Consider the following 109,241-nt stretch of genomic DNA (forward strand, 5'->3'; position numbering starts at 1 on the left):
TCTGCCACAGAGGGAAAGTTTTTCAGTTTCATATCTATGAGAACAGAAATCCAGAGGTTGGCATTGTTGTAATACGGGTTGCACAGAGCACCCACCCAGCCAACCCCACCCAACACCAGTGTCCTAGCAGAACTTGGGCAGGGTCAATGAGAAGTCAGTCCAACAATGTCTGTGTAGGCTTCGTTTATGAATACATAACCCTTTTGTGGCTTTTCGTTGGCATCCCTCACCAGTACATGCAGTCAGATCATGACACGCAAAGCAGCCCCTCCCAGCTACACCTGTGTCACTTCCACTTGGTGGCAGAACCAAAATGGTTCAGACCAAGAGGCACTGCGTCTATCCCCAGGTCACAGGGACCGCTCAGACCTGGACACAACTCTATATGGAAGCTCAGAGGCAACGGCTCACCTCACACATGAGGTGAGCTCAAAGACAGCTCAAGCTCTCCCAAAGAGAGGTCAAGCTTCAAAGCTCATTGAGCAAGACTGTGAAAGTCTTGCAATCAGAGGGCAGAAAAAGCACTCCACACGCCCAGCATCTCTGGAGCCATTGTGGACCTGCACAGCTGGAGACCAGCTGAACACACAGAGCTCAGACCTGCTGCCAAGACACATGACTTATCTGCAGCGTTACCTCACGCCATTCAAAAGCAAAAGTGCCGGATCGCTATTGTGTTGTCCAAGTCATTCATCGGTCTTCCCATTCAAACAACGCCTAGAATTTGAGTAGGAAAAATACAGATAAGAGACCATATATCTTATTTATGCAAATTAGAACTCTTACTCAATCATTAAAAATAACAAAAGAGTTTCTCTAAACTATCAGTCGCAATGAGCCTGGTGAGGCTCAAATTATCTGCCACAAGAATCCTACTTTAACAAGATTAAGTTGCTTCTTGTTAAAACTGCTTCGAGCATCTCAGTCCTAACAAATAAAGATTTCTGCAGCACTTCCCCGAAGTTCTTCAGCTTCAATTCACACAGCCCATACAAACAGCCTCGAACTGGCAGCTGGGACAAGACAGCACCTTCTAAATTACCTAGAAAACTCCATTTCCCTAACAACAAATTGCTCTGTAGTCTTGTCCTAGACACAGAAGATCGAGCTTTAACTGCTTTCCCAGCCTTCTTCCTAAATTCAAGTGCAAATGCCCCCTCATTTTCTCTTAAAAAAACGTGTGCCTTTAATATATCTTTGTTAAACTAAGAGGGAATCAAATAGGATAATGTCCGTGAAGATACCTGAGGAAAAAACAAGCAACTGAGAAGGGAAACAGATCCTCAGTTTGCAAAAATGATATACAGCTTCCTTGAATCTTCATTGATTTATCCCAGTTAAAGATGTGGCTCTGTTTAAGTGGTAATGCAGCTATTCAGCCTTTCTGAGTAAGTGTGGAATGCTCAGCCAAGCAGGAAAAAGCTAAGTAAGGTCCTCCTCCATGCACTTGTTAAGATTAGTGTTTGTGTAACACTTCAGACACCGTAAATAACACTGATTTTGTAATATACAAACCACACATCTAGTATGTAATTCAGTTTTCCTATTTTTATGCTGCTGGATGTACCTGAAACTGGGTCTTAATGAAATATAACCTATTTTCCACGCATTAGTGATTTTATTTTCTTTTGTGAATTGAAATAAATGCCACAAATGCTAACATCATTTTCAGCATCCAGGGCCCTGCATTTCTTTTCAGTCTCTTAGTTTTAGAGAAGGACTCAGATATTCCACATTTCAGATGGGGAGAGCTTAGATTTATACCTGAAGTGGCCTAGAGCACTTCAGCATCACCAGAGTGGTACAAGATGAGTGCCCGCTGAGGGCTGTGTGAATTCCTAAGGCTTGGCATGGGTGATAACACACACCAGAAAGCTTTTCTGGAACAGGACTAGCAAAACCTTGGCTGATTTAATCACCCTATTACAAGGGCCCTCCTTCTGAGGTTCTCCTGCACCAACACGATGGGACAGGTGGAAGGAGTAATACCAGTCCTGACCATTTTTGTGTCCCCTGTGCTGAAGGGGTTGAATCTCATCCCTGGGTTCACCCCGATGCCGCATGGCCAGCACAGCCACGGTAGCCAGCGGGAGCACGCAGGGAGAGGAGGACTGCCAGTATCAGCACACCTCTTCACACCACTGAGAAGTGTCGTCTTCTCTTTCACGTGCTGATAGCCACGACTTCATGAATCCTCCCAAATCCCTCTTCTCAGAGAGGACACAGAGAACTTCTGCTCTGTCTACAGAGTGATCGTCCCAGATGGGGATTTTGAAAGTTGGTGTGTTGCAGCAAACTACTTTCTACCCTTGGGCCTTCACAACCTACATGGGGTTTTAGAAATCCTGTAAACTGCAAACCACACATCCGCACGCTAAACCTGCAACTTTTTCTGATGCAAGATGCCATCGGCATCCATCGCAAAGGGGTCTGTCACAAGTTTAAACCCGCGCTGGCTCATGCAAGTGCCTCGTTCCTGGTTTTGCAAAGGACTCCAGGGCCAGGCAGGAAAAGCACTGCAAGATATTTGCATGAATGGAAATAAAGACATTTCAAGTTGGTTTTGTTCCCAGAACTACAGCTTTCAATGCACACTGACCTTCAAAACCAGCAGCACACTCAGAGCCGGCACGGAGAGCAAGCCAAGTTCACTGCTCTTTGGGAAGTATCTGTTCCTGTTTAAAGAGATCCAGTTTCTGCCAGAAGTTACTTACACTAAACTAAACCACTTCCAGTTGACTCCCTCCGCACCTCCCCTTCGCTGGCTTTCAGACTTATTTGGAACAAATTGCATCAGACGCACACTTTTCCAAACCATTTCTGAGGTCGGTTTTTCCCTGTTCACCTTCCATTTACAAATACGCATATACCTTCCCAAAGTATACCTTGAACAAAGTTTTGTTGTTTTTTTTTCCTTCCAAATACTCCTTGCTTAAATTTTCTCCCCAAATTAGTTTTCTTCATAGTACATTTAACACAAATTAATGGCAGAGTGCAAGGGTAGGAGAAGCTCTAAGTCTGACCTGGCTGTCAAAACACGCAATTGATAAGAAATTGTCCCTTTGTCACATTTGCAGTTGCAAGGTGACACGGAGACACAAACATCCCATTGAGTCACCTCACCCTCTACCAGCCATGGGTAGATGTGCTTGTCCTCCCGCCGGACACACGCTTCCCTGCCAGCACACACACTCAGAAAAGCAAACAGGTGAACGAACAACAAACGTGGGAGTTTCAGAGCTCTTCCCCTAAAAGTGGTTGTCTATGGCCTGAGACCCCACCTGAACGTAGAGCTGACAACCTGGAGGATAAGCAAGGATATATTAGGAAAAAAATTTTTACAATGAGGGTGTTGGAACACTGGCAGAGGTTGCCCAGAGAGTGGTGGATGCCCCATCCCTGGAAACATTCCAGGCCAGGTTGGACGGGGCTCTGAGCAACCTGATCTGGTTGGAGATGTCCCTGCTCCTGGCAGGGGGGTTGGAATGGATGACCTTCCAACCCTAACCATTCTATGATTCTATGATAAGGGGTCACTTACCTGCAGAGGGAAGGCATTTCACCTGACTTGGATGAAAGATAAAGTGTGAAAGCTGGCCACTATGAGGGCTCCTTCCTTTTTCAAAGGAGATAGCATGATGCTGCTGTGTTTGCAACCCTCTAACAACATGATCTTCTGAAAGAAGTGCTCCGTACCCAACTCCAGAACGGCAGACAAGTTGTGGGCGACATAAGCTGTGCGTTGCCATCTCCAGAAGACACCAAATCTCCCTCCATTGTGTTACTGGGATGATCAGAGTCTTGCACGCTGACTCAATTTTCCGTACCTTTCACAAGACAAGGCTGCTAAGCAGCTCATTGAATCCAAAAAGACAACAAGCTATTATTTGCTTACAGGAACCGAGCAGAGAGGGCCACTTACGAGTTCCCCTTCATCTGCATTTTAAAAACAAGCTAGAAAACAGCACATCCTCGTCCCTGCAAGTCCTGCCTTCAAAAAGGAGTCCTGGTCTGTGGTACGAAGCTGGCTGGGTCACAGCTTGCTCCCAGCATTTCCCAGTCAGCTCAGGTGATGCCATGCTGAATATAGCGACTGCAGGGAGCTCCCTTCTCAGGACACCAGTCTATGCCCACACCCCCACAAGCTCTTTCCCACTTTCATATCCCCTGTAAATGCACCAAGGCACTTCCATCTCCATGCCACACTGTTTCTGGAGTGTTTGCTAGGATCTAAGATATATATGGCCATGCACACAAATTATCTGCTCTAAAATGAAGCCTGATGCTTCTGCACTGTGCCTTGTATCATCACCCAGAGCAAGTGAACATGTTTCCCTGCCAGGGGTACAATTCACAAGTGAAAACAAACATCCACGGTGCTGGGTAAGAGCGTCAGACTTCATGGCACACAACAAAGAATAAGCCATCTTGCTCATACCCGCACCTTTAGTTGGGTGCGCACACAGAAAACAAAAGGAATATTTGGCCAAGGTGTCTTGTATTTCCCTCCAGGGACTGCCAGCATATAATTTTTAACCATCACTGTTGATATACTGGTGTCTTGTCAGATCTAGTTCCCATTCAACCACTCTATTCTTCTCGGGGAAGTGAGGAAGGGTGTGTTGACTCAGGTGCATATAGTTTGAATTTCTGGGACTTTTTTCCCTTTTTTTTTTCTCTAGTAAAAGCAAAACAAAAAAAACCCCACAGGCTGTTTTGTCAGCCCAGACAATGAAAGCTCTCCTTCAAAGACAATGAAGTCCAGTGTTCCTTTGCCAGTAACATACTGTCATTGTTCTTACATTGTACAAATACTTCCTCATCCAACCATGAGCCCCTGGCAGCTGCACTTACCTCCTCTGGGCTCCAGGCTTACCAGACGACCCCTCCGCACCCGCGTCCCTGACTCTCCAGTACACCTACAGGCAAAGAGGAAGAAACGGTTTCCAGCTAGAGAGCCAGATGAAGAACAACCTTTGCTCCATGTTGCACATTAATACACCTAAGACTAGACCCTTCCGTAAGATGGGTGTATTTACCATGTGCAGAAAAACCTTTCACTTCCTCCTATCTTAACATCATGGATCGGTTTCTATTGCCTTGCCCAAATAAATCATAACATTTGATCATCACAAGTCTTATCAAAGGCTGATATTTGCTCCAGATTGTGGAGAGCTGGTCCAGTCACCGCAGCAGGGGATAAGGGGAAAAACAGCATTGTGAGAACTAACTTCTCTCTCTGCCTAGGAGAAAAGGCAGAAGCTATTCAAATCCCAACTAAACACATACTAAGGAGGCAAATCACTGTGGAAGACGTAGGGCCAGAGGTAGGATGGTTACAGGCTAAGAGTGGAGATGGAGAGAGGTTTGCTATGGCTCTCCCAAACAGCTCATGCTAGCTTCTCCTCCAGAAGCCCTGCCCTTCCCTAACAGAGAAAACAAATGCTTAACAAGACACAACTGCTCATGGGCTTCATAGTATTCCTGTCCTGCTCCTGAGCAGTAATGTAAGGACCTGACTTTTTTTACCTACATACATGACATGACCTACAGTTTGTAAACACTGACAGATGCAATCCATCCCAACAGAGGGGTGTGCAGGAAGCCAGCCTCAGAGCCGGAGGAACATCTCGGCAGCGGCCCTCTCCCCAAGATGGGGCAAAAGCCACGGGCTTACTGCAATGAGTGGGTGAGCAGCTCCCCCCCAGCTCTGCCCGCGCTGCTGCAAGGCTGGTACAAGGCCCCAGGACCACGGAACAACGACATTTACACTGATTTCACCAAGGCAAGAATGGGCAAATGACTTCACAGGATTTATTCAAAACAGGAGAAGAAAAAGACATCATGAAACACATCCGTACAGAAGAAGACAGGGAAGGTGTTCTCACTGACATACAGAGATTGCAGAGCTACTATTTCTACCGCACCGCTCTCCTCAATTCTGCCTGTGTTCCAGCATGAGAAGCAGAGCTCACTCTCCCTCCCCACCGCCCACGAAGCATGGGGGCAACGCATCCACTCCCCACTTACTCAGAAAGCACACAGCAACTGAGAGACCACCTCGGTTAGCTTGCAGAGAACTGGAACTCATCTGGCCAGCAGCTACATGGCACTGCTGTCACCAGAGACGAGCCAGCATGTCATTTGCCAATAACTGCAAAGGTAGGCCAGCTGAGAGCTGGGAAGAGGTACCGACTTGCAGTGAGTTCTCCCATTTGTGCCTTGGAGCATCTTTCCCAAAATGGTTTTGAAATAAGGCTTCTTCTGTACCAAGCACAGCACTGTACCGCAGAAGTAAACGTTCACTAAAATTTATTTTAAGCAATTAAAAAAAGAAGTTAAAAGATTAAAAAGTCTTGCAAGAATCACTGAATTGTGACTCGCCTCCCTCTTCCTGTGCCAAAAATGCCACCTGAACAGTTTCAGAAGTCTTACCATTTGAAAGGAATGGTTATTTTACAAACTGTTTATAAAATCAGATATTTTGGACTAAGAGTTTAGCTTATCAGTACACAGCTTCAACAGTGTTTCCATGAATCAGCCCTGCTCCAAAGAGCTCCTAGGACTATGGGAGCAAGTTTTATATCATTTTTCTTGTTTCTCAGTGGATCAGGTTTTCAGCTGTCACAACCCCTTTGCAGCAAACCAAGCTGTACTCAGCATTTGAGCCTGACTTGAGCCTGACTCTGCTTAGAAGGCATTTCCTGCATCTCCCATACAGTCATCAGTTGAGATGAAGGCAGAGATATCCACCTGCTGCACGAGCCTGGCTCCACCACGAGTAAATTTATTGCAGTGGCTCATGCAGATACCACGTGGACGTACCGCAATTTATTATCTCCTTTCAGCTGGGAGAAGTTAGGCAACAAAGTCCTAAGAGCAAGTGTTGCAACATGGAAGAGCTGTCAAAACACACCAGTGCTTAGACCTAACAAATCTGACAACCCTGATTTAAAAAGTGCTTTGACAATCAAGAAAAATTCCTAAATACACTAAAAACTGATCCTCTAGCAATGCATGTTTCGGAAGCCGGGCAAAGTAACTTTCCCATGAGTATAGATGTCCTCATCTGTGCCCTGGTTTATATGCTTCACCAAGTTTTTCTCAAACAGGAGGGGGTGGTAAGCTCCCATGGTACAGGCACGGTCGTGAAACTTCTGGTAATAATGGCAAATGTCCGTCTGCCGTTTGGAAGGGAGAAATTCGTACACGTGCACTTCGTCGCAGAGCGTCATCATGATCACGATGCCTAGGGAGGGAAAGAAAGCAAAGATCCCCATGTCACACCAGAGAACCCATTAAACACTCCGGCAAGACAGGTGGTCAGCAAGGAGCATCCAGCTCCACGGGTAAGAGTTTCCTTTCTGAACATTCAGAGAAGAAGTCTGGCCAGATAGGGCTGTTTTCTGAAGCCCTCTCTTGCAAAGCCTATGATTGAGTCGATCACAGCAGGTTGCTCACAGCGACAGCCATGCCAAAAGGCCAATTTTTAAGAGAATGCTACCATTCTCGGCGACCTTCGTGGAAACCTGGGTGTCTGCCAACTGTGCACAACAATCAGCTGATCCAAACAGCCCACCTCAAACCTGCTGGGTAAGCAGCGATGAGACCTTCACCTTTTCCCCACCTGCCCCTGGTGAACGCAGGGGATATGAAAGCCACCGGTGCCTGGAGGTGGCTGACGGAGAACCAGCAGCCTCTGCTCTCCAGGCTGCCCCAGCTGCCCCGCAGCAGAGCAGTGCTGCCCTCCTGTGCCTTCTGACAGGCACACGAGCCACTCGAGGACATTCACATCAGTGCTGGGCAACGTTCTGGCCAGATCAGAAGTAAGTCATAGTTACTGGCTACTTTTCTTTCAAGCACAAGAAATAGCAAGACTATACAAGGGAAAGAGAACCAAATTCATGCAGTATCTGAGAAATCAGGGACCACGGACGATGAGAGGACCACAGTTCACAAGATGTTAGAAAAACCCATCTGTGAAACCGCTTGCTTAACTAAGGTGCATTTTAAACATGCTTTCAGTCACCTTTTCAAACCACAATTTTCAGTCACGCTGAGGCCTTCCATGAAACCCAGACCTGCAAACTGGAATGCATCTGTGCCCCTGAGCCTGGTGAGGTGACTTGCTTTACAAAGCAGGTAAGGTGGCCTAAAGTTAAGCCACAGAGGAATCTGCTGTCTGCCGTAGCCCAGTGCCTGCCTCCCCTAACTCCAGTTAACAACAATTTTGCTGCTGAGGTCACTGACTATGCTGTTACACAGTCGTTCTGGACATATCCCAGCAATGGTGGAAGAAGCACTGGGTAAGAGCAAGGCTGTGGAAGAAAACTAGACATTTGACTGGCAAAAAGAAGAAGTGACTCTGTTTACACAGAAGTAGAAGGGTGGCAGTGCCCCAGCAGCAATGGGAGCAGAGAGGGGAGCAGAGGAGGGGCTGAAGCACAGCAGTTGGACATCCACATGGCAAAGCAGACCATATGTCTACACTGCAATTTCAAATACATGTGAACTTCCTGAGAAGTTCACTCCTTTTTATTCAGCTGATCATGAGATCTCCTCTCCAATAAGAAGGAAAAGCTTTGCAGCAGCAGAATGTAAATGAGTCCATTTGCCAAGAAGCTGGATTTAGCATGCTGACAAACAAAACGTTAGCATGCTGAATAAGGGGGAACACTACTGAACTTTTCAGGCCAACTATTCAGTCTGTCCATCCCTAGCCCCCCGGTAAGTCTTCTCATATATATCTTTTTTTTTTCCCCATATTTATATATGGAAAGCATAAACAGGCAAGCACTGCCTGTTTCATCTGCAGGAACCAGATTTATTTGCCTGACAAGATCTGAGCCCACAGGAGATGTATCCTTTCTCTCACACCCCGTGGGAACTGCTCTGGCACTAGAAGCTAGAAATCCTACAGAACGTCTCGATGTTGCGATCTGCTCTTCTGTTTCCACGTGGAACCAGGCCATGTTTGTAACTGCTGTTTCAGAGGGGTGCTGCAAACTGCTTGCTTTAACACAACTGAGCTGCTGCTTTAAAGACAGAAAGCTTAAATTTTGGCATAAGACAAACACTGTAAAAGCAACTCTGACAAGCACCATAAATCTGAAGTTGTCTTGGAAAAAAGGCATCCTGGAGAGTCCCTGCAAACTAAACAAGAAGTTTAGAGGGCATTAATCTTACCAAGCATTCCTGACGACGGTGGATTAGGCTGAATATGCTCCGGGGAATTCTCCTGCAGAATATCCCAGAGTTGCCACTGCATTTTTGGATTCAGGATATAGAAGGGCTGCTCTGGATGCGTACTACGATACAACTTATAGCTTTCAAAAAAGTTGTAGTCTGGTTTTCTGTACCACTGGAAAACAGAAACAAGAAGTCAGACTCTATTTCTAGCCCACTCTTTCCCATAACCAATACAAAATGAGGATGAGTGAATCTGCTGTTGCCAGGGGGAAAAGGTCCTGCTGTACCTACAGACACTCATCCTCTGTCCCCCACCACCTCATCTGCCTTTGGGTCACTGTGGCAACTTAAGTCAGTGATCAGAGCAGGAAAAAACCCACATCTTCTCTCTTTGGCAGTGAAGGACCATTGAGTGAGATCAGCCATATTGCAGAATTTCATTCTGTAGCCCTCAATAGCAGATGATGTTGAGGAGTCTGCCTTAAATGTTACAAATCCTGACCCCTCTCGTGGGCTGCATGCTGGAGTACAAAGCATCCTGTTCCACAGGCAAGTGTCCTGAGCACAGCCCTCTAAATCAGGCTGAGCTGATTTGCATCCTAAAACTTCCCCTTTCAGTAAAAACACTTAGGAAGGGTTTATGTTGTCTTAAAGTCACTTTGAGAATTTTTTCCTATGCTATAAATATCTCATCCTGCTTTTATCCACTCTTAAACATGCTGTATATACACTCTCGTGTCTCCTGGACTAGACACAAGAATAAATATCAGTGATAAAATAGGAAAAGCAGTCCAGAGAAAGGAACGCAAAGGCCTCTCGGTTACAGACAGAGCTTAAAATAGAAGTAAAGAATGAGCTATTCACTCCTACCTGCTTTACCCTGAGCCGCCAAAGCTCATCGCTTATCAAATAATGCCCTTTTGTATTCAAAATGAAAAGTGAATGCTAGAGGACTGCAATACCCACAAGTGAAAGTCTAGCTGACACGAAGAGGAGACATTTGCTGAGATCTTCAGAGGGTTTCCCAATCCATTCATAATGCATCAGGTATGTCTCATGTCTGACTGGTACTTGAAATATGCAAGCATCAACCATCAGCAAACCCTGCAGCAACTGTCAGAAAGAGGAGACCGTCCTCTGACGAGATGACACCTGCTACAGCCAGTAGTGACCTCCTCCCTGTGGCATCGGCCCATGGGAAAGCAAAGGTGGTGACCCAAGACACTTGGCCTGAGCCCCTTCATAGGGATCGGAAACAGGCAAGCATTTCCCCAGGAGCACACACGCATGCGTACTCAGAAGTACATATGGATAGATCCATGATATTGAAGAGGTAACCAAGAATGGTTTTAAAACGAGTGATTGTCCACATTAGGAGGAGATAGGTCAATGGATGCATTTCAAAGCATATAAATCTGATTTTATTTACATAAAACTCAGTCTTACCTCATGAATTTCTGCATGATATGGTGCTGGATCCCAGACAATTAAGATTCCAGTGTTATACAGCGCTTCCCTCAGGAACTGCCGCTCCTCAACAGTTACAAGCTTGAATAACAACAACAAATACAATAACATACAACATGCTGTCAGAATTAGCAGGCAGCAAAACACACCTGAGTACAGCCATAGCCACCCCACTGCATGCAGGCAAGGACACAACTCCCAGTGATGCCCTTCCAACACTCACTCCAGTCCTATCTAGCAGCACAGGATTTAGTGGAGAGTCACAGGAAAAATCGTCATTACACCTGACAAGGTTTTTCCTATTGGAAGGACCTGTAGAGTGACCCAGCTTGCATGATGGATACCATTGCTACAAGTACCAGAAAGGGGTGGGAACATCAGTTGGTGCTACCAGTCCCCAGGAAGAGCCTAATGCAAACACACTGTTGGCTTTATCAGGAACCTTCACTTGGACCAAAAAATAGCCTGACCCTGGCACCAAGCCGCACCTTGCCTCTCCAGATCAGGGTGATGCAACTCAGGGGAGTTTTGAATCTTGCGAGAATAGCAATGAGAAGGAAAGCACCACGGCAGCAAAGCAGATGGGACAGAGGCAGTACCAGTGGAGAGACTGCTCCACACGTTCCCAAATGAACAAACTCAGGTGGCTCAAAGAGAGCTATGTCCCTCTACAGTCCAGACACAACCGCCACAGCTCGAGGGCAACCCAGGTCTGCAGCAAAAAGCAAACAGTCAGAATCAAAGGAGACAGGGACTGATCTCCTGTCCTCCCCACGCAAAGGCATAACCCGTACAGACGCAGTTTGTAAACATCTGCTGAAAAGCATCATCATTAAAAACAGCTCCCATTTGTCCTGATTTTCTCCATGGATCTAATTAAGAGCCAGCCAATTTATCCTTGAGTATCCAGGCTGCCCCCAGCAGCAGGCTGCCTTCCTAGCTGTCCCCATAGCCAGAGCACAAGGATGCTCTGGCCAGCCCAGATGTGAATTATTCCAAAAGCGAAAACTGCTTCCTCACATCTGTTCTTAACTCTGCAGGATCAGGCTTTGACCCTGACCACGCGTACCACCCGGTTTCATTTCCTTACAGCAGCTAAAATATCTAGCTGGAGCGTGCAACGCTGCAAGTGTGAACTTCTGCCTCAGCTCCATGGACACCAGAGGCAAGGCGAGGGCACGGCAGCTGGCACCAGCCATCCCCTTTGCCAGGTACCACAGGATGGAGCACCGCAACGGGATGGGAACAGGGCAAGGAACATGGGCCCTTTCTTTTCATTTCCATTGTTTCTATTTAAAGCCTAGAAATCTTCCAGGAACTTTTCTGATGTGAAACATGTGAAAGGAGGATTCAAGAAAGACTGACCATCAGCAAAAGCAAAGCTCAGGGAAGGTGATTGACTCTATGATTTGATTCCATGATTCAAAGCCGTATGAGCTGGCAGAGGCACACAGAGGCCTAGAGAGTTGCGACAGGCACAAAAGCAAAGGGATAAGAAATGAGAGGGGAGCACCTCCACACCTACGTGGTGTTTGCCGGTTCCTTCCCCACACCACCGAGCTGGTTCTCGGCACTACTAGTTATCCATCGGTCACTTAACCCATTTGCTGGAAGAATCTGGCTCCCCAGACACCTTTAGTGCCTATTTGTTCTGTTTAATAGCAACTAATTAAATTAATTTAAATTGCTACATGACTAATTTGTCTTGCCCAGCTTTTTGATCCTAACTAGTTGACTGATTTATTGATTTCCTAGTTAATTTGTTCTTTATCCAACATCTTCCTCCTGGTATGTTTATCAACCGTATCAAAACGAGTTCCTTCCCTCCAGCTACCGCAATCAATGCCTTGCAATCTAAACATGCTCCCCTTTCCCATGACAACCTTGCACCATTCCACTGGTGAGCTATCTCCTTTCCCTTCCTCCCTGCAGACTCGTTAGTGCCAACAACAGCAAACACAGCCAAAGCAGAGTGCTCTCCATGACAGCGAGAAGCCAGCCAAGGAGAACTGTAAACAAAGGCTGGGAGGAAGGAGGTACTCTGGTCCTCGGTCTGCTCTGCAGAAGGAGTTGTGTCCTGCAGAATGACATTGGCACTCCCCTCACACACTCTCCAGCCCCTGTTTTTGCAAGGTGTGAGTGCTTTCCCAAGGCAAATTGACCTCTTGCATAAGACTGCAGAAAACACGCCATTAAAGGAAGCAGTACTGATGAACCAACGACGGTCTAAGAAAATAAGCAAGGCAATGTTAAAGAGTGTCTGTCTTCAGAACAGCTACCAAGCTTGTGGACCTACAAACCTATCCTCAGATCTGAAGATCCCAAATTTCTCCCCCTCTGCCCATATCAATCTATTGATCTTTCCCTATGCACACAGATGTACAAGATACCCAACACTAATGTACATATGCTAGAGACTGGACAGCAAACTAACAACTGGGTACCGTTCCCAAATTGATTTGGTTTTGGTTATTACAGAAAAATACCTTAAAGTAGTTATTGAGCAGCTTAGGGTCACTGGCTCCCTGTGCCCACAGCCTCCTCTCCCTCTTCCTGGGCGAGGTGGTGCTCGTACTCTGTGCTGCAACGCCACACCAGATCTTCCATCCAAAAACTCTTGGCCTATTCGGTATTTTACTGTCCCCCTCCATTCTCTCACCAGCACACGCCACTGTTGATTTCCTCTTCTCTCCTGGACCCTTTGACCCACCCACCAGAGTCCATACCCTCTCCTGCAGGCTACAGCTTTAAAGGTGGGTCCTTTGCCAATTGTCTTCAGCAATTTAAGAGCTCTTGTTAATGTGCTACCTACAAAGTCTGTGGCATCCCTGGGCAGAAAAGAAGTATTGTTCTTTTAGTAAAGACCAAAGAAACTCCCTTCCTTCCTCATGCCCATCCCTGGGGCAGGCACAACCCGGCTCTTTGCACACCTCAGTTTGCTGAGCAGCATCAGCTGAGCCGCAGTGCCATTCCTGCCTCAAGCTCCCAAAGCACAGCAGCAAGCGTGCAGCTGGCCTTCCTGCACTTACGAACAGGCTTCGAGCCAAGCCAAAAATCAAATTACCTTGTGCTTGCCGTAAACTGCAGGCAGGCTACTGCAGGTTCGCTAGCACATACTAATTTAACTGCAGTAACCTCAGATTTGCCAACTGTCCCCCATCACAAGAAAAGATGTCCCCATCCTACAGCTACCTGCTAGGGACAGGAGAAATAAGATGGAAAGCCCTGTCCTCCCCAAATTAACTTTAAAGACCTCCCAGTAGCAGATGAAGCCAGATGCCCCGTGGATATTGTTATTGCAGGCTGCCGCTCAGTTCCCCGGCAGCACAGGGGAGGCACGCAGCCCTGCTACGCTTGCCCCATTTGGCACACCTTCCTCAGACCTACCTGGGAGTTCACAAGACGAATTGTTGTCTTTTGCCCCACATCATCTTGAAAGCCCTTGACTGGAGCCCCATTGAATCGCAAGACGGCATCGTGGCTGTCTGAAAGCAAAACAGAGTGAAAACCAGTGAGCTAGCAATTGTGTTTTGGGTTATAGAAGAGATGTGTAATAGGTTATTCACCTGCACTTCTAATATACTCTGGCTAGTTCCTCAAGACTATCTATGTAACATCTAGTAGTATCAAGCCAGATTCTGTGGAAGGAGTTGTTAGTCTAGCCTCATGATCAGTATGATTTAAAAATCCACTTTTTAAAAACTACAATCCACCAGCCAGTTGAGAGCGCAGCCCTAGCATTTGCTCTGCACAGAAGAGCGCTGCGTCTTCCTCCCTCTCCCTCTTCTTCCTTCCAAATGCTTTACCAGGAGATAGACCGATATACAATTAATTTACCATGTGGCTGGCTGCAAACCAAGGAACTAGGAAATAATGGCGAGCCAGCGTCCTCTCTTGCAGCCTGGAGGTTGACCACCCTGAGAAACATGTACAATAACCACAGTGGAAAGCAAAGCTGTCTTCAGTCTGCCAGCGTACCTCCCATGTTACAGAAATAAAAACACTGCTGTGCATTTAACAGGCACGGCTTGTTACCCGCCCTGGGATTCCTTTTTCCTCTGCTGGCATCATCTCTTAAGATAGCACAGCGTTCCTCCAGCATCCTCCTCTGCCTCGGCACAGCCGGCCACGCTGCCGTAAATACCACAGAGCCAGGCTGCTGCAGAGGGCATTTGTGCCCACCACCATGGCTTCTCCATCCCTACTGGCTGGATTTGGACAGGAAACCTTGCACGTGATCAGAGGTGTTGAGTTAGAGGAGCAGGACCAACTTCCCTGCCTTCGTGCCGAGGCCACACGACCACAGCTGACAGCAGCTGCAGTCGTGGGGAACTGCTGAGTCCCCAGCCAGGGCAGAAGGGCCCACCTTGTCCAGAACTGCGTCTTTTCAAGATAATTTTATTGAAAACAGAGATGTTCTCACAAGCAATGCTGGAGGATCAGTAACCACTGGCAGCAAAGACTAGTTTCTCAGCTACTTTATTCCCATAGACAAGTGGATCTCCTTTAGAGCCCTTCCAAAGCAACACACAAAACCCTGAAAGGTGATGTTTCCAAACAAAAAGTGTCCACACTGAGAAGCAGCTCTGTAGCTACCTTAAACCACATCCTACCTTGCACCAATGGAGCACCGGGCTATAATTTCCCCATATAACTTCAGCCAGACACCAAGCATTATTACGCCTTAAGTCTGCATTTAAACAGTGTTTTAATAACTGCCGAGGCAGAGTGGCTGGCTCTTTGAAGCACTCTGTCTCCAGGTGGTCATGCTACACTCATTATTTCCCATATCAGATTTTTCATAACCTCCAATAACACCGACAGCCCAGTACGACATCAGCTGCTTGTTTACAGCTTCTCCCCATTCGGCTCTGCCAGCCTCCCTTACATTGACCACTTGCTCATTCGATATCTTACGTGATTGCACAGAACAAATATTTCCTGGCCATGTAAGGAATAGTAATTCAGCAATCCCTTGTGCTCATCTACGCAAACACTTCATTTTAAGTCTGCCAGATGCATCAGCTTTTTGGCCAGGGACACCAGCAGGGGTTAACGGCATTCGCCTCGGGCACATTACACAGTGACCTTTCCAGCATCCCTCCCTTGTGATCTGGAACAAACCGGTGCTTCAGTTTCGGGAACAGGCTCAGAGATCGGGTAGGAGCAATAAATGGCTTTCCACATCTGATGTCCTTTCAGCCGTGCTGCAGTTGGAGCACTTCTTGGCTGCTCCGATACCAGATCCAGCGCTGTCACGGGCTGCATGACAACACACCGTCAGCACCACCCTCAGCTGTCGAGAGGGTCTCCTTGGGGAGGAGCAAGCAGTTTTATCAGTGTGCTGGAGTCTAACAAAGAGACCCTTGGGCACAAGCCAGCTGAGTCAGAGGAGCGTTCAACAGAAGGTCATTTCTGAACTTCAAGAGGCACTTAAACAAGCCAAGACAGGTCCTCAAAGGAAAAGTCAGAATCGGTTTCCCAAGTCTTGACCCACCCGGCCTCAAACACTGCTAAGAGGTGGAAACAATTACACCAACTAGCTCTTACCTGTATTTTGTACCAGGAAGCAACGCTATCCTGGTTCATACTGCCACTATATTTTTCATCACATGTTTCATAGCATTTTAACACACTTTAGACTGTTCAACCTCTTTCTAACACCCGCTCACCTGCCCTGTGGCGTACACACAAGTTCAGGGACAAACTTTTGAGCAACTACCAGAAGAAAATCCTGACCTTTCCATGAGCATCTGGGGACTACGATTCTGAAGGTTTTGCCCAGGTTGTTCATGAATAAAGTATTAAAGGGTTATCTACTTGTTTCAGAGGATGAAGGCTACTTCCAGCTTAGTACAGGACAAAGAGACCTGATCTACCAGACAATTTACAAACACATTGAGGTCTACAAACAGTCTTCATCAGGGAGCACACACATAGGCTTTAAAACTTCTCCTGCAGTGAAAGTGCAGTTCAGCAAAGTGTGAATCTTAACTGAGCCTCAAACAACAATTAACAAAGAAAATTGAGGGAACTGCAGGCACAGGAAGATTCTATGCCAAGCACAAAATCCTGAGTTGAAGGCTGGAGAGCTGATTTCCCCTGGATGCTGCTTTCTTAAAAACACAAAACGCTTTGATATCAAAACATGCTATCTTATAATCTGCTGTACAAGACCAATGCTTCAGTATTTCTTATCTAAAGCACTAACCTCAGATAAGACTTTGCAAAGTATCACCAAATCTTGTCTAAAGAAGAGGAGAAAATAAAGCCCTCTGAAGTTTTTCCAGGGTCTCCTGGGTCACTCAAACTCAGCCACTGCCTCATGGTTCAGAATGAAGCAGTGCCATTTTTGGAAAGCCATGAGCAAGAACTACAGCATCATTGAGGTTGGAAGGGACCTCTGAAGATGGTCTGCATCCAGCCCCTTTGCTCAATGCTGGTCAGCTACAGCAGATCGCTCAGGGCTGCATCCATTGGGTTGGTTTTTTTTTGCCTTTAGTGTTTTACTACTTCTCTGAAGAAGCCTTTCTGAAAATGTTTCTGACCATTGACTCAGCAATGAGCACATCAGCAGATCAACCGATCCCAAGTCCTCTCAAGAAACAAACACTTAAGGAATCAAGACATGTCCCTGGTATTAGTTCTACCCTCTCGTGATGCCAATGCAGTCAGGAAAATTGGAAGGACTAGCCGGAATAGAACTACCTGCACGTTCGTCATGTTCTCTCTGGTCAACCCAGTCCATCCACTCCCTTGGTGCTTCCTGGTTTTGGTCTGCCCAAGGTCTAAGGCTCACGGGCACTGTGACCTAGGGCATCACCAGGCAGCCTGCACTATGTGGTGTGTACACTCAGAGGGGAAGGGAGTGTCTGGTCATCGCTCCCACCTCCTCCTAGGCTGTAATGTTTGCTAACTTTAGAAGAAGTTCAAGGATAATATTTCAACTTATTTTAAACATCTTTGTGACCACAGCAGAGACTTACTGGTAAGTGCGTGACAGTAGGTTACTTCTATTCAGCCTAAGTTACAAAACAATGTTGTTTGAATTTATGTGAATAGAAAGATACCAACCTATCTCTTGTCCCAAATGAGATGATTTCAGAGACCCTGCTGAGGACACAACAGCACAGCGACCCAGGCGGCCCACTGTTTCGTTGAGGCTTTTCCCTGGTAGGTATTGCTGCCATTCAGAGGTATCAAAAGGACCGTCCGATCCCCGGATCATGGTCACGTTCACCCTGTCCCGCAGCTGGCAGAGCAGCTTCTCTGGGCTGAGTTTAGCAGCGTTTCTCTTTCCATTGTAAGTCACATTGTACTTGTTCATGGACAGGTAGTTTTTTCTGACCTTCTGCAGTCTGGGTATGAGATTTCTGGATGAACTGTCCTTATCCCATACCTTCACAGAGTCTGCTGCTTTCTTGGACTTTTCAGCTGTTCCAGAGGTGCTGCCTTTTACTTTGTTGTGGTCACTAAACCAAGTTTTGGGTATCTGACCCAATTCACTGGCTGCTTCACGGAAAAGGCCCTGTGATTTAAGTAGGTTCCATTTTTCCGAAGTCCTGTGACCTTGCAAATCATCGCTCTCACTCTTGAAAGGAACATAGTAGCTTCTTCTTGCTTCTCTCCACAGGCAAACCGTCAGAGCTACCAGTACCACCACAACAACACATATCAATTTTTTCAACACATTGATGTGAACCATAGTGTACGGTGCATCCAGATGGGACACTGAACGCCGGGCAGGCAGCTGGTCCTGGGAGAGAGGAACACATCTCAGTCAGGGCTGCACGCACAGGCATGTATACATATAAATATCAGTGTCTGGGCAACGGGAGGGGAGAGGGAGAACAGAGGGGCAAATTTAAAATTTCAGGTCATTTAAAGATCTCTTTTCAAAGCCCACCACCTAAACATCAAACGACTACACTTCAGCTGGCTATGAGCCATCGCATGCTACCTAACAGCAATCTGAGGCCACTGCCACTCAAACCATTCTTCTATTCTCTTCCACAAGTGACAGTCAAGTTTAACACTGCCAGCATCACACCAGCAGCAGCAGGGTAAGCCTCCGCTGTGCTTTCCTTCACCTCCCATCTCAGGCAGTCAATATTCAAATCCCACCACTAGCATTTCCAGAACTGAGCTTCTACTTGACCACAGGCACGAACACTAATGAAGCACATAATGAGGCATACAACTGTGGGGGAAAAAAAAAAAGCTGTCAGTTCATGAACACCAGGAGCTTCACCAGCCTGGTACTGACACCCTTGGTGACTTCAGAGGAAACTTGTGGGCACTCCCAACATGAAACCTCACTAAACAGCTGCTGGGAGCCAATTAATCCACAGTAGAGTTTGAGGCATGTTTGGTTTCATAAATGCACTTTGATGAACAACACTCAAGGTATGTCACCCCCGGAGAAAGCACAGCCAGCCCCTGTTGTACAGCACTGCCTGTCCTCGTTTGGACTACTTCGTATTTGCAAACACCTCCAGCTCCCATCATGTTGTAAAAGGGGGTGATTCAATAGGAGGAGTGCCCAAAGGACAGCTCAACCTGGGCAGCAGAACGGGCTGGCGTAGGAAACATAAGATGAGGCACAAACACCTCGGGAGTGGGATGTGGAACCACAGAAGACAGATGGCAGCTGCTCATTTCCCTACACAGCTGCTCCGAGACGCGTCCAAAACCATGGGAGCAGCAGAGAAACAGCAGGTGCCCCAGTGCTCCTCAGAAGACAAACACGCGCAGATACCACCCAGCCCAGAGAGGCACTGGGAACAACTCCCTCCTTGAGCAGCTGGCTGACAGCAAGCAGTGCTAGGCTGTGGCATGGAGAAGTTCCTGAGCTACCAACACACTACCTGTGGATAAGGCGGCAGCTCTGCAACTCAAGTCATTTTCAGCTGTTGGCAGATTTTCTTCCGAGGGTTTAAGCAGGATATCCCAAAACACGACAGTTCTGTAATGCAGCGAAGAGTTCAAGAAACAACTGCAAAAAAAAAAAAAAAAAAAAAAGAAGAAAAAAAAAAAACCCTATTACGGAAGAACCGTGGTTCTGAGGATGGGCAAGTATTTCCTCTGATAAGCCCACAAAAGCTGTTACCCAGGCAAGGGAAGGGCCGGCAGCAAACGCATTAACAACACACCAGCCTTTTAAACGCCCAAATGTCCACTCAAACAGGCATCTTCTTAGTCTGAAATCTGCTCTCATCTAAAGCAGGAATGGGCTCACAGGCTGCCTGCTCCCTGCTCCCACCAGACCGACAGCCTTCTCCATGGGCTCTGCGCAGCGGATACACCCGTAATACAGTGAAGGAAAAATCCCAACGCTGATGCTTAACACAGCGAACAGGGGAAAGAAAAAGCTAACTTTTCCTAGGGAAATATCTTACTGCCTGTTCTTGGGTGATTCATGCACTCTTCCTCAAATGCTGTGGCAGAGAAGACTCCCTGCTTTTTTGGAGCAAGTGAGTCATACGAAAAGTTGCTTTATAACACACATCTTAATCCACAGATCTTCCTCTTCACAAAACAGACAAATGTATTTTAGACTTTACAGCTTCACTCTACCAAGGAAATGCAACAAGGGAGATTTCATGGTATTATACAATTCAAGAAGTAGCTTGCTTTCACAGGAACTCAGTCAGTACAACGCCACATAAGCTAAATCACAAATGCTACCCTTCACAGGAGTAAATACTAAATTATTAAAGCATCCTAATGCTGACTACTTGTATTTTTTTTAACTCTATTATGGAACTCAACTCTATATCTTACAGAGCACCCCACAGTTAAAAAGCAGACATTATTCTTCCTCCAGTTCTTAAACAACAATAAAAAGATTCAAGAAGCATAAGTAATCCTAGCTTTTATTGAAATAATTTCCTCTGCCTTGACAGACCATCTCACTTTTCATTTGCTTCAGAAGGAAGCGCTAGAAAGGCACGCCGAATTCCTTTTGGCCAGCACGGCTTCAGGGCAGAGGTACAGCAGTCGGGGCAAGGGGGGTGTCTGCCTGCTCCCCTCGGGAACAAGGAGAGCCACGTGGAGGCAAGAGCCTGCAAAAGCCATTTGCTAAAGGGGAAAGCACCACTGAGTCAGCCCCCACGCTGTCAGAGGCTCTGTGGGCAAACCACACTTGGTCAGCAACATTTTCCATATCGAGAGAGAGAGAAACACTGAAATAGAGTTGTCCAGTGTCAGCCTGGTACAAACTCTGAGACATTCCCCTCCGACCACGCTTCATGCAGCCCCCAACCTGACTTTATTCAGCTGTACTTCTTTATCCAAGATGAGGGCCTGGCTTCCAGGAAACTCAACCAAGATCTGCTGTGTGGGTAGGACAGAGTCTCTACACCACGGCAGGTGCTCTGGCTGCCCCACAGAGCAGCAGTCTTTGCTCCGGGCCCCGGATGGCTCTGCCACGGCTTTTGACTTCAGAAGCCGCTTCTGAGGACATCCCAGGTGTAGGTGATAGCAGTCGCATCTCTGTACCATCAGCTTTTGTTTCCCACAGCCAGGATAATCCAGAGGAGCAGCAGGTTCATTGTGGTGGAATAACCTTACAAATCACTCCAAGTTCCTGCTGGGACACGCCTCTGGATGCCACAAAGCAGAGGATGCCCAGCAAGTCACGAGACCTCCTCTCCTCCCCAGGCCACACAAAGGAACCTGGAAAACTCACCTTCGCCACTCAGCACAACACAATCCCTGCCTTTGATGACTCTGCACGCTGCTGCAACGTGAACACTTACTTTGCTTTGATTTGTAAGCTGGCAAAATAGGTTCTGCAAGCAAATATATTTTTAGCAGAGCCACAACATTTCAAAGTACCTTCTGCTCACCATGGATTCACTGCAGTCCAGTTTAATTATTACTACTACTTCACATGCTATGATCCGATTTTGTTGGCACAAGTAGTGTCCTAACATGAGGTCCCTCTCCAGCATTCTGGCACCGAATCTCTTCTGTAGAGCGGGAAGGCAGCTGCTCTTCCAGGCAAGGTAGGACAGCCCACAAGTGCTGCTCTCTTTCCACACCTTTAGACAAGTCACTTGTGTGCCCTTCTGTATCGCAACGTTAGTACAAGTGTGCTTTTGGAGGTGACGGAAACTTATCACCTACACAAAGCACAAGGTGTGAGCTATGAGCACTAAGAAAGGACAAAAGAAATCCCCCAAACCTGTAAAAACACTTAAACAAACAGCTGCTGCCTTCTTGAAACCTAGAACCTGACGCAGCTGTGGGGTGCAGCGCTGGCTGGCAGGCTGAACCCAGGCAGCAAGTCCTCGGGGGTAAATCAATCCTGCGCAGAGAACAAGCGAGTGATGCCGTACCCTCAAGGCAGTCAGGGAATTACATCCTGTCCACACACTCTTATGCTCAACCTTTATTGTCCAAGTATCTCACTGGACTCAGGTCTTAATCATCAAAGTACAGAAGAGTGTGAAAGTCCCGCCGCCTCTCGCGTCCCAGACACTGCCATCCCCCTGGGGAGCCACAGCCGGCAGCGCCCTGGCAGAGAACACTGGGCAATCCCCGTTTCCACAAGCCACAGCAGATTTACCCAAAAACTGCTAACAACAGTGTCTTCACCTCATTAAACAAAAAAGTCTGTCAAGCCCTTACCTGTCTCCTATAGTGACTGACAGCAGAGACACAGAGAAACCATGTAAGTATGGACAAACGTACGAATGTATTTCTCTTCCAGTAAACGCACACAGCTTCCAAAAAGCTGTGTCATCAGCTGTACCAATGCCCATCCTCTGCACATTTGTTTAATTACTTTTTGAAACCACTCACATTTCCCAAACAGCCCAAGGCAATGAATTCTACAGCAGTGCACCACGCAGAGACAACCCCTCCTCTCCCTGCTGCACATCGGCAAACCCGACCACACTGACAGTAATCCTTCTGCCTTCGTTTTCTGCTAGTCATTCACGGTTGCACCACCTCTTCTAACACCCTTCTTTCCCCACTCATCACTTTTCCAGGATGAATCCCGCTTGTTCCAATCTCTCCTTGCACAGCAGCTTTTCCATACCTCCAAGTCTCTTGGGTCAACGTCCCCTTCACCGTTTGCAGCCCATGAGCATCCCTCGAGGCAGATACACTGGGACACCCCTTCTATTTCTCCTCCTGACCATTTCTAAGCCCTGACCTCAAGGCTGTCAGTAATGGCTTCAGGATATTCTGCAAGCAGCACTGACTCACCGAGAGTTGTCCTCAGCACAGGGCGGAGAGCTGGAATAAAACATGACTAAAGAGCATTACCTTACCCCTTTGCCGTTGCGCTGCCCAGTCACCTAGGATCACCGGATCCCTCTGCAGCTGCTCGGGGTTTTTTCTGGTCCTGGCAGCCCTCTGAAGACAAAGCCAGCCAACACAACCTAGCCCTTCCTCCTCGCCTTTGCAGATCCATTATTGCTGCTCAACAGTGGAGATGTCAGAGCAAATTCCTGTGGGACTTGTGAGATGTTGTGAAACCTGACCGCTTGGTTTCCTACCCATTAGGCAGTCACTAATCCAGGACAGGAACTTTCTCATCCCACAACAGCTTAGGGGCTCTTTTTTTTCTGAGGCTCTTGGTGAGCAATCTCACCAAAACCTTGAAAATTCAAGCACACTGTCTCCGCCCTTCCAGGTTCATTAACTTCTGAAAATGAGAAGAGGAAACAGGCAGATAGATTTGCAACATTACTCTTCTGCAAACAGATTATGAGACTTCTCCATTAATTCTGACATATTCTACAGGAGTTAGTTATTTTTATTATGTTTACTGGTCTGAAGCAATCGATCCTACCAGGATCCCTCTGAAATGCTATCATATTAAATAACACTTTTAATTTAATTCAAACAAGGATTTGAGAGAGGCAAACCCTAGGGACAGGCATGTGCAGGGATCACATCCACCTGTTCTACTACGCCTCTCCTCAGTCCCTCCGTTCATGCATCAGCATCATTCACCTGCAGTTTTCTTGCCTCTCGTACACATAAAAGCTTTTAACATTAGCAAGTTGTTCCTCAGTCTTTTTCTGAGTAATGTGATAACGATTTAGTATTTAAACTTAGAGCATTTACATCTCACTCCAGGTTTCCTTCATTTATGTATTTCCATTTGTACCCACAACTGTGCCATGGCTAAATACAAACCAGTAAAGCTTTGGGTATTTTTGAACGTTTTCATGCTCCCCCATATGAACATTTTATACTTCAACTACATCTTTTTATTATCTTTTTTTTTTTTTTTTTTTTTGTACATTCTTGGTCCTAACCCTTTCCTCCACCCAGCAACCCTCCGTAAAGTGCCTGTGAAGAGAGCAGTGGCTGGTTGCAGAGGCAGTAAGTTCACATGAAAGTGTGTGAAGAGAATATTTAAAGAGGAAAGGCACGGAGGTGTAAGGCAGGAATCCATCCATTTAAAATAAAATTACATACCCAAGGAAACTGAAGAGGAGAAAAAAAAAAAATGGGATTCGAGAAGTAACCTCAAATACACATTTGCTCTTAAAATTCCCTATTCCTGTCCTGGGGAAAAAAAAAAATTATCAAGAGTCTTTATAGTATTAAGCAAACTATGGTGGTGTCATGTTGCAAATGAAGAAGCTATACTTGTCATATACTCGATACATCAGATGAAAGGGGGTAATGCATCTGTTCAAGCTAAAGATCTGTCCCTCTGGAGCCGAGTTCCAGAAGATCTCTGATACTTTATTTAGTCTGGCCTGTTAACTCAACCATGTGTATTTCGACTTCTTAAGTATGTAAACAGGGAAGACTCACTTCTAGGAATTCTTGGATTTTTTTTCAAAGCATCACTGCACCATGAAAAGAAAAGATCTGTCGAGCCATACATTTATGTAAGTGCTTCCAACGCCACCAAACAGAAAACAAGAAAGTGAAGAGAATGCAGAATTTTTACATGAAGAATGCAGAAAAGAGGCATTTTAAGTGAGGAACATGGTTACATTTCCGACGACAAGCTGAGGAACTACACAAGTCACTTGCTAATTAAATAAATCGCTCCATTAGTCTTGCCTGCATTAAGGATTTCTGCACGTGCCAGAAAAAAATATGCTGCTGTCACAGCTGAAAAAAAATCATCCAGGAAAACAGGAGAGGCAGATTTTGAGGGGAGGCACAGGGGAAATTTTAAGCATGTGTTTCATTTTGATTTTACGTGTCAACAAACATTGGGATTTAATAAAGGCAGAAGCCTTCATTTCTGCCTGTGCCAGCCCTTCATTCCTCCTCTTCTCTGAGGTCCCGTGTTGGTTTTGGAGGGCAGCTCTGCACAGCAGCGCACCGCCTCCCGTTCTTTGCCTCTCCGAATTACAACACGGCAGTTTTGCTTTCACTCACAGCAGACACTCCGCCAGGCACCTGCAGAACCGTACGGTCACCGTCAGCCACCGAGACCCAAGACAAGAGGTGGCTCGCGCTGTTGTGCCTTCCCGTCTCTGGCTCCTGCCATCCCGGCGGGATGCCCGCACAGCTCCAGGCCAGGACCAGCCCATACCAGGGTACGGTCTTAAACGAAGTGCGTGTTTGGAGCTGTTGGAGCTCAGCTCTAATAAACCACTTTATGTTAGCAGGTATGACATACACGATGACAAACGTGCTCCAGGGCATCTGAACGAGGTAACTCATGCCAACAGTCATGGGTGCAGCAAGAAGGAGTACGCCCAGCAGCACCCATGAGGCTGAGAAGCAGCTTTCCCAAGAAGCGAGCCTCTGTTTGCTGTCGTGCTCCTGTCCAGACCAGGAGTGGACACAAACACGCACGCGTGGGAACAGTCTTCACCAAACCAATATAGCACAGCCATGCTGCTCCAGTAGCTGGTGATCGTAAAAGGGACGGTCCTCCTGTGCCTTTGCCTATCTGGTCAGGGACTGGCATTCACAGAGGAACGACCTTCAGCTCTGACAAGTGTACCACATTACCAGTCTTCATTCCAACACTGTCAGGAAAGCGGTTAACAGCAAAAAGCGTATCTTCTCCTTCTGCAAAGCCACAAGCCTTAACCATCACCCTGGACCAGCAGTAACAGCCCCTGACCCTGCTGGCTATGGGAGAATCACAGAATCACAGAACCATGGAATGGTTAGGGTTGGAAGGGACCTTTAAAGGCCATCCAGTCCAACCCCCTTGCAAGGAGCAGGGACATCTCCAACCACATCAGGTTTCTCAGAGCCCTGGCCAACCCAGCCTTGAATGTTTCCAGGGATGGGGCATCCACCACCTCTCTGGGCAACATGGGCCAGTGCTCCACCACCCTCAGTGTAAAAATTTTTTTCCAAATATCTAATCTAAATCTGCCTCCCTCTATTTTAAAACCATCACCCCTTGTCTTGTCACAACAGGCCCTGCTGAACAGTCTCTCCCCATCTTTCTTGTAGGTTCCCTTTAGGCACTGGAAGATCACTATCAGGTCTCCCCGAAGCCTCCTCTTCTCCAGGCTGAACAGCCCCAACTCTCTCAGCCTGTCCTCACAGGAGAGGTGCTCCAGCCTTCTGATCATCTGTAGCACCAGAAAGAGGTGCTATCTTTACCATCTGGAGCACCAGAGAAATGGGCTACTGCAGAGTCCTTTGCAGGTGCATGAAGATGCTCTCAGTGCAGTTCAACACAGAAGCGATTTGAGGATGGGCACGTGCCCATGGGAGCCCCACTCAGTAAGATAATTTGGAGACCAGTGCTGGTAACAAACCTTTTCAGCTTCTAAAACTGCCAGTTTCGTGTTCAAATTGAACCATGCATAAACAGCACCAGTGCCCAAAAGCACTACTTCTCCTCCCATACTTGAACCTGCAGCATCATGACTTTACAAGTGAGGTTTACAAGCATTCCCACGCTGAAGCCAACAGTAAAAATTCCCCCCCAGCTTTAAAGACCAGGGTGTGATCACTCATTTGGGACTATTTACTTTGCATGCACCTTTACACCTTCAAATCAAACAAATCACTTCTTCGTTCCTCCCCAATCACGTGTTCCTCTACAACATTTATCTTTCAAAATGAGAGGGGAGCGCCTCTATTTTAAATTAGCGGCATGTGGCAGGTCAACACTTAATGCCTTTGCAAATATCACTGTGCGCCAAGAGACGTCATTGGTATTCCACGGCCCCAGGACAATAAATGCGCTTTGGGCCAGCTGCAGCTACGCTACCCTTCAGGATTGCATTTCTCTGACACCAGCCTTTTGCAGGTGGGCGTGATATCCTTCCGTCTCCTCAAGGACAACGCGATAACTCTTTACAACTTGCTTAGAGAACAATCTAATTCAATTTAAACTAAGACAGTGAAATAAACTTGCAGAACTGTGCATCTACCGTTGCTGGTTTTCGGTCCAGCAGCACAACCGAGATTTGGTTGTCCTCTTCATACCCAGAGCTCATCCCCGCAGGGATGGCAAGGCTGGCATTCAACAGCAGCGCTCCACCACGCCGACTTCACAGGAGGACAGAAGTAAAATGGGAATTCTGGCAATTCACTTCAGAGAGCACCATTCAAACCTCTTCTTGCATTATGCTTAAAATAAATTGGTTTTCACTAAAAAACTCAAAATTTTATAAGGTAAAAGAGATGTATAGATGTCATGAGTGTTCATCAAAAAGTATCAGGTGCTGAGAAAAAAAGGCATACCTGACAGCAGTAAAGAGAAGATTAGAATTAGAATGGACACCCATTAGAGTCCATCAAAGTAAATAACGTTCAGAGGAATTGTAAAAAAAAAAAAATTTAACGAGCACTTCAGTTACTTATCTGGCAAACACCTGAACAGTTCCTTTCTATGCAACAAACTCCAGGCACAGAAGACAAATGGAAACATCAAATTTACAGTTAACTATTTTGTCTCTGACAGAAAAGGAAACGTTAAAAAAGCCACATTACAATAATCAGATGTTTTTCCACAAACCAAAAACACTTGCTTTCTCTCTCCATAGCCACGGTGTTAGGTAAGCTAAACTGATACCGCTTCTACCACGCATCACCAGTCTCACTGCTTAAACCGAGACAGAAATGACCAGAGGAAAGCTGGGTATAACTCAACACAAGCTGTCGAGGAAGCCCTGGCCCAAGTTCAGCATCAGGCTGCAGCAGAACAGCCGAGGTCGCAGATACACAGGAACCCATATACCCCAACGTCCCCGATATCGCGCACTGTTGAAGCGGCGGCCAGGTTCTCAGAAGTCAAAATATTTGCAGTAGCAGACATCAAATACAAGTTTTGCCAAGGCACATTGTCGAGTCACGTCCTCACGCAGGGAACACACGGCATGGCTGGACTTCAGACATTAATAACGGCAAGTGCTGCTCTGTTTTTTAAACACAAGTCTGATTTATTCATCTGGTAGCGCTGGATGCCTTGTAGCATCATTTCAAGTGCACCTACCGCCAATAAGCCCACAAGAATGCTGACAGGGAAGTGACCTTGCCTGAATAAAACTCAGTTTTATAAATCATAGGCAATACAAACATACAGCACAAATCTGTGCGCCTAGATATATTTAAAGACATTTAGAGAGTTTAAGACACTTCTTCCCCCTCAGAGTTTGACATATGTATTTATAAAGCCAGGAAACATTAATGAAACTTTCCTGATAAAGCCTTCATTTAGAACCTCCTTGCTATTTTCTTCCCTCAGCATCCCCCCCAGACACTTAGGAAGGGGAAACGGGTTCAACAGTACCTCCTACCCCAACCCAAGGCTATGTCCTCTGCTTAAGGATCCAGGATGGAGAACGCTTTGCAGGAGTGAGCAGGTGCCTCTCAAAACGGCATGCAATGTCCAGTCTGGGGTGGGATGGAGGACGTGGCACAGCCTAGCACCAGGTCCAGCTACAAGCTCCCAAACAGAGCGTATCACGCATCTGGCAGCTCCGTGGTACCAGGTACAACCTATCCACAGAATTCCCTTTTTCTTCCCCGCTTACACACCCTGACAGCATCCCAGTGATGGATCGGTGTGGTTACGGGCACGGTACCAAGTGATCTGAAGTGCAACAAATCTGCACAGTTGCTGGAGGGAGGAAAACACCCTACTTGTCAAACTGAAACACGTTTAAAGTTTACTGAGGTTCAGAGAGGCCAAAAAGGCAATAAAGCCCGTTTTAGTGTCTCTCACCTCTATTTAATATCTTCTGCTTCAAGTGTTTTTAGCCTGCTTTTTCCTCTATCAGAAAACCAGGTGCCTGGAAAGCACCACCCAGCTGCTGTCCCCAAACGCACCACGCGCTTCCTACAGTCGGCGCTTCAGAAATAAGCCCAGCAGCAGAGCCTGCAGATGGCAACTACATGGATCCACCACGGATCTGCACCACACACCTCCCCTTGATGTAGGCTGCTCTCCCCTCAGGTACTTAGAAGGGAGACATCTAATGCGCACAGGAGTTCGTGTTTCCACTACGAAGGATGCCAATCAGTTCTGCCAACGCCATGGCTCTGCCTTACTGGCACGAGCAGACAGGAACAATTGGGTCACTGCCCACAGCAGCAATGGCTCCTGAAATCTGCAGGATATTTCTCTCCCAGGGTCTCACCAACCCACCTTCCCTGGGTTTATGTAGTGCCAGGGGAGAAACACAGCCAGCCACGCACACGAGCGGCCTCTGAAGGCACCACGGGCACACAAGCGCAAACAGCACAGGCTAAGCGTGCAAGCCTCGCACGCAGCATGACGGCTGGCTGGCTGAGCACGCAGGGCTCGCCGCACAGCGCCAAACCAGGTGCAAGAAACAGAGAACAGGGTAGCTGAGAAAGCAGAAAGGTGAGACAACCAATAAATCTCAGTGCAAATGTGTTCTTCATCAAAGCCAGGTAGCAACTTACAGCATGGAGGAAGAGATCTAGAGAGATAATTCCAACAAAAACATAAGGTACTGCCTAAGGGGGGCCCAGACATTTTTGTATTTCCTCCATTCAATATTGGCTCTTGTATTACTTTTAGCACAATACATTTCAGCAATCTTAGAGTTCTTGTACGACCCAAAAAGCTCTCTGAGCCTCCCAGAGCAGTGAAAGATCCCTCTCTCCCCCCAGGACCAGCCAGCAAGGAGGGGATGAGATACTGGAGGAGGGATGAGACATGGGAGGAGGACATTATTGTCAAGAGCTTGACTCTGGCACACAAGCATACAGCTCTCTTCCTGTCCACTCAGTGCCACATGGCCACAAAGACACCAGACTTCTTCTTTCATGAAGGAAACTCCCCTCAAACATAGAAGTCAGGCATCTGCCGAGCTTAGGATGGATCTTTTCAGAAGAGGCCATTCTCAACCACCAATAATTTCCATTACTAGTTACAACACTCCATTCCTCACCCCTACCTTGTTCTCTAAACATAAATGCTAAAAATTGAGCCATTTCCTTGCACATAAGAGCTGAGCACACATGTAACAGCATTAATTTGCAGAGTTCATGCCCCAAGAGAAATCCAAGTTTATCTGTACTGCAATTTTTCTAACATCACCAATTGGTCCTGTTTAAATATTGAAATTCTTCCAGCATTTTGCCGTATCAATCAGCTCTCTCCTCAGATCAGCTATCTCATAGCACTGTCAATCCTGACTTCATCTTCTTCCCCAAGTAAATCCTAAAGGGAAGCTCAAAAAAGGACACGTAAAAAATGAAGGGGGTGGGAGGGGGCATTCTTTATGACTTCTGTTGGTGTCCTGCTGCTGGGAGATGCAGTAACCCAAGCAGCTGGTGCAACCATTAGACGTTAGATCACTCTTTGAAAGCTTCTTTTTGTTGAGTTTCACTTGACTCGAACCCTCTTTGATCGCAAACTACTTCCCAGTATAGACAGAAACACGGTACGTGCGGGGGCAATCCACAAGTCAGCTTTGGTGGCACAATCCTGACCTAAAGGGCATCACTGAAGTAGATACACTCAACGTCAATGTTAATCAACCCTGTTAATCAATCTACCCTGCACCGCTGTCACTCAGGAAGTCTAATCCCCATATCCACCCAAGTATTTCAAGTGAGATCTCAACAGCCCAGAGAGAGAAGGCCAAAGCGCTTTGCTGGAGCTTCCCCCATCCCCAAAAAAGGAAACTGCACTGCAGCAGCAAACACTTGACATTGGGTTGAAAAAAACCTTTACAAACCAAGTAAAAGGTGCAGAATACTGCAAAGTTTGTCTCCAAGATGAGGCTGTGCACCAAATACGATTTACAGTCATCTCCTACAATAATACGCCTCAATGGACCGCGTGGATAAGTACAAGAGCCAAAATGATCCACATCCCAGCAGCAGACAGTCCTGTGCAGTCAAGGAACCTGCCAAAATCCAGTTGAGATGTTCCACACACACAGCGGTGGCTGCCAGCTGCTGGGAGTGACTCACAGGACACTCGGATAGGGACACCATGCCTAACTGCTTTAGAGCAAGAACAAGGTGTTTCCACGCAGCAGTCATCTCACACACCTTAACGTCCTGCATGGTGCTCAAGACTGAGGGTGACCTCCTGCCACCTCTAGCACACGCCCAATTTATCTGGGACAAGGCCATTTCTTCTTGCTGCTCAACAGCTGATCCAAGCTCAAAGTGGAAAAGCAGTAGGCTTAAAGTTCACAGAATTTTAAACAAGGCTGTCAGACCAAGCTCTAAATAAAATTAATAACTTTTAACCTAAACAAATCAGCGTACTTTTACTCCAGTATGCTTTTGAGGGACAAATTTTTAAGTTTCTTATTCGGGAATGCTACCGTAGACTTGTGGGAGCTGATCCTAGGTGACCCTTCATCTCCACTTTCCTCCCTCTTTTTGCTGACAGGATCCTTACCAGCGGTGTACCTCGCGCGCTCAAGATGGGAGCTCAGTTTGATGCTTGCACGGGCATCTGAAGGTATGCAGTCCTGACATCCTGGGGTCTCCTGACAGAAGGCAGACAATTTTTCTTATCCATCCTCAGGCCATCGTACCACCAGCCCGAGGCAAAACCGGCAGAGAACCCCCAAAGCCCTGGGTATGCTGGTTAGAGTATCTCCTCTCATGAAGAAGGAGCCGCAACACTCCAACATCAAAGCAAAGAAAAACGAGAGAGAAGCCTAGCAAAGCCTTCTCATGCTATTTTAGGATTATTAATTGGCATTTCATTGGTCTTTTTGTTAGGATCTTTTTTTTCCAAGAATCAGGCCAATTCAGCTAAGGTTCTTTGCTTCCACTGAAATGTGTATCTCTATCTACAATACGTAACAAATACATATACATATGCACTTAACCATCTATTTTTAAATTAGGTAATAATGCATTCAGGATACAATGAGAAATTTATATTGCTGAAATAAAAGCTTTTTCATCAACTGCCCAACATGCATGTAGGTCAGAGTTGCATGTCATCATGAGAAATTACTTTTACAAGTGATCTTCTCAGAATTTTTCTTCCTCCTTCTGAAGTTATTAAACATACAAAATCACTAGTTAAAAAAAAACAATGCATGAGTCTGACGAATATTTTCTGAAATCTATTAAGAATAATAATTTTCTTTTTGTTTTCCCCAACAGTACAGGGGTAAAAATTATAAGACTGCCTCAATTTTTAGGTTCTTCTTACTTTGGGTTGCGTATAAAGCCTCATCTTGTCTGGATCTATGTAATGCTTTATCTGCAGCCACCTCAAATAGGACGGAGCATCAGCGCTGCGGAAATTAGCACGCTTGCAGCTGGCCTCCCGTGCCCTTTTGGGAGGTCTATACAGATCTCAGCAGATTACAGCCCAAAGAGGTGAAAAACCATGTGTGTGAGAGCAGGGAAGCGAGCGGAAATTTCCCACGCACTTGTCTAGAGGCACCGGCTCCCCTGAACCCTCTGACTTCGCTGGGACACCGCTGCTGCCAGGAGAGACGAAAGCGCTGTGCTCTGCATCGTCTGATCAAACACTCGCACAGCAGCGCTGGTGGTTAGCGCTTGGCAAAACCGCTCCTCTGACTGCAGCGGTACTTAAAAGAGCTATTTTTAAGAGACTGAGGATGCACAGCAGTGCATGAAGGCAGGAAGGAGGGTTGGAGATGGATATACGTGCTACCCGTGAAGAACCAGGTGCCTTCCTACTGTGTTTGCATCTCCAGGACCCTCCTCTTCCTCCTGGGAAATCCTCTCTAAGGCCCTTCACACTCCTTCCAGCATCGGCACCGCACACGAGGCGATGCCCTAATTTCTGTGGCCTTTCCCCACAAGCGCAGTGGCAGGCAGCTGCCCTCCTGCCTCGGTGAGATCCATGTACTGCAGCCCACCTTCCACCCTCCACAAACCTTCCTTTGTTGGAAGTCCTTTCCTTATCTGCATTTTTGGTCAGCTTTTCTCCCATCTCTCCCGGATCCCCTGCATGCAGTGCTTGTTCTGGGCTTGTGTCCTCCGCTCATCCTGTTTTAGAGCTGATGCATGAGTCCCACAGGGTGCTTCAAGTGTGAAGCAATGTTTGAGATGAGCATCTTCTGCCACAGCGTAATGCAGCATGGACCTTATGTGTGTAAGACCGCAGAAGCCTTGAATATACAGAAACAGCCTGACATCAGAGCAGCCCCAGCGCCACACGCACCAACAGCCAGCTCCTAGTCGGGAACGCTACCCCAAACTAATAGCACTGGTGCAGCCATCTCTAAAGCCTGTGCGCAACCGCGGCGATAACCAGCAGATGGGCTGGCACCGCGCTTCAGCATCAAGTACACAGAATGAATAACGCTGTTAATCTTACATATGGCGATTACATACGCATCATCCTATTACCATTAAAGGGAACTGTATTTTAGTACGCAGTCCAAGGTTTTGCTGAGTGTGCTCCGCTGGTCTGGACACCCACCTTGGAGAACCATTGCTAAACACAGACACAACACACTGCAACCCATCCCTGTCCTCCTCTCCTCCACCTTCCACCACCTCGACCCAACACAGCAACAGCCCCTCTTCTCCAGCGGGCAGGCTCTGCTCGGCCACAAGCCACTTTCTAAAGGAGCAAGGCTCAGAGACTTCCACACAGCGACACAGAGCACCGGGGAGCGAAGTGGGGTGCATGCCTAACTTTGGTTTTACTTCCTTATTTCAAATGTGCCCAAAGGAGGAAAGAGAAAAGCTCCTTTCTCATTTCAGACACTAACGTATTAAACAGCGTAACTGCTGATGAGAGGGTTGGGCAGACTGAGAGATACAAATATTACAGACCAAATGCATAACTTTGCTGGTTTTCAAATACTCAACTTCCCCAGCAGCCTTTGCATACTACAAGCCAGGCCTAACCAGGCTGCCTAGTCTGAAACCGTATTTAGGAACAGGGGATTGAGTTTGGCTCTTCAACAGGAAGATTTCTGAGCATTTCAAAAGGGGATGAAGGTTTTGTCCTGGCACAAGTGGAAGGCTACTCCTTAGTTCAGTGTTACCACAGCACCTTAAGAGAAGGAATATCTCTGCACTAAAAGTGAACCTGTGCTTGAGAGGCTGGCTTGGCCTTAGATTTCAGCTGTCCCAGAGACTGGCATCCAACCAAAGCCAAAATAATAGTAATCAGTCACTGCTGTACACGCACACAGAGCTGCCTCATGCCTCCCACACCTCCCAAGAGAGGATGACTCCCCCGATGACGTGAGATCCTGCTATCTCACCAGCCTGCCTGAGGTTGCACTTCAAGACACATCTTTGTCCAGCGAGCAGAGGATTTCCACAGAGCAACAAGGAAGAAAAACAAAACTAAAAAAAAACCCCTTGTTTAAAGAAAAAAAAAAAATTTTTATGGGTGGAGCTCCATGGCTGATCTGCTTTTTTGATCCTCTATTCTACACCCAAATCCCACCTAACCAGAAGTCAGGCTGTCTGCAGCTTAGTTCCCTTCCTTCCCTATGAAACAGCAGCTGCCAAAGATGCCCAAGGCAATGTGCCACTCTTTTTTTTCCACTCACCTACCTCCAGCAGTGCGTTGCCACTCTTGCCTATGCTCCCCAGGCCCCATACCGCTCCGTCTTGACGTGCGTGCAAATTTTGGCTGCTCTCTGCCCTTTTTGGGGATGGAAATCCAGCAGCCCTCAGGTAGGCAGGCTGCTGGAGCTCCACCACCCCAGCCCAAGCGCTTCAGTTTGCAATGCTAAAGGTAATACAACACTTGGAGGGAGAAGTGTTCCCTGGCCAGAAAGGAAAAAAGGGTGGTGCATTTTCCGTATTAAAGATTCAGGTTTTAAGTTGGAGGAGAGGAGATTAGCATGTTTCCAGCACAGGAGGAAGTGGGGAGCAACATCTGGCACTCCTGATGCCAGCAAGTTAAGGATTTGAAGAAGCAGCTATACAATGAGGTCCACCCAAATCTTCTTCACACACGAACTCATACGTAAACCCAATACTTGTATTTGCAGTCACCTCTAAAAATGCCCCCTACCAAGTTAGCTTTCCTATGCGCAAGAGAAAAGGGGGGGTCCCAGCATCACCACTCTCCCCAGCCACTGCAACGGCTCAGGCTGCCCGAGAGTCTTGCTTTGCATGATCAAAACCTTATGCTATACACTAACTGTACGCCAAAGGGTAGCAGCATTCACACAACTATTGGACGAATCAGGCCCAAATCTGAAGCACAGAGCTCTAGGAATATTCAAGAGGTGATACAGATCTTTTGGACTAGCTTGTCATCCCAGGAGGCAGTTGCCAAAGGCTTGCAGCGCTGCAATAAGGGGCAAGGTGCTGGCAGGGAAGAGCGACAGAAAGGAAAAGTAGTGGCACCAAAACCAAAAGCAGTTGAGGCATGTTCAGCAGAGGTCAGCTGTGAAAGCAGTCAGCTAATTATTCTAACCTAGCGCCACAGGCAATAATCCCCACAGGGTTTTGGGGGAAAAGTCCTAACCAAAACGAGCCCCGGCACACATCTTAGAATACTCACTGGATCTTAGGCGTGTATCTCTGGAGTATAACCAATACGTATCAACATCTACAAGGGCTCCCACATGAAGCAGAATAAATGTTTTCTTTTGCTTTAAAAGAGAAATATAGGATAGCTGCAAGGGGAACAGGAACGCTTCCTGTTTTCTTTACTGTCCCCCCAACTCTGCATGCAACACGAGACAGCCCCAGTGCAAACAGCAGTGCCTCTGAGTGTATCGGGCCTCGTCACGCCGATAGCAGCCGTGCTCTTGCTGCAGGCAAGGGAAAAGAAGAGAGCAGGGAAAAGAAGAGGAAGAGCCATGGCCATCACCTTCATCTCCAGGTTCCTTCGCTGTCCACAGTGGTTCCTGTCAAACCCTTCCAGGCAGAAGCAGATTGCCAGGCAAGATCTGTAGGAGATGCTACCACGGGGAGCACATCCGTGCTCTGCGCACAATTCTTCATGCTCTCATCTCCCTTTTAATCAAGGTCTCTCCCCTAGGAAAGAAATTAAGGGGAAGATGTTAGACAGCCAGATCAGACTGATCAGAAACCAGTGGACTGGGGACTACAATCACCAGCTGGGACCATGGAGCAAGTCAGCAGTGACACGGAAATTCCCAGAGCCTGCAGATGCTGCTGCACCCAGCCTGCAGGCAGGGCGTCCTGGGTAACACCAACAAGCAAGCCACCAACACCTTTAAATATAACTTATGCTTGAGTAAAACTGCACACAGAGCCTTATTTTGAAGGCAAAATCTACCAGTGCAGACCTGCTGGCTGCAGAACTCCCCAGAAACAGGGAGAGCTCGTAAGGCTGAGATCAGAGCAGGAGAACTCACCCTCAGCACTTGAGTTCGAAGTCCCTAAGGAGATCTCAGCAATACAGCCTGTACAAATGCATGTGCAAAGCCGCTCCTGCGGACCCCGCTCCCACTGAACCATTAACAGCAAACCTCACCGCCTACACTGATGCAACAGAGCAGCAATGCACTGCACTTATCTGATGACCCTTGCTGGAAACACAAAAAAGCCTTCACAGAGTTTATTCTTCTAACCTCTCCCCTACTTCTAAAAGAAATGCTGTGTAAATGCAGCACGTGTCCTAAAATCCTCTTAAATAAGATATTAATCACAAGACTGTTTAGCAAGAGAGAGCACACGATCCACTTGAAAAACGCTGCCTCCCATAATTATCCTGCCCTGGGCAAGTTTCCAGTGTATGTGCATGGCCTGGCATATGTTTCACCCGAGTCCAGCAGCTCAGCTTTCTGCTCTCAGCAGGGAACTCCAGAGCTTAAGGAGAGGTCCTAATATGCTGATATCCCAAATTACCGCCAGCTCCAACCAGCCAAAGACCCTAACCCGCTGCAGCACAGGGAGGGAAAGTAGTGGGGAAAAGGTAAGCTTAGGCTTTACAAAGTTTGTGTGATGAGGAAAGGGAGGAAGATAGAAAAAAGAGAGAGGTAAAAAGCAAGAAAGAAGACAGAAAAAAGAAGAGGGGTGCTGCTCGGTGCAGAGACAGCGGCATGTGACGCTTACCATAAGCACTGAGGTCCCATCAGTGCCAGCTGCTGCAGGTTCTCGCCGGGTGAGAAATAACGAAACTAAAACGACACTTGAGTGTTAGATCAGAGGGGAGGAAAACAGAAAGGTCTGGCTGCTAGACTGAAAAATAACGTTCTTTGCTTCTCCCGGCCAGCAGTGGTACCTCGGAGCGGCTGCTCCTTTGAGAGCCACCTCACCCAGCAAGAAGTCAGCCATCGCAGCAAGCAACCAGGGCAAGCCACCCTTGGGGAGGAAATTTGGGCAGGCAGACCCCAGGACAGCTGTAGTGCGGTACAGGAAGACTGGATGAGTAATGGCCAGCCTGAGCCCCAGCAGATTGACACGCCAGGCGAGGAAATCCCCACCAGCAGCTCAGCAGAGCAGCAGGATCCCCTTGCCGCAGGTTGTGCATACACCAGGCTCTGTGACCTGCAGCAGGGGCGCGTTTAAGTCAGAGAAACCACGCGAACAGGAGAGAAAAGGGATGCAGAGCAGCACAGGCGGTTGAGCAAGTCCTGCCCAGCAGTTGTCCAGCCACACAGCACTTCTTCAGGAACATCACTTTTAAAAATGTTTGACAATCCACCCTGGCTCCCCCGTCCCTGCCCAAGTCAGCCTTTAAACGTGACCAAAAAGCGCAGAGCTGGGAGAGGAGGCACGACGGCCAGGATGGGGCTGAGGGAGTTGCCCAGCTGTCCACCCGCTCCTTCCCACTAACAGGGCAGGGAGCTCAGAAATATTCACAAGCATCTCTGGGAGGCAAGAGGATGGAGGGGACAAGATACCTTGGAAAACATCAAGGTTAAGTAAGGACCCCAAATTATGTACGACAATGTTGTAAAAGTTATCACTTATCTATCATTAATTCTTCTTCCCTCCTCAGACAAAGGATCTATGTGGAAAGATACTGGAGGATGCTGAGGATCCAGTACCAGCCCAGGTGAGTTTATCTGCCTGAAGGGAATTAATGAAGGAACACCCAGGCTCCAGTGTGACAGGGATGTGCACTAACAGTCAGTAACCACAGGCAGTGGGACCACGAGGCGAGAGAAGCAAGCCCCCGCTACTGTTCAGCATCCCTCCCACTGGCAGCCAGCAGAGACTCATAGTTTATGTTCTTTCTATGGCTGAGAAATTATTTCTCCTTCCCACCTTACCCAGCTGCAGCATAACCAATTGCCTGCCAGCTGCTTTGGCAGAGGAAAACATCCTGCCGTCTGTGCTCTTCTAAAAGAACTGGTATTTGTTTATTGCTTAATTGTTAACGCTGATTCATCCCAAAATTAGAAATCTTGCCACCACAACTCTTCTACAACACAATAATCAAAATCCTGCCTGTCAAGTTAATTACGGTTAAATAGAAAATCATTAAACCATGGCAGAACAGCACACCATCCAGGAGCGCCCCAGGCTCAGACCAGGGTGCCAGCACAGCCTGGACGGCACCGACGCATGCTGCGGCAGGGCGTCCTGCCAGGGAGCAGGGACATGAACACACACCACCAGCGCAGAAGCAGCTGCACCCACTGTGCACACCAGCCAGGTGAGGAGAAGATGCGAGGAGCGAAGGAGTCTGGGTAGGACAGGTCTATCTGACACAGGAGAGCGGGACATGAAGCCCAGACAAGGGCTCAGCGAAGAACCGGAACGAGATGCTGAGGAGCTTCAGCCCAGGACTGGTCAATGAAGAAGACTAAGGCAAGGGCATGAAGGTGATCTGGAAACAAGCCAGAGAAGAGGCAACGGCTGGAGCAATGACCTGCCTCTCGGGCCACCGACAGAGCCCACGGCTCCCCAGGTCACCAGTGCCAGTCAGCCAACAAATCCTCTCCACACAACCTATCGGCAAAGCATCTTATCCTCCCCACCGGCGGTCCACAGAGACGACTTTCATTGCCACCATCCCGTCTGCACATCACTGCAGTGGCAGCAGTCTGTGTGGTGGACTGAGGAGCCCAGCCCCTGGCAGAACACCTGCACCCCTCCCCACACATCGCAAAACATCAGGGAAAAGAAAAAAGAAAAAAAAAAAAAAAGAGACAAGACATTATAATCCTGCACCTAATTCTGTCACAGCATACTTCCTTCACGCAGCAGAAGTGCTCTCTGAATGACACACTGAAACAAAGTTCTGCTTCGGTTTTTTTTCCACTAAGTTTAAAAAAAAAAAATAAAAAGGTGTCATAAATAAGGCACAAAAGCCAGACAAAGTGCCATGAGAGAGGCAAAACAAAGCTGCCAGAGAGAAGTGATTCCTGCCTTGCTTCTCTTAGAACTGCTATGAAAGCAAACACCTTAAAATAAACTTTTCACATCCCTTATTGCCAGCCCTTTACGGAAGATCAGACCCATGATCAAGTCTGCACACGGGCTGAGTTCTCAGCACCAGAATTACTTTTCACAGACGTCAGAAATTATTAAGAGGAGTGAAGTCCTGGCAGACTTCCCAAAGAGCACCCAAAATTGGCTGGGTACCCTGTGCATGCCTCAGGTCCCCATTTATACAGAGATACTTTCTCTGCAGATGCTCAGACATTTATGAGAGGAGCACCACAAAGAAGCACATTGGAGAACCTGGGTTTCTGTCTTTGGGCAGGGTTTAGGTGAGCAATGAGGAGAGCACAGTCTCAAGCAACAAAAAGGCGAGGAAAAAAAAAAAAAAAAAAAAACAAACCACCCAAATACAAATACACGTACATCATGCAAAACCAGTAAGGCAGCATCACGCTGAGAAGCCGTGAAACCACGCAATCAGAAGCTGTCACGTGCACACACACCAAATCTGGGCTGTATAAGTAACTTAAATGCTATCCTGCTTCTGAGAGCCTGGCTTTGCAACCCTTTCCTCCTGCTGCTGAGGCCCGGGTTGACAGCTTAGCAATTACACAAGGATACAATAACACCTGATGAACCTGCCATTTCTACAACGCAAACTGTTGCATTTATATAAATTTTTGGCACGGTTGATGCTAGAATACACCTCTGCTACAAAAGGGAACCTACTTACAAATAAATCATAATTAAAAAAAACAGAAGTATTTCATTAAAGATAATTTTACCCCTTATTAAAGCAACTCCCAGGACAAACCCAGCGCTACCGCTGCTATGAACTCCATGCACACAGGTCGGCTGGCCAGCTTATGCTCAGGCAGCCCAACTCCACCTCAGACCAACAGGTCTCTGCACACACTGGACAAATTCAACGGCACCGCAGAAGACACAGAAGCCCAAACACTGTCCCTTTGGCAGAAGAGGGGCTCAGCAGCCAAAGCAGAGGGCAGTGAGGGCACTAAGGTGGTACCTTTGGCAGAGATTTGGGTATGACGCGATCGCCGCTGCCAGACCTCAACCTCTGCTACCAGGAACAGGGTTACAGCCCTCAGGGGCAGGAACTGAAAATCCTGTTGCTGATTTTGCTATCTTGGCCATAGGCCTGGGGAAACTCACGCCCAAGCTGTGCCGTTATGAGGATACGCTGGCGAAGAAATCCCCCGTGATCACACTGCCTTCCCATGAACACAGCCAGAAACTTGTCTGTCGAAAGGCAAGTTCCAGCAGGACATTCTTTCCCACACTTCACCAGGACACTGTGCAGTAACAGAGACACAGCGAACCCACACGACAGCCACGGCTCAAGAAGAAGCTACAGCATGGCCATGAAGAAAGATTACCCATACAAATTATGGGTAATCCAATCTCTTCCACCCAGCAGCAGCCTCACCCAGGCAATACCCAGCAGGATCCTTCTTCCACACCTACCAGCTTTGCAGAAGTTTCCCACCACCTTCCCCAGACAAGGTACTGCATGAACATTTCCATTCCAAACACATCCTGCTCAAGAGAAACTCAACTTCCTTGATCCTCCTCCCCAAACCAGGGTTGAAAATGTGCTCTTTTTCCCCATCAGCAACACCAAAGTAACTTCTTTAAGGGGGTAGTTTTTGCAGCTCTTATGCTCTGAACCAGTACACCTACTTTTTGACATAAAGACACAGCTAATAGTCTCCTGGTAACTGGCTATAAAATATCTCATTAGAACTACTGATAACACCAACAGCTAAATCCAGTTTGGGGAAAAATAAGAAGTGTAACTACAGAGAAGAGAGGCAGAACGTATCTAGACATTTGGAGGGGGTTTTGGTTTGGGGTAATTGTTTTGATTTTTTTTTTTCCCAATTTCAGAGTTTGTTTCCATGAAACCTAAGAAAAAGAAAGCAAGGGATGCGGGAGGTGGGGGGGGCTCAAAGATGCTCAAGGACCAGAGAGATGCAAAGCTCTCTGGGAGATGGCTGCTCAGGAATCTGGCAGGAGCTGAGAGGGGCTAGAAGGAGCAATACTGGAAGGAGAAGAAGGTTTCTTGGAGGACATGATTAGCCAGGCATTTGGCCAAGGAAAAAGGTGTGCAGAACTGATATTCTGGGCACGCCTACAAGGTGCTCTTTAGGCTGCCCGTCTAAAAATGCTTTAGAACAATGGCAAGGTTGTGACAGGCAGCACTAAAACATGCTATGGCCTGTGGGGCAATCTCAGATGGGGAGAAGCAGGATGTGATTTTCTTCTTGCCCAGCCCGAGTGTTTTCACTTTAGAAAACCAGCCAGCAACAGAAAAAGCTAGCCATAAAAATCTCACCACCAGCACAGCCTGTGGTTACCGAAATCCTGGCAGGTGAGCTTAGGGCAGAAATAGCAGGCCAGGCTCTCCAAAAATCATCAGCACTGTCCCACAGCCACGGGTGCCAGCTGGCCAAGAACAGCACGTGTTGGGCCTGCACGGCCAGGGGACGTGTGGGGCTAGCAACACGCTCACAGCTGCTCCCTCCGCTTACCAGGAGCCCTGTGCAGTGTTTAATTACGGCCCAGGTTTCTTTTCTTCCAGATTAGGGAGTTACAGCAACCAGGAGATATCACAGAATCGGAGAACAGTTTGGGTTGGAAGGGACCTTTAAAGGTCATCTGACCCATCATGGGTGGAAGCTGGGAAGAAAGACCCGGGACAGCAGCGATCAGTTTTATCAGCTCAGCATCGATCAGACCACTGCCAAGGTGTTGAGAAGGCCGAGCGCTGCCCGGTAAGGGCACTGACAGCTGAGATTCGGCTTAAAATCCTGCCGACGGTGGAGCCGAGCCGTGAGCAGACACAGCTGGGACAGAGCCATCCCCTTTCCTGCCCCTGCTCCTGCCACCTCAGAGGCAGCCAGCCCACTGCCACACCGCCCCGCTTCAATGCACACGTGGCAGGATGCGACATTCACGCCTGAGAACACCGCACAGACATCAAACGCTGGCACCAGCGAGACAACGATTAGGCGCAAAATTAAGCATTTGAAACATTACCTGCAGGGTTTTACTTGCTGTTCTTACCCAGCATAAAAAAATCTCATCTCGGAGGCTGCAAAGAAATAGTGGGGGGGAAAGAGGCATTTCTGCAACATCTCAAAAAAAGTCAGGCTGCCAGAGTGTTGTCTGCATGGGGAGAGATGGCAAAAATCAAGCCAAATTAATGGCAGGCATGGATTTTAAAAGTATGAGTTAATATGCATTAACGACCTTGGTACACCCTCACATCTGTAGCTACTGTAAGCTTAAATTTCCTTCATTTCCATACACTGCCAGCATGAACTAAACTAAACTTAACTGTGTCCACACTGCAACTTAACGCTATTTCTGACATCAAAGTTTACAACTAATCCTTAATTAAACTCTCCGAATGTTGCCCTTAGATTGCAAGTGTATGATCACGTTAGCCATCTAATTAAACAATCCATGAATATCTAATAAAGTATTTATCCAACTGCACTCCCCTAATAACTAGGAAAACATCCCAACCTCAGAACACGTTCACTGAAACGCATTGTGTTGTCCATCTGAAAGAGACTGCTATTTGCCAAGTAATTTACAAAGTTTCCAAAATCGAGAGCAGAAAGGCAGAGGGAGCTACACCACACTTGAAAATAACTTGATTTTTACCCCAGGTGCAGATTTGAAGGAGTTCCCCTCAATTTTTAAAAACATACTTCTAACGACATCTGAAATTGCTGAGCATCCACAGGACCTAAAATATTCCCAGCCCACACCCACGCTAGATTTTAAAAGAATAAAACAGAAGACAGCAATTAGTGACTGCTCAGAAAACCAGCAGATAAATCTAAAGAAAATGAGATTCCTTCCCTGCAGCTCTCCAAATCCAGAGGTCCAGGCGCACAACCCATGGGGCCACTACTCAACATCAAGTCTCCATCACTTCTTCAGAGTCCTCAAACCATAGGTGAGCTACTCATCTTGCCAGATTCAAGATGCCTGTTCTTTAAATAAACATTAAATTAAATTTGAAGAGTCGGAAAATGCCAATGAACCTTCAGTTGTCCACCAAAACCAGGCCCTGCAACATGTGTTAGGGATAACCCATAGCATGCCACTTACTGGAGAGGAGGTTCCCCTCCCGGATGCGTTTCGTCCGGAGACACGCAAGGCAGCTTCCCAAGCAGAACTGCAGACTCCGAACAATACACGCCATTGAGCTCTGGAAGGAATCTGTTAAGGCACAACTGGTCACTCTTTTGTGATCTTCCCTGGAAAGCTCCACTCTTTCATGGACATCAGCGTTTGCGAAAAGTGAATGTCAAGATTGCAAGAACAGCTGTTGACAGGAAACGAACTTCAAGTTCACAATTATCTGGATGAGAGCAAAATCCACCCAGCACCTTCCAGACTCTCGTAAAACACACACAGTATTTCAGTCAGACTCGCCCGTGAAAAATGAGCACAGAGGAGCCAGAACACAACGCTTCCATCTCTGCTCCGTTTCTGCTCATGGACCTCTCACTTACACAGGCCCAACTGCCCAACAATTCTTTATACTGAATCTCTGCTGGGGAAATAAGAGCTGTGTGGAATATTAATATAAATGTATACAAAAATGTAAACAAAACAAACATATGGTTTGATCCCAACAACTGTAATCTTGTACATCCAAACCTCTAATTTCCTTCAGAGCCCTTGCAAGCACAAAGAACGGCAGGATTACAGTCGGGTCACTGGGACAATCAAGAAACAACACAGTGATTATCCGTCCCTGGACCAAAGTAAAATCTTTAAGTTATGCAGAATTATACCTTGCGGGAAGGAGAAAAAAACCTAAAGCCTGACCAAATAAAGAAACACAACATCTCAACTTACCTAACAAAGGAAAATTTGATCACGCTCAAATTTTCAGTCTTGCTAGGCAATGCAATTCACAGCATGAAGGCATCTTCCCTGAACAATCAGGTAAGATTTCTTTTAAAAAAATATTTATTTAAAATACAAACTAATTGCTTTCGAGATGCTCTGTGCCCGAGTCACGCTGATCAGAATGCACAGGGCTACACGACTCCCGTGCTAGCAGCGTTTCCTGAGGATTCTGTCTTACAGACAAATTTAGAAAAAAACAAGAAACCCATTACTCTGGTATTGAAAGTTAAATGTTATTTCAAGACAAAAAGCACATCCTTGAGATCAGTCATCTGCAGGGGGAAAACCATGGCCACGGATCTCTCTTAGTCCCCAGGAGATCCATTTTAGGAAGCAGCTCTCATTGCTGCAATATTGCAGAGACAATTTCTATCTTCATCCCATCCCATTGAGTGTCAACACGCTCTCCCCGCAGCCTGGGGACTCCGCCGGCGCACACAGGGCATTTGCAGAAAATCCAGTGAACACAGTCAGGCTGGCTGAATCCCTTTGATTTTCCCATCAGCGAATGTTGCATTACAAAGACACAAAGGACAAGCCATACTGCATATTAAAAAAATTAATCACTGCTGTCAGCAACTTCTGGTTTTCTGCAAAATTTTACACTTGAAAACACAAACTGCTTCATCCATCATAAGTGGGAATGGATGCAGTGTTTACGAGGGGATCATTAGCTTGTTTCCAGTTTCTATCCCTGCCAGGAATCCCAGACACAAGCCCGGGCTCCACGACAAACTTGCCTGCCAGTGCCACGGGAGCTGCTGAACGAAGATCAGTGCACAACGTACAGCCAGACAGACCGGCATCCAGTGCGGGACACGTTTAGGCTCTCCAGCAGCACAGGGGTACATACCAGCAAGCAGCTCTGCTCAGTTAATTTTCAGTGGCTGCCAGCTCCCAGCGGAAACGCACATCAGGAACGCACAGAGATGCCTGCACAGCCTGGCAAAGGGCTCCCGTCTGCCTGTGCAGACCTCCCGTTCCCAGGGAAAGGCATCTGGGGCCCAAGAGTAAACGTGAAAAAGCAGAGGCCTCCCTGCCCTTCAGCATCCTGTTGGTAAAAGGGGCGATATTCTGTGCAATGCTTATATTTTAACTGAAGATTTCACAAACATATATTTTTTGAGCTATTAGAGGAATAAGCAAGATGCTGTGCTGCAGCTGTATGTGCAACCCCTGCTTGAGAAGCACACGTGCAGTCTACTGGTGCACACTGGGAGGCACGCACACACTGGTACACACACTTCTCGTCATTTCCCAGTGTCCCTCAAACTAAGGGATCTATCTCACAGAGCTGAAATCGTAACAGCTGGTAGGAATGGGGGTAAGTGTCTCCTTAAAACAGGTCAGAAACTGCCTCACAGACCCAATTCTGCACCCTCCATTTTATCCTTGCCCACCTCGTGACTCCAGGAAGCAGAAGGAAATCTCACCTGCGAGTGGAACAAGCAGACATGCATTCGCATCGCTGCCATCAGCGAACCTGAGGAGGCATTTTACGGGGGAAGCTTGGGATTTGCATGTCAGTAAAGGCCCAGCTCCAGTGCACGTTTCAGAAAGGCAGCAAACCTTGATTTTTATCTCTAAGCAAGCGGCTCAAACGCACAAGTTTTCCAAGGTTTTTAATCACACAAATGATTAGAACATCTGATAACAATGATTCCTGCTGGCTAGACATCTAAGAGCACTTCACACTGAAAATGTCTCATTTCATCTTCTAGTTTTATAATCAGCACAATTATAATTAAAAGAACATTCAAAGGAACCAGTTATATTTCACACTACATAGACAAGTTAACAGCCAAGCAGCACAGACTTCAAGCACACCTGAAGTCACCAGGACTGTTAGTCAATCTCTACATCCTCTCAATGAAAACATTCTCCAAACACAAAGATCTCCAGCAGCTGGGCCACCGTACTCAGAAACAAAGCCCATCCGCAGCGAAGCAGTTCTAGCGAGAGCTGTAATATGTAGGTCAGCAATCTAAGAAGGACTAAGGTTAAGACAAAGTATCAGATTGATTCATAATGCTCTTTGATGGCTAATCCTGCGCAGGATGGTCATTTACATCACCCCAGCAAATGGAAATGGTCCGTACATCTCATAAAAGATCATCAAAATGATTCTGTAAGATCTTTTATCGCAATCTTGATGAGAATGGGAAAATGACATTTTCACCGAGGGCTGCGCACACTGCTTAGCCTGTCCTGTGGAAAGGGAGGAGGACCGTGACTCCGCTGCCTCATTTCTGCCCTTTCAAAAGCTGGCAATGCGACAGACCAAGCAGGTCAGGAGAAGCACAGGAGGTGGAAGAACTGGAGTTCAAACAGCTCTGCGCCAGCCAACCTGAGAACAAAGGGCAGGACAACCTGATGTGGATTTTGGCCAGCACCCACTACCATCCTCTGCTTCCTCCAGCCTGGAGCAACACAGAAGCAGAGAGAGAAGCGGGCTTCCCAGGTGGTGAAGGTGCCGGCGCGGGCAGGGCCGTGCACGCACCACCGTGGGCCAAGGGCTGCCCTTCAGTGGGCCGGCTCTCCTCCCAGAGGCAGGCAGGGAAATAAGCCTCTGAATATGCTGTAATCTGCCTCTGCAGCCAAGCTCCTCTTGCACCACAGTCTCAAGGACAGAGTTAAAGATACGAAACATTACCAGCTGCATCCGCTTTGCCATTCATTAGACCACCCTCAGCCATCTCGTGCTGTCACCTCTAATTCCTCCCGTGCATTTCCAGTTCCTGCAACAGAGGACTCTGGCAGTAACGGCTTCAAACCAAGATTTAAGTCCTTGCCTATTTTGTCCCTAGAAAACTAGGTCTTGGTCAACGACGATGCACCTCCATTTCCACAGTTTTGCAAATACTTTGTAACCTGGTTAAAGCCAACGAACAGTAGCTACCAAGAAGCAGCCTGCTTATCAAAGCCTCATCAACAAATATTTGTTTGTGCAGCAATTACGTAAAGATTAACCTCACATTTGCTGTCAGCAAGAGACACACATGCCCAGCTGAGCACTGCAGCATGGCTGAAAATGTGGCAGCTCGTTGCACGGGTTGTCCATCTCCTACAGAGGATTTTCAGGCCAGCCACCACTTTAGCCAGAGGCACACATTTAGGCAGAGGACCCCACGATATACCCACAAAGCCCGCACCAAGTCACCACTGCTGCATTTGAACGCAGCCCAAGACAGAGCTCCTTCCACAGTTTCACCTTCCTAAGGGAAGCAACCACAAAATGATGGAAAGCAAGCCAGGGAACAGATTTATCTGGCGCCAAGCTGGAGCCCCACAAGGCCGTCCTGTCCCCAGCACCCACAGCTGCGCCGGGGGCTCCCCAAACACACACGCCTTGGCACCACAGAGCTGCTCGTCTCCGGAGCACGAGCATCTCCAGCAGCAACAAACCAATTTATTATAGCTAAACCAGAAGAAAATGGATGATTTGTCTCGGCTCGGCACTTGCATCACCTCCAACGCAGTGGCTTACGCCAAGGTGAGAAGATTGGCTGCCCGGAGCAGAGGAGACCTAGAGAAAAGCAGTTTGCCCTCTGAGGTCCCTGTGCCTGTTGACTTCAGTCCCCCAAGCCCTCACCCTCCAACAGCAAAAGCTACAGCTAATAGGAAAAGTTTGCCTCATTAGATGCTCTTGGCCTCCGTCCCAGGGGCCTTCTGGGGAAGATTTTTCTTCCTGGGAATATTCTTCCTCCCAGGGAACATTCAGCATCACTCATGTCTACACGAACCCCTTGGTTACTCAGAGCTCCACTTAAACCTTCCCTGACACCGTGCCCCAGGCAAAAGGGCAGGGTTACGAAGTGCTAGGGATGCGTGCTCATTACCTTATCTTGTCCTGGACCCTAGCCCATGAGGCCAACTCTCCAAGACACACGCGACCAAGGCCAAAAACTGTTTTTTTGCAGCAGAAGCTGAGGCCAGAAAGCCACCTCCTTCCCCCTCGGTAACACACTTCAGGTAAGCCTGCCCCGCGCTGCCAGGACCCCCTTCCACTGGCTCCCCTCCGAGGGCAGGAGAGTGGTGCAGCATGCATCACAGCACTCGCACCCATTGAAGGTTACCCCAGCTCAGCAAAACTACTCCTTTGTGTAAGGAGGGTTATAAAATCCCGTTAGATTCGCTACCAACCTTTCAGACAAGCGCAGCCCGGTCAGCGTGCCACTGAGAAGGAGTCGCCCATCGCAAGTTGTATTCATTCCTCGCACATTAACAGGCAGCTCTGGTTTCTCACTCCCTCACAGCCAAGAAATTCTCCCGCTACATCCAGCTGCCCTGCGATGGCACCTCTTCCCTCTCAGATATTTTGATTTTGACGCCGCCAGTGATGAGATCCAGCTGCAGCGAGCGATTATGGAAACAGCACGGAGGAGCAGCCGTTTCCATTCCGTTACCTCCCTGGGCCCCCTTCCACCGCCCCGATTCGCAGGGGGGCTCGTAAATACAGCAGAGATTGTCCCGAAAGAAAACACTAATGCACAGCAACACAGAAAACAGTTAAATATTTTTCCTTTCTGTATTCTAACCTGCTGCGAACTATTAAAACCAAATCCAGCTACTTCTGCAGCTGCTTCCAGCGCATACCCCTTGCTACAACTCCCGGTCTCTGCAGACTGACCCGCGCCCCCCGAGATCCGTTAACTCGGATCAGAATAGGCAGAAACACGGGGAGAGGAAAGGGCTGGGGGAACCGGGCAGGTTTTTGGTGGGTACTACCTGCCTCGCCCCCCCGCCACCCCCCAGCCCTGCCCGGGAAGAGGAGGCCGGGCAGCGGGCGAGGTGTCCGGCGAGGCGGGGGGGGGGGGACGACGAGCAGCCTGGGCAGCCACGGCCACGAAAGACAACCGCTTAAAAGTTTGTGTTTAGGGGGCCGTGAGAATAAATTAAAAATAAATAAATAAGGGGAATTAATAAAGTCACGCCGCAGGGAGCTAACACTTGTCAATCGAGACCGCTCGTGGCTCGCCCCCCCCCCCGCCACCCCGCGCTGGAGCAGCCCCTCGGCCCGGCCGCGCCGAGACCCCCAGGGGCCGCGGGGCTGCGCGCCGCCCTTCCCGCCCTCCCGCGGCACCTGTGTCCCCGCAGCGCGCCCGCCCGCCCGCTCCCTCGCTCACTGACCGGCGGCCCCGCCGCCCGCTCCCTCGCTGACAGCCGCCGCCCGCCTTTGTTGCAACCGAGACACTGGAGCGGCGCTGCACCGGGGCGGGTGGGGGGGGGGCTGCCGCCGCCGCCAGCCCGGCTGCCTCCAGCGGGGACCGGGCAAGCGGCCCCCGCCCCGTGTAGGGAGCGAGCTGAGGTGGGGTTCGGCGGAGAACGGTGCGGGGGGGGGGGGGGGGCGGCCTGGCTGCTTTCCTGGAGAGAACCAGCCATTCCGGGCAGCGGCGCCACGGCGTCCTTCTCTTCCCGCCATGGCAGAGCTGCGCGGGCGAGGAGCGGCTGCCCATGCCCGGCACACCCCGAGCCTTCCCCCCCGCGCTGCCCCCTCACCCGCACCTACCTCCGCGGGCAGCCGGTGCGGGGCCGGAGCGTGAGCGGTGACACAGTGCTGCGGCCGAGCAGAGGGGCTTGCTCGGTGCGGAATTCCCCTGGCAGAAAGTTCCCCCATCCCCCTGCTGAAACCCCTGCGCGGGAGCGCACAGCGCCCTTCCCTGCCCTCCCGCCTTTGGGGAGCTGCTGCTGGAACCCACAAAAAGCGATCGTGCCCCTCTGACAAACACAGACGGAGACCAGCTCCAGCACAGCTGCCGTCTGCCTCGCTTACTACAGGCTTAGTTTGCTAATTAAACACTATATCAGAATTTAATTAGCAAGATGCAGGCAGCTTCCCCCCAGCACCTTATTTCACTGTGGCCCACGGCTCCGAGGGCGCCAGCCCCAGCCCCAGGGCTGCCCCCAGCACGGAAAACGGGGCTCCCAGCTACTTTCTAGCTTAAAGTTCAGGCTTTAACCACTTTTAGGCTGTTCTGTTTCTCTGTCAAACATACAAGGGATCAGTGCATGCAAATACATTTTGCCAAGTTGTGTGCCTACTAGGCTCCAGACAAGCGAACATGATTACTGCTATCATAAAAGATTGAATTCTGGAGCAGGAGAGACCGCGTGAGCCAAAACAAGGGTCCCACTTAAATCGGCACGGTTCCCCACTGGTGGCAATCGGGGCTGCAGGACACAGTACGCTGTACCTACCCCGGCTGCTGCGCTTCCACTGCTCAACTGGAAAGAGCGAAAAACCGTTTCTGGCGTGGGTCCCTGTTGTCCAACCTTGAAAGGAGTCAGCTTCTGGGCTGGGGTCCTACAAGTTTCTGTCCAAACTCAGCATCTCACTGTGCAGTAGTCCGAAGTCGGCAGCAGGTGATGTTCCCCGGCATGCGGATCTCTCCACTCCCACCAGAATAAGGTCTTCCGACATCAGAGGAGATGAAACATCTGCAAGGACACATAAAGTATTTTGAAATAACCTCCTAGAAAAGAAATAACCCGCAGTACTATTGCAGAACACAGGGTCACATTGCAACACTCTGCTCTCCCCAGGTGCTCCCGTTACAGCTGGTACCAGTCTGAGCCCAGCACCTGGGGAAGAGCCAAAGCAGGAGACACAGCTTTCATGCGCGATGCAGCCGACTGCCGGTGCCTCTCCCTGGCTGCAGAGGGGCTGGGTACGGTGCTCCCTGCAAGCAGTTTGATGCACTGCCTGGGAGAATCGGTGCTTGCCTGGGCGAGGCTGGGGCGCGGGGCTCAGATCCTGGCCGGGTTTCCGTACGGCACCCCGTGCCCTTTGGGACCGTTGGCTGGGAGCACTCTTCTTGGAGTGTGAGCACTGGAGCTGGGGTTTCACAGCCCACAGACACTCTCCTGCATAGGCAAAATGGTTTGGGCTACTTCCCAGCACTTAAAAGTTGGTTTAACCTTGCACATAACGCTGAACCTGAAGGCAGATGAGTTCCCGTGGCTCTGTTGAGTAGGGGCATAAGTGAGATGGGCAGCTGGCCAGCCCGCATTCACCACTAATTGCGGTGTGTTTGTGTGGATGTTTGCTCAGGAAGGTCTTAGCCTGGGCTGAGATCCCTCACTGAGCATCTTGCCAGTCCACTTGCACTTAGACTGCCTGGAGGTAGGTACCTGCTGCTAGTGCAAGGAGCTGCACAAAAGCCTCCTGCCCCCCACACTGGGGGCTCCAGGTTGGTAACAAACGGGCTCGCTTTCTGCCTCTCCCTCCACCCGCTCCCCACTCGCAGAAATACTCTTCTCACTGGTCCTTGGCTCCTTCTCCTTGTGCTGCACTGCTTGCAGGAAGGAACATAGCTTACAAAGTTCACCCGCCTGGATAGTACAGAAATCCCCAAACCACTGTAAGCATACCCCCCCTCACCTCCTGACACTGCTCATCCCTCCCTTCTTGCTGTACTGAGGTTTCAGACCACAACGGTGCCTGGAGAGGGACCACCCATGGTAGAGGGAAACCTTCCCCTACCTTTGGAAGTGCTTACAAAATCTGCAGATAACCAAAAGCAATCTTTGCTGGAGCCCAGCAGCCTCCGCGGGGCGAACCTCACCCTCTTGCCTTGCCAAGCCCCTGGGGAAGCAGCAGAGGAGACCACAGGGAGAGTGAGGGAGAACATCCGAATTCCAGAGGGATGTGCTGAGCTGTGCCAGCTTTTTCAGGCTCATGACTCCTACCTTCCGGCAGTGCTTCTTTCTGGGGAACGAAGCCGGCGTCAGCATCTTGGCCCAAGTCATTTTTTCCTACGCTTGAAGAACAAGCAGTTACAGGGTAAGGGCTGGGAGTCATAGTCACCCCTCTCCGTTTGTCACTCTAAAGGGATGGGCAGCCTCGAAAGAGGAACAGCGTAAAAAGAAGGCTTTTGTCCTAGCACCCTCTTGTCCTGTCCCAGCCACGTCCCAGGCCAGCGCAGGGACTCCTGTAGCACCCCCAGCATCGGCAGCTGGTGCTGCACATCCCAGCGTCACTGATTCTCCACCGGCTTCAGTTTCCAGTGCCCTTGGTGGCTTTAGTGGGAAGAAGCAGGCAGGCCTGTGGGGTGCTGGCTGACGGCTTTGCCCCCATGGCTATGGCTATATTCACGCGACTTCTAGTCGTGACTGCTCGGCAGGGAGGGGGCACACTCACCTGCAAATTGCTGGAAACGTTACAGGCGAGCACTCAGCTGCTCAGGGACGTGATTAATATTTATGCTCTGTCCCTGCTAATATTAGAAGTTCAAGAACAATAGATAATGCTTTTGTGGGGAGGTTAAAAGGAATCTACCTCAAGGACTCCTTTACTGAGGGGCCTATAAAGGTGGGTTTGAGTGCCTTTTACATGAAAAAAATATTTTGTCACCTCTTCAATTCCTTAACTCTTTAATGAAAGCTTTAATAGTTTTATGACAAAAAGTTGCCGCCTCCTCAGTGCCTGACCAGACTGTCCTTGAATTGCAGGAAACCACACATGCTGGGCAGGCCGGTTGCACAGAAGTCCCACTACACTGGGGACGTGCATGAGTTCACCTCGTGCAACGGCGGAAATTTTCTCCTGAAGCTTCTGGCTTCAACATAGTGAAACCAACTAAACAAAAGACAGTGAAATTAAGACAACCCCAAAAATCCACATTGTCCGTCCTTGCTTCCCAAACCTGCATTCTTGACAGAGGTTTGTCTAACCTGGTCTTAAAAATATCTGTTGGTGGAGATATCCCAACCTGTATCTTTTCCAGGGCTTATTTATCCTGCAGTTGGAAAGTTTCTCTCAATGTCTTTTCAAAAATATTATTGTAATTTTTCCCCAGTGGGAGACCAATTTACTGCCTTACTCTCTGGCAGGCTTTAATATACTGAAAGGCTTAACTCGTCTCCTTTGTCTTCCTTCCTCCAGATTAACCAATGCCAGTTCGCTCAGTCTGCCCTCACAGGTCACTTTTCCAAGTTTTCCAGTCCTTCTCGCTGCCCATCTCTGGTTCCTCTCCAGTCAGGCTTTATCTTTCGATGTCTGTCCAGATGCCCACCCCGCCCTGAGAAGAGGGAAAGGGTTGCGTGGTGCATACATGTGCACTTCCGTCTGTGTTCTCCATTTCATTTGCTTTTCTCCCAGGGAAGGTGTTGTTCCTGGCTAGGTTCAGCCTGGCACACACTGCACTGACCACAGCTTTTTCAGTCAAACCAGCGCCCAGCCAGCCCCTTTTCACACCTCCCCAGCAGCAGCCAGCCCCCTCCCCGAGAGGGACGGTGGGGAGAGTGGAGTGCAATGCCACTCAGCCCCCTTGCCCTCCCAAGCACATTCCTCCTCCCAGCCTGTTCAGCATCCTGGATTCTTGCACAGGCAGGATGAATCTTGTTTTCTGAATTCCCGTGGGTGCGCTCTCCAGGCAAAAGTGAAGAAAAACAAGAGTTAGGCCATGGTGTTTCATCCCTTGGCCAGCTGTAGACAGTCTCCCGGGGCTGAGCAGGTCTACCAGAGCCCGTGATTCATTATGCATTGTATGTATCTGCTCGTAGTGTTGGGACGTTGCTATTCAATAAAAACAGGACACATTTAACTGGCAGAGAAATGGCAGACCCCAGGCAGCAGCAGCCACGAGAAGGGAGGATGTATAATCCTCGCTGGCACCCGTGCAGCGTATACACACAGCAGCAATTAGGCAGCTTCAGTTGTCTCCGATCGCAGTAGCAGACAACATTAGAAATGCAAGTCCATGCACAGCCTGAGCTAAAAAGGGTGGATCCATTTTTTTTTGCCGTGTGTCACTGAGTTGCCGTGCACGGAAGAAAGCAAAATCTCACTCAGAGCCAGGATTTGCCGAGAAAGGGGTTAGCACGAATCCCAGCAGCCGATGGGCTGTGTTTTCTTCTCCAATTTCTGTCTGCACAGGCAGAGAGGTTAGGCTGGTACAGCAGCCTGCGAGCTTGCACCTTCCTGTCACCCATCAGAGGAGGGAGAGGGGGCCAGATCCTCAGCTGGGACTTAGCTTGTCGGGGATGCACCTCTGCTCAGCTGGTCCAGGTTCGCTTCTGTTCGTTTCTGTGCGTGGCCAAAGGAGTCAGAGCAGAATATGCAGAATGTCTTAAAGGCAGCGCTCACTCCTCCCTGTTCAGACACCTGTTTTACCAGGGGCTGGCAGGGTGCTGGGTTTATCACGCAATCCAGCCCCCAGTAAGTGGTATGAGCAAAGCCCAGTGTCGCAGCCTACAGGAGATGGAGTTTTCTCCCATGTGGTTTTGGTCAGGGTGACTGACCACCTCAGCCTGCTGCCCCCGTGGCCCCAGGCCATGCCATGGGCACAGCACAACCCCACGTATATGGTTTTATAATCTCACTAGGCTGTGATTATTATTTTCCAGCAATCCCGTAGGCACAGCAGTGGAGGGGAGCGGGGTATGCGCAGCCACAGGTAACCCAGCACCACTCACTTCCAGCTTCCCCCCAGGACTGGCGCAGGAGGAGGATGCCCCAAAGCCAGATCGTGATGCACAGCAACACGTAGATGAGAAAAATCTCCAGCCAAGGTAAAAAAAAGTGACTATCCAACTGCAGGTAGCATTTTCTTTGTTTTCTTCACACGAGAGAGAAGGTTCAAGTCTGAACAATTAACACCTAGAAGGATTCCTGCAATCAGCGTCTTAACACGATTATGTACACTGCTAATGTCTTCAGCTCCTTTCAGGCATAAAATGGGCAAGAAAATGGCATTCAGCCTTATTTAGCTGAGAGAGTAACCATATACTTTAAAGCTTAGCAGAACCAGATTATAGGCATTACTTTTTTTCCCCCCCACACCTTCTTATTATCTTGATTATTATTAAAAAAATAAAAGGTAGGTTAGCCTGTCTAAAGAAGAAAACAAGGAACTCCTTTTCTGCAAAAAAGGATTATGCAGGTTACAGAACCTTAGCAGGGGAACTTGAGGTCTTTGCTATTGCTACAGAACTTGCTATCCTCCAAAAACCAATTTGTAAACTGTTTAAGTTCAAAATCCAACTGAAACATCTTTAAATTACCACCTAAACATCTAAAGCAATATCATAATTCTGGAAGAAAGTCCAGTCCCACCTACACTGCAAGCTGTAAACAGGTAGCAGCAGGAGTTAATGGGGTTTTCCCCATGCATAGCTCTTACGAGCAGAAAGGGACAGGGGAGGACTGGTCAATTTGCACAAACTCATTTCCCAGAGGCCAAGCGCACCACAGCCCCATCAGCGTTCTGGTGGAGGAGGAGGTCTTCCTTGGGTGGCAGCCAACAGTGTGGGAGGTCAAGGATGAGCAAGAGCTCCAAGAGTGGAGCGGTGTTCCCCAGCCCAGACTCACGGGCAAGGGACTCCTCCCTGCAGAGCTCTTAGCATCTGGGTTTGGGGTTTTTTTGGGGGGCAGAAGGAGGGAACAGTCTTCCCCGTCAAGGCGAATTGCACGGCACCAAACCCCTTGCCTCCTCACTCTGTACTGTAAACCATCACGGGTCAAAGATAAAAGCACATCAGGGCACCGTGACCGTGTCAGAAACATTGCAGGGTCTTTTCTTCTTTTCCAGAGGAATATTCCGAGCCAGGAACTGCTTTTGCAGGCAAGTTTTAATTTTGTGCGCTTGTCCCTCGTGAAATGCAAACAAACCACATGGCTCAAAAATCAAATGAGCTTGGTCTGGGGCTGGCTGAGTCATCCTGCTTGATTGTCCGTCTACAGTAATTAGACTCTGTGCACTAAACCATTTCATTACAAGGCAGTCCAGAGTCAGACCCCTGAAAAAAAGATCTGATGCTTCAGCCAATCCTGTCAGCACTTGCTGTTAGTGATAACATAAGGTTTTAACGAAAACCAAGAACTTCAACACGGGAACCACTCCATTTGAGTTGCTTCTCTTGATTTAATAAAAACATTTTTCTTAAGTTTGTTAGGGAAAAAAACCAAAACAAAACACACCACCCAGAAAAAAAAAAAAAAAAACAAAAAAAAACCCAACCAACTTAGTTAACTGAAAAATACGTTCAAGAAAACATTTTCAAGTGGTTCTCATCAGGGCATGCAACTCCCCACCACTCCTCAGAGTCCCAGACAAATGCAAGTGGGATCCAGGAACCTCCTCCTTTGGAGGAGATGTTCCCGCTTGGAATTGAGGAACAGTGGATCCAGCGTAGCTACTTCATTCTCTACCTGGTGTATGTGTGTGCAGAGTTGAAGAATCAGGAGCCTGTCTGAGCTGAACTCAGAAACTTTTAAAGATACACCAAAACTCAGCACACACCGGACAGAGAAAGGCAGCCTCAGCAGAAACCCCCGTTTCCAGGTTCATCTGGACCATGGAGTGCTTTTGTACGCAGCACGCAATTGCAGTGTGTAGGAGGATGCTTTGGGTTGGACCAGAGATTTTGGCTCTGCTTACCGGAATGCCTCAGCTTCTCCCAGTTCATTGCAAAGAAGCAGCGATGAGGGGCATCACACAGGCTTGCATACTTCTGCAGGGTGTTCTCATGCGATTAATTGAGTTGCTGACTCCCTACAGCAGGGCTGAAATTAAAAGATGTATTAGACAAGCTTTAAGACCACGTACCATTCACATCAAAAGTTAGCAATTTCCCCTTGGTTCTCCTGGGTATGGATTAATTATCATATGCGTACCTGCATCCCTAACACACACTTCACACCTTAAGATCCCGAACTGATCTGCAAACTAATTAACTGCATTTTCAAGTTGCAAATGTGGAAGTTCGGGGACAGATTTTACAGTCCTTACGCATGTTGATCCATGCTCATGTGTGCGAGAAGCCTGGCCGCAATCACAGTGAGGTATTGCTCAACACAGCAACATGCCACAGATTCTGCATTTTTAAGATTTCCAGAGAACTGCTGGGGTAGTGAGAGGTCTACGGTCTCTCAGTTTAATCCGAATGAGCCCTGATGTGACGCAGCGGGGACTGGGACTGAGACCCTGCTCACCCTGAGCCCTGCAGCCTCGTGATTTAATAAAATACCTAGAATATTTTTCCACTCAACTCACAGCGTGGAGCTTGTCAGTACATCTTGCCAGTCCATTACTGCAATTTAACACCAAGATGCACATTTTGGGGGCTCATTTCCAAAATACTGTAAGGGGAGAAGTCTGTTGTCACACCAGTGACTGGCAACCACACAACTCCTGCATCAAGAAATGCCATGCAGCTGCAGACACCTTTGCTGCCCTAGCCCGGTCATAGGAAACAAACCTAAGCGCACAAACATCTTCCCTGCCACCAGTACCCACCACTCCTGTGGGGTTCATTGCCTGGATGGTGCCAATTAAGAGTGCAAGACAAATGGCAGTGGATTTACACAAGGCAGCAGCATCCCCCCAAGCCGATGGCTGTTCCTTTTCAGCCTCTGCCAGCAGCAGCAGGGAATATAGGGTTTGCCTCAATACCGTTTCAACATCGCAGCATCACCAGCCAGTTTGGGTCTGGCACCTCCCCGCCAGGCCCTGCCGTCCTCTTACTCACACCAGCAAGAAAAGGCTCCTGTCTGCTGCAAGGGGCTGCCCCTCCTGCCCACCACTCCCAGAAAACTCCCCGGTGTTGCCTCTTACACAGTAAGCACAATTAAAGTTTTCTCTCTGTAAAATTCACAGATTTCTTAGAGAAATAGCAGTTCGTCCTTCGCCATGCTATGATGGACTCACCCAATAGCACTTGTTATTATGTGACTGCTGAGTTTCTCAGAAAAAAAAATTATTGACAAAAAAGAAAAAGGAAAAAAAAAAGTAGCACATCCAGACAGATTTTTCATCCCCCTGTCAGAAGTGTGGCTCCACTAACACCACACGATTGGTGTGGCATGGGCCCAGCAGATACCCAGCACTTCCCTGTGAGACACCAGCAGGTTAGCTCGTCAGAGTAACTGAAATAAGCTATTTGAAATCTATGGTACTGGTTACACCAAGGGGGGGCAGGATCCAAAGAAAGACAGGCTGACGGCCGGGCTGCCCGTGCCTCTCTTCTCCCATAGCCCTGCATGCTTCCCTTCTTCCCAAAGGAAGTATGGGGATGCCACAGAGGGGATCATAGAATAGTTTGGGTTGGAAGGGACCTTTAAAGGTCCTCTAGTCCACAGCCAGCACCAGGAAGGACCGTTCCCCGTGCCAGTACGGGAGGATTCAAGGTGCAGAGGGGAGCTTTAGGAGCTGGCTGTAGGGGAGCGCTGCTGAACCCTGCTGACGGCAAACCCCGCTCTGCGGGATGAGCGCTAGCACCAGAGCACTTAAGGTAAAGCACAGTGTCCCAAAAAGCACCCGAACGACTCTGGGGACCCGCAGCCCACTGCAAAGCGTGCAGCTGAGGCAAGAGATAAGTGATGTTTATGCTGCTGAAGGAAAACATGTAGGGGATTCTTCTCTGGCCTTGGGATGTCAGACAAACAAGGAGCTGGACAAATAAAGATGTCACAGGTTGATAATATATGCACAGGAATTTCCAGGCCATGATTTATGCCAGCTCCGGTGTATTTGCCAGTGTAAAAATACAGTCACAAGCAAAACATTTGGGATGCAGCCCTCCCTCCTCGTAAACACACCTCGCCCGAGCCGTTTGCCCTAGTTTGCTTTAGAAGTGTTTAAGTGAGGGTCTGTGGGTGCCCCCCAAGCATTCACACAGCATCTTCTTAGCTGGGGGCCCTTAGTGCCTCGCTGGTTTTGTGCGCAATGCTCAAAAAACTCGAGTACAACTTTCCAAAGAGGGTTGAGGTACAGGAGCAACAAAATCCCAGTTACTCTGCTAGCGTGGTAGCAGAGGCAGGAGAGCAGAGCGCTGGTGTGACCAGTCAGGCTGCAAAGCTGCCCTTGCTTGCAGGGAGGCTTTCCTCAGTTAGCTCCCTTATTTACGGCTGGTGCGGGGCAAGCTGCGGGTGGTTACCTGCAGCAAACCACCTTGGTGCAAAGAGATCTCCAGCCCACAGCCTTGACTGTCCTTTGGCATGGAGGGCTGCGCTCCAAGCACAACCTGGCTGCCTCCCACCTGACCTTCTCCGTACAGCACAACGACCTGTTCGCAGACAGCAATGCCTGCAACGCAGCTGCACGCCTTAGTTTGAAGTAACGACCCTTTGCTCTTCGTCCCCTCACCCGTAGCTGCCAGATCAGCTCTGCCGGACCCGCGGCAGGGCAGGGAGAGGACGTGCCTTGTGTCCTGAGTAGCTTTCACACCTCTTCACACAAAGGAGGGACCACCTGATGCAGACGGTTTAAACACATCATGGAAAATCAAACAAAGATACCGGCTCCTCTTGGCGTTGGGTTAGATCCGCTCCTCTTGGCACTGAGTTAGATCCATCACCTCCTTTCCAACTCACTGAGCACAGCAGGAGCCTCCCACCCTGCAGGTCTCTAGTTGTAATTATCACACTAGGAGCACCTGGTGATTGCTGCTGCTTTCACTGTAATCCCTCTTTGGAAACTGAAAGAGCTATCTCTCTAAAGGTGACAAAAACAAGAAACATCTTCAATTCCCTGCTCATTTCCCACCCCTGCTTCGCTCTCCAGCCACTGGAGCATGAATGGTCCATCAAAGGAGTGTCAGCTTGTTCTTAAAAAAGACCCTGTCTCACCTACTGCTTTCTGTAAGACTGGCCCCAGTTACTTTCACCTTAATTTTTCATGGTGCTAACAGTAGGATCATATTTCTTCATGATTGCTGTACCAGTTTTCTTTACAGTTTTTTTGGTGCTGCCTGCTTGGTCCATACTTTCTTGATATATTTTAATTTTCAATCCCATGTTGATGTTTGTCTTTCATGCATTTAATAGCTGAGATGTCCCTCTAGGGTAGGGTATGACAGCAGCCTTCTCCACTCTGTTATCATATTTCCCTCTTCCTCAAACAAGGGACACTTCAGCATCTTGCAAGGTGCCTCTCATATCTCTGACACTTGCTTTCTTCCTTTACTGTCTGGACTTGGTTACCATTAGCTTCTCGCTTGCGGTTTGATCCTATCTCCATGCCACGTAACCTTTCTGCACGTTGTTTTTATGCCTGCCTTCTCACCACCCCGTTCAGCTATGAACATTACTTTCCTGCAGCTCCCCGGCAATGCGTCCCCTGCCCCGTGCAGCACATCGCCTCTTGCCCACACTCCCCCTGCCAGGCTGGCTTCAGCGCTTGCCTGTGGCCCGTTTCAACCTCAGAACAGCCCTGTTTCCATTTCGGCACGGGCCTAATCACTGCCACAAAATTCCCCTCAGTGACGTAAGCTAAATCCTTCTCTAGTGTGAAGTGGTGACTCTCCAGTGCGATGCTCCATCACGGCCAGCTCAGAAGCTCGGCATCCTCCGAGCTCCTCCTCTCTTCCCATTTCCCCCCAGCCGGAAGAAGAGGCATGCGTGCTTCAGGCCAAGTCCCCTCCTCCCACCCATTAGGGCAGGACAGCAGCAAAGGCAGCACACTCTTCCCGAGGGATTTGCATGGAGACAGCACCAAGGCAAGGAAGGAGATTGGACTGGTCCAATGTCAGCCTTCAGCATCCACATTTGCGATCCCCGTAAGATCCACACAGTAGTTCATCCTGAGTTGGCGGCTACCATTCGGAGGAAGATCTTCTATGAGGGAGATGGCTTCCAAGTCCAGAAGGAGGAGGGAGGAGAGCAGTGATGTGAATCCAAGTGCTGCAGGAGATGTCAGACCATGCAGTGCTGACAGTACCAAGCAGATGCTCCCCACCAACCCTCCCAGCACGTCTGCACAAGCACAGGACCCCCAGGGATGAGACTTCCCCTCAAAAGGTAGTGCTATGACTAACTTCCTAGTTAGGATGAAGGGACAGAAGATCTGCCCTCGCAGCCTGCCCAGCTCAGAGTGCAGGGAACACAGCCTGCCCTTGCCCTGCATCCTCCATCACCTTTATTGGCTTAGAAATCCCCCAGGCCGGAGAAGAGGAAAACATGCATGCTTCTGGAGCCTGTACCTGGAGTACTGTGTCCAGTTCTGGAGCCCCCAACACAAGAAGGACATGGACCAGTTGGAGAAGGTGCAGAGGAGGGCCACGAAGATGATAAAAGGGCTGGAGCACCTCTCTTATGAGGACAGGCTGAGAGAGTTGGGGCTGTTCAGCCTGGAGAAGAGAAGGCTCCAGGGCGACCTGATAGCGGTCTTCCAGTACCTCAAGGGGGCCTACAAGAAAGATGGGGAAAGGCTGTTTAGTAGGGCCTGTTGCGATAGGACAAGGAGTAATGGTTTTAAAATAGTGGGGAGTAGATTTAGATTGGAAATTAGGAAAAAATTTTTTACGATGCGAGTTATAGAACACTGGAACAGGTTGCCCAGAAAGGTGGTGGAGGCCCCATCCCTGGAAACGTTCAAGGCCAGGCTGGATGAGGCTCTGAGCAACCTGATCTAGTCGGGGATGTCCCTGCTCCTTGCCAGGGGGGTTGGACTAGATGACCTTTGAAGGTCCCTTCCAACCCTAACCATTCTATGATTCTATGATTCTGAACACTTAATAAGAGAAAAGCTCAGACCAAGCCTGGCTGCTCCAGTCTGCAAGGGAATCCTTAATGGTGTCCTTCCACAGTGGCCTGTCCATCTGGGGGTGCACAACACCCGCTCCCTTGATGCCAGCACGGTGAGGTGTGCTGGCCCCAGCCCAGGCTCTGCCCCTCAACACTTAACTGATGCAGACGAGACTTTGTTCATGGTAACTGTCTTCTCCGCTTGTTCTGGACCTTTATCCTTCCATCTGTTGCTGTACAGACACCAACTGCAAATCTGCAAACACCACAGCCGTAAGCAAGTGTTATCCCTGATCCCCCTCCTGCCACATCTCCTGCATCTCCCCAAGGCACAACTTCAGAATAGGATTTGACCTGAGAGCGGCTTACACAACGGTGCGCAAAGGGGAAGCTGTGAGTTGACGAAAGGTCTCAAGGAAATGAGGTTCACAAGGGAAGACTATTTTTGCGTAACCTACAATAGCACAGTAAGCAAAAGACTCACTATTAGATAAGAACAGCAGATAACTTCATTTTTTTCAATAACCAACTGAGCTGTAAAAAAAGATGTAGCTTTTTACCGCTTCCTGTTTTCACGGTGGCAGGGTACATCCCCTGCTGTCATCCGGCAGGAGATTCAGCCCCTGCTTTGCCGCAGGGGTTGATGAAGCCAAATGTCACCAAGGGGAAGCAGCCTCTGCCACGCAGAGGGACGAATGCCAGAGCCCTCTCCTCGTCTCCCTTTGGAAAGGGGGAGCTGCCCCTGGCAGCGCTTGCCTTGAAGGAAAGTCAAGGTTTTCTCAAGCCTTCTCTGAACGTGTTGGCAAAAGGCCACCTGCAGTCGTTGGCCTCATCCCCTCAGGCACGTGTATTTGCTCCCAGGAGCCCAGCGGAGGGGCCGGGGCTAGCCGAGATCCATATGTACGGATTTATAGAAGGGGGCAGTTGTTTGCAGCTCCATCTGCTAGGGCTTTGGATTGCAAATACTGGAAGGCTCCAGCTGAAAGGTGGTTCGGGTTTAGAGCAGCTGTTGTTATTTCAGTGGCAGCAGCCTGAGAGAAAGATGCAAATCTTTCCCTATATTATATTAATGACCCATCTTAATCCCTTTGCAAAGTCCTTCCTGACCGTGATGCTGCGTGGTACCGAGGGTGCGGGTCTAAACGTGGAAGATGGAAACAGGTGGGAAAAGCAGAGGTGGCAGGTAGGTAATGGGGAAGACAGTAGCTGTGAAATCTAATCCACCTCAACCTACCCGAAATACTTGTGACAGCTGGAAGAGATTCAAGCAAAAATTTCAGCTTTTCGAGGAGGCAGATGGAGCCTGAAAGGGAAGATGAATAAAAGTCACATTTTTTATTTAATACCTCTAAATTAGAGCCAGTAGGTCTGTTCAGAAGTTAAGTGGAGACCAGTAAGCAGGTTATTGTACTGTGCCATGTGGATTTTTAAGATATTGCATACTTAGATTAAATTAAACTTTGAAAAATGTTGGATTTAAGAGAAAGGAAAGGGGCAGGAAACTTGTGCAGAAGCTGTTATATGCAGTGCAGAGACAGCCAAATTAAACATGCTCTTCAGGAGGACAGGGGAATCCTTCACGGAGGTTGTAATGGCTCAGAAATTTCAAAGGGAGGAAGAGATTGCCAGATTATTCCTTCCCAAATAGAGAAAACCACAGTGGGAACAGGACAGCATCCACAACCCGTGAATGAGAGGGGCCGCAAGGCTGGGTGGGAAAGCAGGGCCACATCGATGCAGGCGGGTGTGGAACCTACAGCAACGTGCCTGAACAAGGGCAGAAATAGGAGCTCTGAGGAAATGCTTCTTGCAAAACCCACACCAGGCAGGATATGGTCAGGAGGAGGGTGCAGACAGTGAGAATAAAAACAGATCAGGGCAGAGCCTACCTGCGGGCAGAGCTGCCGCATCTGCAAGCAACAAGGCTTTTTTTGTAGAAACATGAAACAAAGAATAGCTTCAAAATCCACCTTCAAAACCAGATTCACTGGGCACAGAAATTTTTGCCCTGAAATGAAACATCCCCAGTCTCTCTGCTGCAGCCTCTAGTTCACTGGCTTCCCCACATAAAGAGGAGAGGGTGTTACAGGGGATGCTCTTGGGAAAGCAGATTCCCAAGCTCAGGAGCAGGACAGGCTGCAGAGGAGCCGATGGGTCAGACAGCCCAAATGGAGAGGATGGAGCTGAGCAACACCAAAAGTAAAATATACCAAAGGCTTCCATGCTCTGCAGCTGACTCACCGGCTGACTGGGAAGGTCGCTGTAAGCCTCGGGTATCACAGCCTGCCTCTGTAAGGGGGAAAAGCAGGGAGGTTTTCTGTACCCGAGGCTGGACCACCATGGTCAGGATGCACTGATGTAGAGGAGCTGCAGCTGAGGCAGGCTCCTACTCACGCTCCTTTACCACCTCTCATCTCCTAACCCACCTGTTATTAAAATCTCATCATACACAAGGACTCCACTACAGCCCTGTTGTTAGGGCTAATTTGTGCTGCCCTGCAACACTAGCTGTGGAAAATATGATTCAGATGTTGCTGGGTTCATGTTCTGCTCAGGAACAACTGCAAATAACCAACTGAATATGCAGAAAGTGGGGAGGGAAACAAATATCAGGTGAACAATGTAGGAGAAAAAAGAAGAGTAATGAACAAATTCAGAGAAGCTGGGTAAAATAAACAGGCCAGAGACAGAACATGTCTTTAGGGCAATGCAACCTGGTCAATGCTTCTCATTGATAATGTGTAGGAAACCTCCCTACAGATGAGAGCTGCTCCGGGAAGCAGGAGAGCCAGGGCCTATGGAGCCATCCAGCCAAGGGGACCCAAGTCCTGCGTGAGGTGTAGGGATCTGCTGAGGGAAAAGAGAAGAGAGCCGCTATGGTTAACTTAATTGTATTTATTCCACTTCACAAAGCAGGTAATCTCAGTCTTAAATGCTTAGCTGGAGCAATGGCCTTGGGGTTACCCTCTCCCTCCATTTCAGTCGGAGGCACTCTGCGTTTCGGAGGCGTTACAGTGCAGCCTGAGCATGCTGGCCCGAAGGGACTGTACGGCTGGTACAGTACTTTGCGCTCACAAACTGGAAAATGTTACCAAGGTCAAAAATGCTTTGCCAGGCTGGTGGCAGAGTCTGCTGGCGAAGCATCATAACATTTTGAATGGAATCATAAAGACACACACTGCATCAGCAGCAATCACCGGGAGCACACGCAGAGATGCTGCTTTCCTGCCTTTCAGAAACGAATACAAAAAATGACCAAGACATGAAGTCAATTGTTTTCAGAGGTACCTGAAAAGGTACCGCACACTGAAGGGAAGGTGGGAGACAAACAAAGCCCATGAACAAAAGTGAGAGAGTGGGAGATGACAAGGCCACTGAGCACAAAAGCGCCCGATTATCTCTGGCAAACACATCCTGGCATTTGCAGGCTCCTCACAAACCCAAATAGCAAAGCTGTAAAGCAATAATTTGTGACTCAGCCAGATGAAAATATTTGCAGAGAGCAAGCCAAGAGACAACAAACAAACAAGCCGAGAGGCTTGGGGGCCGGATTCTGCCCCATGCTGCTGCGCACACCAGCAGAAACCCGGTGGGGATGGCGATGGCACAGCGTCACCTGCCTGTGCTGGTGCCCGCTTGCATGAGTGAAACCTTCGTTTTTGGAAGACAGGGTAACACCGCACAGCCACACAGTGTGGGTGATGTCTCAGCACCTGCGTGCCACCAGTGGTCCCCTCCAAAGCCAGGGATGGGAAGTTTGCTGGAGGGTTTCGCTGCTGAGGCGGCTGGTAGATTGGAAAAAACCCTGGGGTCAGCAGGCACCGGCGCTGTGCCCTGCCTTGGGAAAATGAGGCAATGCCGTTCCTCATTCCTACCTCAAGCCAGCAGCCTTGATCAGGCACAGGAATGGCTTTTGCCATGTTGGGAATTAAATTACACTTTTTAGCTGGACCACTTGGCAGTCCCAGATGGCAGGTTCTGGGGTGTTTCCCATGACGAGTACCGATATCATACCTCATTTTGATTCTTTGAGTTTCCTTAGTCTTTCCTCTTTGGCTGTGGTGAAGAAAAAGCCCCTTTCTCGTTCCTCTCCTCCTGTCAGAGACTGTCTCTGATGTTCCCATCTCCATCAGTGAGCCAGCAGCATGCTTCACAGGCAGAGCCTCGAGGATGCAAGCACAGAGAAGAAAAAACTGAAGTATTAGGGAGAATTTTCCATGAGGTGGATATGTGTAGCTGCCTGGAAAAAAAAAAAAGAAAAAATGAAAAGAAAGAGGTTAGATCTTTTTTGTTTTCTCTCTCTGCTATTCAGAGAACCTCTGTGTCATCTGAGCAGAGACACAGCAGGGAGCTGGTACTTGCTTTGCCAAAGCAATGAGAAGGAATAGTCTCTGTTAAGGACACCACTCTCATAGGGATTATAAATACAAAAGGAGATTAATTTATCCAGTTGGACCTAATCCACAGAAAACACTGCAGTGAGGAGCAGAAGGAAGGGGAGCGCCTGTCTGTGGGCGACAGGCCAGGCGGGGACATACGAATCACGTTAAAAACCTATAAAGGATCCCCAGAAAATGTGGTTTAATATAGAAGCGCTTTTACTCCTGCCTGCCTGTCTAGCTCCGTGGCTTTTGCTGGAGGAGACTCTCACAATGCCGAGGCAGCAGGATCTCAGCCCTGCATCACCCCGAGGTCCACGCATGGGAAGCCCACACACGGGACGCCCGTGCTGCCAGGGGAGGCAGCCCTGGGGCACGGCAGGAGCAGGGCACTGGGTGTGACAGCAGGAGGGTTCAGGACATCAGGTGTCCAGGGGCCCAACCCCTCAGGATTTCCATCTGGGCACAGGTATTCAGCTGTCTCAAGCCTAGATGAGCAGCACCAAGGGTCTCATGGCTGCTGTGCACCTGGAGCGGAAGGTGCCTGGCATCCAGCTGCCACCGAGCGCCAGCCCAGCGGCACGAACACAAACCACCCCATGTTTTGCATGTGCAGTTGTAAAGGCTTTTTAAAACATCAGGCCTGCAGCAGAAGGGAATGTTTCTTCTGCTTAGGCTGAGCTGCAAGCATGCAGGAGGAAGCTCTAACCAGGGCTGCTGACCACAGCCCACCGCAGCCAACGCAAGGCTGTGAATACGTCCTCCGCTCGACGTGCCTGCAGTGACAGCGTGCTGAGGTCCCCAGCCTGCTCTCGCCTGCCAGATCCGCTCCCCCGGCTCGCACGTAAACCTCCTGGCAGACACGAGGCAAGGTGCAGCAGCCCAAGCGCGAGTGAAGGCTGCTGGGCCAGCCAGCCACCTCCCAGGCTGCCGGGAGGAACTGTGAGAGAGAAACACATCAAGTGAGAGACACGTGAAATGTTGTGATAGCTGAGAGCGAACTGGCGCTGCCTTTCGTACCGAGGAAAGGCAAAGTCTGCAGCAGAGGCAAAGTCATTTCATTCCAGAAAAAAAAAAAACAATTTACTGCTAAAACCAGTCACAGTGTGGTTTTGGCTGTTCAGGTCAGGAGAACAAGCACTTATAAAAATGAATAATTGAAGACATCATAAGTCTTTTATTAGCCCTACAGCAACCATAAACGCCTTCTGCTAAGCACAAAGAAATGCCCTGTTCTGAGTGTCACAGACGTATCATTCTCTGCAACATCCCAAAGAGCACTTTGTGATGATTTATACCGTGAAATGCCCCAAAATAAGTCATTTAGTAATCACAGTAATAATTTTTTATCAGATTTACAGTTGCTTGGTGAAATATGCATCATTCAGATTCCACAATGATATTTCATTTTATAGACAATGTAAGATTCATAATGCCTTTAATTAATCATGTCCTCGCTTCTCAGTGATTAGATTTTGTAAATGATGAGAGAAACAAGCAAACTGTTATCTCTTCGCACCTCACTGGTGTTTTGAAGCAAAGATTATTGAATTTGAGCCCAGACCCTCCGCAGGGCTCGCAGGGACCGGTTGCCTGGCCCAAGAACGCAGTGACTCAGTCTCGCTGGCAGTTCAGTGACAATGCAGGAGGGTCCTGCACGGGGAAAACAGCTCCAAAATCCAGGGGGGCAGTGCCCAACCCACCTGCCATCACATCCATCACGCTGCAAAAAGCAGGGATTCAGCTAATGCACAGCAGAGGTTACCAGAGCTGGTGGCTCCGGATCAATACCGCAGTGAATGGAAAAACCATTATGGCCAAAAATTGTTCCCATGCATCTACATAACGCAAAGAGAAGTGTGATGGGAGGGCGTTATCTCACTTATGGGCTCATGACTTTCACCACTACGTGGTGGACGTGCGCATGGATGGTGCTGGGCTGTCACCAGGCAGCAATTCCAAACACAGCAGACAAGGGCTGGGGTTTACAGAGCTGAGAGGAGCCCTGCCTGCACCCTGCCTGCACCCTGCCTGCACGGGGCCACATTCGGAGGAGCCGGGTGCACCAGCACCCAGACGCCTGCCTGCAGTGAGAGCAGCTGTCCTGTTGGCAATGGGGGATAAAAGGAGGGAAGGGACAGGGAGAGGGAAAGAAATCCCCTTGCGAGGGGTCCTAAATCCTCACCGGTTGCTGTGGGGAGAGCTGGGGGTCGCCCTGAAACCCCAGCAGCAGCAGCAGGAGCCTCGGCATCCTGTGGCCCCTCGCTGCCTGCACCGTGCCCCAGCATGGAGCCCTCTGCCAAACTGCTCGGGGGTATGGGGCTCTGCGTGCCCCCTCCTCTTTCCTGTCAGACCCAGAGCACATAACACTCTTCTGGTTTGTGCGGCTCCTCCAGACACCCCAGCAGCACTCTCACCCTGAATCGAGAGTAGCGGGCACAGGGTCTGAAAGAAGAGACATTTCCAGTGATGGGGAGTGCTGACCAGGGGGGATGATGCCATTTCTGCCCTTCAGCAGCCAGAAGTGATAAAAAATAGGGAACTGGGGGGCAAATACCCCTTTAAAAAGGCTGGAAGAGTGATGTGGACCAGGGAGCCCATGGTAATTGAGCTGGGATTACCTCCATCGCATTGCAGCAATGCTGCAAAGCTCCAAACAAACCCCAAAGTTCTTCTTTCCTGTTCCATTTTCAGCTGGCTGGGGTTGCGGCTCCCTTCCACCCCACAGCCCACACACCAGCAGGGGAAAGGGCCTGGCTGGGCCGACAAATAAGTAAATCATTTATCTACTTTGTAAAAATACATTTTTGTAGGCTTTGGGGGGCTGCGTGATTATCAGCTGCGAGCTCTCCTTCCTCGCCTGCATTGAGGTGTTCATTTCAACAGGCAAGTAGCAATCTCATTAAGTACCTCGTTAATAGCTCCGGCGAGCCGGGCACAGGGACGCTCTCAGGTGCCTCGTCAGAAAGACGCGATCGCTGCTGGGAGCGAAATCTGGGGAGGACGTTTTGGCAGGGGACGTTGCAGGGGAGTGCTCCGCATACCAGATCACTGAGGTTGTTATTCTGTTCCCTGCCCAGCCTCTTCTCAGGCCAGAACGAGCCCCAAAACAAGACCAGCCTGTGCTAAAAGAAGCCAGTACTGGGCTCAGCTGCGAGTTGGCGTGGGAGCTGGACGGCGCCGTGCGTAACCCCCTCCACGGGCCCTTGGCTGCATTTCCCTGGCATGGCATGGCAAGGCCAGCACGGCACCCCCAACTTGCAGCACAGAAACGAGTGCCCTGAGAATAGCTGTCATGTCAATAATAGGAGCTTTGAGCAGTATTTACAGGGCCCCATTCCCTAAACAAATGCGTCTCAATGTCCCTTTCGGCTTGAGAAACCCTGCTGCTCCAAGATCCCTCTCCGGGAGCCAAGCAGGGATCCCCTGAGGCCGGGGAAGTTTATTTGCGATCACGGAGGAGAGAAACACGCTGCTGCTCAAGCTAGCGAGGAGCTGTTCTGCCCAAGCTGCCTGTTGCAAGGAAGAAAAGAGCCTGTTTGTCCGTGTGAAACGGGCTGGGAAATCGGTAACCCTGCTGCCGAGGAGCAGACTGGAACCATCCGGCAAAGGCAGAGGCGTCAGGAGAGCCCCGCGCTCCTGCCACTCAGGGAGAGCCAGGGCTCCCCCCACGCATCCCCTCCTTGCTGCTGGCTTCAGATTCTCGCGGCTTAGATTCAGATTAGATATTAGGAAACAATTTTTTACAGTGAAACTGTAAAAGAGGTGGTGATGGTGGAGGTGGTGGATGCCCCATCCCTGGAAACATTCAAGGCCAGGTTGGACCTGAGCAACCTGATCTGGTTGGAGATGTCCCTGCACTGGATGGCCTTTAAAGGTCCCTTCCAACCCAAACAATTCTGTGATTCTATGATCCTGTGATTCTGGTGGCACTCAAGTGCTGGCTCAGTGTCCCCCACCATGGGAGGCACCCTGGGGTTCTGTCACCTCCACCACCCAACCCACATTACCATCGCCCAGAGCAAGAAGCCCAGCATGCCCAGCCCAGCTCGGCTCACACAGGGCCCTGTAAAGCCCCTGTCCCCACCATGGCGCTGGCCCAACCTGCGCTGTGCCCACACAACCCACCTTGGCCACTGTCGCCAGGTCTGCCTCCCCGCGCTCACATAGGAAAATCCAGTGGGAACCAGGATCTGTGAGCTGGCAACAGGCGTGGCTGCGCCACGTGGGAAGTGTGACGCTGTACAGGGAAGGGTTTGGGCGCGCAACGATGCGCAGGGTCACGGAGAATTGCAGTTTGTGGCCAGGGTCCTTGCTGACAGCGGCACCAGTGCTAAAGGCCATTTTACTTCTTTTTTTTTGGAGCAGGCTCCTCCGCGCTCACTGCCACCTTGCACCCCACACAGGTGCCCGAGGGGTGACAGCAGGGTCGGGCACGGGGTCTGTCTGGCCGCACGGGCGGATTCAGCTGGGCCGTTGCGGAGGGGTGAGCCGGCTCGGCCAAGGGTGCCTGGGGACAGGGCCAGCAGCACTCCTGGCATGGTGGCTGTGGTCCCTCCGCTGCGCACAGCCCCGGGCAGCACCAAAATAGCGCGTAACAGCCTGTCAGCCAGCCAGCAAAACGGCGTAAACAGAGTTTGCTGTTTTTAGCAAAGTGAGGAATGTGCGTTGTTTCTGGGACGTGTGGTATCCAGGGCCAGCAGAAAAACGAGGGGAGGGCCAGGCATCCCAGAGGGGACACTGAGCTGGGACAGGGCCAGCGGCCCCAGCCCTGGGGCAGGGGGGCACGGCAGCTTTGGGAAGGGGAGACCACGGGGACAACGGTTCCCGTGGGCTGGGCTCCACGGTTGTGCTGGTTCGACCCCGCTGGGGAGGGACAACAGTGGGCACTCGGGGGCTCCTTCCCCGGCCCTCACAGCATGGACCCTGTCCACGGGGCGTCTGGCCTGGGCAGCCACTGACCTCCTCCTGAGGCAGCCGTCCCAACCTCCCCACGGCCAAAGCAGCTTTTCACCCCTTGAATCACACCAATGGGGATCATGACTGCGCTGACGGAGCACAGCTGATAATGAGCCTCCTGCTCTATTTTATTCCTGTTTATAGATGGCTAAATATAACCTTCTGCTTATTTTTAATTCTTAGTGAAAGCTATGATCCACAATCCATCAAGTTTGTTTTGTATTTTTCATATTTGCAGGCTTGCATCAGATCCAAGCGAGAAAACAAGGTCAGGCTCAGCACAAGGTCTGTAGCCGGGTTAGGTATGGACAGCTGTCCCGCACCAGAGACCTGGTCACCGTGGTGCAAAGAGGAGAAGGTATCGCAGGGCCAGGGGACAGCAGCTTTCTCTGTGCCAAAAAGCCCCCTCAGCCCCAACCAGAGTTGCTGCCCCTGAGTGCTGCAGCTGTGGGCACTGCTGGTTCAGTCCACATCTGGTGACAGGTTTTGCTTCTCACCAGGCAGAGCAAAGGGCGTTTTAAATGTTTTCCTATCACGCAGCCAGAGGTAGCTCAGTGGATTGTACAACATCTCCCTCTGCAGTGGGAACAGGAGCCAGCACCAACCTGCAAACCCAGTGTGTAAGACAACAACATAACCACAAGCAATCACGTTGGGGATGCATCAGCCGGTTGTACCCCCAGACACAAACTTCCACCCCTCTTCTGGGAGGCAGGGATAATGTTTGGGAGGATCTTTGATGGCCCACTGAAAGATTTATCAACGTGGTGTTTTCCCAACAACTGAATTGAAAGGCCGTGAGTTAATTGCAGCACTGCCTATTAAACACGTCAGGGCCAATTTTCAAATCCTGGCAGGCTAATAAATACCCCAATCGTGGATTTCGGGGATCAAGCCGAGAGTTGGCAGGGAAACCAGCCTTCTCTTACTTACACTCCAGGCAGAGGCAGCCCAAAACCTCTCATCTCCACTGCATATATTTCAGTTCATATTTCAGTTCCAAGATCCTGCTCCTCCGTTGATTGCTCAGGAGACAAGACTTTGACAGAAACATTGGCATCACGCACACAAACACACACGTGACTCCAGCAAGTCACATTTATCAGAAGACAACAGATCCAACTAAATCTCTGTCGTATTTTACTGGGGTTGCATGAGGGATTGGTTCAAGTCTCAACATTGCATGGAAAAACCATTATCCAAAACACAAAATAGAAATCAAATTATTAAATTGCTGGACTAAAGGCTTGGCAAAAATAAGGCAGGCAGCGAGCAGCTCTCCTGTGGCTCCTCCTTTCTGCACCCTTCTCCTCAGGGCTTCAAAATTCACCCTTGCTGACTCCCAGCTCTACATATAAGAAAGTATTTTTGGGTTCACTTATACACCCTTTTAGTCCTTCCAGATAGCCAGGTCTTTACAACAACTCAGTAATTTGGGATACTGTCCTGCTGCCCTTCACTTGGCTGAGCTTCACCTCTCCCAAGAACACCAGCTCCCTGACATCGGCTCCCCACACCCAGTTGCAATAACATGCATCACACTAGTTTTCCCTTGTCCAATTTTGCGAGCTCAGGTTTGCCAAGGTCCCGCCTAGCTAACCTTGAACTGCCCCGGCGCGGCTGGAAAGGAAAGCCTCCGCTCTCTGAGGTTCAACCTCCGATCTGGAAGGAGAGAGACACAGGAAAAAAAAAGACTTTGTTTTGACCAGTCGCCAAAATGTGAGATAGGTGGAAAGCCATCCGTAGGGCTGAAATTACCCAGATGATTTACAGTAGTGCTGGCTTAAGATGAAGCTCTTCTCCCAGCGCTGCCCTTCTTTGGTGCAGCAGCAGCCTCCAGGCAGGAGCGGCCCTTGCCATTAAAAGGAGAAGCCAAAACTTCTCACACAATAATTCATCTACTAAGATGCTGAAAAAACCCAACCCGTTTGAGTGCGTTAATGCAAGGCTGTGGAAACACTTTCTCCATCAGCTGCTGACAACGGTGCCCGATTTACACAGCGCAGCAGCGTGTGCTGCACAAGCCCAGCCCTGGACGAGCAGGCTGTCACACGGGCTTCTCCAGCAAAACTTTACTCCTTCACTTCCTATGAAATCCCCAAACCAGGCTTTTCCCCATTAAGGCCGTTTTCGCAAGCTATCCCAGTGCGACCAGATTATAGAAGTGGTCCAAAACATAAGTGTTGGCCAGGAAAAATTAATGGGAAAACTCAACTTTCAGGTCAGCATGCGCAATAGCAAATGGAAAATGCAGTGTCTGAGCTGACAGCTCTCGTGCCCTTAGGGATAGCGATGTGGGAGCTGGACTTCATTTCTAAAGAGACTGCAGCAAGCCAACTAGGACTCAAAGCAGCTGGTAAGCATGATTTTTTTTTTCTCTTACTAAGTTCAGGGTTTTCTCTTACTTTGGGCTGAATCAGACAGACTTTTCTGTTCGCAAGAAGTTTATTTTCTTAGAGTTATTCTCAGAATAGCCAGCGATTATTTTAAATGAAGAATAGCCAGTCTCCCTTAGATTCATACTCCCGTTTTTGGAAACACTATTTGGAGATCAAAACTCCTAAATCAAAAGTAGTCAGGAACAATAGCTGAAAAAACTCATGGCTCTAACAGCAAGTGCTGCACAGGCACTTTTCAATTCACCTCTTACCTCAAAAACTCTGGGAAGACTGGGTTTGCCCAAATCTCCCTGAGCCGTATCAGCTCCTTGCCGAAAACCTGCAAGTCACCTCTGGAAGTTCAGCAAAATCTATACTAGAAGCAATTACAAAAATAAAAAAAAAAATCAGCATAAGCCAAACGCCTGGTTAACATGCTTTGAAGAATGTACTGGAGGTGGAAAACAGATGGATTTTTTTAATGTGTTTTGTACAGAGAGTTATTTTATTTTCACATATATATAAAATATATAATATTTATATAGTGTTTTATTAAAGTTAAATTCTGAATCATAGCCTGAATCACTATGTAGCACTTATGGATGGCATTGTTCTTATGCACGATATGCTGATTTCTGCTGGTAAATGAATAAGCTTCATGTAATGCATAGGAGCTTTTATTCCCTTGGAGCTACTGTATTAACTGAAAGCCACCAAGAGTCCTTAGTTCATCCATTACTTGACTGAAAGGTACCAAGTATGGCAAATTATTTCATGTTACACTGCTGAGCATCAGCTGGAAAGGCAAAAAGTAATGAGAAGGATATAGTAAAGGGATGCCATACCTAAACCGGAGGTTAAACTCAGACCTAGCAGACACAGCTTAAAACTTTCCCTTTGTGAGACATACTATACACCAGAGAACCACTTCGTTTCTCAGACAAGAAAACCACGTGTGGTTGAGTCGAGCTGTAGCAACAGAAGTAGTTTGCTATTTGCATATCACAACACTTTTCTTATCAGAAAGGAGAGACCTTGGTTGTACAGCCTGGGAAGAGCCGTCCAGGGGCGTGGTGGGACGGGCACGGCGTTGAGCCCTTCGGAGCAGGCTGGATGAGGGGCTGCCAGGAAAGCTCCCCGCAGCCCCGCTTTGGGCTGCCTCAGAGCTGCACCATGTTGACCTTAAAGGAGGGGTTTGGTTTGCACCAGCAGAAGACCTGGCTCTGGGGCATGCATTGGTATATCTGAGTTCCAGGCATGAGAAAGCAGAGCTAGCCCCCACAAAATCACTAAAAGAACTCTCTTTCACCTCTCAAAGCGCAGAGACACAGAAACACTGCCTACGGTCCAGGCTGCGGTCGCTGGACCCCGTGGCACCCTCAGCCCCACAGCTGCCTCCAAACCAGGGCCCGGCCCTGTCGCAGGGTGCTGCGTGGCTGCTGGGCTGCCGGACCGGGGTGGGCATGGTTTTAGGAGTCCCCTGATTTTATGCATTAGGTACTGCCCACTGAAGTCATTAAGCAGAGCTTTGAAGTTTTCTTCAAAGCCCCCTCAATATCCTGCAAAAACTGAAATCGTGGTAACCTCTTTGTTATCTAGCTTCCTTTGAAGCAATTACACAAGAACTAATAGGACATTATTTTAAATATGGCATTTAAATAGCTTGCCTAGGAAAATCAACCCTGCAAACTAATTGCTCTAAAATATTATTTTCCTCGGAAATTACAGAGCTAAGGGACTCTGATGGCCGTGCTGTTGTTCACTTTGATTGCCTATTATGCCGCTTACACTCCTCATAACAGGATCCCTTTATCATTCCAGGGCATAATCTCTGCCCGGAGAGCAGTATCACACAACGACAGTCATCTTAAAATATCTGTTTCCTAAAAGCCTAGCCCAAAGCCCACGAAGGTCCCACCGGTTTCTGGGAGCATCAGAGCAAAGCCCCATGCTGGCCGTAGGGTGTCACCACTGACCCGGTCCTGGGGAGCCACAGTGACTGCTCTGACGAGCAAAGCAACTAGATTAAGGCAAAATACGGTCCTACAGTGCCTAAACACCGCACAGCTCATCTTCCCGTAATCCAAAAACAGAATTCAAGTGGAAAAAAAAAAACAGTGTCATCGTTTCATACGGTCGCTCAGAGGAGATGGAAAGCCTGGCTGTAGTTCCTGCCCACACTGGATAGACCCAGGTTAGCGGGCTGCACGTGCAGCCATAAACCACCTGCTCAGCTTAAAGGCTTCTGAGGTTTTGAGGCAGGCTCTGCAGACCCGTACTGCCCCTCCACTGGGCAGAAGTCAGAGCACATCGTGGCCGAGCGAGCAGAGCTTTGCAAAGAAATTGGCCACGGATACCCTGGCGTCTCCTGTGCTGGGTCCTGAGCTACATCTGTGCCCAGGCAAAGAGCCCGCGAGCGCCGGAGGAGAAACTCTGGCGTTTGCTCCTCTCCATGCTGGATGTGCTCCCAGGCCAAGGTCCACCCTGCTCCCAGGAGCCCCATCCCAGCTCAGCTCATGGAGCTCCTGCCAGCATCATGCTGGATGCAGAGGGGCCCTGGGTGTGAGCAGGATTGCTTTCCTTCAGACTGCTGGTTCCAAATTTAGTCTTTTGTGCCTCTCCATTATTAAGGTATGGAGTTTTTGTCTTTTTTTTTTTTTTAATATTAACCTTTAAAGTTAACAAAGCGATTGTCCACATCAGGAACCAACGATGAGGAGCCCAGCAGGCTTTCTCCTTTGCTCACTGCTGCTGGTGGCCCCTTATTGCACAGAGGTGGCCACCCAGGAGGTTCAGCCCGATCCCAAAACACCGTGTGCCAACTGGATGGGAGGAGCGCCTGGCTATCCCGGCCACAACGGGCTCCCTGGCAGGGATGGAAAAGATGGAAAAGACGGAGTAAAGGGAGATAAAGGAGAGCAAGGTTGGTGAGAAACAGGGGGTACATTGGTGCTGGAGCCCGTGGGCAGCCCCAGCCCCTGGGCTCAGCCCTGGTAGGTCTCATTTCTGGTGGGTCCATACCTGATCTTTGCCCAGATGCCTTCTGAATATCTCCAGGGATGGAGATTCCAAACCCAAGTCAAAGAGTTTGGCCTGGTGGTTGTTTTTCCAATTAATGATGTCTTTTCAGACATGCTGCTCTCGGCAGCTCTGCACAAAGCCTGGGGTGAGCAGGCTTTCCACTCGCTGTCTCAGCTCATGGAGGGTGTTGAGGTCCTCCAGCCTTTCCTCAGAGACATCTTTCTCTCCATGCCGCCAAGCAGATCCTCATGCCATATCCCCTTCTGCTGCGTTTCAGGCTGGTAGGTAGCAGCTGCCAGCACAATGCGAACAACTCCTTGTCCCCACTCTGTCCCTCAGGTGTGCAAGGACCCAAAGGTGACCAAGGAGAAATAGGAATCCCAGGGCAGGAAGGGACGAGAGGATTTCCTGGACACCCAGGACAGAAGGGGGACAAGGGCGAAGGTGCCTTCGTCTACCGCTCCGCCTTCAGCGTGGGGCTGACGGCACGAGCCCCCCACCCCAACGTCCCCATCCGCTTCACCAAGATATTTTACAACGAGCAGAGCCACTATGACGCCAGCACCGGCAAGTTCCTCTGCAGCATCCCTGGCACGTACTACTTTGCCTACCACCTGACGGTCTACCTGATGGATGTCAAGGTCAGCCTCTACAAGAAGGACAAGGCGGTGATCTTCACCTATGACCAGTTCCAGAAGAACAATGTTGACCAAGCGAGCGGCTCTGTCTTGCTGCATCTCAGCACTGGGGATGAGGTCTGGCTTCAGGTGTACGGGGAGGGGGACAACAACGGCGTCTACGCCGACAATATCAATGATTCTACTTTCATGGGCTTCCTCCTGTACCCAGACCTGGATGGCCATTAAAGCAAGGGGTGCTGCATGGGAGAGGACGAGGTGGCTTAACCCTGGACGGCGTTCTGGGGCACTGGCGCTATAGCTATACTCTATTTACCAAAAAATTGCCTTTTGTAGGGGCAACATTTGCCAAGGGTGGACCCTGTTACCTGAAAAGTCAGTCAGGTTATATCTGAGCAACTTCCATGGGACCAAGAGTTCACTTCTACCTCTGCTCTTGCTCTCCTTGTGGAAACCTGGGCCCACAGTCAGACACCACTCCTGCCACATCATGAAACATTAAGTCTTAAGATGGGCTAACCATTTTTTACATTTAAAACTGGTAAGAGAAAAAATTGTTACATTTAAATATCACATTCGAAATTTGCCCTTTTTAACTTAACTTAAATTTGCCCATTTAAACCAATGGTAAATGTTTCAGCCAGCATTTTAAAATTTGAGTAGAAGAGGGAGAAGACTATTAATGAAAAGACTATTAATGAAAGCCATCTCTGCTCTGTTTTCAGCTGGTACAGATGAGTCTGTTTTTTCCATCCTAACTCCCTGATTAGCGCCTTTGACCTCCACCCATGGTTTGTGGTCTCCCCTCTTTAGCCCAGATCTTTGAATATATCCAGACTATTCACTTTCCTTGGTTTTAATCCTTTGATTTTCCTTTTATTTTTATCCCTCTTCATTTTCTCTGATGTAGACAGCATGCTCATTTAGGGCAGGGATCTTCTTTTTCGATTTATCTGAAAAGCCTTATGAACGTTGGTGAGGCTACACAACAAAAGCACCCCATCAACCACATGACTCCGAGGGCCCCAAGGTGGCCACAGATGCGTTGGCCACACTGTTGTGATGCTGGGAAATGCCAGCATCTCCCCTGCAAACACCGTGCCTGACCGGGGAGCAGAAGGTCCCTCAAGGCTCCTAGGCAGAGGGGACCTCAGGGTGGAGGCATCCCTCTCCAAATCATTCTCCTGGCGCTGGAGGCAGTGGCACGAGTACTCATTCAGCCCAGAGGCTGCCAGCATAGGGCACACAAGCAGCATCTTAGTTTCCATCTGCAAGCTGGCAGGAGCCTGTCCCATCTCCCCTCTGAGTAGCTCCCAAGTGCAGTCAGAAGTTGAAATCTAGCAATCGTGTTGCTACTTTTCCACACCACGAGCGTGCCATAAGGAATGGTTTGCATACCAGCAGGGCAGAGCTTCAGGTGGTGGTGCAACCTCCCGTGTTGAGTGGGCTCCTGGGATGAACGCCCCCAGGACCTGCCCTGGCTCTCAGCAAGGTTACCTTAATGGGGAAGAGCATTAAGGCTGCGATTAGCAGAAATCCCATCAAACCGCTCTCCAAGGAGCTTGCTTGACTTCTAGCTAAAAGAGGATTTGCTGGCTACTCAGATACATTCAAAGAAGACTCCCGTTAAGCTTCAGAACGAGCTAGCACAGATCAGAGCTAATGCGTTATTACAAGCACAAGACAGCATTGAGAGCTTCGACTGAAATCCCAACAGCGGCAGCATTTTCTACACTCCAGCGAGTTACCACACTACAAATGATGACAATAAAAAAACTCTCTCAGTGAGAATGCTCCAATATTTTTGTATGTGTCGTTGGGAAGGGTTTGAAGAAAGGGACGTTATCATAACCTCATCAGGCAGCCCAGGGGAAAAAAAAAAAAAAAAAAAAAGTATATTTTGCCAGCAAGGTGGGGGCACCCTGGGCTGGCGCACAGACGGACACCCCCCCTTTTGCTTTCCCAAGAAGCTCCCCACCCTCTTTCATCAAAGTTTCAGCATCTCACCACCTCACACTGTATTACCTCCTTTTTAGTTAAAAACAGCTCTGGTTTCTGGACTGTTTCTCCGAAACCACCATGCCTGAATCCACCCTGACCGGCCAGCGTGAGGGGCTCTGCTGTCCCAGGAGCCTTCAAGCTCCTGGCAAGGGCTAAACTGATGCTCAAACTGATCACCCTGAATTCAGAGAGCTGGGAAAAACCCTGCTCCTATTGTGCGAATTAATGGGAAAGGAACAGGGAAAAAAGGAAAAAAAAAAAAACAACCTAAAAAACTAATCCATAAACAAAAGGAGATTTAAAAATGCAGCAGTTGCTGGATCAAATGGCACAAGAGGCTTAAATGGAAAGGAGCAAATCAGAGATTTTGCAGTGGTTTTTTTCAAATACTTTCAGATGGATTTTCTGAAGGCAGGGAAAAGTGAAACAACCAAAGCGCTAAGGGGCATTTGGGATGAAGGCTAGGAGGAAATACTCATTTACAGACTAGTTCCCAAGAGGCAGCCCTTGCTGCCGCGCAGCAGGAGCGAATATGCTTACAGTTTTATCCCACACACCAGGGCTCAGACACAGCTTTTCACACTGGCATCCACATCCAACGCCGCGTGCTTTAGGCCAGGGCAGAGCCCAGGATTTATTACCATCCCCACAGCGGCCCCATATCCGTACAACTTCCATCCAGGCCAACAGCATCTCCGACCTTGAGCTACCACAGATGTAGTGCAAGAAACACGTCGTGTGTTAGCAGCTTGGGGACCAGGACCACGCTGGCCCTTATGGGAAAGTCTTGTTGAACCTCACGTGGTTGCTTGCCCACCACATCATCCTACGCCCCACTGGGGATGCTCACAAGTGCAGTCAGACCTTGTGGCAGATGACCAGCACCCAAGGAGAGCCTCAGGGTCACCACTGAATCCTGGTCAGCCTCCTGGCCACCCTAGCAGCGGGGTGGCTGAGGGCTACACAAAGAAGCAAGACAAACCCCACAGCAGACACTCAGCCTGGAAGTCCCTGTTTCAAATTCTGGCTCTGGTTTTGGTCCTGGGTCTTCCCCGTCCCAGCTGTCAGGGTGGGAATGCTCAGGGCTGTGTATCCAGATGGACAAGCGTCACCTCGTATTGCAGTCACTGCTATATTCATACAGGAGCAGAATGTATGTCTGGTATGTACACACGCGCACATTGTCACAGATCATGGGATAACAAAGCTCCACAGGAAGGCTGTATATTAGTACACAAGGTCTTTTATCTTATTTGAGCATTAAATCACTTTATCACCCTGTAAATGGCTTTTCTGAACTCCCCTGCGAGCAGCAGCCTCACGCGCAGGCAGCTCCCTCCTCGCACGCTGTGCGGGAACATTGAACCTGGGGTCACGGGGATTGCAGCGCTCTGCTCCCCGGGAGCATGGAGCAGGGGTCCGGCACCCCAGGTGTTTGGGGACTCTGGCTCCAGCCCAGGGAGCTGTCAGGCCAGGAGTCAGGCTGCTTGCTGAGGGGCCTATTTGTTCCACCAAAAACAGGAACGTGGCTTCCCTCGGAAGCACCCTAGTTGTTCCCCAGTCGCGGGGCTGATGAGCCGTCCCCCAGTGTCCCACTGCGGGGGCTGGCACAGGGACCTCATTTCAGTTCCCCCCACTGGTGTGCTACACAGCATGTAGTCTTCAACTGGCACAGGTCCATCATGCAAATATGTTGAGGAAGCAACCTCTCCCCGCCCCTGCCCAGCCCTCCAAACACCGCCGTGGTGAGTAACATGTTAAATATATGCTATGACAGCACAAGCGGTGCTGCCTCTGCGAGCGGTGAGGATGCACAAAGGAGAGGGCAGCCTGGGCCACGCAGGATCTGTCTTTAAGAGCATTTGCCTGCCCAGTAACCCAGGGCAGGGTGAGAACGGCAAGGCAGCCCCTCTGCAAGCCTCCTCTCGGCCCATCGCTGCCCAATGCACAGCAGGGACTGCTGCCTTGTACAGGACATTTCCAACACACTTTAAAGGGTTAAACCTCAAGCTTTGAATCCCAGGCTAAAATCCTGATCAAGCAGAGTTGTCCTGCTTGCCAATAGCACACCCTTTCTATGCTGTGTCCTTTATCAAGAAAGAAACCCCTGTAAACACTTTAAAACATTTTGCATACTAGTTTCCCCCCCCCTTGTCACAGCCATAAATACTGACATGCAGCTTCACCAGGATGTTCACCCTCAGGGATGTGAGCACAGAGACCGTCTTCCTCCCAGCACTCTGGCAAGGATGCTCCACACCGGGTACGTGCATCACCCTGTGCTCGTCCTCACCAGGCACCTTGAAAACCAGCAAACGAGAGACCAGCCCCCAAGTTAGCCCAAGCAGCTGGCTGTGAAGAAGGCAAGACCCCGCTGCATGGAAATAGGGGCCAAAGCCCTCCCCATAGAGATTTGGACTGGTTTTGGAGTCTTTCACCTCAAACCTGTGTAAGATTCTTGCTCTACAGGGCTCAGCTAGAGACACTCACACTCACCTCCCTAGCAGGCACCAAATCCCAGTTTAAGCCACTGCTCACCCAAAAAGCTCCTTTGCACCCCAGGAGCAGCAATCAGACACCTTCCAGCTCTCCCCTGGGGCAAATGCTCCCAAGAGATGCTCACCCCATCTGCAAAGCAAGCACGGGCAGGGCAGGGCAGGCAGACCATAGCCCCACAGCAACCAGGGCCAAGCCCTGAAGCTCTTCCCAGCCCCTGCAAGTGTCCGCACATTGGGTCTCAAGGACCAAAAACAGGCTGAGGAGCATCAGGAGCCACAGCTGACCACAACCAGCAACTGAGTTGCTGTGGTTTTACTCTCCCTCTGTGCTTCATAAACCTGGAGATGCAAAAACCTGGCCAAAACAGGCACACATCCAAAGCCTGGGCTGGCTCCTGAGGACTGCGCAGTGCTTTGAACATACAATTATCTGGTAATGAAGGAGCCAAGAACGACACGGGCATGCTGAAAGGGCACAGAATCACCTGCTCTCCAACAAATTTAAATGTTGTTGTTTTTTTTTAAAACCAACCCTGACAACAGATGCCAAGTACAAAGTTAGGTCTCACCATGTACTGCCACTCTCGCTGTGCAGGTGTAAACAGCTGGTTTTCCCTTTACACACTAATCTCCTGCTGCAGGCACACAAATGGGATGCCTCTGGGCATAAACATCTCCAGCAGCTCCTATTAGACAGCAACCAATATGATGAAGACACCAAGAATGAGGTCTTGTTTGCCTCTTTGTAATTAGGGCAGGTTATAAAGAGAGCACTTGGCTCCTTCGATGCTGACAGCTGTGTTTGACTCTTCCCTGCCTGCGCTGCTGCTCAGAGAAAAGCAGCAGGAAGGCAGCACGCTCTCTGGAAGGCAGAAAGCAAGAACACCCCCCAATGAAAGATTTAAGTCACTGCACTGTCAGTCAGGGAGAAATAACGAGGCTGCAGCTGGAGAGTCTGGCCAGGCCCATCCAGCAGGGAAACCATCTGTGAAAGCATCCGTGGCCCTTTTAAACACAATTATAGGCTGAGCCTAATGTGCCTCAACCCCATGTAATCATTTGTGCCAGTAATTAATTGGAATCCAAATAGCTGCTGCACTGAACCATGAATAGCTACAAGAAAGAGATAAATTGCTTGCAAGGCTTGTGTCATACTTTTGAAGTATAAACTCGCTAGAGGCTTTCCAGCATGGAAGAAGGCTTTATCCTAAAGCCCTACATTTCGCTCATCAGGCAGTGTACTTCCATGCAGGAAATGCCATCAGATTTAAAGTTAACCATTTCAAGTACCCTTTCTGGAGGAAATCAATCCTGAGCATGCCCAGGCTGGGAGCAAGGCTGCCGTGTGTTTTTATGAAGCTTGTGCTGGATGTAGGTGCACGATGAAAAGACTCAGTCTGCCATGGGATTGTAAACCAGCAAACCCACCCTCAGCTCATCCTTACTCAACCCGGGGGGCCAGCCCAGCCCACCACCATCGCTCTTTGAATTGTGTAACCTCCTTGCTGCAGGTACAGCTTGTTACTCTCCAGCCACTCCAAGGGGAAGGAAAGGTTTATTCCCAATGAAATGGAAACATTGAACATCAACATCTGTTCCTTCCTCTGCGCCGCGTCAGAAGATTCCCACCCACAAGGAAATCTGTGGGATCCCTCCCATAAAGCAGGACAGCTTTACAGAGAGCCATCAGAGAGGGAGAAAGAGCCCCTCTCTAAATCCCTTACAGAGTCAGGACAGGGAAGGACAGGGGGTGTGAACCAACACACCCCTTCACACCCAGCTCCCTCCAACACAGTGCTCTGCCCAAAGGAGTCAGGATAGCGCAGCTTCCCCGCTGCCTCGACAGGGATTTCTAGAGAAGCCATTCTAGTCCTGTAACATGCGTTGGTAAGTGTTTTAAAGCCAAGGTGGATCTGTCATCCTCGACAAGGTAAAATGCAGAAGGGGAATTCCCACACCACAATACCTGTATCCCTGCAAGCTAGCAGCTCCTTCGGAGTATTAGAAGACCAAAAGACCACAGCAGCAGATTGCTCAGCTTTATTGTGAACCAGGAGCGGGGGCACACGATGCTCTCGGACAGGATGGAGAGTCACTGTCCAATGACAGGAGTCCCCACGCAAGTGTCCTCACAGAGGCATCCTCACCTGGCCCAGGGGGACTCAGACCCCACTGGTGGGTACAGACAGCTCCTGTCTGTACCAGGGATGCCTGGTCACATTCCCTTGTTGGTAAGTATTCCCTTGCTCAGGCACCCACCTCCCACACGGCACTCTCAGCTGTACTTTGTTTATTCACAACAACATATAAACTAGGGTTTTCTCCCCCAAGAGGTAAGTTTACATGGCTTCACACAGGATTAGAAAGTTTGTACATACGTGCCAGAACTGCAGACCAGGTGCTGTGAACACAGCTGAAGTTAGAGCTGACTGGAAACTTGCTGCGTGCAAACTGACATTTCCATAAATAAGAAAGAATATTCACCAAAAAGGCTCTATTTGACAATTTTAAAAGCTTTAGAAGGCTCCCTCCATCCTTCTGCCCTGAACTCGCTGTAGCAGCATGAGAAAAAGGCTATAATTTGGATTAGGATTCTGACCCTGCTGCTTGGCAAAGACCAATTAGAACAAACAAAAGGCAAACGGAAAAAAAAAAAAATCTGGAAGTAAAAACATGGAAGCAAATCCCTGTCCTTAAAGCCATCCTGCTGCCAAGGACTGACTTGCCTTGTGCTATTAGTTTTCCAAAAGCCCCAATGCGACGCTCACATTCCAGCCCCATCACCAACAGGGACTTGCAGGGAACAGGGCTGCACTGTCATCTGCCCGGCATGTTTTCATGTGCCAAACAACTGCACACTGAGAGCAGGAGATGCCTGCCAGCTTCCCAACACCCTGGGGAAGCAGGAAGAACTCAATTTATTAATCTAAATCAATTCCTTCTTTATTGAGAAATATACATTCCACTTCAATTATTGCAGTAAAAGATTGAAAGGAAAACATTTTAATACTGGAAGGTAACTAAAAAAAAAAAAGCCAAAACAACCAAGGAAGACTCACTACTACCACACTAGCTCTGAGCTCGCCTGTTCCCGCTGACACGAAGAGCGGAGAAGCCCTGGACTCTCCTGCCAACCTGGCAGCCAGCTCAGAAAGGGCACTGAAGAAATATTATGCAGGGAAGACAGCCAGCTTCCTTTCGCATGGTGACTTTCTCTCCCTCACAATGACTTGATTATTTTCAGCTCAAAATAGATCGCACATTCCCAGTTCCCAAGAATGTCCTGTGACAGCAAGCAGTTTCTTGCAAACAGAGAGCTGGCCTTGTGAGAGTACTGCAGGGAAGGAGATGACATTTAAGTGTTTTGAAGCCATTCCTTTTCAGCCGCCGTGCACAACCGGCTGCACCCCTTCTAAAGCATTTTAGCACTCAGGACTTCACCCTGCCAAGGCTCAGGCTAAAGATCAGCTTTGTGCATTGCCAGCTGTCGCACTGAAGTCAGTGGGATGGTTCACGGCACTAACCTCAGCACCTCCGTAAATCTAGTCAGAGTAGAGCCTTATAGAGACATCGAAATACTGAGCATTACCCAACAGCTTAGAAAGTAATACACGCCAGTCTAAATGTGTGCAAAATGCTGCTAGAACAGGCTCATTCTTTCACCCAGAAACACCTATTACGACTAGTGTCAATCTCCACAAAAGATACAGGAATCAAAGCTCAGTACATTAAATGGCCAAGGCAGGCAAATGCCCTTTACATCGATTTTTATTACAGATTTTGACATCTTGTGATTATTTCCTGACAACAGGCTGATTGCCCACAGACTGCAAGGCTTGACAAATGGTAACACAGAAACAATCTGAAGCTGAAGGGGATTTTGTTCTTCAGATAAGCCTTTCCATATTAATACTGTCCCAAAAGGGACCCAAATTAGTTTGTGATGAAAGTTGTTACACATTGACAGCCCTCTTTAGAAAGAGGAAGCTACATACACACTCCTCACCTAGCCTCATTGCAAAGGAGAGAACTTCATACTCCAGACAGCTACAACATACGTACCTTCGGTATCTTCCCATTCCAACTCTGAAGAATACTCATTCCATTTCACTTCGTCCCAAGAGAACAAACCCACACCAGGTATCAGATTTAAGGGCAAGTTTAGTCAGCAAATCAGCAGCTGGGAAGTAACACCAACGAACCACCTAGTTCTCACAGCAGCTACGGCCAGAGTGGCACCAGCTGCACACCAAGGAATTCATGAAATTCAGCAGCTTTCTTTGTAAGGAATTTCACTAAGCCGAACACTTTTACACACCGCATAGAGTAAGTTACTTCCCTACAGACAGGCATATTACTTCCCAGGTGCCAGCAGTACTATTTGTGCTGCTTTTTAACATGAAACATTGAGATTCTGGAAAGCTTCACAAAAAGGAGTTAGCCACACTTACCTTCAGTGGGTAGCTGTATCCTATCCACGATGAAAACTCTTGACTTTTAGGCTGTGCTGGACCCACGAGGGCCATGTGCCCTCTACCCAGTTTCATTAAGATAGGTCGCATGTTTTGATCAAGCAAAATGTCATAGAACTAGGAGTATTCACCATTAGCACCTTCAAACCAAAGCTTCACTGAGAATTTGAACACCTCTAAAAAGAAGGTGGAAGGGACTGGAACACCATTCATACTGAAGAGCAGCTGTTCAAGATGGATTTGTATCATAGAATATGCTCCGGCTGCTGTGATCAAACTTAAGGCTCAAGTTTCTTACAGATTAAAGCAGGCAAATGAAAAACAAAGGAGAAATCAGTACAAAACAAGAACAAGGAAGCATTCCAAAACAAGGTGACCATCTTGAGGAATCTGGGCATCAGTAGAGGAAGCAGGGGTTGCTTCTTACACCTACTTCATCTTTTGCACCTGCCTGGAATGCAGCATCCATTTATTGGCAGCAGCTCATTTCTCAAAATCTAGTATGGAGAAAGAACAGCACGAAAGCTAGAAATAGTCCAAATGCACTTGCTCCCACTCAAAATGTTTAAATCTGTTTCAGTGAGAAAAACTTGAAACCTGTTCCTCTTTAAGCAAAGCCAGCACTGAAAAGGAAAAGGAGGTTGCCTCAGCAAGACTGTTCCTTCAGAGACACATTGTAATGTCAGATACTAAGAGTAAAAGACAGAAAGCTGATTTAAAGTACACTGCATGATGAAACCAAGGATGTTGAGAAATCCACAGGTACACTATAAAGAGGCCTAGTCCTACTGTTTTCATTGTGCTTACATTTTTAAGTTCAGGGGCCCAGCATACTTAGTGTTACGCCTTTTGAAGGCAAAACCAAGCAAACACGTGAAAAAAGGATGGGAGGAAAATTTTGCCTGGAGTGAAAGAATTAAGTAGTGTGAAGTCTTTAAAAAAAAAAAAAAAAGATCAGTCACAGTATTATTTTTGTAATCAATGTATGAAATAACAGACTGCATTTAAGATTAGACAGGATTAAATTCTTGACACTGAAATAATATTCTAAAAAACTTACTGTTGTGGTTGTGTTTAGTGAGGGGGGGCCTAAGGTGGCAGCTTCTGTAGGAAACTGCTAGAAGTCGCTCCCCTTTGTTCAGTGGACTCGGCCGGGCCTAGGGTGGACCCACTGCTGGCCAAGGCCGAGCCAATTGGTAGCAGAACGTCCCGTGATAACGCCTCTGCGATAACGTATTTAAGTAGGGGAAAACAGGAAAAAAAAAAAGAGAGATGTGAAGAAGCTGAGCAGGGGCAGAGGCGCAGAGGGGGAGGCGCAGGCCTCATGGGCCTTACAGGCCTCACCCTCTGGCCTCCCACCAGGCGGCCCGACTTGGCTGGGCCCAGCTGCAAGAAATGGAGAGATGAGAAGTGAATAAGATGTAAAAAGGATCCTGAGAGACATCTGCCAGCCTGTTGTGAGGAACGGCTGCAGACATCAAGGTCAGTTCAGAAGTGAGGGGGAGGAGTAATGCGGCTCCTGGCCAAGATTCCCCTGCAGCCTGTGGTGACGACCATGGTGGAGCAGGTTGTCCCCCTGCAGCCCATGGAGGTCCACGGAGGAGCAGAGATCCACTTGGAGCCCGTGAAGGACCCTGCACCGGGGGAGGTGGATGCCTGAAGGCGGCTGTGGCCCGTGGAGGGCCCGCTGGGACAGCTGTTCTGGAGGGACTGCACCCGTGGAAGAGATGACCCACGCCGGAGCAGTTTCAGGAAGGACTGTGGCGTATGGGTGGGACCCCACAATGGAGCAGGGGAGGAATGTGAGGAGTTCTTCCCCTGACGATGAAGCAGCAGCATAAAACAACGCATGATGAACTGACCGCAACCCCCATTCCCTCTTCTGCCCTGTGCCACTCAGGAAGGGAAGGTAGTAGAGATAATGTTAAGCTTGGGAAGAGGGAGGGGTGGAGGGAGGTTATCTTGTTCTCTGTCTCATTATCCTGCTCTTTGTAGTAATAAATGAATAGTTTTCCCTAAATCGAGTCTGTTTTGCCCGTGACGGTAACTTTAAGGATTTCTCCCTGTCCTTATCTCAAACCTCGAGCCGTTTTTTCTTATATTATCTCCCCCTGTTCTCTCGGAGGCTGGGGGGAGTGAGAAAGAGAGACTGCGTAGTCTGGTCCCAATCAGGGCTGTTCCTTTAATTCAGAGAGTCACTTTGGTCACTGAAGGGTGCAAAATCAAACATTTCTAACAGTGTTCTGAAAACTTGTGTCAAAATCTGAATTAATATCTAACAGACTGATTCATATATACTGTACATGTAAGTATGAATAATTACATTACCTGCTGCAGGAGAAAATAATCCTAAAATTATTTTCTTTTGACACAGTACAGTTTCAAGAACTAAACTTGGATTTTTAAAACCAAGCATTCTCATGACCCAGGGCCAGAATGTTTCTCTGCTTAAGATATCAAGCTAAAATTACTACTTTTTATTCCTGTGCTTCCTAGATTAAAAGCTAAGTATTGATGGTGGCTGAATCTCTCTCTTGACACAGGGGAAGATGGACACTCGACTGGCAAACGAGAGTAGGACTATTCAGAAAAAAAACCAACCGTCTTAGCCCTAGGTAATCCTATATTGTGGGAAGAACAAAACAAAACAAAACAAAACAAAACCGAAACAGGGCAGCAATATGCCCTGCTGTTTATCTTTATACAATATCCAAAAGTAACAGTGAACGATTTAATTTTTAAAATATCATTCTCTAAGGGAGTTCAGAACACAGCAATATCTACTTTCCAATAACATCACAGAGAGTTTTTGTTAGTATTTTATTGAATGAGCACATCAGCAAGTAAAATTTTAAGAAAAATCTACACACAGCTTCCTAGAAATAACAGTCCACAACTCCCTCCTTAGTTATCTTCAGCCATCTGGTTTTCATATTCCCCAAGCAGCTTATACAAGTTTCCCCCCCTCCCGTGACTTTCCTGTTTTGATTATTTTAATAAATAATGGACACCACAGGTGATCCTAGAGAAAAATCCACATCTCAGCACTGCATAGCTGGACAACTAAGTTCACTGGATGTCATCATCATCAAAGAGATCTTCAAAATCTAGTCAGAGAAATAAGAGAAGGCAAAATTAATCTTAAGTACATATGCACACTCCATAAGTACAGTTTTTAATGAATTAATTAAGGGAATGAAAGTTACTACACCATCAGTTACTAGAAACGTAACATCAGGTGGGAAGAGACAGAGAAGAAAGGCAGACAGACCCAAGTATATATTCTCTATCATATAAAAATTAAGCTGCTTCAGTCATAAAATAAAAGCTTTGTGATTAAATTCATGAAAGTAAAGCTTTAAAGGAAGGGCTTTTACAAATGCATTAAGTAGCTATCAGCTATCCATTCAGAGTGGATCGACCACGATTCTCAGACTCCAGAACTAAACAAGTACCAGCTTTATGCATGCAGCGAGTCTCAGGTGCAGACACACCTGCAGAATTCTGGCTTTCGGTCCTGGTATCCAGGCACAGGCTTATGAACTTTGCAGACTGACATTCGCATTTGTGATTCGCTGTTAAAAAATCTCTTCCTTAAAAAACATCTCATTGTTGTGAGGATGCCAATAACGTGTCTCAGAAAACTCGTCTCACCCAGACTAGTGAAATGTGGCTGGCTAATCACAGCTGCTCTAGTCGCCTTTGGGAAGTACTCTTAGCTACTTGGCATTGTATCTTCTTGGTACATTAAGCATAAACTAACAACGTAACTGAAACCAAGTCTTTATTCTTACTGAAGGAATGTACAAGTGCCATACAATAAACTGAGGATTAATCCTCATTTAGAAGAGTCCTAAACTACCAACACAATATAATACCACAACCTGATGGTAGAACTTTATGGAAATACTCCAGAATACGCTGGCTCCAACAAAGAGCTAGGTCCCTCATAGCTGTTGACAGTACAAAGCTGAACTTCCTTTTTCTCCTGTATTCTAAGTCTTAAGCAACATGAGAAATCTACTTTATTTTAGAATTACTCCCAGTTTGTGACATCAACACCACCACAACAACCAAATTTAATAGCATATCTGAAATTCACTGTTGAAATCATAGAATGGTTAGGGTTGGAAGGGACCTTCAAAGGTCATCTAGTCCAACCCCCCTGCAAGAAGCAGGGACATCTCCAACCAGATCAGGTTGCTCAGAGCCCCGTCCAACCTGGTCTTGAACGTTTCCAGGGATGGGGCTTCCACCACCTCTCTGGGCATAAAAAACACCTACCTGAGTAAGCAAATGTAAGGTGTGGTATATTCCATCCCTAAGTGGTCATATACATAGCTTTCTCCTCTCTAAAAGCAGCTGTATATACTTATATGCATACAGTTCACATTCAAATGCAGAAAGTGTATAAAACCCCAAGTTTTATTTTGCTTTGGATCTATAAGCATGTATAATTTAAGAAATTAAGGCATTATCTATAAATTAGTAACACCCAGAGACAATATGTAGAGCTCTGTCCACGTTTTTATATGTATTTGCAGTGTTTGACATAAGCTGTTTATTACGCAAACAGATCAAAGCATTTATCCTTCTCGTGGTGAACACGGTAAATCACCTAAAACCTCTACGAGAGGAGAAACGCGGGCACTGTTATCACTCCCAGCCGCACCACGGAACGCTGAGGCGCTCTCCCGACTGCCCTCATTAGAAGCGTGGTTAATGACAACTTCAGCGACTACCATGCACCGAAAGCAGGAGATCAGAAAGAAACAAAGCGAGGTTTGTTTTGATAATCTTCAGTTTCTGAAGCTGGAACCTGGCATGCCCAAGCCGTTACCGTCTCCGCCGGGCTGGTGGGCGCCGCGATGACCCCCCTGCCCCCCGGAACGCGATGGTCCTTACCGTTAAAGAAGTCGGCGTGCACCGCTTTCTCGTTGGCGGCCAGGTCCATCAGCAGCCCCGTGCTTCCCCCTGCCTGGGAAAGCGGGCGCTGAGCGCCTCCAGGCCGCGGCCGGGCAGCACTGCCCACACCACGCCTAGGAGCCCCACCTCCCTCCCAACCAGCTTCCCCCCGAGCCAGCTTCCCCTGATACCCACTCACCTCGTCGAGATCCACGTAAGGGCCGGCTCCCTCAGGAAACATCTCATCCACCGCCGGCTTCATGGCGGCGGCTGTGCTCTTCCGCTCCGCTCCGCTCCGCCACTTCCGCGGGGCGCCGCTCTGGGCGGTTGGCGGACTCGCCTCTCGCTGGTTGCTCCGTGGGCGGGCCCCCGCCGTTGCCATGGTGACGAGGGCGGGGTGAGCAAAATGGCGGCGACACGGCAACGGCGAGGGCTGGGCCTAGGCCTGAAGTGAGGAAAATGGCCGCCAAGGCATTGGTAAGAGAGCACCGGCAAGGGACGTGGCTGTGAATTATGCTGGCGGTCCATCCAGCCACCAGACTGGGTGGACTGGTATTTAACTCCTATATGCACAGTGATCAGTTTTCTGAGTCATGTGTAAAAAAAAAAAAAAAAATCTCCCAAAATCTCGCAACAGAATCAAGGAGTTTATTGATTTCTCACAAAAGCATAAATTGTAAAACAGTAAATACTAATTTAAAGCATGAAATGCTACATGTGACTGCTATAGGTATTAATAAGCAGCTGAGAGGTCGCTCAGGTGCATTCGCTGGCAGCCATGTATTCACTTAAACAGCACCAGCTGGAGCAAAAATGAACCAAGTAATTAGTGCTCGTGGCTGGGCACGTGATAGCCAAGGTGACTCCCAAAAGGGAACTGGGCAAAGAAGGCTCTGGCCATTTCATTGATCCTGTCGTAGGCGCCCAGGGTCCGGAAATATTCCACGTAGGACCAGAAATCATTGGATGAGAAGGGCCAGTATGGTAAGGCTACAGACTCCTGGTAGAGAGCTAAGAAGAAAAAAAAAAAGGCAGATTACCATGAAGAATTGTTGTTTAAAGCTTGGGCCTAGGAGCCAATATGGTTTGGGGTCCTATGTCCCCTTGGGGGGCTTGTGGGCTCCTCTGGCAGGAGAGAGGCAGGCAGGGCCCTTGAGCCCTCCATGCCCCTCTCCACAGATGTCCTTTCACCTGATGGAGCCACTGTCCTCAAGGAATGATGGAATGGAACAAGGAGGAGTGCAGGAATGAAGGGACACCATCACCATTTGGGGTGATTCAAGAATTCCTCAGGTTGCTCTGGTTTCTAGAGGGCAGCTGGCTATTTAAAAGCAAGGAGCAATTGCAATTGAAAACTGCTTTTCCCCATTCCTCCTTCATGCCATTTCCTCTGCCAAATATAAAAATACAAAGAATATGGTGCTATCATCTACACTGTGCCCCTGCAGCCAGCTGCCTGCTCTGCCAGGGAAAAGGTCCGTGCACTCCCACCATCTCAGGACAAAGGCAGCCTGGCTGAGTACAGCAGGAGCTGGGGGTGCGGGATCTGCCCAGACTCCCAGGAATTGTGTCCATGCTGGTCCGGCATTGACTGGGACCACAGAGTCGTGCCTCTTCCCAGCAGCCCATAGGAAATGGGCTATGGAAATGGAGAGGAAAGGCAGTGCCAATTGGAAGACAGCTGCATTTGTGCCTGCTTTAGGAATATCTGAGAAAATGTGAGATACTTATTGAAACAAAATTTGAAAAGGAAAACAAAATGAATTCTGAAAATGCAGGAGCTGACCACCCTTGGGCCCAAATCTGGGCAAACACAGAAGCATATACAAAATGTAAACACTTGCTGAGACCACATAGTTAGATATGTCTTTCTGTGCAGCAAAGCCAAACTCAGTACTTTTATTTTATTTAAAGTCCGTTTAAATAAATGGGAGCCATTCCACTCACGAGGCTCAGCTTGGGACCAGGGAACTAAGAGCCTTCAACAATCCTGTTGTCAGACTTTAATTTCATGGAGCAAAGTTTGCAGCGTGCAGGCACAGATGGCATATAACAAATCAAATGAACCAGCCAAATGCTGTCTGCAGAGGTGAATTCACTGTTTATACCAGCTGACCTTAGATTCACTTTGCAGTCTCCTGCTTGGCCCAGCGTGAAAGAAAACTGTAATTGTTGGTAATGAGAGCAACAGGATACTGCTTGAACAAGGTTTTATTTTTAGATTGATGCACACACTCTGACTGTCTAAGAGGTTACCGTAGAAATATTTGCTGTGCACAAATTCAATAGCACCCTTAAACCTTTAGAGCCATAATGAAACATAATGGAGCATAGGGAAAAATATTTGTAATTAAAAGTAATCATATTAGCCCTCATTCCCTATTTATATTTTTACTTTCCGTATCTGTTATAATACTCGCCCTGCATATTTGCATCTGTGCAGTCAGGATGCTGTTGGCTGAGATGTACACCAGCAATAGCAGTACTTTGTTACAGCAGATATCTTTATGCAACTTTGTTTTCAGAAAGCATTCTATCCGAAATCACCAAGAGATTAACTAATACAATTACCAGTAAGCCAGTGTAAACATCATTAGGATGTTGAGGGGTTTTTTATTCAAAAGCAAACACTAATCCAATGAGCTAATCACGCAAAGTGACACGAACCACAGGGCAGCTGTGCTAAAGGATTTATTCCAACATTTCTTTAATTGGATTTGTAGCAATTTGTCAATTTTAAGCTTTTTGTCGTGGAAGTCGTTATTTCTCATCAATAACTAGACTCACATATAGTATTACTGTTCAGGACAGACAAAATTCTCAGACCTCTAACATTTCTAAGTCCATTGCTTTCCAGTTATGATTTTGTACAACAGAGTTAGTGACTTGACCATAACCCCTTTTCATTTTAAGAAAGCAAGTATATGAGCTCTATTACTAGACATTAAAATGTCTGCTTTTAATACGTTTTAAGTAGTCTAAAAATTCACTCTTCTTTCTCCAGCAGAACTAGATGAAGGCACTTCTACAGCCCACTGAGGTTAGTAAGCATTCATGCCAAAATTGCTGCTGGGGATCAGGTCTGGGAGTTACAAATGACTCTTCTAATTGTTAGTGATACAAAGGAAAGAAAAAGACATTAAGAGTTACCCTCTCCATCCTGGATTGATCGGGCATCTGTAAATAAAGAGGAAACTCATCAGTACCAGCTCCCGCACAGAAGGACTTTCTGTTAGTAAAAGGTTTGCTGTGTAGCCAGAAGCAGACAAGTTCTCTAATGCCCTCAGATGACTCTCTGTGTAGCCAAATGGTTTTTGTTTCTTGAACAGCTAAATAAGGAATTCTCTTTTTGCAGTCACTCACTGCTACAAACCAAATACTCTTAACTAACATCCAGAGTAGCAGAGCAGTTGTGATTAATACACGAGCAATATCTGATACTAAATAGAAGAAACTGTATCAGTCAAAAAATACTTCTGACTGCTTGCAAAAAATAAATGAGAATAAATTCAGCAGTAATCTTACCTGTTAAGATGTTCATCAGCATACAGAAGGAAAGTAAGCCAATAAATGTCATCTTTTCTGCAAGATACTGCTCGTGTTTCTGAAAAATAATCAGTAGAGCTGGGGATTATTACAAGAGATTAATATTTATGCAAAGTCTATTATTTCTTCTTTTATTAGAAGAATCTCTTCCAAAACATATTCTAATTATTAATTGAGGCATAACAAGATCCAATTATATTTCCTAACAGTTTCTGAACAACCACAGAACCACAGTCCTGAAGTGCATACTGATATTTTATATTTAGGTGGCATAAATCCAAAAGGCTCCTCTGAACTGACATGAAATTAAGTGTCTTCGGAAATGTTTTAGTTTGTGGTTAATTTAATTTCACTTTAGAAATTACCCCTCTCTCTCTCACCTTTTCTTCTTGTTGCAGTAGTAAAGATCTGTAGCTCCGAGTCAGCTACAAAACTCTGAGAGGATTTCTATTGCCATGAAATAGCAGCGCTGTTTAATGAAGGGTGGGAGGAAAAGGAGAGAAACGTCACTGAGTTACTACACCAATCTGATTTTGTCGCCTTCAGGTAGGGGTATTTTAACTGCTCACATTTGCATTATATTTCAGCACTGTCCGTGGAAGAGATAGCGGACAGTTTCTGAGAGGAAATCAGAATCAGCTTTGGTAGTAACACTTTTGTATGTTGAAGACAGAGGGAGAAAATCCAGAAGCAAATTCAGTGATTATTACCTTTGCTGCCCTCCTGATTTTCTTTCTTTCTTCTCCTTCAGAAAAATAGATTTTTAGAAATGTTATTTGAGCAAATTGCTAAGAGGATATTGAATTCCCTCTCCAGCTGAGTCACGGAAACCACAAACACTTGATACTGATTTGTGTTCTTACTTGGAATCCTTAAAATCTAGATCTTAAAGTCTACATAGGCACCAAGGGCCCACTGAAATCAACTGACTTACATTAAGCGAAGAAGCCAGTCCCCAGTGACCTCAGCCATGGCGATGGTGCGGGTGCTGTAGCCTTCAAAGAGGGTCGATAAGGTTCCTTGAAACTTTCACATTATACTGATTTCCTGGAAAGATTCCTCTCCCAACGTCAAGCAGGTGCTTTGGGCTCCATCTTGTGCAGGTTCCTAGACAGATCCAGCACTTCAAAAAAAGCCTGGAGAGGAGAAGCAGTTTGGAGAATATTCAGTTGACGCGTAGTGTGCATCTTGATTGATTTTCTTTTAGCATAAAACTCCTGATGGCTGCAGGTGTGGTCAGGCACTAAGGTGTAGCAGGAAGAGCTCTGTGACTCATGGGGAGATGTGAGGATTTCCATACTCCTGGAAGACATGGCCATTCAGGTTGTGTTGCCACACCGGGCAGCCATTTCCAGATGGCTCCGCTCTGGAAAGGAGCTGCTGAAACTCAGTGCAGAGCTCGCTGCTCACGTTCGCACTGCAATAATCTTATTGTACGGTTGATACAAGCTCCCCTGCGCCTTCTCAGCTGGGCGTTTTCAGTTGCCTTTACTCTGAGTCTACAAAATCATTTATCTATGACGATTCCAAACACCTCATATCACTGCATTTCCCAGCTGCATGCGTGGGACCCGATGTTGTGCCTTTGCTCTACCTCATCCACTTGTTTGCCACAGGAGTATCATGCAAGGAAATTCTGCAGGCTCACACAAAGTCCTCAAGCGGAGAGACCCAAGTGAGTGGCCTTGCAGGAGGCCCCAGCTTTGCTGGAGTTTATTCCTATCTACATGCAGAGTTAGATAGTCCTGCCAAGAATTAATTAAAGACGTTCTGAGCAAGGAAAAAAGAGAGTGCTTTGTGGGACACCAGGTTGTGCCAGCTCTTGTGGAGGCTGACAAGAAAAATATTATGAAAGCAGAATCTATTCCATCTTTGAAAGGCTGTTTAATCCTCCTGTTTAATATTCCCTAGGTCTGCAGGAGGGGTCCTGCATCAGCCACATACCAGCGGCACCTCTGCCCTGTTCGCCAGGGTTACGGCTGCTGCTGGTGGGAGAAGGCGCTTCCCTTGCTTGGTGGAGTCCTGTGGTGGAGCCATGCACTCGGGTCCACTCACTCGCACTGCCTGCAACGCCAAACAGCGCTTTCCCTTTCACTGCCCAGTCTATGTGTCCTATTCACATACACCATGAGAAGCACTGGCATATGCTAATACACGCACAAAGCAGTCCTTAGCTGTAATTAAATAATTAGCATAAAGCCTCTTCTGTGCACATCCATCAGTACTTTTTTTGTTTTGGCAGTTGGTAAGGGAGCTGTAGTTCCGACTGGGGATGAGATAACATGTTTTGAATGACAACAAAGGAAAATAATGATGCTCCTGACACAGCCACATGCAGCAATTCTCCCTTCAAGGAATTAATTGTGCTGTAGGAGAACAACAAAGTCACAGAGGTTATCAGGTTCAGGGTCACTCAGGTCACAACGTGGTCTGCTACAACACTGGATGATCTTAGGAGGATTCATGTAACTATTGAGGCTCATGCTGACATACACCTTTACACCTGCCTCCTTTACAGTGTCTTATTCTGTCTTTTGAAGCTTGGAGTTATCCACTTCCAGAGCTAGGAGGATCACAGGTCTGACAGTGTGGCAATCTTTCAGCAATTACAGGCTTTCAGTTTAACTCATATCAAAGTTTTCCATTCATTAAAGCACAGATTGGAGATAGAATAAATTCTCAGGGTTTCCATACTAATGGAGACCTAGGAAATTATAAGGAGAGGATAAGAATTAACATTTAAAACAGTTGTATCAGGGGATACAGTTGTTTTAAATGTTAATTTTAATCCCTTTTCTACCAAGGCTTCTGTTGCTGTACATGACTGCTTCCCCTCCTGGGTCTGTCTGTATTAAACATAGCATTGGACTACTGAAGAACTGGCAAGCTGGATCTGGCACCATAATTCAGAAGCCGTTAAGCAGGAGAGCATTACGCCAGTTCCTTGAAGGACTGTGCATGGTGGGTTCAGTGTGCCAAACAGCACCACATCTGGGGCCAACCAGAAAGCACACTGTGCACTGACTCGCAACATTTGTAATATGCTGCAAGCACGTTCATTCCATCTCCTCCTTTATTTTTGCTCTAGGACCCCTTTCCTTTTTTTTTGGACTCCACACAGAAGGCAATTGAAGTAACAGCACTGGATGCTGGTATGGATCGGTTCGCAGAGCTCCTGCAGGCTTCTTCACTGCTGAGCAGTAACTGGAGATACCACAGCACCCACAAATGCAAATTTGGCTCAGCAGCGACCACATTTAAGTAGATACTGTAGCACTTAACAGAGCAGCTGCTTAGGAGTTCAGTGTTTTAATTTTGACTCATATTGAAAAGAAATTCAGGGTTTTATTCTTTTTCAGAAAGGCTCATTAGTTCAAAACACTGTTATGCTTGCTGGCAGAAAGTTCTTCAGGTACCTTATTTTAAAGTTCGCAGTAAGTTTTTTAGATAAGGCCATTGACTCATAAAAGCTTTGCTACATCATAGGAGGGGCTGATGGTAATGAGCTTGTCCCACCCACCTGTCCCAGGAGGATCCGGTCAATATATATTTCCTGTAGATTGCTCTCAAAGCCAGAAAATCCCACATACATCAGTCAGGTCTGTCAGAGACAGAAATCAATTGGAGCATTGAGGATGTTCCCTTGGGAATAGGGGAATGCAGTTTGGGCAGCGCAGTTGTTTGTGTGACTTGCTCCCTGATGGGGAACAGTCCAGGAGCTGCCAGCCCCACCAGCTTGCCTTCGAGTGGGCCCATTGCTAATGGGCTGTTCTACGCAGAGCCAACTCCCGTGGAGCAATTCAGCTTTCCTTGTTGATTAACTAGAAATAAAGATAAAGGAATACAAAGAAAAAGGAAGTTTATGGATGCCTTTGTTTTCTCAATAGCTATATTAGACTGGTATTACACACACAAAAATTTCTGTAATCCTGCAGGCACTAGAAAAAACCTGCACATTGTTTTGAAGAAACAGTGTTTCCTGTTTAATCAATAGGCAAAAGCACATGCAGAGCTCTGTAAGAACCTATTTAAAAACTAAATGGCACTTACAGCTGCATCTGAAGTGCTTTGCCCTTGGGCTGAGCAGACAAAAGGTTCTCTGTAGGGCTGCAACACTTTTGCACATCAGAAATAACCACATGATATATAGACCATCCCTGGGAAACACAATTTTTTATTATTTTCTCCAGTGGTTTGGTCCAAATAGTGCAGGTCAAAAGGAGATTAATGTGACTAGAATATAGTCAGCTTAGACAGGTGTGAACTGCCTTAGATCTTTCAGGCATTCACAGCTTCATTTTCTTTTCTTTGAGGTCTGCTTCACTTTTCATGAATACAGAGGCTCTGAAATTTTCTGATGATGATGGGTTACCCAGGACAGACAAGGAGGAATCAGGTGAGGACCTCACAGTTCTAACCAGCTAAATAACAAAATGGCCAATAAAAGTAAGTGTAAAATGAGGTACTTGTGTAAATATCTCCTCCTTTGAAGGCCCATGGTATCTGACCATTCTGACTCAAACTAGATTTGGAACTGCAATAGATAGTTCTAGTAAAATGTTGTTCAGTGCTTTGTCAGACAAAAAGGCAAATCAAATAGGAAGAGAGGAAAAAAAAAACCACAAGGCACTGCTATGCTGTTGTGCCACAGTTGCTCTCATTTTGGATATTGCATGCATTTTTTGTTTCACCATCACAGAAATACATGATAAAACAAGAAAAGATACAAGGAAGGGGATGAGGGGAGTTCACAGTCAAGGGCCAGCTAAAGCAGACTGGGACTCTTCAGGCCAGCAAAGGGATGAAAAGACCTTGATTTCCACCAAGAAACATCAAATTAATCTGGTAGTGGCTTGTTCAAAACAAAAGGGCTTTGATACATTTAAGTGTGGCATGTCTTGTCATAATGCATTATCAACTACGCATTGATACACAGTGTCATGGCTGATGGTGTCTGAGCCTGGCCTGCGAGCAGAGCCTGACCAAGCAGCACGGCACTTTTGACCTCTGTCTTATTCTCCTCAGGCACCCTCTGCTGCAGGGCCAGGTGAGCAGTGAACAGACATCACCAGTTCTTTTGAAAAGACATTTTTCCTGCCAGCAAATGGCTTTGATCATCCTGGTTATAGTAGCCCCTGGAAGCAATTGAAGAGAGACAGATCAGATGGATTTGGATAGTTAAAAAACAATTAACAGAATAACTCAGTGCAATTAAAGACAGCCACGTTAAAATGAGCCACTTTCACATGTAGTGGAGCAAACTGTCAAGGTGAAGGTCAGATTTACAAACCTTAGAGTAAGAGTAGCTCTCTACTTAAGTAAATCAGACTTGAAAGCAAACAAGAAATTGTATCTGTCCACATTTATTTCAACTGATGATTTTAACCTCTATCTGAAGAAAGGTTATATTTCTAGATGCAAATGAGTTTCCAGGTGTTCACAGATAGCAAGTAGTGAAACTCGAGCAAGGAAGCAGGACTTCAGCTGGCAGCAGGACTAATGCAGCTTGGCTCCCTATGAGATGCTCCTGCCAGGTATCCCAGTGCCCCTCCCAGGAGCACACCAGTATCCTCAGCTCCTGCAAGGGGCTCTCATCTCTCCCCCACTATCCCTTTCCCTCCCAGGGCAGCACTGCCAGCTCCAAGCACCAGGTTTGGCTTTCTCAAGGGTCCACACAAGGCTGCTTGCACAGCACAGGAAGCTGGCCCACCTGCTCACCAGTCAAGTAGATGCTCCCGGGCAAGCAAAGAATAGCTGCAGGCCAACTTCTCCCTTCCTGTCACCACTGACACCAATAAATTTTCTCTACTGTCCACCTGCAAATTTTCAAATTAAATACAGGAACCTCACATCTAGGCCACCACCAAAGTGGGTTAGAATTTGCTAATGGTTGCAAACCGCTTTTGCTATAGGCCAAAATGGAATATTAGATGCAACAACTCCACTTGGTTGCCTACATCTCGTTTCCTCAGGAGATAAGGCAAGCAATGCCTGTTAGCACCACAGAAGGTGTGTGGCAATGAGGAGTGTTCACTTCCAAGCAATTCTGCTGCAGGGTGAATGAGAGGCAGCAGCACCTGGATGCAGCAGAGCATCCAGGACTTGTCCTCTCCCTTCCTGCACCCACATTAGGCCTAAGTTTGTTTCCAAGGCACCTTTTTTGATAAATTAGTCAGTTCTTTGCTTTAGCCATACTCAGCTATTCAACACAGTCACAGGTGACTGAACTCGGCAGGGAATGTAACAAACTGGTCGCTGAGCCCTTTCACAGCTCTCAAGAGAGGATATATTTTCCCCATTGGCATTATGGTTAGATGTATCATGGCAATAACCTCCACCATTTTGAAATATACTCACAATAAATTGCTTTTCAGATTGATTGAATGCCCCAGCTACACTTAAGCTATTAAGCCATCAGCAGCTGTTTATTGTTTTCATTTCACAGAGATGCTTCTTTAAATAAAAATGCATTAAATATTTCATTACCGAACAAGGTTAAGATTTTAGTAGGATGAACAGAAGTTTCTTTACACCCAAGGTCTCTTCTTCCCTTTGATTCATGCTCCAAGGCTACTTCAATATCGCCAGAGTTATACTTGCCCACAAGCAGCTCTGCCCTATGGACAATAAAAATTGATTAAACCAGATTGATGAAGAGATGGGCTTAATTACAAAAATCCATCAAGGAAATCTGAGCAAGTTGCTAGTATATTTAGTATCAGCAATCAATTAAACTGCATTAGGGGCTGTATCGTAACAGCTGCCAGACCAGAAGCCACACGTGAAGAGAGCAAGTGCTGCACACTACCCTACCACACAGGCAGTGACCTGGCTGCGCAGGAGCAGGGTGTTAGCCCAGAGAGATCATCTGGCTACCAAGAGATTGTTTCAGCTGCAACCAGGATGTCTACATTCAAGAGAGACTTCTACCAAGTTCAAAATGTTGTTCTGGACAGTATGACTGAGGAGCGCAGCCACTCTGTGTGCTCACTGCTGGAGATGCTGCTCAGGACTACAAGCAGCACCTACATCTTACCTCCTCTCAGCCTTCCAGCATTAGGTGAAGCAAGCTCAGTTTGTAGAGGTTTAACAACTGCATTCATGCACTGCCTGCCAGCATACGAAGCAGTTGCACCACGGAGGACAGTACCCCACATGCTGCTCCAGGACAAGGCTCAGAAATTGTTCTGAGTTGTTCTTGGTCCTGTAGGAGAGGGAAGCAAGTCTTCAGTGAAGGCTGTGGTAGGGTCAGGATGTTACCACAGCTTTGAACAGTCACCCTGCCTGGTCAGAGGAAAAACCTCAAGAACTGCGAGGGTCCCAGCTTGGCTCAGCGGCATGTAGCCTCATCTCCTCCAGTTCCAGCATTAACACCCTTGTCTCCTGTGTCCTACAGCCCTTCAAGGCTAGCAAAGCAGCCAAGGAGGGTTACATGCCTGTCATTAAAGAATAATTTTGTTTCTCCATCTTACAAGAGTTTACTGTTTTAAAGACTGAAAATGTGAGAACTATCAGTCACCATCCCAAAAACAAAGCAGCAGTTATCTTCTGCCCCAGGTTTTCTGGGTAGCAGCAATCAGTACTAATACTGTAATTGGAGAAGAACAAACCCCACACAACTCTAGGAACTTATAAATTGTAGTGACCCAGGCAGCTACTTCTTTATACATGGGAGGCAGCACTTAGCCTTATACCTAGCCTGTTTTAAGGCATTATTTATTGTGATCAGGCTTTTAGCCTTCTAAGCTAGTAGCCTCACCAAGTTGTACAAACTACTTCGCAGAGAGGAGTTATTAGAGGTTTAAGGTTTAGCTCAGACTGATGTGCTAAACTGTAGTAAGGTTGAACAAGACTGAACCTAGTACAAAACGTGACCAAATGGAATAAATTAATCTTTAAACATCTTTGATAGCCTTGACACTCTGAAGTTCCTTGATGCTTACAGTTAAACACAGAGAAAGCAGTTCTTGCCTGCAGCATTTATTGCTATGTAGTTTATCATTTGATGGTTATGCCCTGTAGCCCATGTTTGACACATTGCTTTGCAGTCAGTTTGCTTCTGAACTTGACTTACAACCCAGGCTATTACATGATTCAATGTTCAGTTTAGTGCCACTTTTGTCAGTATTGACTGAAGTTAAGCCACATGCATCTGCAAGGCAGTTTTACCAGAGCCCCAGTACAGAAGTTCCTTTCATTCATCCTCATCTTACTGCATCCACCATCACTAAAACACCCCCCTCATTAGAGGGCTGGCTTCTTACAGAGTCTTGTCCTGTTCATACACTCATGGAAGAGCTTCTTCTTACCCTTGAAACCTCTTGGCAGTTTGCAGGCTACATGAGCTTTGGCTTTCCCAATGCCATCCCTACATATCCAGGCAGGGTTTCCCTAGTCTACAATCCTCTGGTTTTCCCTTGCAGGCTCCTCCTGCCCACCACCTTCTGCTGTGAAGCTCAGCCATGAGCTCTCTGCTCTATCTAACCAAGCCAGTTTCCTGAGACATATTTTACCAAGTATTTCAGCAGACTGCTTTTGTGACTGAAGGAGATATCACAGTTTCTGCCTACCCAAAAAGAAACCAGGAGCACCTTACATCATCTGTACAGAAACTATTCATCTTCACAGCAACAAGAGGGAAAAAAACCCACCACCACTTTCACAGACCCCCTGCTGCCCCCAGTTGTGCCTCATCAGCCATTATGGGAAGGCAGTGCTGAGCAGTGACTCACCCCAGCCCACTGTGGGTCAAAGTCCCAAATATGCAGGCAGGATCCACAGAACCAGCACAAGCATGATTATTCCTAAACTAGAGAGCAGCAACCCAACAGAGCCCAGACAGATTTACAGCCCTGGGCTGAGCTTAAATGGGCTCCTGGCCCATGGGCAGGGGTGTGGGTGCAGGCTGCAGGTGAAGCTGCTCAGGGCTCTTAGAGTCTATTAGTGCCTTCAGGGCCCTGACAAAGTGTCTGTCAAAGCGAAAAGAAACAAACTACTGAAGTTTTTCTGAAGGAAGCAAGTTCCCCCTGTGAACCCATTCCTCACTGTAGTTATTAATAAATGGGGGCATCTGTCAAGGTCTCTATCGGTTAGGCTTGTTTCCCAATTTCTAGCCCAACTGCATGCTTCCTGGTGTTTGTACAACCCCCTTGGTGTCTCCAGTCCTTTCATCGCTTCCAGCCTGGGGGAAGGATGCCTACCAGCAGGTATGGCGAGGATTACCCTAAACCACAAACCTCTCTCTTTCAGCTTAGCCAACCCGCTACTTTAGTTTCTGACTCCCACTGAACAAGCTACCAGAATATCCCTCACCTTTCGGATAAAATGTCCCTGCTCACTACGCAGCTTTCCTTTCGTTCAGCCTAGGGGCAAAGATCTTGCATTTTCCTATCCAGTCCGCAGTGTCCTTCCTCCCCTCATTATCAAAAATGCACATATGGGAGATAACAGAGTCCCATCACCTTAAGATTTAAAAGAAATAATGTTGGTTGTTACAACGGAAATAAACTGAGTGTAGTGTAAAACCCTTGACCATCCTTAACCATTTTGAAGCTGTAAGAGTAAACTAAGATTTTGTCAACGTATCATCCATTTTCAAGCCTTGTGTTTACATCATGGGGAACTTAGAGGTTGATTTATGGAAAATAAGGAGAAAAAAAAGATAGGAGTTTGTGGTTTTTTACTTTCAAAGATTTTATATCCCTGGACACCAGCTTTGCTAAGAGCAGGTGAGACCTTTCTGAAAGCACACAAGTGAGTAAGGCAGGTGGCAGTGAGGGGATGATGCCCAGGCTTACAGACCCAGGGGGTGAGGGGGGTGCAGCTGCCAGAACTGGGAGAGGATGCAACCAGCAAGGCTGGGACTCAGAGTCTTCCCATTGCAGTGTGGCCGTAAACCTTAATTTCTTCTGGAAACAACACCCCAGTGGCCCAAAGCCAGGCAGAAAGTGTGCGGAGTATTTAGGTTTAGGAAATGGGGCAAGCAACAGCTATTTCTGACAACACTGCACAGAAGTTAAAAACACATTCCCATGCCTTATTGACCAAGGATGGGATAAGTTGGATGTTTTAATTAAGTACATGTTTTAATGTCTACTGAATCATTGCTTCTGCCAGTATTTAAGCCAGAAATGACTAAAGTATTTAGATTTCCACTATCTTCACCCTGTGTGCCATCAGGTAACTTATCCGGATGATTGGTTTTAAGCCTTCCAACAACTCCATTCACTTCAGTTGGATTGCTGCTGCGTGCCAGCTCCTTGCAGTCAGCTGCGCCAAGTTTCAGCTAGGGAGCCTGGTAAAGATGGCACTAACAAGAAAAAAAAAAATTAAATTAGATCCAGGAGAGCCAGGCTCTATTTAGAGCTCTGCCACGGCATTCCTGGGTAACCGCAGGCAATTCATGCTATTGCTCTAGGCATTAGATCTGTATCAGTGTAAGTGCTGCAAGACATAATTTTGGCAGATAAGCATGGTAGAAGAGCCAGGAATTATTATTATTAATAATGCAAGGCAAGGACAGAGCCAGCAGGAAGCAAGGATGGGTGGGATGACTCTAGCCCTCGTTCTGGTATGGAGGTATGGTAGCCTCAGCAGTCTGTGCTAGTCTGCAGCAACCATACAAGATTATTTTTAAGGTATTTTGTGTTGTTTTAGGTCAGGGGTTGATGATGTACTGAGAGGAATTTCTCTAAAGTTCAGCAAGGGCAAGGGAAGGCAAGCATGAATGTGATACAATGCCAGAGAAGGACTAAGCCCCTTGCTGGCTTCAAACATAAATGTGTCCTTATAAAAATAAGGCTATTTCCCTGTAACTGGAGTGTGCAGGAAGTTTGTTTTTATAAGTAGAAAAAGAACCTGTTCTTAATGAGGAACACTTGTCCCTGGTCAAACATCTTGTCAACAATGACAATTCTTTTGAGCTCCTCCGCGCCTGTGACATCCCAAAAGAATTATCCTCTAAGAAATATGATCAAAAAGTCCATAAAACTCAAACAAGGAATTTACTGGACAAGATTCTAAGAGCAGGAAATTGGAAAAATGAAAGCACAGTTAAAAAGGAATCCTACCATAAATGCTGCTGAGCCGTAGCAGCAAAAAGTGGTATATTGATGCTGACATCAATTACTTAGGGAAGGCTGGGAAAACCTTCACAATGGGAATACAGATGCCTTTCATTATTTGCTTCAGCCATTACAGAAGATTGAACACCTCTGTGATTGCTTGTGTTCTCCTCATGCTAATGCAACCAAATTCAGGAAACACGGAAAACTGGTCAGAATGGGCATCTAGTGTCAAAGACCGAGAGGAACAGTTGGAGCCTCTGGACAACGTTAGGACCTGTAGCTTTTCATCCTAAACGTTGCACACTGGAAGTCCAAAGAAGTACAAACAGGCACTGAAGGCAAACGGGGTGCAGGGCAGAGTCCCCGGTCTGTGCTGTCATCCCTGCTCTCTGTCCCTGTGGGGAATTATGCAGCCCCTGAGTAACCCACATGTGCAGGGCCGGGAACATTTGTAGCTTGCTGCCTGCATTGTCTGCGTTAGTGCCATAAGTCACAGGCCTGTGATTTCATAGGTGCTGGTTATAGACAACAAAAAGAATGTTGTCATCACACGTGTGGGTGGAATTGCTAATGGGCAGAGTACTTTCAGAAATAATCGATAGATTTATTCTCAAGATTCAACATATTGCTATGCTATTCTCATCGAAACCCCTTTTCAGAACTTAACTCTGCATAAGGCCTGCAGAAAAACGGTCTTTTGGTGCCAAACAATTGGCTGTGTGAAGGTCTTGAGTTTGCTGCCATGATGTAACCAGTGACATTTGGGGACTGTGCACTCAGGATTTAGCACTTTATTATTTTTCTTACCACCTCCTATCTCATTCTCTGGAAGGACAGATAGAAAGCCTAATTATACTGCAGTCAAAAGGAGATTTCCCATTAACTTTGCTGAGGCTGGGATTTTGTCTTCTGCATGGGTCCAGTGCTTAATTCCATACGTATGCAACCTGGCTAATGCTCCGAGATACACTTTTATCAACAGGAGCACCACCAGTGCCATCACTGTTTGCTGAAGTAATTTAACTTCATAATGCAATTCATGGAGGGAAAGGTAATGCAGGTGGAAAGTTGCAGCAACTTGATTCAGCTCAGCTACAAGAATGACAGATAGCCCCATCTGACTTGGGACTTTATGAAAAGTGCAGCTCCTTGTCTGTTATTACACTGAAACAGCTTCATTATTATTTCAGGAGCTAGCTGGCCACGGTGTCAATGTGGATAAACAAACATGGGAGAATCACTCTGACCACGTCTCAGAATCTTAAGCTGCAAAGCATTTGCGAATGTAAATATTAAGGCTGGGAAAACCTCAAAAGTCTTTGACCCTTATTTCCAAGATCTGGGATCTTGTGAGATTCAGTTACATAGTGAGAAATTTGAAACTCTGACAACTTGGCTTCAAAAATATTGTTTTAATATACATCATTTTCCTGTTACTAAGTAGAATAGAAACAAGCCTCTTCTCCAAAGCACAGATTGGAACAAAAAAGCACCTCTCTGTAACCATGGGAAATTGTGGGCCAAAATGCTGCTTTGATTTAAAGAGTAATAACTGTAATACTAAAAGACAGAATAGGCATTTATATCATTAGTAATCTTCCTGGATCTAGGACGGGGCTCATTCCTGCCAATATATTTCCACAGAACTTAGATTGATTTCCCTGGTTTCACGTAAATTGTTGCATTTTGCTTCTCTTTCTTGATATCTTTATGCTTTGTGTTCTTACTCAACTGCTTTGGGATGTAAATATATATATACTCCTGAATACAAATCACATCTCTTGCAGCTTTGATTCTGCTTGAACAAAAGAAAAATTGAGAGCAACAGAAAATTATAGGTTTCAGCAGCAACTGGCCGTTTGCCCCAGACATCACCCAATTTTGGAGTGTCCATGTGGTAGGACCTTCCTGGAAAGGACCCTTGTCTGGGCTGTAGCAGTGACATGCTTTGTACATTTCCCTTCTTGGGAAAAGCACTTTTGTAACCTGGCCTGTCATCACAGCAAGTCACATTTGCCACAATCATAGAGCCCAATCTTGAGACATATTTTGAAAGTTGCTGAAATGTGCTACATTTCCTTGCTTTCCACTGACAATCGTAGCTGTGCCCTGCCTATGTGAGACATTAGACCTAAAGGTCATATTTGTAGGAAAACATTTCCTATCATCAGTTATGATTTGTTCAAGGAAGGAAGGAAGGAAGGGAGGGGGAAAGAGAGAGAGAGAGAGAGAGAAAGAAAGAAAGAAAGAGAGAAAGAGAGAGAGAGAGAGAAAGAATTATTTTCACACATTTGTTTTAACACCAATCAGCAACTAAGTACCACACAGCCACTCGCTCACTCTCCTCCTTCTCAAGTGGGATGGGGAGAGAATCAGAAAGAAAGGAAAATTTGTGGGTTGAGATAAAAACTCTTTACTAAGACAGTAAAGGATAATAATAATCACATATATATTTATAATGATAAAAAAAAATATGATAATAGAATATACAAGTAAACAATACACAATTTCTCACCACCTGATGACCCAATGACCAATGCAGCTTATCCCAAGCAGCAATCACAGAACAGAACCAAGAGCGATCTTGGAACGATCTTGATTGAGAGAGAGAGAGAGAGAGAACTGCCACTCAGGCAACCGCCACTTGCATACTGAGCATGGCATGTATGGTATGGAATACTTCCTTTGGCCAGTTTGTGTCAACTGTACTGGCTATACCCTTCCCAGCTTCTTGCACCTGCACATTAGCAAAATCTGGGAAGCTGAAAAAGTCCTTGATCTCTTAGCAACCACTGATAACATCAGTGTGTTATCAACATTCTTCACATACCAAATCCCATGCTAAATCCAAACTGGATTTAGCTACTGGGAAGAAAATTAGCTCCATCCCAGCCAAAAGCAGGATAACACTTCAAAAACGCATTCATAGAAATATTCACAGTGCATAAGTCTGCAGAATTTAGACCATTTGGGGAGATGCACTTCTGAACATTCCTTCTGATCTGCTGAGGATTTTGGCATGATACAGAGCAGTAATTTAGAGACTCTTCCAGATGGCTAAAGGCTGTTCATTGAAGAAGACGACAGATAGCATGTAAATATATAGCTATTGTCCTCTCCAGCTTCCAGATCTACTGAACCCATATGGGAGGAGCTGGGGAGAAAAGTGGAAGCTCTGCAACAGCATAATGCTGAACAGCTGTTACCAGAGCCTGTAACTATCAAATGGTTTTGAGAAAATGGTCAGGTACTGCCTATCACCTAAGCTGTTCTTCTGCTCAGGAATATTTTGTAGATGACAATATTCAGGGGTAAATTGAGCCCAGACGGGAGAACAGCAGTGCACATGCTTTTGTTCTTTTAGTCTGCATGTGCTCTGGGTATGAATGAGCTTCCAATAATGCAGGAAAGGTCAGGTAGGGCAGGCGCAGTTTCATGTTGCTCCAGCACTATATGATGTGTTATCTTAATTATGTCATACAAAGCAATCCATGTAGGCAACGTGTTTTAAATACAAGCTGGAAGCACGAGGCTTGAGTTTCCTCTCACATACGTTGGCCCCGTGCTAGCATTGCTTCATCATTTTCAGTGCAAATTCACACTGGTTTAGATCAGCAGGAATGAGATCGGA

At 47.9% G+C, this 109,241-nt stretch overlaps 4 protein-coding genes across 10 annotated transcripts; 1 reads left to right on the forward strand and 3 right to left on the reverse strand.

Annotated features, from left to right (window-relative positions):
* Positions 1 to 5,800: 5,800 nt before the first annotated feature.
* ST6GAL1 (ST6 beta-galactoside alpha-2,6-sialyltransferase 1) lies at positions 5,801 to 65,950 on the reverse strand. Of its 7 annotated transcripts, XM_086754936.1 has the most exons (10): positions 65,762 to 65,950; positions 56,664 to 56,788; positions 50,482 to 50,721; positions 35,837 to 36,003; positions 19,524 to 19,651; positions 17,731 to 18,412; positions 14,044 to 14,141; positions 10,636 to 10,737; positions 9,187 to 9,361; positions 5,801 to 7,249 (listed from the first exon to the last, which is right to left on the reverse strand). In XM_086754936.1, exons 6-10 carry the CDS (start codon positions 18,359 to 18,361, stop codon positions 7,008 to 7,010), a joined length of 1,248 nt encoding a protein of 415 aa, XP_086611062.1. In that variant the 5' UTR covers positions 18,362 to 18,412; positions 19,524 to 19,651; positions 35,837 to 36,003; positions 50,482 to 50,721; positions 56,664 to 56,788; positions 65,762 to 65,950; the 3' UTR covers positions 5,801 to 7,007. The 7 variants fall into 7 exon arrangements, with proteins under 7 accessions (XP_086611062.1, XP_086611063.1, XP_086611067.1 ...); XM_086754937.1 differs by lacking the exons at positions 56,664 to 56,788; positions 65,762 to 65,950 and adding an exon at positions 50,849 to 50,934; XM_086754941.1 differs by lacking the exons at positions 50,482 to 50,721; positions 56,664 to 56,788; positions 65,762 to 65,950 and adding exons at positions 48,427 to 48,766; positions 49,414 to 49,486.
* A 7,236-nt stretch (positions 65,951 to 73,186) lies between these two features.
* ADIPOQ (adiponectin, C1Q and collagen domain containing) lies at positions 73,187 to 78,919 on the forward strand. Its single transcript, XM_010126006.2, has 3 exons — positions 73,187 to 73,441; positions 76,167 to 76,386; positions 76,824 to 78,919. Exons 2-3 carry the CDS (start codon positions 76,176 to 76,178, stop codon positions 77,348 to 77,350), a joined length of 738 nt encoding a protein of 245 aa, XP_010124308.1. The 5' UTR covers positions 73,187 to 73,441; positions 76,167 to 76,175; the 3' UTR covers positions 77,351 to 78,919.
* A 9,977-nt stretch (positions 78,920 to 88,896) lies between these two features.
* Positions 88,897 to 91,325, reverse strand: COPS9 (COP9 signalosome subunit 9). The gene is made up of 3 exons (XM_086754475.1): positions 91,198 to 91,325; positions 90,999 to 91,071; positions 88,897 to 89,200 (listed from the first exon to the last, which is right to left on the reverse strand). Exons 1-3 carry the CDS (start codon positions 91,258 to 91,260, stop codon positions 89,163 to 89,165), a joined length of 174 nt encoding a protein of 57 aa, XP_086610601.1. The 5' UTR covers positions 91,261 to 91,325; the 3' UTR covers positions 88,897 to 89,162.
* Positions 91,326 to 91,624: 299 nt separating this feature from the next.
* Positions 91,625 to 95,292, reverse strand: OTOS (otospiralin). Its single transcript, XM_010127342.2, has 4 exons — positions 95,255 to 95,292; positions 94,524 to 94,602; positions 94,149 to 94,175; positions 91,625 to 92,009 (listed from the first exon to the last, which is right to left on the reverse strand). Exons 2-4 carry the CDS (start codon positions 94,573 to 94,575, stop codon positions 91,825 to 91,827), a joined length of 264 nt encoding a protein of 87 aa, XP_010125644.2. The 5' UTR covers positions 94,576 to 94,602; positions 95,255 to 95,292; the 3' UTR covers positions 91,625 to 91,824.
* Positions 95,293 to 109,241: the final 13,949 nt, after the last annotated feature.

Source organism: Chlamydotis macqueenii, chromosome 9, assembly GCF_036417535.1.
Source record: "Chlamydotis macqueenii isolate bChlMac1 chromosome 9, bChlMac1.mat, whole genome shotgun sequence".
Classification (NCBI taxonomy): Eukaryota; Metazoa; Chordata; class Aves; order Otidiformes; family Otididae; genus Chlamydotis; species Chlamydotis macqueenii.

Excerpts from the sequence above, each read along its gene's own strand:
- ST6GAL1 (XM_086754936.1), bottom strand. The coding sequence starts at position 18,361 with ATGGTTCACATCAATGTGTTGAAAAAATTGATATGTGTTGTTGTGGTG. Across the intron at positions 14,142-17,730 it reads TCATTTGGGACAAGAGATAG|ACAGCCACGATGCCGTCTTG; the intron begins GTTGGTATCTTT and ends TTTTGCTTTCAG. Across the intron at positions 9,362-10,635 it reads ATCATGCAGAAATTCATGAG|TGGTACAGAAAACCAGACTA; the intron begins GTAAGACTGAGT and ends TCTGTTTTCCAG.
- ADIPOQ (XM_010126006.2), top strand. The coding sequence starts at position 76,176 with ATGAGGAGCCCAGCAGGCTTTCTCCTTTGCTCACTGCTGCTGGTGGCC. Across the intron at positions 76,387-76,823 it reads GGGAGATAAAGGAGAGCAAG|GTGTGCAAGGACCCAAAGGT; the intron begins GTTGGTGAGAAA and ends TCTGTCCCTCAG.
- COPS9 (XM_086754475.1), bottom strand. The coding sequence starts at position 91,260 with ATGAAGCCGGCGGTGGATGAGATGTTTCCTGAGGGAGCCGGCCCTTAC. Across the intron at positions 91,072-91,197 it reads CTTACGTGGATCTCGACGAG|GCAGGGGGAAGCACGGGGCT; the intron begins GTGAGTGGGTAT and ends CCGCTTTCCCAG. Across the intron at positions 89,201-90,998 it reads GCACGCCGACTTCTTTAACG|ATTTTGAAGATCTCTTTGAT; the intron begins GTAAGGACCATC and ends TTCTCTGACTAG.
- OTOS (XM_010127342.2), bottom strand. The coding sequence starts at position 94,575 with ATGACATTTATTGGCTTACTTTCCTTCTGTATGCTGATGAACATCTTA. Across the intron at positions 94,176-94,523 it reads GCTGATGAACATCTTAACAG|ATGCCCGATCAATCCAGGAT; the intron begins GTAAGATTACTG and ends CTTTATTTACAG. Across the intron at positions 92,010-94,148 it reads ATCAATCCAGGATGGAGAGG|CTCTCTACCAGGAGTCTGTA; the intron begins GTAACTCTTAAT and ends TTTTCTTCTTAG.